Source organism: Phaseolus vulgaris, chromosome 9, assembly GCF_000499845.2.
Source record: "Phaseolus vulgaris cultivar G19833 chromosome 9, P. vulgaris v2.0, whole genome shotgun sequence".
Classification (NCBI taxonomy): domain Eukaryota; kingdom Viridiplantae; phylum Streptophyta; class Magnoliopsida; order Fabales; family Fabaceae; genus Phaseolus; species Phaseolus vulgaris.
This window is the reverse complement of record NC_023751.2, coordinates 10,258,829-10,403,007: the sequence shown is the minus strand read 5'-3', so window position 1 is coordinate 10,403,007 and position 144,179 is coordinate 10,258,829. Positions and strand designations below refer to the sequence as shown.

The 144,179-nt window shown below is 32.0% G+C and overlaps 9 protein-coding genes and 1 pseudogene across 18 annotated transcripts; 2 read left to right on the top strand and 8 right to left on the bottom strand.

Annotated features, from left to right (window-relative positions):
* Positions 1 to 7,241: 7,241 nt before the first annotated feature.
* On the bottom strand, positions 7,242 to 17,495 carry LOC137820830 (ATP-dependent zinc metalloprotease FTSH 11, chloroplastic/mitochondrial-like). The gene is made up of 17 exons (XM_068625099.1): positions 16,727 to 17,495; positions 16,235 to 16,388; positions 15,608 to 15,700; positions 15,401 to 15,486; positions 15,190 to 15,313; positions 14,317 to 14,436; positions 13,915 to 13,965; positions 13,062 to 13,123; positions 12,214 to 12,271; positions 11,969 to 12,094; positions 11,807 to 11,887; positions 10,027 to 10,156; positions 9,782 to 9,930; positions 8,825 to 9,106; positions 8,492 to 8,581; positions 8,287 to 8,340; positions 7,242 to 7,790 (listed from the first exon to the last, which is right to left on the bottom strand). Exons 1-17 carry the CDS (start codon positions 17,236 to 17,238, stop codon positions 7,635 to 7,637), a joined length of 2,328 nt encoding a protein of 775 aa, XP_068481200.1. The 5' UTR covers positions 17,239 to 17,495; the 3' UTR covers positions 7,242 to 7,634.
* A 1,347-nt stretch (positions 17,496 to 18,842) lies between these two features.
* LOC137820829 (polypyrimidine tract-binding protein homolog 2) lies at positions 18,843 to 25,164 on the bottom strand. 4 transcript variants are annotated; one of them, XM_068625095.1, is made up of 12 exons: positions 24,963 to 25,145; positions 24,258 to 24,499; positions 23,942 to 24,151; positions 23,748 to 23,808; positions 22,886 to 22,948; positions 22,720 to 22,793; positions 22,254 to 22,349; positions 22,043 to 22,100; positions 21,697 to 21,801; positions 21,511 to 21,592; positions 19,921 to 20,033; positions 18,843 to 19,412 (listed from the first exon to the last, which is right to left on the bottom strand). In XM_068625095.1, the coding sequence occupies exons 3-12, from the start codon at positions 23,974 to 23,976 to the stop codon at positions 19,107 to 19,109; spliced, it is 993 nt and encodes a 330-aa protein (XP_068481196.1). In that variant the 5' UTR covers positions 23,977 to 24,151; positions 24,258 to 24,499; positions 24,963 to 25,145; the 3' UTR covers positions 18,843 to 19,106. The 4 variants fall into 4 exon arrangements, with proteins under 4 accessions (XP_068481196.1, XP_068481195.1, XP_068481199.1 ...); XM_068625094.1 differs by lacking the exon at positions 23,748 to 23,808 and having other exon boundaries at positions 24,963 to 25,164; XM_068625098.1 differs by lacking the exons at positions 24,258 to 24,499; positions 24,963 to 25,145 and having other exon boundaries at positions 23,748 to 23,847; positions 23,942 to 24,128.
* Positions 25,165 to 31,170: 6,006 nt separating this feature from the next.
* LOC137820828 (polynucleotide 5'-hydroxyl-kinase NOL9-like) lies at positions 31,171 to 34,993 on the bottom strand (annotated as a pseudogene).
* Positions 34,994 to 35,283: 290 nt separating this feature from the next.
* LOC137820827 (putative RING-H2 finger protein ATL21B) lies at positions 35,284 to 36,941 on the bottom strand. Its single transcript, XM_068625093.1, has 2 exons — positions 36,139 to 36,941; positions 35,284 to 35,815 (listed from the first exon to the last, which is right to left on the bottom strand). Exons 1-2 carry the CDS (start codon positions 36,833 to 36,835, stop codon positions 35,370 to 35,372), a joined length of 1,143 nt encoding a protein of 380 aa, XP_068481194.1. The 5' UTR covers positions 36,836 to 36,941; the 3' UTR covers positions 35,284 to 35,369.
* Positions 36,942 to 38,948: 2,007 nt separating this feature from the next.
* On the bottom strand, positions 38,949 to 51,147 carry LOC137822651 (glutamate synthase [NADH], amyloplastic). Of its 3 annotated transcripts, XM_068627592.1 has the most exons (22): positions 50,566 to 51,147; positions 50,362 to 50,481; positions 48,812 to 48,916; positions 48,407 to 48,559; positions 48,145 to 48,245; positions 47,955 to 48,051; positions 47,423 to 47,532; positions 47,018 to 47,121; positions 46,761 to 46,940; positions 46,324 to 46,667; positions 46,169 to 46,239; positions 45,610 to 46,079; positions 44,655 to 45,524; positions 44,299 to 44,453; positions 43,936 to 44,097; positions 42,231 to 43,832; positions 41,765 to 41,971; positions 41,407 to 41,675; positions 40,869 to 41,174; positions 40,464 to 40,731; positions 40,029 to 40,286; positions 38,949 to 39,558 (listed from the first exon to the last, which is right to left on the bottom strand). In XM_068627592.1, the coding sequence occupies exons 1-22, from the start codon at positions 50,902 to 50,904 to the stop codon at positions 39,271 to 39,273; spliced, it is 6,579 nt and encodes a 2,192-aa protein (XP_068483693.1). In that variant the 5' UTR covers positions 50,905 to 51,147; the 3' UTR covers positions 38,949 to 39,270. The 3 variants fall into 3 exon arrangements, with proteins under 3 accessions (XP_068483693.1, XP_068483695.1, XP_068483694.1); XM_068627594.1 differs by lacking the exons at positions 48,145 to 48,245; positions 48,407 to 48,559; positions 48,812 to 48,916; positions 50,362 to 50,481; positions 50,566 to 51,147 and adding an exon at positions 47,830 to 47,891 and having other exon boundaries at positions 47,977 to 48,049; XM_068627593.1 differs by lacking the exons at positions 47,955 to 48,051; positions 48,145 to 48,245; positions 48,407 to 48,559; ... (1 more) ...; positions 50,362 to 50,481; positions 50,566 to 51,147 and adding an exon at positions 47,768 to 47,889.
* Positions 51,148 to 66,247: 15,100 nt separating this feature from the next.
* LOC137820678 (splicing factor SF3a60 homolog) lies at positions 66,248 to 74,698 on the top strand. Its single transcript, XM_068624861.1, has 12 exons — positions 66,248 to 66,677; positions 66,757 to 66,870; positions 67,187 to 67,291; positions 67,691 to 67,833; positions 67,953 to 68,049; positions 69,303 to 69,467; positions 69,608 to 69,679; positions 71,610 to 71,768; positions 71,897 to 71,974; positions 72,932 to 73,060; positions 73,291 to 73,437; positions 74,178 to 74,698. Exons 1-12 carry the CDS (start codon positions 66,504 to 66,506, stop codon positions 74,322 to 74,324), a joined length of 1,530 nt encoding a protein of 509 aa, XP_068480962.1. The 5' UTR covers positions 66,248 to 66,503; the 3' UTR covers positions 74,325 to 74,698.
* Positions 74,699 to 79,042: 4,344 nt separating this feature from the next.
* On the bottom strand, positions 79,043 to 86,864 carry LOC137820074 (uncharacterized). The gene is made up of 5 exons (XM_068623858.1): positions 85,770 to 86,864; positions 82,270 to 83,119; positions 80,413 to 81,775; positions 80,063 to 80,146; positions 79,043 to 79,821 (listed from the first exon to the last, which is right to left on the bottom strand). Exons 1-5 carry the CDS (start codon positions 86,293 to 86,295, stop codon positions 79,156 to 79,158), a joined length of 3,489 nt encoding a protein of 1,162 aa, XP_068479959.1. The 5' UTR covers positions 86,296 to 86,864; the 3' UTR covers positions 79,043 to 79,155.
* An 11,911-nt stretch (positions 86,865 to 98,775) lies between these two features.
* Positions 98,776 to 104,673, top strand: LOC137820530 (probable plastid-lipid-associated protein 14, chloroplastic). 3 transcript variants are annotated; one of them, XM_068624663.1, is made up of 15 exons: positions 98,832 to 98,969; positions 99,239 to 99,337; positions 99,557 to 99,892; positions 99,977 to 100,020; positions 100,101 to 100,179; positions 100,263 to 100,379; positions 100,525 to 100,707; positions 100,847 to 100,933; positions 101,494 to 101,597; positions 101,674 to 101,761; positions 102,410 to 102,490; positions 102,580 to 102,656; positions 102,973 to 103,108; positions 103,373 to 103,435; positions 103,749 to 104,673. In XM_068624663.1, exons 3-15 carry the CDS (start codon positions 99,572 to 99,574, stop codon positions 104,400 to 104,402), a joined length of 2,034 nt encoding a protein of 677 aa, XP_068480764.1. In that variant the 5' UTR covers positions 98,832 to 98,969; positions 99,239 to 99,337; positions 99,557 to 99,571; the 3' UTR covers positions 104,403 to 104,673. The 3 variants fall into 3 exon arrangements, with proteins under 3 accessions (XP_068480763.1, XP_068480764.1, XP_068480766.1); XM_068624662.1 differs by lacking the exon at positions 99,239 to 99,337 and having other exon boundaries at positions 98,776 to 98,969; XM_068624665.1 differs by lacking the exon at positions 98,832 to 98,969 and having other exon boundaries at positions 99,228 to 99,337.
* A 3,748-nt stretch (positions 104,674 to 108,421) lies between these two features.
* Positions 108,422 to 120,135, bottom strand: LOC137820670 (histone-lysine N-methyltransferase ATX5). The gene is made up of 23 exons (XM_068624853.1): positions 118,349 to 120,135; positions 118,198 to 118,253; positions 117,883 to 118,096; positions 116,501 to 116,626; positions 116,310 to 116,378; positions 116,129 to 116,197; positions 115,931 to 116,022; positions 115,505 to 115,597; positions 114,689 to 114,824; positions 114,184 to 114,286; positions 113,980 to 114,079; positions 113,435 to 113,559; positions 112,911 to 113,056; positions 112,372 to 112,476; positions 111,615 to 111,679; positions 111,212 to 111,422; positions 110,702 to 110,788; positions 110,496 to 110,552; positions 110,325 to 110,414; positions 109,338 to 109,424; positions 109,158 to 109,232; positions 108,954 to 109,054; positions 108,422 to 108,846 (listed from the first exon to the last, which is right to left on the bottom strand). The coding sequence occupies exons 1-23, from the start codon at positions 119,249 to 119,251 to the stop codon at positions 108,756 to 108,758; spliced, it is 3,201 nt and encodes a 1,066-aa protein (XP_068480954.1). The 5' UTR covers positions 119,252 to 120,135; the 3' UTR covers positions 108,422 to 108,755.
* Positions 120,136 to 127,208: 7,073 nt separating this feature from the next.
* Positions 127,209 to 132,199, bottom strand: LOC137821591 (putative zinc finger protein CONSTANS-LIKE 11). 3 transcript variants are annotated; one of them, XM_068626251.1, is made up of 4 exons: positions 131,904 to 132,199; positions 129,043 to 129,546; positions 127,989 to 128,135; positions 127,209 to 127,558 (listed from the first exon to the last, which is right to left on the bottom strand). In XM_068626251.1, exons 1-4 carry the CDS (start codon positions 132,006 to 132,008, stop codon positions 127,469 to 127,471), a joined length of 846 nt encoding a protein of 281 aa, XP_068482352.1. In that variant the 5' UTR covers positions 132,009 to 132,199; the 3' UTR covers positions 127,209 to 127,468. The 3 variants fall into 3 exon arrangements, with proteins under 3 accessions (XP_068482352.1, XP_068482353.1, XP_068482354.1); XM_068626252.1 differs by having other exon boundaries at positions 131,144 to 132,130; XM_068626253.1 differs by lacking the exon at positions 131,904 to 132,199 and adding an exon at positions 130,956 to 131,110.
* Between the last annotated feature and the right edge of the window lie 11,980 nt (positions 132,200 to 144,179).

Genomic DNA, 144,179 nt, shown 5'->3' with positions numbered 1-144,179 from the left:
TTCAAAAGTTTACAAGTATTCCTAATATATATTTAATATATATATTTAAAAATAAGAATTATTAATTACAAGTGAGGGATATTTAAACAAATTGTGGTTTCTAATACATGTTAATTAATAATAGAAATTATGATTATTTAAAGGAATTAATTGTAATTCAGTTCCACTATCACAAAGTTGGTGGATCAGATAAGTTCTCCCACTTAAACATATTTTATTTCTTAATTTTTTTATATATTTATTATATTATAATCAAATTAAATTAACTAAACGGAATTCACCTGTTTCATCAAGTATTAACCAAAAAAATATGTGAAAATTAGAGTGTCAATATATATAATTAAACAAATAAATAAATTAAGTACTGAATAATTCAAATACTATTGAGTGTTACGGGTCAATTCACTTCCAACCTAGCTCAAACTAGTTTAAACTACAAATGAAATAGGTTGAGTTCAATTTGATTCATATTTTCAAAAAAATTATACTTTTCCAACCTAATTAGACTCGAACTAGTATTGAATCAAGTTAATTCACAAGTTTAAACTCATTTCAACACCTCTAATAAAGAGTCGGTAAAGATATATTAAACATATATTTCTAACATTTAAAAAATTATGTTATTAACTTAATTTATAATATTTTCATTTTTTATTTTTTGTTACAATAATCATATTTTTAACATTGTTATTTTCTTTATTTATGACTCTCTTATAGTTATAGATCAAATAATTTGTATTCAATATTCTTATTAAAACAATTGATGTTTTGATTGGAAATTGAATATATATGTATGAGTTTTTGATAAAGTGAAATCTCTAAATTTTATAAGTCAATTATGGATAGTAATGAGAAAATAGTTTTAAAATTAATGAGTTAAGAATAAGAATTGAATAAATGTTCACATACGAATGTGACAAAGGCTTTGGTATAAAAAAAATCTTTTTATCTAGCAAATATACCAAGGTTTATAGTTTTCAAAAAAGTAAGTAAACTTCATATTTAATAGTTTTTGTATGTTTTTCCATATTCATAGAGAACATCTAAGTCAGATTGAAGATAACCCAAAATCTTAGCTATTTTATGAGTTCATTAAAGTTTCCTCTTACGTATATTTTTGCAATATATGATTAATATTTCTTTATAACAATTTTTTTTTCTATAAAATCTAAGAATACTTATAAAATATATTTCCTCATATATTTGATACATATTCCAACATTAACAACATATAATAAACAATTAATACATCAACTTAGTCCTAGAATCTTGCTATATTAACCAAATTTAATTAGATTTAATGATAGGAACCACTTTTCATATCTTCTTAGGATTTGAAATTATAAATTATGAAATCCTCTCATAATTTGAGTATTAAGAATAGAACAATTCTTATATTAAAATATATTCCCAAGAATTTAATATATTGAAATTATTTTAATTAAAAGGAATTCTGAATATCATTTTTCACGTTTCTCTTTAGAATTTCAGGTCACAAATTAAATATTCAACAAATAAATATAAACATTGAAAATAAATTGAATTATCTTTATCAAAATAGAAGATAAAAATAAATTATATTCATTCATAATTAAGAAAATAGAATAGATTCAGATCCAAAATTGTGATATATGGTAACTTTATATACAAATAAAAATCATTATAATAACTCATTCTTCTTCTACTACTTCAAGGATATCATTGAATTATAGGATTATCATTGTCCAATAACTTCACAACAGAAGAGAGAAAATTACATCTAATAAAATTATGTTTTTTCTTGTTAAGAAAGACATTGGAAGAAATAAGAACACTATAATAAAATCATTCAGAAAATTATTAAGTAAAAATTAATTTTAAAGATAAAAAATAATTATTTACTATATTAACTAAATTAGATGTGGTTTTAGAGATTAAAAAAATATTGGTATATAAAGTAATTTATATTATTATTATTAAATACTTTCTACATTAATATCTAATTAGCTATCAAAGTTTTATAGATATCAATTTAGATGTTGTTTAATAATAATAATAATAATAATAATAATAATAATAATAATAATAATAATAATAATAATAATAATAATAGAAACTACTTTAGATACCAACAGTTTTTTTTAGTTTATGAACCAGTATTTAATTCAGTTAATATAATAACTAACACTACAAGAAAATAATTAAATAGTAACTAAATTTAGAAAAAAAAATAATTAGTCACTATATTCACTAAATTATATATTATTTTAGAGACTAAAAAATTATTAATATATAAAATGCTTTTTATTATTAATAAAAATGTATAAAATGATTTCTAAAATAGTATCTAAATTAACTATCAATGTTTTAGCTACTAATATTTTAGATTCTAAATTAGTCTCTACAAAGCTAATACAAACTAATTTAGAATATAAAGTAGTAAGTAGCTAATGGTTAGACACCAATTTAAAAACTATTTTATAAATTTTTATTAATGATAAAAACTCCTTTATATACCAATGATGTTTTTAGTTTATAAAATGGTCTCTAATTTAGTTAAATAGTAACTAATTATTTTGGTCTCTAAAATTTGTTTTTATTTAATGATTTTCTTGTAGTGTAATTAATTTTTGGTCTCTAAAATTAGTTTCTATTTAATGATTTTCTTGTAGTGGAAACTTATGTGAAAAAACAAGGAAATCATAAGAGGGGGGACTTGAATTGTGATTTGATTAATTTCTAAAATCTTTTCACAAGCATAGTCTCTTAATGTTATCCTTGAAGCTTTTACAAACCCATAAATTTGGCATAGTCTTTGCTCTAATCTTAGGGATCCTCTTTTGAAGCTTTGAGGTTTACTCTAAACATCATTTTAGCACGGTACAACCTCTGCTCTCATGACAACTTTGAGCATTTCTTGAGTAGAAATTTGGCATAATGTATCTTCAATTATGTCTTCTTTCTTTTTGTAGAAGGCTTTACATAGGCGCTGGAAGAAGATAATTATTGAGAGACTTAGATATTGCATTAATAGCACTTCATGCTACTTTGAATACTCTTCTTTTGTACTCAATATTCTTGATCACTGACAGTGTTCATCTCCCTAAAGTAACATAATATTTTGCATTAATTCATGATAAAAAAGCACACAATATAGGACAAATAGCTGGGCCAAATTGAACATAGCTTGTGTTAGAAAGTTGACGAAGAAAACAACTTTAGCTCAAACTCCTAGAGATCATCTAATTAGTCTTATTCTTAAACGAATCTCTTTGGTCAGATAAAAGATATTGGATATTCTCTACAACACATAATAAGAATATAGATATTTATTTAAGTACATGGTTACCTTGGTATATGTGTATCATCTTATGTTTTATGCACGCTTCATTTGACCTTATATGTGTCATATTAGACACAAGAGAATATTGCATAGTATTTTATATGCTTATCAGTCAAATGTTTTATGTGTTGCATATCTTCTTATATGTGCCCTATCATACGTAAGAGAATATTGCATAGTATTTTAATGTTGTGTCATCTATTAGAGGAAACATGTAGTCGTACATGATTTAGTTTAAATAATCATCTTACAAACGATACATCATGTCCAAACTTAAGTTTTTTCAGCACTTAAGTTCACTAATAAGTTCTTAATGCTTGAATTGGCTCAAAGTGAAACTAGAAAACAAATAAGTTCACTAACCTCTCAAAGCATCCATGAGCAAGTCATTTTGTAAAGGCAAAAAAAATGAGTTACTTTTAGGAAGATTTATGGAGGCTCAAGATGAAGTGGTTACTTGAAACCATAAATGTCTAATGAAGAAAAAAAAATCAAAACACTAAGAAACATGTTATTAAGCTACATAACAATTTAAATGGAATATCCATTAGTTAAATTATGAAGAGAGTTTGAAAGAATTAATATAAAAGATTTTGACCTTGAAAAAGATATAGTATTTAGACAACTTGTGAATGATTAAATAATGTAGGCCTTTTGTGACTATTTCTTTTTATAGAATGATAAATTTTAAGTTTTACAAATATGCTTTTGTTTTTGTGTCTAATTTGGATGAATCTAAACATAATTTTGATTCGAATTTCTTAGATAAATAGAACCTAAGAATCTTTCAATTGACAAAGTAATAAAAAATCTTTATAACGAAGTTTGTCAATGTGCAGGAGAATTTGTTGAAAAACAAAAATAAAAAAAAAGTAATGGTTGAGAAATTAAGTTTAGATGTATTTGTTTTTACTATAAATAGTTTGAGTCATCAACCAAACTAATTTTTGAGATACTTTTATCTTCAAATATTTTTTTTAATACAACATGATGTTATAGCAAGATGTGTAGCATAATATATATATATATATATATATATATAATAGTTTGACTTTACAATGTAACTAAACATTGGAGTTGTAATTTGTGCATATATTTATCTTGTTTCTTTTGCATCCTTTTATTGTGAGCTTTGAGACGGTTTTTAATTGATGATAAGTGATTCAGGTTGATTGATGAATGAATTTAAAGATTTTGATTTCTCATTAAAATAGAAAGTTGTATAGCTTGAAAAATCTTTTACAAATATTCTCCATAATGAACACCGAATAGAGACCGAACATATTTGAATGCTTTGTTAATTAGATACAAAAATTTGAACCGCATTTGAAATGTATATGAATGTTTAAAATCACTACATTGATGATTAACACCCTTTTTCTGCTTTTGGTTGGATTCTCGGTTTGCATGAGAAGAATTTTCTTGGAGGTACAACTATAGTCACAATGGATGCTTGGGAAACTACAATAGATAGCAAGGAGACAAAATCTTTCTTTTGAGCTGACATGCTTATATTTTGGAATTGGACTAAGTTGCTGAATTTTTTGATAAATAATTTGATTTACGTATTAATATTCTCATGTTTTATAAAGAGATTTAAGCTTATCAATATGTCTATGTTTTGATCATTTTTACCTCGAAACCTCATTTCTCTAGCATAGGAGATTTGTTTACATGTACATGGGTTGGAGTACCAAGAGTACTCTTATTTATTAAATTTTTATTGTTGATTAAAAAAATTGAACCGTTATAAATAATAATAATAATAATAATAAAGAAAAAAAAATCAACATCAATAAAGTATTAACAAAATTTGAATAATTTTTTATTTAAAAAAAAAACACCAACCAAAATTTGTAGAGGAATAAATGATAATAAAATATAAAATAAAAAGTATAAAGTATAAGTTGAAGCGTAAATCAAAGTGTTATTATATGAAATTTGGTAACCTTATATCTTTAATTAATGATACAATCATATTAAACGTTGCTGATAAAAAAAAATCATATTAAACTTTATTGTAAAATTATATTATTAGAAATATAATAAAAAATAACTACATTATTAATTTTTCTTTAAGTGATAACCAACTTTTCTATATATTAATAATAAGTAGTTTATAACACTTATATTTCATGTAAATCAACAAAATCTTTAAAATTAGTTTAAGAAAAAAATTGGAAATTATTACTATCCCAATAATCCCAATAAGAGAGAAAAGAAATATTAGGTGAATTGATTTTTTCTTCCTTATACTTTTGGTTGACCGTGTTCGGTGACGCTTAAAAATTAAATATATACGGCATCTTTTTCATATAATAATTTTTCCGTATGATATATTTACTACTTTTCGTATTTAATTCGCCATCTTTAGTAAGAGTTTTTTTTATCTATGTTTATTTTATTTATAATGTTGAAATATAAAATCTTATTTGAAACATTTCAATTTAGTGTAACTCGCATACCAACAATATATTAAAAAATTATTATTTATATATCAAAATTATGAAAGGGAGTTTTGTTTACTTTAGCCTGTTTTTTCCTCAATTTTTTTGAAGTTATTCATTTATTTTTGTGGCAAAGGATTTTTTTTTTCCTATTTTAGTCTCTCACCATTTCTTCAAGTTCCATATTGGTTATTTTATGTTTAATTACATTAACATGGAATATTTTTATTTTATATTAAATTTAGTTTATTCATTTATAGGTTTTTACAGTATAAATATAGTTTCTTAATTAGTTCTCTAATTTTCTCCATAAACTTTTCCACATTCCCTTTTAAGTTGTTTATATTATTTATTTATTTTTCTTATTTAGATCTGTCTATTTCTATTTTTTAAAACTATTTTTTCTGTTTTAAAAAACGAAAAAACTTGTTGAATTAAGATTTTTTTCAAATACTATTTTTTAAACCAGAAAAACAAAACATTTATAAGTTATTTGGTTTTCTAGTGCTCGTGTTATTCCTTATAATTTTACACATTCTTTTCCAGCTTCTAATATCTATAAATGAAATTTTAAAAATAGTTATTATATAATTATTGTTAAGTAAGAAATTTCCTTCTGTAAAAAATAGCTCTTATTAAACAATTGTTTGCTTAATTAATGTAAATAAAATTCTTTATAATTTTTTAGAGATAAGTAGCTTAATAAATAATAATTAAAGTGACCTGTCTGATTTAATAAAAAGATTACATTTAATTTTTATAGAAAATATTATTATAGTTTATCATGTTATATTTTTTATTGTAAAATATCTTATATTTTATCTATAATACGTATCTTATGTATAATACATATATTATATATAAAAATACAATAAAAAAAATTAAATAAGTCGTTTTAGGTCCATAAATCTACTTAAGCCAATATTATTAGTCTTTTATTATAGGTTTAACGATAGAGTAGGTTTTTAAAGAAACTTATTAGAAAAATACGTAACAGATAAGGTTTATGCTTTACCTTTTTAATAGAAGTTAAGGAATTCGTTATCGTATGAACGATTATCCAAAGAGTAAAATAATGCGTATGTCCAAATCAGTAGTTCAATTACTAGTTAATTTTAAATGCCACATTAAATCACTCATTCTTCCTTATTGCATATCAAATATAACCATTGAAAATTTTACCATTTTCCTGAATTTGAATTTTTCATTTCGATAAAACAACTTTAATTTATTGAATTTTATTTTATTGATAAATTATTTCAATTACTACTAAAAACAAAATATTAAATTATTATAGATTTCAACTAAATAAAACTTGGTCGACACAAAAAAAAAATCAATAATCCATAATCCTTACTTAGATTGGTGAATAAATAATTTCAATAATATCAATTAAAAAAATACTAATGTTTAACATTCCCGAACGGAACTGAAACTGAAAAAAAAAAAGTCGAGGTCAAAGATCTACCATATGCTTTAGGAACACTGATGCTTATGCAGAATTGCCAAATTTACAGTATTAACCACGTGAACAGATAGTTGGATCTACATAAATAATAAAATTTGAAAGCAACAAATAATGTGTAGGCACAATTCTCATAATGTCTTTCTACAAATTATAAATAGTTCTCCAAAAAAATGTTGCTGGCACTCCAGCATGAGCGTCACTGTGAGCAGGAGTGGTTGGTTCAGTTCAGACATACTCAAAGGAGTATCACTTCCTATCCATGCATGCACAAAGGAGTGGATCTGCAACATATGGACCAAGATATATAGCTGTTTGTTGGAGTATTGGGTGACTAGGTATTCTGTACAGAGCGTCCCCTTAGTTAGTTTAGTTAACAGACAGCAAACGGAAACAGTGTTTAGACCAACACGAGTTCCTCCTCTGCTGCCTCTTGTTCCTGTTTCTTTGCCACTTTTCCGTCCTGATATGGTCGCAGTACCCGCCTGATTTCTTCTGCACTAAGTGTCTCATACTCTAATAATGCATTTGCCAGAGCATGCAATGCCTTCTCGTGCTGCAGGAACGTACGTCGGAAGTTACAGGGTTCAGAACTTATTCAGATGCTAGGTATACCATAATAAATTTCATGCATGGCATAATTTTGGCTGCTTACTTTGATTAATCAACACCGTAGAAAAAGTTACATACATACAAAAGAAAAATTTCCTACTTCCTAAATCTTCATCCGTATATATATAGTGCTTCAAATGCATAAAATGGTTTTTACCACTGCCACATACTTTAATTTAAACCCAACGAAAGTAGATTTTGGTTCAGACTTCAGAATTATTAAGCTTCCAAAAGAACACTGTCATTGATTGAAAACTTAGTTTGGACACTAAGTAACATGTCATTTATTTTATTAAATAACAATATCCGAGTATTAGGACCTGTAAATTTATATTAAATCTTGATATAAAGAAAATGAATACTTTTAACCAGCGAAATAGATTGTCTTGAAAGTGGTAGAAATGACAGATTAAACACACAAACCAAACGGGTTGACAAACCTTCCTTAGAAGGGCTTTCACTCGATCATATGCTTCCCTGAGAAGCTTCACAACCTGCAGCACAAGAAATTCAAATCATAAACCAGATTTTATTTTTTTATAAAATAATAATTCCTTACAGAAAAAGTAAAATAACCCAAATATGACAATCTATCCACTATCAAAAGATTTAAAATGACAAAGGATATAGGTTCAATCCACTCGCCTCTGCATCAATACGTGACTGCATTTCGGAACTTGGTCTCTCCTTTATATGAATTGGCCCTATTGCATCACTCATCCCACAACTTGATACCTTGTGCAGAAACAAAAATGACAACAGAAATAATCCTTCATTTTAAAATCAAAAGATAGGTTCTACTTGACAATTTCAGTCAGAGGAAAGTTCTGAGTCCTACTACTGTGAACGTTCCAAGTAATTACAGTAAAAGAAATATTGTAGCGCAGAAATTTTTATCGCTTCTGTGGCAGAAAATAAACCGTATTTCCATAGATGAAGAAACTGCACTTGACCATTAATCACGAAGCAAAAACTTACCATATATTGGGCAAGCTCAGTAGCTGTGTGAAGATCACTACTTGCCCCTGTTGTGATTTGATCCTGACCAAAGATAATTTCTTCTGCAACTCTTCCTCCCATACACACATCAAGGCGAGCAAGTAACTGCTTCTTGCTGATTGATGTCTCATCACCAGAGGGAAGCTGAGTAACCATTCCTAAAGCAGATCCACGAGGCATGATTGTTGCCTTGTGAATTGGTTGAGCACCCTCAGTGTTAATGGCAACAATTGCATGGCCACTCTCATGATAAGCAGTAAGCTGAAAGTTTCACAAGCGATATTAACATAGATAACTGTACATCTACAAATGGTTAATTTAATTAATTTTACACAAGAGATTATAAAATTTACAGATCATTACTTCATAAACTGATTTTGGAGTTTGGGCATTAAAAATATCAGGTTCAAATCAAGACAATGACAAATCTGACGATAAAATACAGTCTTGTATTTCCATCATGCCATATTCGTATACCTACAGGTATTGCATAAAACAAGCACAAGGTGATTTTAATATTTCTGAATAAACAGTAGACAATGGACTGAAAGATGCTCATAACCTATGCTATAAGAATAGGTTTTGAGTCATCAATATGCTACAAAATAAGATTCAAGATATAGTGACAATTTTAGAAAAAAAAAAGTTACCAATACATCCAACTCACTATACGACAAATGGAGTGCTGAAAGATGATTTCTTGGAATTTTTCAATTAAGAGATTTTCAGGCTGATGATTAGATTTTTGCAAACAATATTACAACATAATTGACTATACAGGGACAGCTATGAATTTTCAAATAATGCAACACAGTGCTAAACCAGACATTGTTTAGAAGACAGCAAGGTTAAAACAAATGTAGTGACTTACAACCATACATTAATCACATAGGCAAGAATCGAGAATTTCAAGTGCTAACAGTACTGTACACTTACCTTTTTGGACTCTTCGGATATGGACATTGTTTTCCGTTCTGTGCCCATAATTATTCTATCTTTGGCAAACTCCAACTGTGAAGCTGCTAATTTCTCTGCACCTTCAACAGCAGCTTTAATGGCAGCAATGTTTACCAGGTTTGCAAGATCTAGTTTGAAAGAATAGTTACAGATCACATCATGTAAATGAAATTTAAAGCAGAACAGAACGATGTGCATTTCACGTATGTTTAAAAATTATTCACCTGCCCCATTGAATCCCGGGGTTCCACGAGCAATTGATTTAGTATCTACATCGTCAGCCAATGGTTTATCTTGAAGGTAAAGCTCCAATATTTCTTGTCGACCACGTAAATCTGGATTTGGTACAATAATCTGGAATTGGGTTGGTTAGTTTTCTTATATTCTATAGCAAAATTACATAGCATTATTTAGAACATTAGTTAGATACAATTTTTAAGTTAGGTTCAAGTAGAGAGATCACTGTAATAATTTTGGAAAATTAAGGATAAATGATGTTTTTGGTCCCTATATTTTAAAACTAGTAATTTGACTTCTCCAGTTTCTGAAATACAATGAAAGCAGTCACTCTACATGCTGAAGCATCTAATCGATGACCACAAGGAAATTTGTACCTCATGGATGCCGTGTAGCAAGTGTTGCATGTGTTATTTTAAGAATATTCTTGAGTCCTTGTAAAATTGGTCTTGGTCCCTATATTTTAACACCGGCGGTTTGAGTCATCCAATTTCTGAAATACAGTGTAAACAGTCCCATTGGTAACTGCATTGGGATGGTCGTTCCAATGACACATTTCATGCTCTAAGGATAGACAAGTGATCCCAAATACAAACGGAAGTGTCAAAACCTCTGATGCATGCTTCTTGCTTCTTGATACATTTCAATAACTAATTAAGTTCCACTACTTAGAACTCCAACTAAACCTCAATAAAACTTGCTAATATTAGGGATAAGGCCTCATTTCTTTGGCATTAACATATTTCCTAGTTAGACCTTTTTGCATTGAACCTTCAAAACACCTCAAAGATATCTTGAGAAGACAACCTGTATCCAAGTCAAGCTTAAGATTCTTCACTATTTCACGATGTTGAAGGATAACACCTTTTAAACCTTTGAGATACTTTACCCCAAAACTGTGACCTAATAGGAAAACTCCACCTAGATTTACCTTGTTGTAATTAACAATGTGCAATAGTGAGCATTGCCCGAGAATTCTTGATATTAGTGAAGTTTCATGAGTTTGTTTAGTTAGAGGTCCAAATATTTCATCTCCATTGGTTACTAAAGGGTGTCAAGGAGCATGCGTTAAGTGTCAACATTTGAATTGGGTTCACTCATTTGTTGAGTAGGCCATGTGACTGCCACATATCCCCATGTCATGACATCGTCATGTGTCATTAGAGAAACATCCTAACAGAGTTAGTAATAGGGATTACTTTCATTGTATTTTAGAAATTGGAGAACTCAAACTATTGACTTTAAAAATAAGGAGCAAGACCAATTTTATCGACCAAAAACACGATTTATCCAATAATTAAATAATTTAATTTTTATACAACAAAAAACAAAGATCACTAAATCCAAAACAGAGACAACAACACATTATTATCCTTCAGAATTATAGAACCAAACAAATAGTAAACATACTGTATCACCAAAGAAAATTAGGTTCATGCGACACCTATACAGAAGATTAGCAATCTTTTGTTAAAGAAAGAAGTGTATGAACCTTTGGAAGTGTTCTTGTTTTGCAAGTTTGTTATGTGAGCCAAATGCCAAAGTTTTCAACAGGTAATTATTCTTTTCCGTGTTTTTCTGGCTACCTTATGCATTTCCACCATAGTTTTTCTGAGGGTTTTCTTCAATGGGTTAACAAAGGGACTGGAGAGCTTGTTGTTTTCCTTTCTGTCTCGCTTATTTTATTCTATTGTTCTAGAAGGATTTCTTATCCTCCAGTTTCTCTTTATAAATTCTTTTATCAAGGACAAAATTAATAGGACTTACATGTCGATCAAATCTACCAGGTCTTGTTAAAGCGGGATCAAGAATATCAGGCAGGTTTGTTGCAGCAATTACTATTATTCCCTACAAGATCATCAAGATGTTAAATAAATTAGGGAAAAACTGAGAGAAACTGATTAAACAATAAAAAATGACTAAATATACTTCATTCTGCTCAAAGCCATCAATTTCAACAAGTAGCTGATGCAATGTCTTCTTTGTATGACCCTCCCATTGTTTCCTAGTTGAACCAACAGCATCTATTTCATCAATGAAAATGATACAAGGAGCCTACATTAAGGATGGAGCGTAAAGAATGTTCCAAATTAGAAACAAATAAGGAAATCTTGTAAAGTAATTTAGCAAACCATAACAGACAGCTAAGAGTCCATTAACCAAAGGCAACAAACCTTCTTTTTTGCTGCTTGAAATAAGGATCTTACACGTCGAGCACCAACTCCAACATACCTGAAGTGGAAAAGTGATACCAAATTTGAGCATCCCTAACAACTACCACAACATAACTTACCTTAATGCAACTATTAGGAATCGGTTGGGCCAAATTCAACTTCAAAAGCTAGCTCAAAACCTCATTAGGTGCATTCCATCATGCCCAATATAAGACATCCGCAAGTGGTTCAATATCAAGACTAAATAAGTTTTGATAAAAACTAATGTACCCCAGCCAAAAGGCAAACTAGATGGATTTTGGTTTCATATTAAAAATGAATTGGGCTTAACCTAATCACAAAAGCTAGCTCAAGACTTGGGGGATGGGAGGGAGGGGGAATTTTCCAAGTCATTTAAGGAGTATTTTGTCCACATTTGTTGCCAATGTGAGGCTTCTTGACCAAAGAAAATCTATCAACTGCACAACTTACAACTTCTAGGACGAAACTAAATTTTGTTTTTTGCAAAGGAAAAGTTGTAAAGTTTAATTTACCATGATACAGCTGTAAACCAAATAGATGTTCTCAATCACACACACACACACATATATATATATATATTTACTCTCTCTTTTTACGATAAAGAAGAACTAGCAGGAATCAATATTAGAAAAGATAAAGAAACATAACACATGTATTACGGAGGACACTAATGATGCATCCTTGTTAACAAACTTTCTTAGAAAATTTATGAAGTATCCCTGTTAAATTCAAGGAAAATGGATCACAATATCATGTTTCAAAAAATTAAGACAACATATAATGCATTCCAAAGACAGAAATTTAAGCTATTGAAAAAGAAGACTTACATCTCTTCAAATTCTGATCCTGCACGATAGAAAAACGGAACACCAGCTTCTCCAGCAATAGCCTTCAAGGTCCCATATAAAGCAAACACTATCAGATCACAATACATTATCAAGATCAATAGATTAATTCAAGAGGTAAATGATAACAAAGTAGTATTGCTTTTTCAATTATATTTACGAACTCTGAAGAATGAAAGAGAAAATGAAGTTGTCAAGTGTCTGAGTTCTTTACCAGAAACAAAAAGGCCATGTTCTTTATCCTCAAAAAGAAAAACTGAGTGTCAAATTATGGAAGTGAAACGCATATATTAATGGGCATACACATACCATCATGTAAGAAAAAGACAATGAGCATGGAAACTTTGAATGTCAAGATTTTCCAATAAATTTGGTGCAATACAGTTATGAGAAGGAAAATGGGAGCAAAAGCTGCTTTAGGAAAAATAAAAAATTAGATGATATACTAGTGTTGGCAAATTAAATAAAAAACGAATCAGGTAGACACAACAGCTACATGGGCAAACAAGGAAACAAGACAAAAACAGTTATTAATAATGATTGCATTCCCAAACAATCCACATGGGCATAGAAACAACCTTTTCTACAGTTACAGCTTGGAAGAACAAATTATGCAAAGAGATAATGGAGCAACAATGTCAATGCTATCAAATTGAAAGACGAGAACCAAAGCCTAGATAGTAGATATGTACTTCCAGAAGCTTCATGCAATTATATAAAAGTGGGAATTCATAAAGCATGCAGGAGGCCAATAGGCTCAAGTTCTAAAGCAAGAACTTCATAAAATTTGAAAAAAAAAAGTGTCTTAAGGTATGCAGATGATAAACAAGCTGACCTTGGCTAGAAGTGTTTTTCCAGTTCCTGGTGGTCCTGTTAAGAGAATCCCCTGGGAAAAGAAGTGTTTTAGGCATACTTGATGAAAAAGAAACAAATAATTTCCAATGCATACTAAAAAAGTAAAAACACAGCATCATATTGTTGGACAAATAGCTTCATCTGCATATCATGCAATGAAAACAAAATAAATAAATAAATAACATTGTGATTACCAAAAGCTAGCATGTTTATCATTGTAAAGTGTAAACAAAAAATATTGCATTTGGAAATAGTATAAACATGTTATCATGCATAAATTGGGAAGGAAACCTGGTCCTACATGAAATGAAAAGCCAATTATATATAACCAAGTGCAGTCAAGCAAAACAAATTCAACAAATATACAATTACTTCTTCAGACCTTAGGCAATTTTCCTCCAAGGCGAGTAAATTTAGCCGGATTTTTCAGGTACTCCACAACTTCCTCAAGTTCTTGTTTAGCATCATCACAACCTTTCACATCTTTAAATGTTTTGAAATTCTGCATGAGGAAAGAGAGTTTATATAAGTTGTTGTTTGACACAATTTCTGGTTTGCTGTATATATATATATATATATATATATATATATATATATATATATAATCTGCATGAGAAACTGTTACCCCTATTCCCGATAGCTAATTCATCAACTGAGAAAAAGACACATACAGATATGGAGAGTAACTGAATTATTAATGATAACATCCTTAAAAAGAAAAATAGCTCTCAGGAGTCACAATGGCTTTGGGGAGTAAGGAAAATGCTAATATTAAATTGAGATGTTCTCCTTTATAAGCCACAATTATAACAAAAATAAAAGAAAAACCAGTGAGCGGGAGCATAAACTAAAGAAGTAAGAGGAATGCCAGACTGACTCCTCAAGAAGCTAATAACATGAAGTTCACCAACATTAAAGTGCCAAGATCAGTAGGGGGTGACTCCTGTAGTTTGCAGGGAACAAACTCGATGACAATTGCCTGATTCATAGAATCAGATCAGATGTACTTCAGAACAATAAAATATCATTTTCTGAATAATCCATAGACCAGGATTATTTTATTTGGATTGACAAAAGACTGTGCATAAATTTTATTATTCTTAATGAATTAACCAATTTCATTAATATTCTTCTCATCCAAAATTCAGCTATGATAGCCCATTCATCAAATTTTCAAGAAATACAAAAGTAACTACATTGGCATATTATATGATTAAGGTCATGTGTCATTTATAATGCGTCCTAAAATGTTAACCTTTTCTGGCATCACTTCCTTATTTAGTTCCTTTGGGGCATATGTAGTACTTGAGCCAACACTTGAAGTTCCAATCCCACCCAAGCTTACTATGAATTTTTGAAGTGCAACCATACCCATAACCCTGAAAGACACATTTTATATGACGATAAATGAAACTATCAGGTATGACATAGAGAAGAGAGTGAGAGTGAGAACTAAACGTTCATACCAGATCAGACCCATAACAACAATAAACAAAATAGTTGATAAAACATCTTGTACAAAGCGTGACTTTTGTGATACTTTGGGATCAACCTAAAGAAGGAAACAGATTCGTAAGATTCCCAAAACAAACAAACAAAAAAAAGAATTTGGAGTTCAAATGCTAATCACTAAAAACCATAAAAAAGAACTTTTTTTTTGCAATAATTGTTACCACAAGAACATGTAATGGCTGCCTCTCGGATGTTCCAGGGCTAAGAATAGGCTCGTCTGATTTACCAGATGCTCGCTGTTTCAACTCTTGCAACTGAAAGAAAAAATATTTCGTATCAGTTGATACATCCAACACATGGAAAATATGAAATAAAAGATGTCAAAAGAAACTGTATTAAGATGAAAACGCAGTTTATTACAAAAGGAATAGACGCAAAACATGGAACTTGTGATAAAAAAACAAGGGTATGCAGAAAATCAAAATAAATGAGTATAAAAAGATAGAGGAGAAGAACATGCTTTCAGGCTCATTAATTCTACATATCATATATTTGAAGAGAAAATGCAAATAAAATAATTTAGCCAGAAATACATAAGGGAGAAACATAGCTTTAAAATGCTCGCATATAGGTAAAAATTAAAAGTATCCCTCAAACCACTGGTGTCAGTTTCAGATCACGGGACTCTACGACCGTAATAGTCAGAGGACAAGAACAAATAATTAATCGACAACAAAAATTTCTAGCACATCAATGGCACAGAACGCCTAGTATAACCTTCTGCAAATGAAAACCTGATCAACACAGACCAAATAGCATTAAGAAAATGAATTACACAAAGTGACTACCAGGGTAGGAAGTCTGGACGGTTTCGCATATTCCTCATTTGGAAGATATTCAGCAATAGCATTAGTGGCCACTAAAGCTCGGAGATACTCCACAACTCCTCTACTGTCTACAGCACCCTCCCTTCCTTCAAAGTGCTTGATGACAGACTCGGGACTGGTAAAAAACATAAATAACAGAGAAACTTTGACGCAAACTGAAATCATCCATCCATACAAAACTGAAAACAAAAATATTCCACTTGCTAACTACATTCTTCATCCTCTTGATTCAGCCATGCTATCATAGCCATATTTTCAGTTTTTTTCTTCTGTATTTTCTGAAACGACAAAACTTATCCAGTTGCTTAGATGAATTGAGATTTATTCACTGTCAGAATTTTATATAATTTATTATAACTTCTAGTGCCAATTTATGTTACGCAAACTGAAACACAAATTTTGATCAGAACAGCATCTCAACTTCATCACTGTGCAATGCGATTCAATCCAAACCTGTGCTTATTAAGTTCAACAAGTAGTGCGGTTTGTTTGGCGACATCATTGGGATTCGCCTCCGCGTCAATAATTAACCTAGCCAGACGCCGTTCCTGTTGCCAAAGCGGCAACCAGTTCATGAAGTCGGCGAAAGCCTTTTTGGAGCTCTCTCTGGCTCCCTCGAAGAGCGCCGCAATCGACGACCTCTGATCCTCTTTCGCAATCGCGCTCTTTTCCGGTCCGATTGAAGGATCGAATCCCTCGGCGTCGATGACACTGGTCGAATTCTGAGTGGTTTGATTTGAAAGAAAATTAGAATCGGCGGCGGAGGGATTGGGTTGGGAAGCGACTTTGCGAGAGCGGGAAAAGGGAAGGCGCGGGAGAAATTGTGGCGGAGAGAGTTTGCATGGAGAGAGGGAGGTGAGAGAGTGAGGGAACTTGCAGAGAAGAGGATGGTGGTGTTGAGTGTTTGAGGCGAATGGGAGGGAAGTTCTGCAGAGAATGAGAAGTGACGCTTGAAGTGTGGCCATAATAAGAATAAATTATTTCTTCTTCTTCTTCTTCTTCTTCTTCCTCCTCCTGCAAATGTGAGAGAGGAGAGGAATGGATTGTGTGAAGTGAGTACCTTATCTGTTGCTGATTGGAATTGGTGCCGCCATCCGACAACGACTTCCGATTTTAAACCTTATCAACCTTTTATCTTCGGATAATGCCCAATCATCGCCTCTTACTATACTTTCTACGGTGTTTCGGTTTTTCTCTTCCATTTGCATTCACTAACAATAATAAAAATAATATTTCAGAACCTATATTTAAGTTTTTAAACTATTCAAAGAAATGATGTAAAATTCAGTTTAAATGTAATTCATTTTATATTGACTACTTAAAAAATCATATTTAATATTATTTTTACTAGTAGTAATAATTTTTTATTCTTCTATCACTCACGAATTGTATGAACTGTAGATAAAGAAATTCTTGACTAGACAGATCTCAGCGAAAGAGAAAAATATATATAAGGATAAATGCGTAAAAGTAAATATACTAATAAAAATAATTTAATTTCTATTAATGAGAACCACATAGATGCAAATAACTCATCTTTTATGATCTTCAGCTTCTTAGCATCTCCTTACGCCATTTTCAACTTATCCCTGCTCGCAACTTAAAAATAAGTACGACATTGAAATGGCTCCGACAGCGTCAAAAGCAGTGTATCATGTTCCTCAAAACCAACAGATGCCAGACTGCATATCCACATGGATCGATCAAAATAGTCTATAGAATAGATTATTAGATAGACTAAGGTAAATTGTAAAATAATGACCTGAAACAAGTTCATTTTAGTTCAATCTATTTAGTGAAACTCAAAAATAGTCCAATATATATAACTCAATTAGAATTCAAGTCGAACTAGGCTAACAAATTTTCCACTCAACCATCAAACACTCCAACGGTCGAAGTGCGTGTTGGACTTGGGATCTCGGATTCACAACTCATGCAAAAAATAAAAGTCAATTTCTTCCTCCACTTCTCCCTGCATCTCTGTAAATTATTTTTATTCCAAAATTACCGTTTTGACAAAAGATGCAAAAAAAATCATTTTTATAATCCATAAAACTTTAAAAAGGTACTTTTATCAAAATATTTTGTATTTTAAATTCTAGAATTAAAAAATATTATACATTTCAAACTCTAAAATTTAAAATATAATTTTATTTTCCTAAAATTCTCGGAAGGATATTTTCTGGACATTCCAGGTTCTAAAATTTAGAATACAAAGTTTCATTTCAAATTCTAAAATTCAAAATGTATTTTCTTGTATTCAAAAATTCTAGAATTCTCTAACTCTAGAATTCAGAATATAAAATTATATTCCAAATTCTAAAGTTCAGAATTTTAAAATGCAAAAGAAGATGGGTGTCAATACAAAAAAAAAAAAAGGGTAAAGATGTCATTTCACATTTTCTATTGAGGTGCAGGAAGTTATTGCCAAAATAAAAGCCACTCGAAGTAGTTTTAGTTCGGATATAACCGAAAGCTAAGATGCTGGTAAAACATACGGGATATAATCCATACAAAATCGATTATGCTGGATTACTTTTCCTAAAATCATTCTCAAACACAAGATCAATTAAAACAGAATATTGTTTCAAACTAAGACATTCAAAAGTTGTTGACCAATTGCTTACAGACTTTCCATACTCAATATTCAACATCTGGAAAACAATAAAAGGGAAAGAAGGGGGAAGGGGGAAGTGGCCCATTTGAGGTTCAGAATAACTTGGGAACCAATGTCACCAGATGGGAACCCTAATAAGACGGTCCTCGTATTCTTGCAGAAGCCAGCTGACTTTGTTAACGAATGTAGATCTATTTTAGATGCAAGAGATGCATGCTATTGACAGCGATCAGATCCATATGCGGGCAATGTTGTTGTAGATTGTGATGAGTTGTGACTTGGAAATTGCATTCCAGGGGCCATTTGTTGTGGCATGCTACCAGGTGACATATAAACATTATTGTGCATCTGCATTGGCATAGATTGAACCACTGCGGGGGGACCTGTCCCCCATCCAGTCTGAGACCCATTGTACGGTTGGCCAGGCGGGCCCACCATAGGAACAGATTGTTGCCCTAAAATTGAAGGTTGAGCGTTAGGCGCATTAGGAATGGTATAGTCTCTGCTCCTATCATTATTAACCTGTAAACACAAATAATATATGAAATTAAAAACAGAAATGTAAGCTTGGATTTCAGTAGCACTAAAGTACCACCCATCAAATTAACGAAATGAAAAAACCAACGCTGCACAGCAAAACAATCTAAAATTACGATATTGGATTCTTGTATAACATTTTTGTAATTAAGGCAAGTCCAAAGGTTACAAGAGAAAGGGGTAATGAAAAAAAATGATATCCAAGTAAAATTTGTCAAGCTTCAACAGAAGAATTTTCAGTGCATGATAAAAAAAACCAACATCATCCATTCTCAAAAAAAAAAAACTAAGGTCGGTCAACACAAGATTCTCAAGTTTTGTACAGTCAGCCTGTATTATATCCATGAATGAGAATAAGCTTTTGCTGGCTTGTATAACAACTAAACAGTGCCGTATCATACTGATACGAGGCATCTTCAACTCACAGTTTTCAATCATTTATTCAAATGAACAGCAATCAATGCTCAGTCAACAGATAGTGTTGGCTGTTTACCTTTATACTAAGATCAGTATGTCGTGAATATGAAATGTGAAGCTTGCAAAAACCTCCATCATAAATGCAATGTCCTTCCAAGGCTTCCTTGGCCACAACAGCGGTCTGGGTATCTGTAAATCATAGCATGTCAGTCTCCCAAGCTTATATTGCCAGCATAAAATTAAACAAGGTAAACCATCAATAAAAGTTAAAGTTATCCACGATGACACTAATTGCATATATAGCACATTTCAATTATCATTATTAAAACTGTCAAAGATAAGTATGAGTGCCCTCTAAGAACATTTCCACCAACCAAGCAACACCCATAACATTGGGAGAACAAGAAAGTGCAGCTAGAAGTATTCAATATATCTATCCAAAATGAATCAATGTCAATAATGGGATGGGATGCAAGATAACGCAAACAAGTTTTTGGAGGCTTTACCTCTCCTTAAAAGGAAAAGTTGGCTCAAACACAAAATTTTGAAGATCTCGACAAAAAAGTCTTTAAAAGAAGAAAATACCAAAAATAAAAGGAGCCTCAACATAAACTAAATGGAGAAATTCTAGTTTCAGAGAAGAAAATATGCTGCCCAGTGTATATAAGAGGGCAAAAGTTAACACTTGCCCCTCCCCTAACCAAATTCAGACCATAAGTAGTTGTTTTTCGTAGAAGCAGGCAACAACTTGCACAGACACTTGAAAACTACAACCAAATTTAAAGATTCAAAACATAACATAAAGACAAACAATTGAAATGCACAACCATTAATAATCAACAGTACAAACAATATCAAAATAAATCAAGGTTGTCAAAATCAATATATTACATTTAGATCAGGAGAGGGATGATGACATCATAAATTGTGATTGTAACACATCATAAGATTTTTGGAAAAGAAAAGGATATATTTTCATATAAAAAATATGATAATATAATTAACTAACATAATAATATCACTAAAATTCAAATAAGAATTTAGATAATATTTTTATCAGTATTTATTATGGTGGGAGGGGGGCCGCGGCGAGGTAACCATAAAAATCAGTACAGATATCTAGTATTTCAAATAAAGACCCAAAAAAGACAAAATCATGTGTTGCAGTAACAAACAAATAAAAAAGCTTCTTCAGCAGTTCCTTAGCCAGCCTTAGTAGAACTTTAATAGACCAGAAAGAGGAAAGGCACTCCAGAAAACCATCATAGACCAAAGAACAGAGACGCCCCAAAGTGACATAGATAGGAGAAAAGTGAATTCAATATGAGAACCAAGAGCAACTGAGAGTGCTGAATTTGAACAAGGTTGCAAAGTTTGAATAATTGATTTTGAATGGTATTGGTATCATGTAAGAGTGGGCTTTGAAGGCTGGCAGAGAACAGGGATCCAGGGGCAAAGAAAAATGAAACTTTTGGCCCTCAGGTCACATAACTCAACAAGTGACCCAATCACATATTCCACGATCCTGTAATATGGGTGGTGACTGTAAAATGAGTGGTGATTTCACTCCGATCCCACTCAAAAATGAACAAGATCGTGTGATTCTACAATCTTTAATAACATTTTTTGCAGCCTATAACACGGTAAAAAATTTCAAAGAATTAACCTGGATATTGAATCAGAGCCTGCAAACCACCATTCTTATCGAACATTGCAATTTTTTGGACAGGTCCAAAAGCAGAGAAAACCTGTAAGAAAAGTTAAAAAGTATATAAATGGTATGATATTATCAAGTAAACTGTATTGTCTATTAATAATTAAAAAAAATATGGCTGGTCATGATTTGAGGTACCATGTGTAAGACATCCAATGTTACAGCATATTGCATGTTCTCAATAGATGCAAGAAGAACATTACTCTCAGTCTCTAGTCTTTTCCCATCCAAACCAACCATAGCCTGTGCAAATTATATATGAATATTTAGAATAGAGAAAAAAATCCTTAAGCAAGTCAGCATGCATGGTCCCTTTGGCAGAAGGTGCAGATACCTAACTAATGCACAAAACATAAACACTCAATTTAAAACAAGCAACGTGTAAATCTTTTATTGAATATAAAAACTGGTCGCAAGATAAGATAAGAGATAACATATTTTTACTCCTGTAAAACGTGGAAATGTTGACTGACAAAAACAATACCTGTCCACTTCCCTCCACAGCTGATGGAGCAACAGGAAGGTAAGGATTAGTATAGTCTCTGGATAAAGAAAATTAATCAATTACAAATTGAAAATTTATTATTACAAAGAAAAAAAATAAGGAAACTAAGCTAAAAAAACAACAGGAAATAATATTGATAAATAAAAGAAAAAGAGGCTGCAAAACTTGGGGTCCTGTAAGCCAGCAATACCTGCTCCTGTGACTTTGAAACTTCACACTTAAATCTGAATGTCCAGAATATGTGATCCTAAGGGTACATGGTCCCATATGCTCAGGAAGCAGATACCTGATATCAAGCCACAGTTAAAGATCAATAAACAGAAATAAAGTTGGGAAAATACTAAGAATTACCTACTGTTCTAACAACTAATAATTTGCAAAACCCAAACTTGGCACTTTTTTTCAGGATCAATTCAGTTGGACAGTGGTTTATGTAGCCACGTTGTCAACCAATCCAATGATTCATAAAATTACAAAAAAAATGCAAAAACAGAGTCTTAAAACTCCAAAACAAGTTAAATACACAAAGAATTGCCAAAGTTTAAATATATAAAATAATCCAACAGTTGATTGCTGAGCAATCTGAGAGAACAAATGCACCATCCACTGCCAACAGTTAAACTAAATAGCCACTCAAACAAATAATACAGTTATACCTAGGTATGCTTCTTCCATCCAAAGCATCTTTCGCAGAGGTGGCAGTCTCGGCATCTGAGAATTGAACCAGTGCCTGAACAGTGACAGGTGTACAAACGAATTATCTTGTGCTCATAGAATATAAAAAAAAAAGTAACAATAGATGCGAGTGGTCTATCACCATACCTGAAATCCTGCTGTCTTCTCAAAGGTAGTAATCTTATGCACAAATCCAAAGGCTGAAAAAACCTGCACAAATGAATAATAAACTTTCAGGATTATATTGCTAAAGTAAATCTTAATAGAAGACAAACTAGAAGTTCAGCATCTAGGCGATTAACTGTGTCACTCAACTAAAAATACTAGCAAGATTAACAAATAATACCATTACAGGACTTAAATAACAACAAGCAAATTAAAAGCTCTAAGCAAATCAATATATCTCTTGAAAGGCTACAAAAGAACAATGCTTTTGCTGCATATGCTGGTGCCAGATGAGCTAAAACATTGTGAGTGAAAAGCAACACAAATGAAACATTAAGAAACTATCAAAACAACTGCCAGACATTTCTCATTAAAGATCTGGTATTTATCGTAAAAAATTAGGGAAAGAGTTTTCTTATATGAATCATCACCTAGAATATATAACTACAATAATACTTACAAGAACTTGAAGTTAACGGTATCATTCACTTTCACACTAGAATAAATGACTCAAAAATAAAGGATTTAAGAAGTAACTTGCCTCCTCAACTATAAATTACTGAAAACTCAGCATTCAGTTGCCAAGTTTAGAAGGAAAATTTTGGTGTACTTTCAGATATGACTTCAAAAGCACAACCAAACAATAGTTGGAACACAGAAAATAACTGAACAGCACAGAATCCGGTGGCTAAATCTAAATGGCTATGCAGATGACGAGTCAATAAAGCACAGATGCACAGTAGAAAAAAAATGGAAATGCCCTAAACTACAAGAATGGCAGGAGTTGAGGGGGAGTAAGGAAGAAGAGGTAGTGTTAAGGAAAGGAGAAAGGAGACAAACACACAAGCGCTATTTCTCCCAAAGCACTAAGCTGCCATTGAAGATATTGCCTTGTCATGGGCCTGCTGATTCATTCACATACATGTCAACAATTTTTCCATAGCCTGACAAAGAAAAACCTAATCATAAAACTAAATGACCAGCATCCTCTTGATTACAGTGTTAGCATATAACTAATACACACAAGCAATCGCTTACCAAATGCAAGACATCAATGCTGACAAGACGTGCATCTGCACCCTCAATCGTTACCAACAATACATTCCCAGGAACATCTGCAGCAGTTTTGTTATTCACTATTTCTTGCCTGTTAGAATATTGTAGGTATACAGTTTTTCCTCGTACTTGAGCAGGCTCTGATGATGAGGCATAGTATGATATCATTGCAATGGCCTGATTTAAATCAGCCTGCAGGTTGCGGTTGCAAAATATGATTTTTAACCAGCAATCAGTAACTTTATATGAAGATAAAACAAGATAGAGAGGGGGGGAAATGACAACAAAATACACCCACAAATTCAATAAAAGCTTGATTTCTATTTGCCCCAACATTGCATTTTGTGTTCACAACTTTTCCAAACGGCTTCCCAAGTTCAATCAGTTCCTCCTCTGTGCACTCCCATGGCAAGTTTCTCAAATGAAGCACCTTTGACGGTGGCTGAGTGTAACGGAACTGTGGCTGACTAGATACGGATGCCATTTCAGACAATAACCCTAAATCTGTCGAAAGAACCAGAAAATCCGCAGCCACTACGACTACAAAATACATTTTACAATTAGTTATACCATTATAAATCCACAAGCATACTACATAACTACGTTTCCCAAACTAACTTCCAATAGAGGACATCCATTGACTGATACTTTAGCCATGCTTCCTAAAGATCCAACAACTATGGACGTAAAATTGGCTCAATGCAACTCAACTTAATAAATTTCTAGATACCATTATGCAATTAAAATTTGGTGGGTAGGAAACCAATAATGTATAACAAAGTTTTGGGGGTAACAGCAAAGTGCATACGAATTTGCAATTCAAGACATTCAGAAATTGACAAATCCCAATTGAAAGAAATCGATAGCTAACGGATTTAATCTATTACGCCCAATTTTGGTGTTGGCTGTTATACGGAAACGGCGAGATGTTAGTTATCGGGATCCACAGCGATAAAGCAGAAAAAGGCATAGAAAAAGTTACATCGAAGCAAAGCAATATTACCTGAGAGAATTGAGAGAAGGAGAAAAGCTCTGGTTTCTACAAGTTGACGGGATTAGGGTTCTCCAACTTAGGGTAAAGGTAAAGAAGGAATTTCTCCGTTATCAACTATTCTTTCTGGCACCACGGGCAAAAACAAGGCCTTTAACGCTGAACCGTAACCATATATTTTATATTTATATAAATGAGATAAGATTTTTGTTACAAAAATCTTAAATTCACTTTTGGTATATGTACCTGTTTTGTAATTTCATTTTTTTTTATAAAAGAATAACTACATATTTAATCTTTTAGCTTTTAAAAATTATTCAATAGTAGAATAAATAACATCTAGGTTTAATACTAATTATTACTCAGAAACACATCAATATATTTTATGCTTATTATATATAATCATAATAAATAACAGTTATTTCATTTTTAAAAATTTCAAGTGCCCGATAAAAAAATATATTTTATATGGATTAAAATTGTATATTTGGCAAACCATTAGAATGACGTGTGATTTAAGTTTTAAACTACCATCAATTTGTTTTTTTCTTTTGAATCAATGTTTTTATGTTAAGTATCACTGTGTAACTTTATAATGACATTTCAAGTAACAACAATTATTTGTCATCGCATTCCCTTCACGAAAAAATATGAGTATCTAAACCTGGTTTTTTCCACTGTAGTTAAGACAAGTATTTCATCGATTACAAAACATTCAAGGAACATTGGTCATAACAACATAAACCAAAGCATAATCACATTCCAACCAGACATTAGTAAGTCTCATCTGTTGAGCTTTCTCCATAGCATATATAACCCCATAAAACTCAATAACCATAGCAATTCAATAAAATTCTCCATACTCCGACGAAAAATACCTCCAAAAGTAGCAAGATCAGGATATCCCCTAGCAGCCCATTAGTGTTATTTTAACTCAACCTAGTGAAGGAAACTCACATCTAACCGTAAGAGGACAAAGAATTTTACCATTACAAGTATTAATACCAAAAAAATTGATCACGTTGAAATCCAACATATCATTATTCATTGAAACTTTAGACGAAATACCTACTAGACAAGTTAAATCTTTAATAACTGAAATAGTCCTAAAAACTTCAATCTTATCCTTAAAAACGAGCATAATTCATCATATGTCATATCATCTCAATAAATAAAAAAATTATCAAATCAAACTTAACATCAATTTGTTTTTTGAATTAAACTATCAGTTTATTTTATAGATTGAATATTTAATCTTTGTATCTTAAAAATTTAATTCAATCTCTTATATTTAAAACAAACAAATAGTTCTTTGGTTTATTAAAATTAATCTTATTAGTAATTTAAACATATTGACGATTCAATATAATCACAAAATAATATTTTTTTTTCTTAAATGTTTTTGCTGTACACTAGACTAAAATGGTCATAAACCTTTTATTTATTTTATTTTATTTCAAATGTTTTAATACATAAACATTTTATCAGTACATACAATGTTGCATGTATAACATAGATTCATATATAAAAAATTGATACAAAGATATTCACAAACGATTTCTGTTATCACATATAACTTTATGAGATGAAAAAAATTGAAGCACAAATATGTTATTTTTATTAGTGTGCTATTCTTTAAAATAAAATAAAAAAAACTCATTGGGATATGCACTAGAAAATAAAAAAGACAAACTTTTAGTAACAAAAATACTTTTAGTAAAAAATACTCTTAAAATGTAAGTTGTACAATAACTATTGGAAAATATATGACCACAAGTCAAATTAGTCATATAAAACATTAATTTTTATTAGGTAAATTGTTTTATATTGAAGTTGGTAAAATATTAAATGAAATTTAATATATTATAATATTTTTTTTCTATATACATGAAGTTTTCAAAAAGAATTATAAAGAAGAAATAATAATTTTTTGGGATGGCAACTTGTGAGTTCAAGTACTTTTATTTTGAAGTGAAATTATGTTTATCCGTATCTTTGTTTTATTTTTGTTTTTCTAAATATAAAATGTGTCTCTTATCTTTATCTTTGTAAAGTAACAATTTCTGTACCGGATTCACACTTGTTTGCATTATTTATTAATTAAATGATTTTTTAATATAATATTATCAATGGTTTAATATTAATTTTTTTCTTCAACCTTAAAATTCAAACATTAAATATAACTACGTCAAGTTTAGAATAAAATGTTAAATAATAATATAAATACAAAATAATTATAAATAAATAAATAATTGCATTGTAGTTGAAATTTCACAATACCCACAATTCTTGTGATTTTTTTAAATATTAAAAAACGAAAAGTATCTCCACCAGTGAACTTGCTATTATTGAAAGAAGATATATAAAAAAATATGTAATAAAAAATATCAAATCTAACGAAAGTAAGAACCACGAAGAAAATAAGATAAGTTTTTTAGTTAAATAAACTAAGAGTTACATAATTTAACACACGAAAATAATACATAAACATTTTCACATAACAAAAAAATTCAAATAATTAAGTAAACATATTAAAAATAGAAGAAATGATAAAATGCGTGTCTTAAAATGATTTAATTTGATAAGTTGATGTTTGTGTTTTCTACAATACAACAGATCGTTGAAAAAAATTGTAAAAAAAATGTGTAATTACAAAAAAAAAAACTTAATTGATATTAAATAAATCAAATAATGAGAAAGATAAAACGGGATTTAGTATGGAGATGCAAAATGAATAACTCAACCCCATAAAACCAGTTCATAGGGTTGAGGTTTGCACCCACTTTTATATAATGAAAGGCTCTAATCTCTAGTTGATGTGAGATCTCCAATACACCCCTCGTGCCGAGACTACCAACTCGTGCATGGGACTATATATTATGGGTGGTCCGATAGCGGGTGGCTTGATAAGCCCAACAAATACTTGCTAGGATAGGCTCGAAATGGCTCTGATACCATATTACAGTAAATGAAGATGAATATTCCTTGTTTGATGTGATGCTTTAATGTAGCGTACATAATCGCACGTAATCGTAACGAAGAAATAGAGGTTTTGATGAACCCTAATTGTAGAGAAAAATAAACATAAAAGAAACTTTTATTCACTTGTATATTAGAGAGTAAAATACATGGGGTATATACAAGAAAAAGATTAAAACCTAGCTGAAACAGAAAAGGAAAGTTGGGTCAAACAAACAAAGCCCAATAATTTAAAATAGAAAATGAAATATATTATCATACTCATCTCCTCATACCAATTTTAAATTGAATATTACTTATAATACCCGCGTTAGAGTTAATACATAAATTCTCATAAAAATTCAGGATGTGTTCGGATAACACCCACTAAAATGAGTTTATTAATTATTCTAATAAGTCTCAATAATTTTACTTAAAAGAACGTGTTATGGTTTAAAGTAAAAATTATCTATAATCTAGGAAGTTCAAGTGTCCTTTCCAACATAAGGTGTCTAATTTTTATAGGGAAATTCTCTTTAGAGTCCTACTAGGCAGTTTTAAGTGTTGAAAAATAAATTTAAGAAGCAAAGAATTTAGGATACTAGAAAAACGATTTCCATCATCAAAGGATTTGGTTTTGTTTCACAAGTTCCTAAAATCTCAATAACAAAATGTCCTTCCCAGTAATCTTGTTAAATCTATTGAAGATGTCGTTCTAAGTCCAACAATTGCATCACCTAAATGATGACTTATACCTCTCTAATGCCTATACTTATATCTTTCAAATGCTTAGCTCATTTTACTAAAAGGTGAATTTTCTTCACTACAAACCTTTGTTGAAATGGGACTAAATCATTAAAGACTAGACACACTTCTCTGGACATTGATCAATTGATTTGTGAAGGTACACAACCTCTAACCTTAGAGTTTATGATTTAATATTTAGAGTTTAGTCATTAGGATTTAAGATTTATAATTTGAAGTTTAAGATTTAAGATGTTGGAAAAATTTATTTTTTCTTTATGCGGAGAGAAAGTTGCCTCATATTCACGAACACTGCAAAATATGTAACTTAAAGTTCCTCTTACTACAATTAAAACAACATAAACCTAATATAATTTAAAAGTCCAAAATATAAAACATTTTAAATAAATTTATCATCTACCACATTTTATTTATCAACCAAATCAAACAGTTATCCGAAAACCTAAATCTCGTAATCCCGGCGAATCTCGAATGTTTAACACAAGTTAACAAACCCTAGGCTACACCGAATATCATGTACAGCTAATAATTCTCACCACAAAGCAAAACAAATCCTAAAAGTAAAAACACCGAAGCTGTAAAAATAAAATGGAATAAAAAAAAAACTAACAAATCTAGCGAAAAGCAATTGCAGAGTTGCTGAACAAACACAACCCGAGACCAATAAGACACTGTTGTTGGAGATCCCACAACAGATTAAAGTCTTTGTATATAAGTGGGTGCAAACCTCAACCCTATGAGCCAGTTTTATGGGGTTGACTTAGGCTTAAAGTTCACTTCGCAATAAGTGTCATTGGTACCCACCATTGGGTCATTTTAACCATATAAATAAATACACATATTCTGGAGAAATAATGTTTGTAATAAATTTTAACATCTTATCTCTTATCATTTAATATTTTAGGTAAAATTTTGCATGAACTCACTCAATAATATGTTACAACGTGCAAGCTACTCAAGACTAAAATCGTATATCAAACACAACCTGACTAGGAAGAATAAATTATGTTTTTTCCAATCATATTTATATATATAACATGTAAAATAAATGATAATGTAATTTTTGAAAAAATAGAGTATGAATGTAAGTTGAGAAAATATATCCTAAAAAAAATCAATGAATAAAAATTAATTTTAGAGATAAAAAAATTAATTACTATATTAACAAATCATAAGTTAAACTAATGATTGTACTTTGTGTTATATCAAATATGTAAAATACTAGTGAAATTTTTTTCTGTAAATTGAAATGTTAAAATTACTTGATTTTGGTAAAATGAAAATTCAAACTATATTGTAAAAACAAATCAAAGTTGATGATTATAAAATTGCAAATATTTTTTTTTTTAATTTCACCAAAATAATTTTTATAAAAAAACATTATTTTTACGAGTACTGAATGTATTTTGAATGTATTTTTGGAGAATGGTATTTTTTTTATCTTTTAGTCTATGAACACTTTTTATAAGGAAATTATGAGCGATTCGAACATGGAATATTTGATTTTGTTTTGGACCAAACTCTTCATAGGTACTTTCTATCAAAAACAAATTTCAATTCAAAAGAAAGTTCAATTCAAAAGAAAACACGTTTTTTGCCTTTGTGAAATTAGGTTTCAAACAACTTAAAAGAAAGCAAACATAGATTCATGGAAAAGGTCTCAATACTAAATTCAAATGTCAATGTTTTCTTTTACATTTTATAATTTTTTAAAATTTAACTTTTATAGAAACAAGTATGTTATTGTCTTTAAATATAAATTATATTATATTTAAAATTTAACAATCGCTATCATTTTTTAATTATTGTTATTGTGAGTATATTATTACTTTAAGTTCTAACATTATACTAGTGGTGAAAAATTGTTTGATTTAATTAAAAAAAAAATTATTTGTATAAAAAATTATATGGACCACATCCAAGTTTTCACAAGGATGATTGTTTTAAACCATTTTTAGTGTACACATTTTATTAATGATTTTATCTCTAAATATAATTTATTTTATTTTATTCATTTTAATTATTGTAAGAAAACTATCTACAATAAATAATAATTATCCTTGAATGCTATGTAGTTATAACATTATAATATTTAATACAAGTATTTATTTTTATAATTTTAAAAATATTTTTTTTATAAATTTGATATAAATATTAGTAATTTATATTTATTTAATTCTTATATATAATTTTTAATTAAAGTCTTTTATTTTTATTATTAAAATGATAAATAAATAAAAATATTTTAATATTTTTGAAACACATTTAATTTCTTGTAAAGTATACATTTTGTTATTAAGATTTATAATAATTTTTATTTATTTTAATTTAAAACTTATTTTAATTTTAATTTATATTTCTAAAAATAATTTTTTGACATTAAATTATTTTACAAAATCACAAATAGTAAGATGTATCAAATCTTCCAAGAACATTTTTAGGGATTAATAGACCATGAAAAAGATACTAAAATCCCAAACTCGAAAGGAAATGATCATACTGCAAACAATCATGAGTATAATTTCCATGCTAAAATATCCATAAATGTACATCTACTGAATATAAATATAAATAACTGAAAACAAAATTGGATTTTAGTAAATATAATGACTATTACCCTACTAATATGCTCTCTACTGTAATGGTTCTCTTTGCCAACAGATCAATAACTAGTTATAGCCAAAGTATTTGCTGACATGTATGGTGAGATATATCCCTGAACCTGAAAAGAAGTCATTTTTTACATAGTATCATAATAATAATAATCATAATGTTAAAGAAAATGTGATAGATAATATAAAAAGATATTAAAATAATAGTATTGGGAGTTGTAATATGATTGTATAAAATATGTCGGTTCTCAATGTAATACATTATGTTAAATATCTAATATCTCGTCTATTAGTTATCATTAACAATAAAGAATAAACCTACTAAAATAAATAAATAAATGAAGAAATATGTTTTAAAAATAATCTAAATATTTCATAAATAAATGTTTAATACTACTCCTGCTCCCAAACCTGCAATATTCCTTTTGGTCGGCCCAAACCACAAGAAACATGGTTATCTTTTAGGACACTCATAGCAACAACCTTATTGGTTGATACTAAAAACACTAATATAAAATGGCTCCACCTTGTTGCATTCATCCTAGGAATGTTTAACTAAACACATTCTAGCAACTAGTAAAAAAGGCTTATACAACAAAAAGGAAGCAGACTGACTAAACTTCAACATATTATCTTTCATTTCTATAAGATTATGAGAAAGCAAAAAAATGTAAAACAACATCTTGCCTGTAACAAACAAGAGGGAATTTGGATATAACCCTGTAGCAAGAGGTTGACTTTTTCCAAGGAACTATGTGGCACCGGAGTAATGACATAGAGCACACCTTTTACTGTGTCAATGCCCCTCACAATCCCTGAAACATAAGAAATCAAGATGTGTTAAAATATGAATATGCTTAGAATTATCAAAATGCATAACAACTACTCGATTAGAACAATAGCTTTTTAATTTGTTACCATCATACTCTTGTTTTATTCTTTCTCTTCAACATCTGTGGAAGCATGATAGCCTAAATAGGTAGAGATCTCTTAAGATATACTACATTTGAGATGTCAATGCAAAGCTAAGAGACACTGGTAAACTTCTTACAACTAATAGACAGACGTACAAGATAAGCTAACTCACAAATGCACATTAGCTCACAGTATTTTTGTCGTGCAAAATTTGAAACTAGATAAGTTCAATAATATAATTTCTTTTAAAAAGCATTATAGCTTCCATTTTGTTTACAAGGCATTAGATGTTTTCAAGACTTGAAAACATAGAATGGGTATTTTCAGGTAGTTTGCAATACTATTGCAACCGTAATAGCTTTTTAATCTAAAATTTCAATTTTGCAGAAGTTTTCAGTAAAAATGATTCTCGGTTTCAGAACAGAACATGATGAAACATTTCAAATTCAGAAGTTAGTCAAATGACCTACCAAGACCAAAACACCAAGGTAAATTTTCTGGTTCTTCAGAATCAACAGCTAAGCCAACGATAGTAGCATTCAAACTGAAGAACATTTCAGAGCTTGGGACCTACAAAGATACCGGGAGATCATTACAAAAATGTTATACTTACCTTTATATAAATAAATAGATAGATGAAATGAAATATTATTGAAATTCCTAACAAGAAAACAACAATAAGATTTGAAAATCAAGTTGGATAAGAAATAAAAAAAATGGACCAAATGCATCAAAACCAAACTCATGAAGGGCAACTCAGTCACAAGACTCCACTGTTGTGGTGTCGGTGAAGAGTTAGATGCAAGCAACATTAACTTCTAAATCACCAGTAACAAGGTAGCAACCATACTGAGGATACTGAGGAGTGGAGTGACTCATTCAGAGAACAAGTAGCAAGCAAAATTTAAGCCAACCTCACAATGAAGAAGCCGAATCTTTACACTTGCAATGGGAACTTCATAAGGACAGTGAGAGGTCAAGGCATGTGCAAGTTCCTTAATCGTTGAAAGATTTGAATCACTAGAAAAGCACTGTCTGAAATAAGCCATTATTCGTAAATCACGTAGGGGACGTGCATCCTTCTGAAAAAGTACCCTGGGAAAACAAACAAGGATATTATATGTTACCTGAAACATAAAGATGGTAATAAAAGGGCCAAACAAGCAGCTGCAATTGATAACAAATTTTATCAAATTTGAACTTACTATCTATTTGATGAATCCTGACGAGCTGAATTTATCTCAATTAGGTTAATTGTTCCATCACATTCTTCATCTAACCAGAATTCTCCAGCAGGCAGATTCTTATTTTCACTGGATATGTTTATCTTAACTACATGTGTTGGAGAAATATATTTCAACATGTCCACTAATACATCATAACCAACACCTGAAATGTCAGAAAAAAGAAACCATGGAACAAGAACAGATGATATATCGCTACAATCCTATGAAAGAAATAGTTTCAAATACAGATGCAGGATAAAAAAGAATCAGAATTGCAGCTGAAAAAAGTGAGCTTACCTTTCACCCAGCCAGAAGTATTCACAATAAGAGGCAACTTGACATTACAAGGATTTCTCCTTTCTCAGAGATGCAATACTCCTTTTGGTAATAATCAGAAATGGCAAATACATAACTTAAGTATGTTGATGGATCTCTTTTAGAAGAAACGTCACCAAAGAAAAGACACCTGTTACAAAAAAAATGACAGATAACGAAGGAAGTCCATCACATGTTTAATCATGTAATACACGAATGGGCTAACAGATACAGATTGGAATACAAAGATTCAAGGCACAAAATGTTATACAAAAAATTTCATAGCAATCAGAAAAGAGACCCATATCCCAACCACTACATTCCCCAAAAAGAGAGGCACAGAACAATAACTTCTACAGCATGCATCTTAAGAAAAAGGAACAACCATGTACAGAACAAAATCATATGAAAAATGTCAATGTATAGTATTATTTCTATTTTTGTATAACAGTGATCTGATGTCAAGATGGTTTCTACTTAATCCAGAAGCATGAAATACACATAGGTAGCAATCATCTTGACCTAACTGACAATTGGAGAATACAACATGCCAAAAATTCACATGACTAATGAACAGATGTTAATGCTGTCACAAATCAGCAGCCTTGTCAAATGTTACAAAAGATTCAAAGCAAGATAAGAAAAATTAAACAAACACAGTTTCAGCTCCCAAATTATAGAGATGAGATAGCACCGTACCTCTCTGGTGTTTTCAGGCATGGAACTGTCAAATCTAAAATAATTTTAAAAAAATGAATAATTTTGAAATAAATTATAAAATACTTTTTTGCAAAAATTAAGACAGGGATTCACAAACCAACCTGGAGTTACTTTATGAACAACAGTTAGTGACAAAAAAGCAGGAGGAGTAAACTCTGGTTGGCCAACATCAGTATCAAAATAAGCTACTTCGGCGTATTTGTGCAAGAGGATATTTAAAAGATAGCGGGAAAAAAGTTGTCTTCCCACAATTTTTGGCACCACATATAAAAACAATAAGAGGTGTTGAACTGTAAGCAATTGGAATCTGCAGCCTCTGACCATTGCTCTGGAATACATATGCCCTGTGAAGGAGAAGAATCCATCACTTTCTCTCTGTAAAGTTGCAAGAAAGCTTTTGATTGATTAGGCAGTTTCTTCTTTGCCCGTGAGTTATGCAAATTGTAAATTATTGTATAAATGAAGATAGCAAATTGTATAATTATTTATGTCCCATTTACTACTTACTTATTAATGACTTTGATTCATAACCTTCATTCAAAAGAAAGGGAGACAAAAAAAGTAGTTATTTATGCTCTTCTTTGAAAGAAAAAGAGGAAAAGAAAAATTAGTTCCGGTATGTTATCCTATCCTATAACTTGTGTCAAACACTAATTCCATTCCATGCCAAAAAGGATTCTCCAAAGTTGTGCATTAAAAGAAAAAAGAAGCAATGCCATATTTTAAGAAAAAAAAAATTAACATTTGATTGATTCTGAACATCTTTAGGCTAGCGAAATACAGCGGCTATATTTGAAAAAAAAAAAAATTTCACACTATGAATAAAAGAAAGATGAATTATATTTGATGGAAACATGATGATTGGTAGATAGATATGGAGATATGTAAAAGGTGGAAGTATTAGTGTACTATGGTGATGATCGAGCACGCGGTTGTGGAAACTTTTGGGGAGAAGTTCTGCAAATTGGGCAGGAGGCGTTCAGTGGAAGCCATTCATCGATGCATTGTGCATGAAAGCAGTGTCCACATTCAGGTATGCTTTTCACTGTCTCCTTTGGCATGTACTCTGAGAGACATATTGAGCATCTTTTCTCACCCTTCTTAGGTAACCGTCTGTTCTCACCTATAACTATTTTTGGGTACGATTCGATTGTTGGTCTGTCCAGGCCCAACACTGTTGTGGGCCGTGAGCCCACAAGAGCCTCAAAATCTGCCACACTTTCGTGAGCCCAAGGTCCATCGTGGTTCCCCACTTTCAGCCACCTGCAGATGCAACTCAATACTCCAAAGGAGCATAACATAGCTGGTACCCCTATGCATATGGCTATGGCGTAACGGCCACCACGGGAAATCCCTGCAGTGTTAAATATAATTTTTAAGTATTCATTAGTAATAATACCAGATATAACAGACTTACATAAACGACGTTCTTAATACAATATCAATTATACAATTAATTCAAAATATTTTAATTATAAATTTCGGTATTAGAATTGTTGTCTTCTGAAAACTTTTTCATTTCTCATTACTACTGACAAAATCTAAATAATATAAAAAATTATAAACAAGTATTTAATATATATTTAAAATTTACACGTGCATAAAATACATATTTTTTTATTTTACTCGGAATAAATTTGCAAAAACTTTTGGGCTATGCATTGGTGTGGGAGCTACCTTTCGAAGGGATACCAGAGCAGTCAAGCTCAAAAGTGTCGTCACTCTTGAAGCCGCACCGGCCACCGCGGGACTCGCACCTCCCGCACGCCGGCGAGTCCCACGACAAGCGCAGATCCTCGCCGAGTTCCGAGGACTTGACTTGATCGTAAAACGGTGACTGCACAGGCACGTTCACCCTCGCCACTAGATGACACAGAGAAGATAAGTGGCGAACCACAGTAGTAGAAGGTGTTGCGAAAACGACGTAGTTGGGAGAATCGCTGAGACAACCTATGGGACGGTATCGATGAACGAGGTTGTCCAAATTGGCGGAGCAGTTGAAGAAGGTGAACTGCTGGTGGTAAACGGCGCGGAAGGGAGAGGTGGAGAGATTGAGAGAGAGGAGGTGTTTGGGGAGGCAGTTGTTGGGATCGTTGACCCAGAGTTGCTGCGCGGCGTAGTTTATAGTTTGGATTTTGAGTGGGCCCCAATTTGGTAGGTTGAGGAGTGTTTGGGCGTTCTGGTTCTGGGTGCAGGAGACTATGAAGCCTGGATATCCGCATGGTTCTGCGTGTTTTCCTTTTATGAGGAAGGGGAATCGGATTAGTGGTTCACCACCTTCACAGATGCTGTCTGAACATGTTTCTATGATTGCCACAACTACGAGAGGGTTGAAGAGGATGAAGAAAGTGAGTATAGGATTGGGGATTTTCATGTTGACTTGAGGTTTGGATGAAATGTTCTGTGTGGTGTTCCACGGTTAAATATTCACATAATCATATTTATATATATTATATATGCCAATAAAACTTCAATTACTTTGCTTCCATTGGTTACCCTAACAATTAGTATAGATAACGTATTGGTATTGGGGATAGCTTTTATTGTACGTCATATCATTGCTCAATTAAATTATTATTTGCTTGAAGAAGCAATTGAAAACACCCAAAAAGTAAACATAATAAAAGCTCCAAAAACCAATTTTTCCTATTTGGATGATAGGACGAATGAGAAATTATGCTTGTTTTTAGGATAAAATTGAGATTTTTAGGACTATTTTGGTTATTAAAAATTTAACTTGTCCAGTGGATAATTCGTCTAAAGCTTCAATGAAGAATGATATGTTTGATTTCAATGTGCTCAAGTTTTTTTTGTATTAACACTCGTACTAGTAAAGTTCTGTCCTCTTTCTGTTAGATGGAGTTTCTTTCATCAGGTTGGGTTAAAATTAACAATGATGGGGCTGCTAGATGTTATCCAGGTCTTGTCGCTTGTGGAAGTATTTTCCGTTGGAGTATGAGGAAGTTTATTTGAGCTTTCTCTGCGTTTCTTGATGTTCAGACTGCTTTGGTTGTTAAATTTTATGAAGTTGTATATGCTTTGGAGGAAACTCAAAAGTTGAGTCTTACTAATGTCTGATTGGAATGTGACTCTACCTTGGTTTGTGCTGTGTTTACTGCTAGGACAAATGTTCCTTGAATGCTTCGTAATCCATGAAATAGCTGTCTTAATTACTATGGAAAAATCAAGTTTAGGGTTACTTATATTTTTCGTGAAGGGAATGTGTGTGCCGATAAGTTGGATAATTTAGGATTTATTCATAGATAATTATTTCATTGGTATAATAGACTTCCATCTAGTATGTTATTAAAATTCTTTATTAATAGGTATAGTCTACATATGTATCGTTTTTGTTAACATATAAGTTTTGGTATAGTCCCCATATTTTTGTATTTTCTCTCTTTTTCTTTTTTTAATAATATTATTTTCATGTGATGGTAAATGATTGTTGTCACTTGAGGTATCTGCCTAACTGAGATGTCAAATAGCATAGTGATGCCTAACATGAAAGCTTTTTATATAAAAAAACGGTAAAACCAATAAATACATAATAATAATAATATAAAGAAAAGTAAATACATTTTAAAAAAATAAAAAACTGTATAAACTAAACAATAATCACATAAACAATAATTACATATGAAAGAATATAAATATATTTATTAAAAATAAAAATAGTAAACATAAAAAAAATAGTAACCACATTTAATAAAAAAAACTCTAAATAGAAAAAAAATATTAAAAACTTACGGGTGAAGGCACGTGAGAATAGGAAGAAGAAGAAATTGTGTGATGAACTGAACCAACCAGATTAAAGATGAGCCAAGATTCAATTTGAAAAAAAAAACGTAATAAACCCTAAACCCTAAATCATTTCCACTACTTTTTCCATATAAAGGAGAATCGATTTTCGTCCCATCTCTGAAAGCAACAAAATCAATTCTCGTCGTAACTTTAAAACCCATAGAATTGATTCTCGTCCTACTTTTAAAAGTCCCAAAATTGATTATTTTAAATCAACCTTTCCTGTAAAATCAATTCTACACCATGCACCACTTCTCTCCGTTCATTTCGTTCAGGGCACAAGAGCAAACTTCACAGCAAGATTCTTCTGCAGCTAGCATTGTAAAAAAGAAAAGAAAACTCTTTCATACATAACTGCACCACCGATCCAAACAAAAACTCTTCCAAAGGCAAACAAGGTATTAATGGTGTGTTTATCATTAATCAATTCCTTGAGGTTGTCTCTCCATTTAGTAATTCATTTATAAATCTTTTGAGATTTCCCTGTAGGCATCAATTTTCATAATTTAAACAACTCATTTTAATTTTGGTTATATTTTTCAGTTTATTCTACTTTCAGGGTTTTAACAATTTGACAATTCTCTTGTTATCTGTTTGAGAATTTTCAGCAGCGAATAACATTGCAATCAGCATTTGGCTGTGGAAAAATCAGTGAGATGAGATGAGAAGCAGACGCTCGCATATTCAAGAACTCTACTCATTCAAAGTAATTTAAATTGGAAACAATAATGTAAATCACTAATTACCAAACTGTACATTTCATTCCACATAATGCAACAGTTAACTAAGAAAGAACCAACCTTTCCAGCACGTAGCCTCTGCTATGAATTAAAAAAGACATTTCTAATTTTCTAGGTACTAATTTAAATCGCTTCTTTATTGTGTCCCCTTCTATTTTATATGGGACAACAACAAAATGAAAATTTGGGGCAGAACCTTGGAGCCATCTTCTATTATTCAATTAAAACAGTAAGAAACGAAAAATGACAGAAGTCTCCTAAGTTATCACTGTGTATTTGCCACTGCAACGGTGCCCCTCTTAGTTAGGTCCTGCTGGTGCTTGATAAGTTCGTCTGGATTCCCAGCAATGTGCTCTATATCTTCATTTGATAGGTAATTGTCAACTTGTGCCGCAGCTTGTCGCCCCTCTGAAATTGCCCATACCACAAGGGACTGACCACGTCGACAATCTCCTGCTGCAAACACCCCACTCACACTCGTTGAGAAGCGACCGTACTCGGCCTTGAAGTTTGACCTATTGTCTCTCTCCATACCCAACTTCTCTGCAATTGTCTGCCATACCCAGACCACAAAAATCAGTGATTAGCAACTTTATAATGCACATAACGTGTAAGAAGGCATGTAACTTTCCAAGTTAAAATCACAATCAATGAAATATGGCCTCTAACAATCTATGAAATATGTATAAAAACTCTAATAAAATGAAATGAGTTAAATAACGATTATTAAAATTAATGATATATTCACCTTTTAAAACCTTTTTTTTCTGTCTTTTTATGATATCAAGTATAGAAAAAAAAGGTTAGGAATAATTAAAAAAAATATATAGTTTGAACTGATTTTTTTCAAAGTTAAAAGATAAATATTTGTTTTTAATAATGTGTCTATGAAAGTGTTGGTTCGAAGTGTCCAAGGCAACATAAAGTAATTTTTTATTTGAAACCTAATAAGAAGTGTCTAACATGTATGAGACAACTTTCCGGGAACTATCATGACCAGATGAAGCTATTATGAATACTCACAGGTTCAGGGCCAAGGAATCCCATAGCCAGCAAAATTAGGTCAGCCTCAATAATCTCCTCACTGCCCTCAATTTCCTTAAATTGAAACCTCCCAGTTGCATCCTTCTCCCAGCGAACACGTACAATTTCAAGTCCCTTCACTACTCCATTTTCATCTCCCACAAACCGCTTAGTCAATACCTCATAAGATCTTGGATCTTTCCCAAATTTTGCTGCACTTTCTTGGTGCCCATAGTCTACTCGGTATATACGAGGCCACTGTATTCCAGAAACACTTCGTTAAAAAAAAGTCATGTGCACATTTAAACGAGTCCTTTAACTTTTAAAGGCTCATTTTAGTGAATGGTCCTAGTAATGTCAAGCGATATGTCCAATTTCAGTATTGACAAATGGGCTGAAAAAATAAACAGAACTTCAATTTCACATTGATCTAACCTGTGGCCAAGGGTTGCCTGGGGCCCTAGTTTGTGGTGGCTCAGGGAGAAGTTCCAGATTTACAATGCTACTACACCCATGCCGAATTGATGTCCCTATGCAATCTGTGCCCGTGTCACCCCCACCAATGACCACGACTTTCTTTCCCTTGGCAGAAATAAAGTTACCATCATGGAGATTGCTATCAAGCAAGCTTTTCGTGTTTGCATGCAGAAACTCCATGGCAAAATGAATTCCAGACAGCTCCCGTCCAGGGGCTGGAAGATCCCTGCATTGAAATTAAAACTTCCTTTGAAGGATCTCTTAACAGACAACAATTTTTTTCTAATATACATTCATTCCAACCAAAATTGAACTCAAACTACAGACAAATATAATATATAGGACTCCTGCATTATATCTCACCTTGGTTTTGTGGCTCCTACAGCTAAGACAACAGCATCATTTTCCTCTCGAAGCCTATCAAGAGAGTATAAAGGATCATGCCCGACACTAGCATTCACGACAAAGTTAATCCCCTCCTCTGCCATAAGGTTAACCCGCCGTTGAACTATATTCTCTTTGTCTGCTTTCATGTTGGGAACCCCGTACATCATAAGCCCTCCAACCCTATCAGCTCTTTCATACACTGTTACTGTATGGCCCATTTTATTCAGTTGATCAGCAGCTGCCAGGCCAGATGGTCCACTTCCAACAATGGCCACTCTTTTCCTGTATTAATTAAGATATTAACTAATGGAACTATTACCTTGATAATTGCAATAAACCCTAACTGACCAGTTTAATAACAATAACTACAACAAAGCCAAACAGTATAATAACTGAAAGTTACAAGACACCATGTTGTGGATTGTACATTTACACCTATTTAATTGAAAAACAACATCAGAAATAACGGAAATAAAACTCAAGAGATGTCAATTAGAAGGAAAAAAGTGCGTACCCAGTTCTATTCACTGGAGGTCGTGGCACCATCCAACCCTCCTCAAAAGCTTTGTCTATGATGGCAGATTCTATGCTTTTAATGGATACTGGATTCTCAATAATACCAAGGACACAAGAACCTTCACAAGGAGCTGGGCATACCCTACCAGTAAACTCTGGAAAGTTATTTGTCTCAAGAAGCCTCTCCAGTGCTTCACGCCACCTATTTTGGTATACTAACTCATTAAATTCTGGTATTTTATTTCCAAGAGGACAACCAGAGTTTTCCTGCAAGTTTAAGTATCTTTAGTCTAAATGATGAACGTGAAAATTGGAAGTCACAAAAGAAAGAATTTCATGGAAGTGGCAATCCACACCTGATGACAGAAAGGAGTACCACAGTCCATGCAACGGGCTGATTGGGTTTTCAAAAGTGGACCAGGTTGTGTTTCCTTCATCACTTCCTTCCAATCATTCAATCGAACATTGGGATCCCTGTACTGAACACCTTCCCTCTCATAAGCAACAAAACCTCTATGTTTAACAGGATCAATTACTTGGCTAGGCCTCTTGGAAGATTCAGCCTGTTCAATCGTCGGGACATATCAAAAGACATCAGCTAACTAAAAATATGAGTAATCCAGTATCAACCAGTTTTAAATTATACGAAATTTTGTAGAAATGATTTATTTCATATGATAAGTTTTACTTCGCAAGTTGGACTAATAAAATTTAACAATCATATAAGTTATTATAGAAGATTTAATTTAGTTCAAGATGTAAGTATGCCAAGAGTTACATCTGGTGTAAGTGGATCCCATCTTAGAAAAAAGTTACCATTACCTCATTAGGCTTCCCATTCGGTGATGCAGTAGCCAGTTCCTTGAGTTCTTTAAAAGCGTCTTTCTCCACCAATTCCATTTCAACTTGCTCCTCTCCATGTTTAGAAGCAGACTCTGCGGCATCTTTGGAGGCTTCCTTCAATTTCATACTTGCCAAAACTCGTTTATACTCCCTGGGGAAAACCTTGATAAATTTTGGAAGAATACTATCAAAGTCAGCAAGCACTTCACTGGCAAGCACACTATTTGTGTGGCGCTGATGCTGTTGGATCAACATTTTTAGAGTAGCAATATCATCTTCCTCCTCAATCTTATCCAGATCTACAAGCTCACGGTTGCACCGAGATGGGAACCCTCCATCTATATCAAGAACATAAGCAATCCCACCGCTCATACCTGCAGCAAAATTTCTGCCTGTGTTTCCAAGCACAACAACTATCCCACCAGTCATGTACTCACATCCATGATCACCAACACCTTCCACTACTGCCTTAACCCCAGAATTACGCACACAGAATCTTTCAGCTGCCATACCATTGAAATATGCCTCACCAGATGTGGCCCCATACAGAGCCACGTTACCAATTACAATATTCTGCTTAGGGTCAAAGGTACTCACCTTTGAAGGATAAACTACAATCTTGCCACCAGACAATCCTTTACCAACATAGTCATTGCCATCACCTTCAAGTTCCAAAGTGATGCCATGACAGAGGAATGCACCAAAGCTTTGGCCTGCACTGCCCTTAAATCTGATGTGAATAGTATCAGTTGGAAGACCATTTAAGTGGTACCTTTTAGTAACCTCATGGCTTAGCATAGTCCCCACCGCACGGTTTACATTGAGGATTGGACTTTCAATGTATACTTGTAGACCCTTTTCCAAAGCAGCTTTGGACAGAGCTATAAGTTTATTATCCAAGGCCATGTCCAAACCATGATCTTGTTTTTCAACACAGTATTGAGCAGCTTCTGGTCGCAGTTCAGCTGCAGGTCTAAGCAATAAAGAGAGGTCAATGTTCTCAAGTTTCTCATTGCTTTTAATGACTTCTTTATCAACTTCGAGCATGTCTGAACGACCAACCATCTCTTTGACAGTACGAAACCCAATCTGGGACATAATTTCTCTCATTTCTTCCGCTATCATGAAAAAAAAGTTAATGACGTGTTCAGGTTCTCCAGCAAACTTCTCTCTCAGTACTGGATCTTGCGTAGCAATGCCAACAGGGCAGGTATTCTTGTGACACTTGCGCATCATTATGCAGCCAAGAGTAATGAGTGGAGCTGTGCTGAAACCAAATTCTTCTGCACCAAGAAGTGTGGCTATGGCCACATCTCTTCCTGTTTTAAGTTGCCCGTCAGTTTGGAGAACTGTGCGACCCCGAAGGTCATTAGCCACCAAAGTTTGATGGGTCTCAGCCAAGCCAAGTTCCCAAGGGAGACCAGCATTCTTTATGCCAGTCCATCTGGATGCTCCTGTACCTCCATCATGGCCAGAGATCAAGATATGATCAGCATGGCCTTTAACAACTCCACTGGCAACTACACCAACTCCAGCTTCAGATACCAACTTCACACTAATTCGAGCAGCAGGGTTCGCATTCTACATGTAACAGAAAAGGGATTAAGGAGGATGAACACCCAAGACAACGAAATCCAACCAAAAGCATCCAATGTAGTAAAAAGGATTGAAGCCAGATATGAACCTTTAGATCATGAATTAATTGGGCAAGATCTTCAATGGAGTAAATATCATGGTGAGGAGGTGGGCTGATAAGTCCAACACCAGGAGTTGAATTCCTTGTGACAGCAATGTCTCCTACAACCTTGTGGCCAGGAAGTTCACCACCTTCACCAGGTTTTGCTCCCTGTGGAAAACATAGGTTAAACTAGTACAATTCTAGTATTCTACGTTCAATGACAAAATTCAACCTTCCCGAGGGTCAAGTGAATAAATCAAATATACGTAAAGGACCACTCAGACGTAAGAGACCGTCTGATGATTTTGTTTACTGTATCAGGAAATTAAAGAGAACATCAAATCCAAATGTGGTATTTTTGAAATTTACCTGGGCCATCTTTATCTGCAATTCATCGGCATTTGTAAGATAGTAACTTGTAACTCCAAATCTCCCACTTGCAACCTGCTTGATAGCACTCCTTTTAGGGTTCATTGAGCCATCAGAAAGAGGCTCCATACGAGATGGCTGCTCACCTCCCTCACCTTTGAAAAAAAGTTAACAAAAGTCATAAGAATAAGAAGAAAAATTAGGAGACTGATGTAGAAAAATTAAACTACGAGAAAAAGAGATTTTTTCAAGTACAAATCGTCCCAAAAAGCATTTCCATACACAACACACCCACCCGAAAAGAAACTTGACAGTTTTTCCTGTAACATAAAGCTATATTTTCTTTAAAAGCAAACCTGTGTTGGATTTCCCTCCCATCTTATTCATAGCAGTTGCCAATGCTGTGTGTGCCTCCAATGATATTGATCCATAACTCATAGCCCCGGTGCAAAACCGCTTAACTATCTCACTGGCAGGTTCTACTTCGTCTAGGGGAACTTTCACTGCTGCTTCTTTAAATTTCAGAAGTCCCCGCAAGTTGCAAGCTTTGTTTAACTCGTGAATGAGCTTAGAGTACTGTTTATAGGCATCTACGCTGTTAGTTCTCGCAGCTTCTTGAAGCTTTGAAATGGCAAGTGGATCATTCAGGTGAATTTCACCACCTTTTCTCCAATGATAATCCCCAGGGTTTGGCAATGCAATTGCTTCAGCACTTCCCGGAGAGAAAACCCGAGAAGGAAAGGCTAACTCGTGCAATTGAAGAGCATCACGAGCAAGCATCTCAAATGTTGCGCCCTCGACTCGACTTGGGGTTCCAGCAAAGCACCTTTCAATCACTTCTGATGAAAGACCAAGAGCTTCAAAAATCTGAGCACCTTTGTAAGAAGCCAAAGTAGATATTCCCATCTTCGCAAGCACTTTCATCATTCCATAGTTGCTTGCTTTGAAGTACTTCTTAATCAGCTCATCTTTTGAGTAGAATTCCCCACTTGCTTTTGGTGGGATCTTTCCATCAACCTGTAATCGCCAAATTGCCTCTACAGCCAAATATGGACATACAGCATCAGCACCGAAGCCAACAAGTGTGGAGAAATGGTGTACTTCTCGTGGCTCGGCAGATTCTATTACTAATGCAACTCTAGTACGCTCAAGTGTTTTCACTAGATGTTGATGAACAGCACCGACAGCAAGTAAGGAGCTCACCGCAACACGTTTCCTTGAGAAGGCTACAAGAGGCAATATGAGATACAAATCGATCAGATGGAAGCGCAGTGCATACAGTATATACACAATTCAAGGATAATATAATACCTCTATCAGACAGCACAAGGGTAGTGTAGCCATCACCAATTGCATCATGTGCTTCTGCACATATCCTGTCCAAGGCTTCCTCCAACCCTTTCTTACCACGACCCTTTGAGTATGTTATATCTATAACTTTGCTCTGCCATCCCCTATGATTCATTTTTTTTATGGCTTCCATTTCTTCAATGGATAAAAGGGGGCCTTTTAGGGAAAGACGGTGGCATTGTGCCTCGGTGATTTCTGTCAAGTCACCTTCTGGACCAACCATACATTCCATGGAAGTGACTACTTTCTCCCGAATAGGATCAATAGGTGGATTTGTCACTTGAGCAAACATTTGCTTGAAATATTCAAAAGTGAGTTTTTCTCGATTAGACATGACTGCTAACGGAGTGTCATTTCCCATTGACCCAAGGGCTTCTGTAGCATCTTTTGCCATGGGAAGTAATAACATTTCCAAGGATTCAACAGTATATCTGTTTGAATAAAGCAGACTATATAAACATATCCTTTTGAAAATACAACAGATAAAGTAAAGAAAATATTCATGTTGGATATTACATACCCAAAAGCTTTTAGTGGAGCCAATAAACCATGAATTCCCATATTTTCCATATCCACATCATCACCATATGCCTGTAACTCGTGGAAAATGTAACAGTGAGATTTGCCAACTACAAATTCATGCAAAGTTCACTCGGATTTTTATTTTATACTTACTGGCACTACTCCTGCTATGGTTGGTGGCATTCTTTCAGATTGCTGAACAGAATCAACTATGTCTTTGAGTTCTAACTTCTGCTCCTTGAGCCATTCCGCATACGGCCTTGCTAATGAATACTGTTCTTTCAAGGCATCATCATTTACAACAATATGCTTCTCAAAATCCACCAAAAGCATCATGCCCGGATTTAGTCTTCCTTTTCTACTCACGTCTTCAAGAGGAATGTCTACAACCCCAACTTCACTAGCCATTACAACTCGTCCGCTGTGGGTTACATAAAAGCGGCCTGGTCGCAGCCCATTCCTGTCCAAGGTTGCTCCAAGATAGTGACCATCAGTAACTGCAATAATATTGAGTCAATACCAAATTAAGAATCCAGAAGAAAAGGGCGTGTTACAGAAGAAGTAAGTAATAATCAGTCCAGGAACTTCACATGCTATAAGAGCTGGCCCATCCCATGGCTCCATTAGAGCCGAGAAGTATTCATAAAATGCTTTACGCTGAGGATCCATGTTCTTGTCATTCTGCCATGCTTCAGGAATCATCATCATTACAGCTTCGGGAAGACTTTTTCCAGACTGAATCAAAAACTCAAGGACACCATCAAAAGCTCCTGCGGAAGAAAAACAATATTAGTATATAAAGTTATGATGAACATACCTGTGGCAAACAAAAATAAATTCAGATAACCTGAATCAGATGAATTTGCATCCACAATAGGCAAAAGCTTCTTTAACTCATTCTCCGATAGACCAAGCTCCTTGCACTTAAGCAGGCCTTCACGTGCCTTCATCCTATAAAATATAAGTTATTAGGTCATATATATTCCTTCACTTTAAATGCAACGAGTGGTATCCAACACAAACTTGTTACACGTAGTTCAAAATCAACTAACATCAAACTTGAAAAATTTACGGGAACATGGTAACCATTACTTAACAAATAAAGAAAAATAATAATGAATTAACTCTCCAATTCATCCATGCCAACTGCACCGGGATATTAATTATACAACAACTTAAATTTGCAGTACAGTATTATATTCATTCTTCTAGTTCTTAACCTACAGTATAACAATACTTATACCAGACCTACCAGTTTACATTTCCTCTAAGTGTGTTGATTTCTCCGTTGTGCCCCAATACACGCATAGGTTGAGCACGATCCCAACTAGGAAAAGTATTCGTTGAAAATCGAGAATGCACCTGCACATCATGTATGCCAAGTTGTCAGTATTTATGGCTATTTCTTATTACATGAATAAAAATATACTGAATTTCCAGTAGAAATTCCAGAAATCCTATTCCATTTTCACCAAAATGATTTTTTCCCTCCACCGATATGACGAAATTGTCTTCCAGGCCAAGTAAACAGAGAACATCAGCAGAAATTTCTGTAAACATGATTATCCTCATAATGAACTGTCTTATACCAACTCACCCATTGCATCCAAATTCAAACTTTAATCAAGGAAGCGGAAGAACTTAAGAGATCATTCAAACCTCAATGCCTCAGAAGTCATTCCCCAACCTTGCATCTCTTCAGTTACTGGTTGTTCCCCATGCTGTTTGTTGGAGTATATAAAGTTAGTGGAGAAAGAAGAGAAGTTAATGGATAATAGATTTACCAGGGCCATGTAGCTCGTAAACCTTTCATTGCCAAGGTCTGCAAAATAGTAATCCTTCAACTGAGCTGGTGTTAGCTGACCTTTGTAAACAACAGTCCTGTACAAATTGGACAATGCAAAATGATTAGACGTTGAGGGTAACCATAATTTAGTTCTCAAAAAGAAAAAGTTTCCCCTCTTAACAAACTACCTTGATGAGAGAGAACAGATGTAGAAATCTGTAGTGCCATCATTATGGAGGTTCAATGTAGATGTTATAGCAACCATGCACAACTTCCTTAATATATACATCTGCGTGAAAGAAACGAATTATCCATTAACCATGGTAGAACAAAAAAATAAGATTCTCACTTTTCCCTCTTAACCCAAGAATTTTGCTAGCATGTTATTCCAAAGGTACTCAGGTTCAGTTAAATATTAAATTTTAAAGTAGAAGTCATATCAAGAAATACCTGTCTTTCTAAATCAACTTTTGACAGAGTACTTGGCGTAAGGAACACTTGTTCAATCACAGGTTCAGTTAGCAGGGCCGATTTGCCCAATTCGGAGTTATTAGTGGGAACAGAACGCCAACCAAGAACAGAATGCCCCAGAGATTCGGCAACCTGATAACAAAGGCACAGAACATTTAAAAATAAATGCCACGAATATTAAATAAATATACCAGTTATCACAATAATTTTAATACCAGAACACAAATAATAAACACTAGTGAAGCAGACTACATGTCTATATCAATTACAACTTCAGCGTGATAACATACCAAAAGCCATGGAGATACCTTTTTAAATACAGTTTTTCTCAAACAAGAATGCATGAAATTGTTAATAAAGAAGGAAATTCCAAAATTAAGTTACCTTTTGAAATACACTTTTGCTCTCCTCTCTGAGACTGTTGGATGTAGGCAAGAAAAACATGCCAATTGCATATTTTCCTGGTGGTGGAAGCTCAAAATCCACAACCTGCAAAACAGTAAACCTCTTAGAATGTTCAGCCTAAAGAGACAACAAGTTAAAAAACACTCCATCAAATTTTAGTAATGAAAAATTATGCATATTTCCATTCATCATCATGCTCCTTGAAGAAGTTACAGACTGAGGAACCAGTTAAAAACCTCTATGGATGTATTTAAGATCTAACTTCTGCTTAGTTATCCTTAACCCGTAACATCTTGTAGTGATTAATCTGATCCTCAAGTAAAAAGGCCCTAGAAAAGCACGATGAAGATCTAATAGAAGATGAAGGAACTTGTTTCCATGATTTCAGAAGTTAAAACAAAACAAAAAAATCTTATGGTATTTAATTCACTTATTTCGTGTGTAAGATTTGTACTAGACTATATTTGACTAATATGAATTTAGACAGTAACAATGTTATACTATCGGAAAATCGTATACCTACCAAAATCAAGACAAAAAGATTATTCACATGTATGTTAATATAATTTAATATTTAGATTCACCCATATTTTGAAAATAGTATTACGTAAAATATTAATAATTTTAAAAGGTTATTATAAATACTGGGAGAAAAGGGACAGAAGGTGCTTCTTTATATGCAGTTTTGTTTACGAAAGAAGTTAAATAAGAAATATGAGATAGCTATTTTGAAAATATATGTAGCAGAAGTAGTTTTTTCATCTGCAGCTAAAATATAATCCGGTGTAATTGACTTTCAGATAGAAAATTTCTTATCTGAATTCCACCATTTTTTCTAGTCCTTTTAAATCGTATCTTTGACTTTCTCTTTATTTGTTATTTTTATTTCTCTCTTCTTTCCACTGCAATCCACCCCAAAATGATGTTGAATTTAGTATTTTCAAATTTTAAAAGTCTACGAAATTCTATGGACTTTATCTCATGATAACATTGAATCCAACAATATTTATTCGATTTAGTGTATTCAGTCCTCCTTATGAAAGAAATATTAACATAATCGCAGAATAATAATAAAATCCAATCGCCCCAAACGAAAAGCATACTTTAACCTATAAAAAAAGTTTAAAAAAAAAAAGATGAAAAGCGACGGCGAATCTTTCAAACGCATGACCGAAAACACTTTCCCCGAATAAAAAGCAATAAAAAATAGTTGGTTACATTCCAAAACAAAAGGCAGTTAAAAACTAAAAATAATAATTGCAATGTAAATTAATTCTAAAATACGAACTTTGTGAAAAATATTCAAATTAACTTATAATTTCAATATTTTTTATTATTTTAAAAAACGGAAAGACTTTTCTAAATTATTATTATTTTAAAAAATTGTTACTGACCAAAATATAATATATTAACATTGGACAACGAAAACTCAAATTCGTTTTCATAATAATAAAATTTTATAAACATAATAAATAGAATAGGTTTAAACCAGTAAGAAAATCCATAAAAAATAGAATGAAAGAAAATACCTCTTTGTAAAATTGGTGAGGTAAACCAACCATGATCCCTGCTCCATCTCCAGTGTTGGGTTCGCAACCGCAAGCACCTCTGTGCGTCATGCGCACCAGCATCTCCAAAGCATCCGTCACCTAAAAAACCCACGCTTAATCACAACAAAAACGCAGCAGCAGGCCATATCTAAATTCACATGCCAAAGGCAAAGTCAAACTCACCGTGTTTCTGTTACCTTCACCGGACAGTTCGGCCACGAATCCTACTCCGCAGGAGTCCTTGTCCATGGCCGGATCGTACAGTCCGAGCGGTTTCTTGGGAACGGTGGACATCCCGGACCGAACCACGACCCTGAGCTTCGGCCTACGAAGTGGCCCCTCCGATTTCCAAACGTGAAGCCGCTCGGAACCGAGCCATTTTCCGCTCGAACGCAACCGTGTTCCCAAAAACTTTGTCACTCTGACCGGACATCGAGAGTTAAAGAGTGATTTCTCGGTTTTGCACGGAAGAGTTCGTGGCGAAGGAGTCCTAACCGTGGGAAACGAGATTGATGAAGACATATCTTCAAGAAATTGTCAATATGCAAAAAAAGAGATGTTGAAAAGGCGTGGCTGTTTGATTGTTATATTATTTTTTTTAGTGTGAAATGTAACAGATCTGAGTTGAGAGAAGGATGTTGCTTTGAGATGGAAATGAGAGAAGCGAGAGGAGTGCGCCGCCGCAAGCTAAACTGTTGGTGTGAGATCAGTGAATGGCAGAGATGTAAAGTGTTGAATTTATAGAGAGTCCGTGTTTGAAGGAGTGAGTGAGGTGATTGTTTTTTTTCATTCTTTATCTAAAAAAATTCAAGGAACTGACTCACTGCGAACACAGATATTTATTTATTACTCTCTCCTTCCATAATTTCTATTTTCACTTTTTTTCAACTATATTCTTTTACTTCCTAAATATTAATACTTCTTATCCTCATCTATCTATAATTTAATAAAATATATATATAACAAAATCCTCTATACTTATATTATATTATAAAGAAAATATCTCCTCTTTCTCTGTATTAAATGTTAAATTCTAAATATTTATATTATTATTTAATTTTAATTATTTATATTTATTTATTATAAGATAAAATTGAATATAATTATGTATGTATATTTATTACAATGTAAGAAATAAATAAAGACAATATGGAAAACTTATAAATATTTTTTCAAGATACAAGAATTTGTTGTTTGTATATATCTAAAATAATCTTTATCAGCACTTAGAAGGAAACAAAGTCAATCTTTTCCAAAAGAAGAGAACAAATATTAATGAAATAGAGAAAGGTAAACCTGCACACTCAAAATTTTACTTGTAAAAATGTTGTTCACATCATTTTTAATTATATTTAAAGTTTAATTTTAATAATACATGGTACATATAATGAAATTAATTTTTATACAAAACATTTATCTCATCTCTACAAAATTAATTTCAATTTACACACTCCTTTACTTTAAACTTCTTATTCACATCATTGATATAAAAGTCTATTTTTAATTAAAAATAATATTAATTAGGTGGGGTAAACTATATTGACCACATACTCTAGTTTTTTTTTCCATCATTGTAATAACTTTTCTTAAGGAAGTGTCTAATATAAGAGTCGTTTATGCATATAATGTATTTAAAGTTTGAGAGGATATACATGTAATTAATATTTTTTTAAAATTTAATTAAATACATCCGGGGAGAGATAAAAATTCTAAGGCTTTTTTTTTTTATAGTTATCTATCATCCATAAAATAACAGCTAATAAAGATTATACATTTTAGTACTTTTTATTTTGAAAAGTATTTTTAGAGCATTCTATTTTGACCTCTTGTTTTATTATAGAAAAGTGAGAAATGGTGTTTATTATGTAGAAACAACATAAAAATTGATATCCATTAATAATAATAAAAAAAACGAGTATTGTTATGGTAAAAGATTGAACACAGACAGACGTATAGAGAGATTTTGTATTTATTGTAATTATAATTTACAGAAATGTTGCTATACAAAAAATAATTTTATTAAATTAGTATATACATAATTTATATATTTAATATTTTATAAACACTATTGGAAACATGAGCTATGCGTGGTTAATTTATTTATAATAAAAATGATAATTAGTAAAATGAAAAAAATTGTTAATAAAAGTTAAAAGATGTGAGGATAAAGTAATAATTATTGTGGCTTGGTCTGGTTCAGTTGGAAGACTGGGTGCAATTATTGGAGGTCCCACAGTTTTGTTAATGACTGACGCAACTGTACACAGAGGAAACATTGAACTGCACCCGGTTTGGTTTTGCATGTGGTTTGGTCAAAGCGAAAAAGGAAAAGAAAATGAGAAAGTATACAATTTAAAACACCTGCTGTTGACGTCATTCATTAATTTATTAGTAGATTTTGATAGCAAGAGAAAGAGAAAAACAGTAGACGAGGCGATATATGCGGCAAATCGAGGTTATTGCGTGTGTTCCCTTTCCATTGCGAGTATCCAATTTGTTTTTGATGACTCGGAGATCCATGCGTACACAAGTTGCAGTAATCCAGATTTTTAATTTGTGTGGCTGTGGAGGGTGGCAATGCATCTCCACATGCAGTCAACACCGTCTATAGGCCAAAACCAATTTTATGTAACCCAAAAAGTTACCAATTCAGTTACACCACGATGCCTTGTAAATCTCAACATGACCCGTGACCGTAATTTTAATTGGTTCATACCTTAATATTTCAGTACTTTGTTTTAACTATTAAAAATCATGAATAAATAATATTTCAGTACTTTGTTTCAACTATTTTGGTGGGGTTTGGGCTCCATGGGGTGGTGTGTGTGACCGTTTGATAAGTTGAGAGGCTAAGTGGCTAAGTTGAACTGTTCGCTTATACACACAGAATCACGCTCTTTCATTCATTCCAAAAGACGCGTGCCAAACCCAACCCCACATTCTCGTCACACCAACACACTAGTATCTTTCAACCGTTTGTAGCATTTATTCTCCCGAGGATATACTGTATCATTTTTTTATGTCTTTTTCAAAAGCTTTCACTTCAAATTACTTTCTCCAATGTTTTATTCACTTCATTCAAGGTTCTCTCCACATATTTCTTTTTTCATCTCACCAATTATTTCAATTTCTTCCTCTAATATAATTAGGGTGATATCGATTCCTCTAAAAGTATAATCATTTAATCACGACGAATTATGAGTTGACTCGTCGTTGAAAAAGTCAACGAATTTAATTCATAATTAAAGATTATTTAACGCGATCCAATCTTTTAATTAGGTTCATTAAGATAATATAAATAGCACAGATTCTAATAATGAGTTATGTCTGTTTTGACAATCGAGAACCAAGTGGTGATTTGATCGTTATAGTGACTTTTGCAAGTATCATCTAAATATGTATTTTCAAACGACTGAGAAGAAAACAAGAAATTTGAGAAAAAGAAAATTTAAGATTAGAGTGACCGACTCACAGGTGTATTAAACAATCGTTCTATGGTCCCAATACCTAACGAGAACAATTATAATTATAATTTTAGCTCCATGCAGAATATTTTTTTTATTATGATATTTTTTTATTTTTAATAATAAACATGCCACATTTTAAAATAATATAACAAGCTTTTTATTTGTGGACAGGATAAAAAAAATTCAATACTTTATTGAAAGATAAGAATAATCTATTTAAATATTTTGTACAGAGAAAACAGATATCGGTGCGAGAAGAAGACATTGACTTGGAACATAAATGTTTAGTGGACAAGTTAATTAGAACTTTTGTAATTGAATTTAAAATTTAAAAAAAAGTTTTGTTTTAACGTTCGGCCATTAGTTTATTATGCAAATTATAACTGTAACTTAAGAAGAAGCACTTAAAATATGTCTTTAAGTTTTGGTTAATTTTTATGTTATTTTTTTTGTTTTTTATTAAAAACAACTAATGTCTTATTAATGGAATCAAGAAAAAAATATTTGATACATCTAAAATTAAGTCTATACTTATTAAAAAAAATAAGAATTTTTCATTTAAAAACCAAGAGATAATAGATAAAGATATTTTCAGAAAAATAACTAAAATGGTGTTTCTGATATTAAAAATAAATAAAAAATGTATACTTGTGTTTAAATAATTCAAAAGTATCATATTAAATAATATTTAATTAATTAACTAAATATTTCATTAATAAAAATAGTTGATTAATAATATATTATTGTACCACATAGCTGCTAATTCATTACTTATTTCTATAAGTATGATTTGTTTGTTTTAGTGTTTGTATGTATACTTATTATCTTTTAGTATATCTTTATTTTAACTCTTGTTGTTTTTGGGTAAGGGTCGGGACATACAGAACTATTGAGAAAAATCGTCTTTTTCTTTTTTGTTGGTTGGTTGTGTTGCTCTCCAACCTCATCTACTCGTTACTCATCTTCCTTTCGTAACCTCGGTCTTCTCGTAAGCACCGGATGAGGGTACCTGCAGAAGGCACTCGAACGCTCAAGTCAGCAAAAGGGTTAAGCACTCAATTGTTAGAGTACTGTAAATAATGACGTACTTGTTTCTTGGAATGTGTGCTATTTATATTACCTATAGGTTTTCCTTATTAGGTCAGGTTAAGGGGTTGGATCGTGTTTAAACTGAATTACCTAGCTCTTAATTACGGATTAACTTTACTAACCTTAATTGAGCGTAATTGGATTTGGGCTAACGGTCGATTGGACAGACATGTGACTTGACTACATTCAGCCGACCAAACAATGAGATCCAATACATTATATCGGTCGTGCGATCCTCATCGATACACTTATAATTATACAAGAGGTGGAGACTTAAAAATTGGTGACATGCCTGTTTTGAATTACTGTTCATAAAATAATTCTAAATTTAGTTTAAATTTGAGTGAATTATAATTTGAGATATTGAACTAAATTTTATTATTGGATAAATATATGTTTCATAACTAAGGCTAATTAAGGAGTATTTATTTTTATTTAAAAGCATAACAATCCAAGATAATTAATTATTTATTTGTTTATTTATTAAATTGTATTTTGAATAATACGACAATTCACTAAATTATTTTATCCTTTAGTACATGAGTTTACACGTAGTTAAATTGGTGAAATGAATATTTGTTTCAATTTTATATATACTATAAGTTATCATAATTTTGGGTGGATTTGGAATGGTGCATATATAAAATTAGGTATTTATCTTAGTCTTATGAAGGAGATTCTTTTAAGTTTGATATTATTTTATCCTTCCTCTTTAAAGAAAAGCAACAGCATAAAATGGTTAGAGATGAAATATATTATTACTATGTAGCATGACAAACAAAAGGAGATGACACTGCACACATATTTTCAATATGCGGAAAACATTGATTTGCAAGAAGATAATCAGATTCAGACGGCACTGTACTAATATTTCGTAACTTAATGAAAATGCTGACATTGATTACCTATGTGGGAATGTAACACCAAACTTTAATACATTAAAATATTTAACAAATCGACAAAAGCAGAGTAGACATTGTATCATAATGGTGTGCCATTTTTTATCACCACTCAATTCTATATTTACCATGCATCTTTTTTTTAACTATTTTAATTAATAAGAAAAAGACAACAATTAAAAAAAAAACAGAATATACTCTGGTCGGGATCATAAAAATTAATTGAAAAGAACGTACCAAAACCCCCCCTTAAATTCAATTAATATATATAAATTTGTACATATGATATTTATAAACGTAAAAAGTTTATGACAACAAAGGTACAATTTGATAATAATTGAAGAGTAACTATTTCACCAACCCAAATGCCTATAAGTCACCAACAATACATATAAAAGTTAAAATAACTAACCAACTTGTCGTACACCTTTGAATATTCCAACTAACGTCAATGTGTGTGTTTCACGCTAAAACAGATTTAATCGGAGAAAAAGCATAGAAAAATTGAAATTAATAAAATATAAGGTTAAATTATGAAGAAGTTGAAAGCATTGAATTGAATTTTGATTTTGTTAATAAAGGAGTATAAGTAGTAATTTGAATCTAGTTGAGAAGTGGTTGGAGAGATAGGATGTGGCAGAGAATCTTTAAAAGCACATTAGAAGCAAAAAAACAGTTTTATAGTTTTGGTTGACTGAAAAAGGAAAATAGAAAGGGGAAAGAAAAAGTTGAGTTTGATTGTTTGGTAGAAGATTGAGAAGCATTTGGGAAAGGCAAAGGTTAGGGTTGGAAGATGGGATGATAAGCAGTGAAGGTTTGTTTGGTATAAGTGATAGGAAGAAGATGGTGGATACGATAATTAAGATTCAGAAAAAGGAAAAGCACGATTGCGATATTTGTGTGGTTGTGCAGAGTGTGGTGAATGATCGCAACTGCTCACAAAAAGTGAGGTTGGTACGTAGTCACAAAAGGACTTGTCAGTTCAAACTTCTTCTTTTTATTTTTTTCAAATTCTGCATCTGCTTCTCACTCCTACTCATTCAAAAATAAAACATTTTAGCTCACAAAATTATATCATATTAGTTTATACAACATATTAATATGTTTAAAAAATAATTTATTAGTAAATTATTAGAAGTGACCTTTAGGTTGTGTTTAGATTGAGGAGAGGATTTGAGGGAATGGATTTGTAGTGATTTGAGAGGAAAGTGTAAAGAAAGTGAGGTTGTTTGGATTAAGGTATGTTATAATGAATTTGTGAGGAAAGTTTATTGAAGTTTGTAAGTGATATGATGGTTGTAAGAGATTTTTTTTTAAATATATAAAATGTAAATTTATAAATTTACCCTTTTCTTAAAAAATATTTAAATAACAAAGTATGAGATATTTTTGTGAAAATTTTAGTTAATTAAAATTTTATAAATACATATAAAAAATATTTTCATAAAATTAAATCAAAATTAAAATTATCTTTAATTATTGTTAATATTATTATTTAATAAATTTATTTTAATTATTATTAAATATGTATTTTTTTTAATTTTTATTATTATTATTATTATTTTAAAAATTTATTTTAGTTACTAGTATTATTTATAATTTTATTACTTTTTATATATTATTCCTATTTTAAATTTTAAATATATTACTATTATTTTATAGTTTTTACATTTATATTACTAATTTATTTTCTTTTATTATTACTATATAAATACGTTTATATTATTGTTATATGAATATATTTATTTTATTACTATTATATTATATTATTATAATTAATTATTTTATTTTTATTTATGTTATAAATATATAGTATTTTTTATTATAATATAATAATAATATATATATAGTTATTTTATATTATATGTAGATAAAAAAATAAGTAAGGGTAGTTTTGACTTTGTACAGTTACTATGTGAATTTTTGTAAACTTTCGTTCCTAATCTTTGCATGGCACAGATGATTCATTTTATCCCTTTCCCCAAATCAACGTTTTTTCATCCTCTTAAATCACTGAAAACAAACCCAAAATTTGATTGCCTTTCAATCCGAGTGAACAGTGTTCACTCGGATCCAAACGGAGCATTAAGGATAGTGGATTTTCATAACACCCCTTCAAAATATATGTGCGTAAAACTGTGCATGATAGTTCCATTCAACAATTTTTGTTAGGATAGATTTATACGTCTCCCTAGCATATTATAAATGAACCTTAAATCTAAATAATCTTATAAAATAAATTTTATATTCACTTATATATATTATATAAGATGTTTTTATATTTAATGTGGGATTTCCAATATAAATATTTTTTAAAATAATATATTGTAAAACAATTTTACTTAATAGTTACAAATGAGACTAGGAGTTGTTGTGAAGAGAATTTAGAAAAACGTAATTTTTTATATTTATATCCATTCAATTAGAAAGATACTAAAGCAATTACTTGTGGGAGAGAAAAAAAAGTTAAAATTATCCTTAATTTTTTTATACACATATAAAATTACACTTTATATATTATAATAGAAATATATTATATATATTTATATTATAAATAAAAATAAAATAATTAATTATAAACTTAAAACATAATCAATTACATTGTTTGTCATATAATATGTTATAAAAAATTTAAGATAATCGGACACCACAAAAGATATTAGAAGACATAATAGGATATCAATTGAATTTGATTTTTTACTAACCCCAGTAAAACTAGATTATATTATTACTACTATTATTATTATTCTTCTTATTATTATTGTATTATATTATATTATATTATATTATATTATATTATATATATATATATATATATATATATATATATAACTAATGAGACATGACCTTGTTCTTTTAGTCGGAGGAATGAAACTAGTTTGTTTGAATTTTATATGTAGATGATTGTTATTAATGAATGTTGAAAAATTGATAAAACAAATAATTTTTTAAAAAAAAAAAAATTTATTATGATGATTATTGCAATAAGTGACATAAAAAATCTTATTTACTATGACAGGTGTAAATTTGTCATATAAAATCACTTATTATGATGATTTTGATGAGAACTATCATAGTCAGTCGTATATTTTTATGACGGTTGTAGAACTATTAGTCATAGAAAGTTTTGTCTAAACAAATTATGACAAATTTTTTGTACATTTTATGACAATTTTTAAACAACAATCATAGTAAGTTAACTTACAATGTTAGTTTTTCAACCAACATAGAAACTGCAGAGTTTTTATAACTCCTGGTATTATATCACCACCAGAACCGTCATAAAAAGTCTTGTAGAACCGTCATAAAAGTCTTTTTTGTAATAGTGTACATTCATAAACTCATATCATAAAGTAAATTTTAGAGTTTCTCATAAATTTTTATAATTATTTAAAACTATCAAATTTAATTGAATGCGAGTAAAAAATTATTGTCACAAATTTTATACAATTAATAAAAAAAATAGATAAAACAATTATATATTGTAGTTACTCTGACTTTAAAATATAACTTAAATAATAAAAAGGTATAATTTTTATAATTCAGCTATGAGATAAAATTATAACAAATCTAAAGTGTTATGCAAAAACTATTTCAACATAATCTAAATTGTATAAGTAACAATGCATTCATCATCACATATTCATCATCACATATAGTAGCATTTCAATTGATACTATATTTTTACATTTTTAATTATTTTTTTTCTAGACTTCAACATTATATTGTCATTTAGAAATAAACATCTTGTGACTTGTTCATATATAAATTTTATAGGTTTCACCTTATCACCAACTTGATCGAGATGGTCAATTTTGGTAAGAATATTTAATACCAACATAATGTTATGGTAAAAAAATTTTAATGTTTTTGATAAAAAGCTAAACCTTATCAACTTTATTAACCAACAAGATGGATGGATCGTTGATTTCTAATAGTCTCAAAGCTCACATATAAGAGTTGTAGAAGAAAAATGACGATTACATGCTACTGATGATGTATAATCAATGTGTGAAGATACCTCTTAAATTAGAACTCAACACACAACTCACAATGTTGAACACACACTACAATAAATAACGATGGTAGAGTTTCAAAGAGAGCGACACAAAAAGCATAAGAGAGACACTACATGAGGCTAGTGTGGGCTTAACATCCCAATAGAAATGAAAGTTAATTTTTTGGTGACTATGCATTAAAGACGACCTCTAATGAGATACAAATTTACAAGATAGTGTAGGCTAAGCCTATATAAAGAAAAATATATTATTTAACTATAACGTATGTTTGGAGGACACTAAAATTAATATAAAATTAAATAATTATAAAAAATTGGACTTTAAGTCTAACTCAACCTTATAAAATCGACTTATAAGGTGAGGTTTGCACCCACTTATATACTATGAAGTGTCATAATCTTTAGTCGATGTGAGATTCTCCAACACCTGTTAGTTATTTACGTGTCAATAAGGCCCCTGAAATATAGGGCTGAACGGGTCTTTATTTGTTGCATTATTTACTCCTAGTTTAGTGCAACTTAGTATGCAGTTGCAGTTAATTTGTATTTTTCAAAGTCTGTAAGGCTTATATAAGTCATTCTTTGCATTGAATAATACATTATTCTCTTGTGAGATTTACACATACCTAAAGAAACAACAATTGGTATCAGAGCTCCGTAAGGGGCCTGATCTAGAAAGTGAGTTACGTGTGCAGAGAGAAATTATCTAGATCTTGTGTGAAGAGCAATTTGGTACAGAGTGTGGGCAATATCAGTGAGAAGTGTGAGAGTAAGAATGTCTACACCAGAGAAGTTTGTTCAACCGGCCATTCCAAAGTTCGATGGCCACTATGATTTCTGGTCCATGACCATGGAAAACTTTCTGCGCAGTAAGGAACTGTGACAATTAGTAGAAGAAGGCATACCGAAAATTGGAGCCACGCCCACTGAGGCACAGCGGAGGAATGCTACTGAGGCGAATCTGAAGGATATGAAAGTAAATAACTACTTGTTTCAAGTTATTGATAGAGAAGTCCTTGAAACAATACTAGACAAAAGCACGTCACAAGCGATATGGAGGTCCATGCAGCAGAAATACAAAGGATCAAAACGAGTTAAACGGGTCAACTTCAAGCACTACGACGGGATTTCGAATTGCTGAACATGAAAGACGGTGAGAAAATTGATAGCTACCTGGGACGTACTCTCACCGTAGTCAATAAAATGAAGGTAAATGGTGAAACATTGGACCCGAGCACAGTGGTCAGCAAAAACTTCGATCCTTAACCCCAAATTTTAACTACGTGGTGTGCTCCATTTAGGAGGCCAACGACTTGAGCACCCTAAGTCTTGATGAACTTCATGGGAGTTTGCTTGTTCATGAGCAAAGAATGGAGAGTTTTCAACCTGACGAACAACTGCTGAAAGTCATTCATGATGATCGTTCAGGAGCAAGTCGCGGTCGCGGTAGAGGAAATCGTGGACGGGGAAGAGGACATGGGAGACAACCCTTCAACAAGGCGCTTGTTGAATGCTTCCAATGTCACAAACTAGGACATTTTCAGTACGAATGCCCTGGAGTAGAGAAGCAGGCTCATTATGCAGCATGTGAGGGTGCAATAAAGGCAGAAGATGAGATTCTATTGGTGGCATATGAAGAGATGACACAATCTGTTCAGAGAGAAGATTGGTTTCTAGATTCTGGATGTAGTAATCATATGACTGGTAATAAGCAGTGGTTCACAAAAATTCATGAAGAAGGGCTCAATAAAAATGTGAAACTTGGAAATGACACACCACTGAATGTTATTGCCAGAGGAAATATTCGGGTTCAAATCAATGGTGTTACACATGTTATATCCAATGTTTACTACGTTCCAGAACTTAAAACCAACCTCTTAAGTTTGGGACAACTTCAAGAGAAAGGCCTGGCTATCTTAATCCAAAATGATACATGCAAGATATTCCATCCAGATAGAGGATTGATTATTCATACAAACATGAGAGGAAATAGGATGTTTTATGTGACAGTCTCAGTGACCTCCCAGCATTCTCAGTGCCTCCAAGTTGAAGATGATTCTGATAAGGCAGCTTTGTTGTGGCATAAACGATTTGGACATCTCAACTTTAAAGGACTCAACACACTTGCAAATAAGCAAATGGTAATTGGTCTACCTTTTCTGAAAACTCCCAAGGATATATGCACTACCTGTCTCATGGGAAAACAACATAGAGATGTCATACCAAAGCAAAGTTCATGGAGAGCAGCAATGAAACTCCAATTAATCCATGTTGATGTATGTGGTCCCATTTCGCCAGCTTCACACAACAATAAGAGGTACATTTTAAGCTTTGTTGATGATTATTCTCGTAAGACTTGGATTTATTTCTTGCATGCAAAATCCGAAACGTTCAATACATTCAAAAACTTCAAAGCATATGTTGAAAAAGAAGTTGGCACTCACATTGTGTGTTTAAGAACTGATCGAGGTGGTGAATTCAATTCCAAGGAATTTTCAACCTTTTGTAATCACCATGGTATCTCTAGACAATTGACAGCGGTCTACACTCCTCAACAAAATGGAGTTGCAGAGCGTAAGAATCGTACCATCATGAATGCAGTCAGAACAATACTTCATGACAAGCAAGTTCCAAAATCCTTCTGGCCTGAGGCAGTACGCTGGTGTGTTCATGTCCAAAACCGAAGTCCAACCTCTGCGGTAGATCAAGGGACTTCGGAAGAAGTGTGGAGTGGAGTGAAGCCATGTGTTGATTATTTCCGCACATTTGGATGTGTTGCACATGTTCACATTCCTGATCAAAAGCGAAGCAAACTAGACGCAAAGAGCCAACAATGTATTCTCTTGGGTGTAAGTGATGAGTCAAAAGCTTACAAACTCTATGACCCTATTACAAAGAATGTTATTGTAAGCAGAGACGTGGTGTTTGAAGAAAATAAGAGTTGGAATTGGAATGCACAGGTAGATGGAGGCACACCTCTTGCTCTTGATTTGGGAGACAAAGAAGAAATTGAAACTGCAGAATCTGCATCTCAACAAATAACAGTCAGCCATGATCAACCAGAAACACTCGAGCTAACTTCAGATTCAGCATTCACTAATCCTGCAGTTGAAGGGAGGGCAATCAAGACCCGGAGACAACCATCATGGATGATTGACTATGAGACCAACCTATCTGTAGAAGAGGAGAGCTTACTGGCGATGATGATAACCGATTATGTAGATCCTCAATCCTTTGAAGAAGCTTACAAGAGTCAAAACTGGAGGGAAGCAATGGACACTGAAATGAAAGCAATTGAAAAGAACAACACGTGAGAGCTTGTAGAACTTCCAGATGGTGTTAAACCCATTGGCGTGAAATGGGTCTTCAAAACCAAATTCAATGAATATGGCCAGATAGAGAAATATAAGGCCATGTTAGTGGCCAAAGGCTATGCCCAACAGTATGGAATCAATTACACAGAAGTATTTGCTCCTGTAGCTAGACTTGACACAGTACGGGTTCTATTAGCCGTGGCAGCTCAATACTCATGGGAAGTATTCCAACTCGATGTCAAAAGCGCGTTCCTACATGGTGAACTTCAAGAAGAGGTATACATTCAACAACCTACTGGATTTATCACAAAGGGCAAAGAAAATCACGTATACAAACTCAGGAAAGCTCTCTATGGACTTAGACAGGCTCCACAAACCTGGTACAGTAAGATAGAAGCCTATTTTACCAGAGAAAAATTTGTACGTTGCTCTAGTGAACACACCTTGTTTACAAAAAGGGTCCATGGCAAGTTCTTAATTGTTAGTCTCTATGTTGATGATCTAATTTTTGCTGGAAATTGCAAGGATATATGTGAAGAGTTCAAAAGCTCTATGCAGTTAGAATTTGACATGACCGATTTGGGTAAAATGAGACATTTTTTGGGAATAGAAGTTATACAAAATGAGGTAGGAATTTTTATCTGTCAAAGACAGTATGCACGTGAGATATTACTTCGGTTTAACATGCTAGAAAGTAATTCTGTTTGCAATCCTATGGTACCTGGAACTATACTGTCTAAGGATGATGTAGGAGCACCAGTAGATGTCACAAATTTTAAACAAGTTGTTGGTAGTCTCATGTATTTGACAGCCACACGACCAGATTTGATGTATGGAGTAAGTCTAATCAGCAGGTACATGGCCAATCCAAAGGAGTCACATTGGGCTGCAGCAAAACGGATTTTTAGGTACTTAAAAGGCACCATAGACCACGGTCTTTTCTATCAAAAAGGAAAAAAAAATAGGTTTCACAGCCTACAGTGATAACAATTATGCAGAAGACTTAGATGATAGAAGAAGCACTTCCGGATCAGTATTTATGATGGGAACTACAGCTGTATCATGGGCTTCAAAAAAACAGCCTGTAGTTAACTTATCTACTACAGAAGCTGAATACATTGCTGCAGCATCTTGTGCATGTCAATGCATTTGGCTTAGAAGAATTCTCAAGCACCTTGGGTTAGGAGAAAAAGAAGCCACTAAAATTCTATGTGACAACAATTCTACAATTCAATTATCCAAAAATCCTATTCTCCATGGAAGAAGTAAACACATTGCAGTAAGATTTCACTTTCTGCGAGATTTGGTGAATGAACAAGTAATTCAACTGAAATACTGCAATACAAATGAACAAGTGGCTGACGTGATGACTAAGGCTGTGAAGCTTGATCAGTTTGAGAAGTTCAGACACATGCTTAGTGTAGTTGAAGTTACTGAAATAAGCTAAAGCTTAAGGGAGGGTATGTTAATTATTTACGTGTCAATAAGGCCCCTGAAATATAGGGCTGAACGAGTCTTTATTTGTTGCATTATTTACTCCTAGTTTAGTGCCACTTGGTGTGCAGTTGCAGTTAGTTTGTTTTTTTCAGAGTCTGTAAGGCTTATATAAGTCATTCTCTGCATTGAATAATACATTATTCTCTTGTGAGATTTACACATACCTAAAGAAACAACACACCCCTTTATGTCAAGACTACCAACTCGTGTGTGAGACTATATATTATGGGTGATCTAATAACAATCCGATAGCGGGTGACCTGATAAGGCCAACAAACAATTACTAAGAGAAACTTAAAAAAAAGAGACTACACATTTATTTTTTTTAACAATAAAAATTGGTTTGTTGGGTGAGAAAACGCGAAAATTATATTATCCGTTATGATTGTGCAAAAATCATAATTTATTTTTTCGTTAAAGGAATGAAATTTGTTTACTGAGTGATGCTTATTCATTTCCTAATTACTTAATTCATGGTGTGTCGTGCATTAATAAAAGAGATAAAAAGGGACTTCTTTTTAAGTACTTACCTTTAAAATTTTTAAAAAACTTAAGGGTGTTTCTTTTTGGCAATCGATAAAAATATATTCTGATCTTTTTTTAATATTTTTTTTATTGCGAAATTGTTTATCTAGAATATTATTTTGCTTTTAAATTATATTTTGAATTTTTTATTTTTGAAACACAAGAATTTTTTATGAATTTATTTTTTTAAAATGTATTATATTTAATTTTAAATTTTCATTTTCGGAATTGAAGGTATTTTTAGAAATTTAAAAATGTGTAAGGTGCAGGTTAAAAAATGTTGGGTATAGAAAAAACTTTTCTTCCTGCATCCTATCAAAATTCTTCTTGCACTCCATTAATTTAAAAAAGATATTTTATCCTCTACTTTTTAATGACTTCTGAATTATCCTTTTTAGAAGTTTTTTAAAAATAGAATTCTCACAATAAAATTTTGAAATGTATTTTCCAGAATAACTTTTTCTAGAATACGAAGAACATTCCAAAATTAAAACGAGTTAGATAAAGCATTTGTTCATTTTACCTATTTTGACAGGTCCTAGGTATCTACACGAGAAGTGTAATCCAAAGGCTTACAAATTCTTCTTCCTGCACCTACAATTTCAAAAATTCTGAAAGTGACCTTGATATTTTATTTGGAAAAAGAGATCGTGTTTAGGGTTTAGGGTGGGTGTGTTACGGATTCATCAATTCGAAAGTGAATTATGTTGTTTTCCAGATGAGTAGGTGTTCCAAAAACAATTTGTTAATAAATTGTTAATTTTTGGATTGCTGAATTTGGAAGTTTAATTTATGTTATGGATTGATGGATCTAGAAGATTTACGGATTTCCCAATCCAGAAGATTATAGATTTCCAATTTTGGAATGTGAAAAAACCAATACGGATTTCTAATTCCATAAAATTACAAAAACATTGTCTGAAATACTTGATATAAACTGCGGAAACGATAATCCAAAACACTATCGACTACTACCAAAAGAAATACCTTCTTGTGCTAAGAGATGGAGCAACGCTATCACTATTTAGAGAGAAATGGAATTCGTAGGTATAGTATGTGGGCAAAGGAAGAAGAAATAGTAGTATGGGTCTTATGTGCATTTTGGGATTTTTAAAAAATAATAGGGTTATTTTTGTCTTTTCATAATATTATGGGGGTGCAGGAAGAAAAATGTAGATCCGAAAGTTCATTTAGTTGGCCCGTTGAGACTATCGGGTCGGAAATGATAGGGCCAACATTAGCCCAAGAGTGATTGGGTTAATTATTTGCAGCAATTTTTGTGAGGAGTGAGAAGTGTAGAGAGAGAAAGAGAATGTCGTCGACCGTGCTGGAAGTGACGCGGGCGGCACACGAGGAGGTTGAGCGGTTGGAGCGGCTGATAGTGAAGGAGCTCCAGAATGAGCCTGGCACCAACAAGGAGCGTTTGTATCAGAGTCACCGTGTGCGAAACATGATCGATACCATTACCTCCACCACTGAAAAGCTTGTACGTTTGCTTATTATTAGGTTTTCCCTTATTTTTTCCATTTTCACATCGTGACCTAGCTTGCTTTTCTACGTTTCAGACTGGAATATATGAGGATAACGACAATGCGAGGAAGGACGAGATTGCTGCACTCGGAGGCCAAACTGCCTCTGGAATTAACGTTTTCAGTGCCTTTTATGATAGACTAAAGGAGGTCGTTTATTTCTTTTCCTTTTTTGTTTAAATTTGTTTCGTATTTATCAATTTTTAGATGAAATGGAGTTATCTTTTCATCAAAGAAATTTAAGTGGTGAAGCATCGAAATTGTTTAGTGTTTAAATTTGTATCTGTGCAGGTTTATTATTGTAATTTTATGTGGAACTGAAGGGAGAATTGGGGATTTAATCTAGTTAGATTTTGTTGAAAAATAATTAACTGGATATGGTGAGCTAGGTTCTCACAATTATTTTACTTCTGTTACTGGTTTATCACTTTATGAATAACGGATTTGTTGTTCTGTGGTGTTGCAGATACGAGAGTATCATAGGAAGCACCCGGTTGCACGTGTTGTTGACGCCAATGATGATTATGAAACGGTTCTCAAAGAAGAACCTCAAATTGAGTTTAGTGGAGAGGTCTCTCTCTCGCCCCCTCCCTCCTCCTTTGTGTTTAATCTGAAAATAATAAATAAAGAATGCTGGATCCATTTAGTGAAATTTAACCTGGCTTAGCATGTGGGACAAACAAGCTTGGGGATTCTTGATAATTTAAAGAATAGATCTGGCAACTGATGTGGATACTCTGGTTTATGTAATCTATTGTGTAGGATTGATCATTTAAATAGTTTGTCGATAAATTAGGAAAACTGTGAAGATGTACTGTCTGAGATTAAGTTTTTTTATTTTGAGACATTGAATAAGCAAGATGAAGTTTAACATATTCTACCGAGAGGAGAGGCATGTCACTTTCATGTACTGATAATTCTTCTCCTATAGCTTTTTCTGGCCAATGATCCTGTAAAAATTTTCTTTCAGGAAGCTCTTGGTCGATACTTAGACCTGCATGAATTATATTATCAGTATGTCAATTCTAAGTTTGGAGAGCCACTTGAGTATTCTGCATATGTTGATGTTTTCTCAGACACAAATAAGATTCCCCGCAAAATGAAAATGACCAGGTGAATGTATACTCTATTGAGTTAATTTTGACAATTATTTGGCATTTATGTGGATCCTAGTTTTGTATGAAATTTGCATTTGTACAGGCTTCTAATTTTTTGCTGTTTAATATCTCCAGACAGTACCGAGAATATATGGTGAATCTTTTGGAGTATCTGATATACTTTTTCCAGCGTACCGAGCCCCTGCAAGATCTTGATCGAATTTTCTCAAAGGTTATTAATTTTCTATGACCTCTGTTTTAAACTTGTAGTATTTTCATGTCAATATTGAGCATCACTATATGTACATGTTTTTTCTTTGTAAGTTTTTTCATCACATTATTATCAAAATGTGGGAATAGAAACTTCAGAAGTCTTAGTTGTGAATGATTTGCATTCGATTTAATATCTGAAAATTTTGTTTCAGTTCAATCCAGTGATATTGTTGGTCTATCACCGTGTCCTGTAATATGTTTTGTGTCAATTCTTCCAAGTTCTCCGTCCTTCTATTACAATATCTTTTCCTCTATGAAAAAGTAGTAATTATTTGCTTAGTTGGGGTGTTTTTATTATAAGGACTAAGTTGTTGTGGCACTTGTTGTAAATGGTGAAAACTTGCTTTAGGTGGTTAGGGCATGTGTGGACAAGACATGTAGAAACCCGTTTTAGGATATTAGTAGATTAGATGCAGGGTAATGTGATCTCAAGAGATAGATGAAGTCATTAAAAACTATAGGGAAAACTTCTAAGAAGGATATAGATAGAGGTCAGTAATTTGTCTATAGACATGATTTACATCAAAACATCGTGGTGTCTTTTTGCCTTTATCAAGTGAAGAAAAGTTTGGTTGTTGTATTTGTTAAGTAATTTACGTTTTCTTTCATGTGGTCCCATTTTCAATGCCTTTTTCACTTATGTTATATATTTTTGAACTAAAGCAAGTTAACTTTTGAAAGGCTTTTATGATTTCAATATTATATAGTTTCTATATACAAATGCATGACTATTGGCTAAGTATGGAATTTTAAGTCTCAAAAGTCATCTTCAGCAATTCCTGCTTCATGTTTCAAATCTGTTCCTTTATTTCTTGGATAGAGTAATATTGAATGACATATTGCACAATGGAAAGGTGTGCATGTAATTTTTGGAAGTTAATCTTAGTGTGTTAAGGAATTTATAAAAAGAAAAAGCTTTTTTTTTTTGTGTGGTTACTGTTATTGAAGTACTTTTTATTTTAAAAGTTTGTTATCATTTTCCCCCAGAAGTACTCAAAAGGTCTTCTGTAAATAATCACAAATCTGTTTATTTTTCTCTGATTCTATTTTTTTTTCTAAAGCTTCAAACAAACAATTTTTCGAAGTAATTTTTATGAAGAGAATTTAAAGCAAACTTGCCCATAATGTTCCTCTTATTGAAATGGGGATTCCCTGTGCATTATTTTCATCTTCTCTTTATATGGGAGGGTGAATCTAACACAATTGTTGCAGGTAACAACTGAATTTGAAGAAAATTGGGCTGCTGGAAAGGTACGGGGATGGGAAAATGACAATCAGGAGAATGGACATGTACCTGCTGAGCATTCTACCATTGATCTTGATTATTACAGTACTGTTGAAGAGCTGATGGAAGTGGGTCCTGAAAGGTTAAAGGAGGTAAAATTGAAGACTCTGTATAATTGTGTGTGGGCATGCATTCCATTAACAATGTAGCTTGTCAATGGGAAAATTCACCATCAATTATGATAAAATTGAAGAATTGATTACATCTTTTTCTTCTCATTTTGATGTGATAGGCTCTGGCTGCATTGGGGCTTAAGACTGGTGGTACTATCCAGCAACGGGCTGAGAGGCTCTTCCTCACAAAGGTAATTTCTAACCCTACATGGTATAATTCACTCCTGCACTCCTCCCAATATTTTATATATTTTGTTATTTTCGTGGAAGGAAGTAGGAAAGTAGGAATTATCTTTGGGATGATATCTCTAAATGTCTAAATTAGTGTCATAAGGGATGTTTAGTGACTTTTCTATCATAGTCAAAATTCTATTGGCTACCGTTCCTTATGTTTTAACTTACTTGGACCCATCATTCTGGTCTCTTACCCTTATCAGCGATTACAGTTATTGGAGCACTAGCTAATGTGTATATAATTGGCTCTTGGCATGATATATAACATCATCCCTGCTTGATTCTATTTTATTTAAGTACTGGAAATTCATTATTTGTTCAGCTTGTCCATTGTCAAATACATTTGAATAATACCGTGGAAGTGTGAATTCATTATCTATATCATAAGTGGCATTTCCATTGTCCATGGTAGATCAAAATTAAATTAAAATTCTTTGACCTACGAAATTCTATTTGTTCTAGGAGACCTTGATTGATTGAATTTTGTTTAAAGTAGATTTGAAGCCCTGCCCATAAGCAATATATCTGTATCATGGTTGTCAAACTCGCGAGTCAACTCATTGCCTTGTCCGAGTTCACGTTTCCACTTACCCTTACCGAGTTAACTTGGTAGTAAACTCGGTTTTTGACTAAACTCGGCAGAATCAGAGTGAACTCTTTCAAACTCACGAGTCTGCTCCGAGTTGGCGAGTTCAACTGGGTTTTCGTTTTAACCCAAAACGGTGTCGCGTTTAGGGTTTTGCGAAATTTAAATGAAATAAACTGACCTTTAGGGTTTCGCGTTTCGTTTTCGTTTTGGTTTCACTTTGCGTCTTTTGTGGAGTGCGCGGAGGTGGTCTGTCTTCTCTGAACAACTGCAGCGATGGTGGCGATCGAGCGGAGCAGTTGTGCGGTGGTGGCGGTTAGGTTGCGGGGTGGTGGGGGTTCGTGCAGCGATTGTGGTGGTCGTAGGTTGACCGTGGTGTCGGAGGTGCCGTTCATCATATAAGGTTAGGGATGTGGTGTGTGGAATCAGGGTTCCATTGTTACGTGGTGTGATTTAGGGAATTAGGATTCTGTTTTTTTTATTGGGCTGTAGAATACAAGATGGACTCCAAATTGGATTTTTTTTATTTAATTGAGGTGCAGATTTTATTTTTTTTTGTTTGGAATGCTCTTTGTTTTTTTTAATTGAGAAAACTTGCTGCAAATTTTATTTTATTTTGGCAGAAATTGAATTTGGAGCTAATCTCTGGGAGTGGATCAAATTAAAGTGGGGTCAATCCAAGTGCATCTTCTATTTTTAGTAGAAGTAAAAATGCTTCAGGAAATAGATCGGATATTGGATGGAAGTATGGGATAGATATTAGTGGAAATGGTAATAAGGTGAAATGTAATTATTGTCCAAAGAGTGTGAGTGGAGGAATATTTAGATTCAAGCATCATCTTGCTGGAACTAGGGAGGACTTTGAACCTTGTGCTGGTCAAAATGTTCACTATAGCAATAAGAGTTCCAACTCTAGATGCATTTGATCTTGAAAATATAACTTTTGATGCCAATGTGGATTGTGATGAAGATGAAGATGATGGAGGAGAGGATATCATTACAGGATTGGACATAGAAACTTGACATTTGTCCATTTCTAATTATTTAATTTCTATGACTTCAACAATTTAACTTCTGTAGTATTTGTATGAACTTCTTTATTTGAGGTACTTTGAAGTTATATAATTCTCATTCATGACTAAATGTAGTTATTTATTATTAAAAAAAATCATGTGAAGTAAACTCTTACGAGTTTATGAGTCGAGCCTACGGAACTCCCACGAGTCTACGTAGACTCTCGAGTTTGACAACCTTGATCTGTATAGTAAATCTGGGTATTTGACAAATTTTTTTTCATGCAGCACACACCTCTTGAAAAGTTGGAGAGAAAGCATTTTGCTAAGGGGACACGTGGTGTAGAAAAGAACAGGGTTGCTGCAGTTCCACAAGAAGATGGAAATTCTAAAGAAATTGCATTGATGGAAGCTAAAATGGAAAAACTGTGTGATTTGTTAGAGGAGGTTAGCTCATTTTGGTTATTTTCCTTTGGTTTACTTTCATTGAAGTCTTCTTTTCAGCATTTTGGATATGTATAATGATTGCATTTATCAAAGTTTCTATCTGGATAATTTGTCTGACCCTTCCACAGACAATTGCTCGAACAAAAGACAATGTTGTAAAGAAACAGGCCCTAACATATGAAGAAATGGAAGCAGAACGTGAGGAGGTTAGTCATTTAGTCAAAGCAATGTAATGATCCTCAAAAACATAGTGATTCATGCTACATTAATTTTGAAAATAATTTCTCAAATTAGTTTTATTGATTCACCATTGCAATAACCTAATTGTTGGGAAGGCACCTTAATTGCAGCCTTGAGGGTTGTATTTAGTCCCACATGAACTAGGGATGACATAAATCGAACTTATAAAGCCTGGTCAATTCTCACCTAATCCAGTTTTGTAGGATTAATTTAGGACCTATTTTAAAACATCTGTTTTTTAGATGATATCTTTTTGTATCTTGGATGCCATAAATATACCACATGCATTTCTTGTTTGCCTTATAAGCATCTGGTGGTGTTTTATTTATTTATTTGAGAAACTAAAATCTAAAGAGGCAAAGATTGAGTAAATTGACAGTCATTCAAGTAATAGCTGGGTTCAACATGGTCCCCAAGATGGCTTTTCTCCATTCTACTCATCAATAATAGTACTTTTTGAATTATTCATCCCAAAATATAATTTGATTTGTATCCCACCATTAAGAAACTGTGTGTAAACTTGTGTGCAGTACCGGCTCCAGTATAACTTTAAATCTTGTACTTATCTGTTTTAGAATGGAGTATGCTGTTAGATTGCATCATCTACAGGCATTTTTTATGAAAGGGTTGAAGAGAAAAAGAATGACCTAGCAAAAATTAACTTGAAAAAAATATTTACTGGGATTGAGATGAGAAATATCAAAAGAATTGACTGTTAGGTGCACACAACATGCTTTGTCTCTTTTTGGGTCATTGAAAATCCTGGACAAATAAAAACTTTTGTTTATTAAGTTTCACAGCCCCTATTTACTAGAGAAAGAAGTTTCAGACTTTTTCCATACCTCAGTTAGATGTTGGCCGTTTACTTCCGTCTATGTTCTAAAAGTGAGCTCATTTAATTGTTTGTTATATTATCTTGACAGGAAGAGACACAAGAGGACACTGAAAGCGAAGATGACGAGCAGCAGATATATAATCCCCTAAAATTACCAATGGGGTGGGATGGAAAACCTATACCTTATTGGCTATATAAGCTACATGGTCTGGGTCAGGTATTATTTATTTAGCATTAGAATTTTGGAAACTTAAATCAATATTTTGAAAGAAATTATTGTTACATCTGCTACTAGTTGGTAGAATCATGTCACATTAGATAAATCTGTTTACTGATTGAAAGGGTAGGGACTTGTTATAGTACTTCTTTTGTGTCTCACAGTATTTTTTTATACATTTCATTAGCTCAGTATTTTGATTATTAAATGAAGGGAAATATGTATTTCAGGAATTTAAGTGTGAGATATGTGGGAACTATAGTTATTGGGGCCGTCGGGCTTTTGAACGACATTTTAAAGAATGGCGCCATCAACATGGGATGCGGTGTCTTGGTATTCCGAATACCAAGAATTTCAATGAAATCACATCAATTGAGGTACGCATATATTTATTTGTTTCATTTCATTCCCTTGCAGGCAGTCAGTCTGTGTCATTTCTTAAGCAAAATATAAATTACTTTCATCTTTTGTGTATACGACACCATTATTTTATTTTTGTTTGAGTCTGAGTCCTTCATGATTTCAAATGGAAATAGTCCACGTCAACATTATATATTTTTCCCATGGTCTATAACTAATTGAAAAATAACTTCATTATCCAGTGTTAAAATTTTCTTCGATGTTACTGTTTTGTAAGTCAATAAATCAAAAGTTTCTTTTATGAGAAAGTGGAATATCCAATGTTGCTAATGCACTCCTGCTGTGATTTCCAATGAACTTCTTATTTATTCCTTAACGAATTCCTTTTGGGTACTAGTTAGTAGAACCCATTTATTAATAAGTTTGAAATGTATAACTTTTAAAAAAATTGTGTCCAATATTATGAGTGCATGATTTGATTATTAATTAGTTTAGGACATTTAATCTCTCATAACACCTGAACATTTCAATAAGATTCCGCTTGTGTGGAATGCTCATTGCAATTTCAAAAAGGAATTTGCTTTTTAGAACTTTGTCCAGCAGCAGACATAATTGGCAAAATCTTATTTTCAGGGACTTGTGCAGTTTGTACTCCTTTTATGCTTATTGTATTTCGTATCTTCAGCTCCATGTTGGATTGCAAGGATGGAAAATTAAAAAGTGAGGATTTATAGTATCTTATCCTACTCTGTTGCAGGAAGCAAAGGACCTTTGGAAGAAGATACAGCAAAGACAAGGAGTAAACAAGTGGCGCCCAGATCTAGAGGAAGAGTATGAAGACAAAGAAGGCAACATCTATAATAAAAAGACATACACTGACTTACAGCGCCAGGGACTGATCTGAGAAAACAATTTTGAAGATTACTGTTTTTCTAGTAGTTTCTCACTTGGTATGCGTGTGAAATGGAAGCAATTTGCTTTCCAGAGTTGATGGGGGAAATAGTTGCACAATATTGTGCACTACTAGGAAGATGAGTGGGGATAGTAGGACAATGAGCCATATTTTGTAGCTTTTATTGTACTTTATTGTGAATTTATGACCATTACTCTAACCAAGACAGGAGCCACTGATAGTGTTTCAAGATTTTGGTTATTAATAGCTGGAATGTTTGGAATCTACATTTCATGAAACAGTGTCCGTACATTGGTAGAGTGTGTAATATCGTGGCATGTATCTGTTAAAATTTTATATAATGGCTTACTCACGTCGTTTCACAATTTTTCAAACGTGTTTATTTGTATTCTGAAAAGGCGTATGTATAAGGAAAAAAATTATCATCACTTCCAGGACATCGATGATAACAGTACCTGGGGTGTTGGAACTGTTTGTAAGTTTTTGAATTACAGGAAGGCTAGAAACTGACATCAATTGGAACTTTGGTTGAAGATAAGCTAGATTTTTGAATCTGAAAGTGTTAGGAAAAGATTGTGCCGAGTTTAATTGCAATTAATCCAAAATATCCATTGCTTGGAATTCAAATTTGATCTCCTTCCATTCAAATTTGATCTCCTTCCATACTTAGCAAGCAGCAGCTAATTCAGGACTCCATTTACTAGCCTGCACACATCTCCAGATTACATAATTCTAAAATTAATATAAGTTCTGGAAATATGTAATTTAAAATATATTTTTTTTAAAAATAGTATTTCAGATTATATAATTATTTTTTTATTTGAGATAAACTTATAAATTATGTAATTTAAATATATTTTAAATTAATAATTCGGAAGCTAATTACATATCCAAAAATTATATAATCAAGTTACATAACTCAAAAACTAATTTCTAATTTATAAAAGACATTTGAATTATATAATTCAAACTATAAACTACATTTTATTTTTTTTAAATACTAATTTCTAATTTTTAAAAGACTTTCGAATTATATAACTAAAACTATAAACTACATTTTATATTTTTTAAATGGCAGATTTAGGAAAAAGTAGCCTTTTTACTTTAATGAAATATATTACTTTTTATTTTTACACATATATATATGTGCATAAATTAATTAGGAATTAAACAATATTTAAAGTATAAATCATTAAAGTAATTAATATTACTTTGAATTTTAAAAATTGAAATAGTAATAAAGTGTTTTTTAAATTTGGACACTTAAAATGGAAAGGAAAAATATTTATTGAGAAAAGGTTTAGTCAAAAACCTCGACTATATGATATTTGTGCATCTTTGTTAGTAAGAAGGTATTTCTTACTATTTTCTAAATATGAAAACTTCTACTTTGCTTTCTTATTTGAAGTTAAAGTGTTTTTCTGATTTAAGTTAAAGTATTTTTTAGATTACACAATTAAAAACTTTCGAATTACACAGTGCTAAAGAAGAAGTTCTTTAGAGAAATAAGAAAGCGACCCTCTTGTCTCCTTCATGCTGCTGAGAGATGGAAAGAAGGGAGACATGCGTTCCAGATTTACCTATAAAGTTATTTTTAGCTTTCGAATTCTAAAATTTATAAACACTTTTTAATTAAAAATAACTTTAAAATAATGTAATTTAAAACACACTTTTAGTTTTCAGATTTTACCATTTAAAAAGCTTTTAAATTATAAAAATATAAAATAATTAAATCAAAAGAGTAAAATGAAAATTGTCACTTTTATAGATTATTTAAGACAATCGAAAAAATACATAAATGACAACTCTCTTTCTCATCATCATCGATCGCTGAGATATAGAAAATTAAAATATAAAAAAGAATTAAAAATGCAAGCTAAAACCATTGTGGAGAAAATAAACTATTTTTTTTATCAGCAAAAATAAACTAATATTAATATTTATTTTTCAAACATCTAAAAATTGTCTTATCTTTGAATAACAAATATTCTTCGTATTCTTCAATTAAGTGATCCAATATTTAATAATATTGACATTGTTTCAGACATTTTGAGTTGTAAACATCTTTTGAGAAGTCAAAATTAGTCGATATTTAAATTTTTTTTTAAAATTAAAGTTTTTTATTCTTCTTGGATTTATTTAATGAGTAAGGTTGGCCTGAACTCTTTTTCTCCTTGTCCTTCTTAGGTATGTTCACGGCCTGGACCTCATTCTAAAATTCATAGAACTCTTCAACTTCCATGAAATTTGTTGCTATCCTTCTCAGCTCATACAAATTCACAATTGACTTTGGGATTGAGATTTTAGATATTTAGTTACTTTTCAAAATCTCTCCATAAATAGTCTCGAGGACTCATCCTTCTCTTGACCATTATTAAAGAGGGTGGCTTGATATAAATTATGTTCCAAATTTTGTCACCAAAATCTCAAAATTGTAAATAAAGAAGAGTGTAACACTATTCTTTTTTATAAATATAAAAAAAAAAAAACACAACATAGCACCACGTTGTCTAAGATTGTCCCCTTATTTCAATCAATACGTAGTGTCTTCCAAGAAAGTTCAACATTCATTATGCTGTCAACAGAAGTGTGTTGTTGACTACTCCTAATATACTCCTAATATCATGGAGTATTCAATAAACACCAAACTCGTCAATTGAAACTTACATAATTAAATAAATAAATAAAATATTTAATTATTTTATTTTGTTTAATTTGATGAAAATAAAACTGTCACGGTGCGACACGTAATTTGCCACATAATCTCAAATTAATGACATTCATACCAATTTAACGAAAAAACCAAATTTTATATTTTTAAATAAATATTAAAACCAAATTGTTTTTTTGAAACTATAGTAAATTAACCATTAACGTAGGAAAAAAAATAATTATACCAAATATTTTCTTACATTTCTATTCTTTCGATCAGTTTGCACTTCTTTTCTTGTCCTATTCTTATTCAATAAAACATAATTTTAATTAGTTTCTTAATTATTATATGTTACAATTTTATCAGCTTAATTTTTCTCCAAAATGGTTACTCAATAACCACCTAACTCAGGCTAATAAAACTAGTTTCTAGTTTAAGGAGAATAACATCATTTGAAAATATGGGGTCGAAAGACTTAAAAGCCTATAAATAAGTACATAGTTTAACATTTATCGAGTATTTCAACTCATAATGTACGTGTAATTTTTTATTTTATTTTCTATTAGTATCATGTAGTTAACATTTGAACAATACCATTGAAACGATAAAAAGCTTTATTAACTATTGTTTGTTTATTAACTTTGTAATATTAAAGAAATATTTTTTAATAAATAACAATAAATTTACTTTTTGAGTTGCTAAAATTAACATTCGAGTTAATTAATACTTATGATAATACTATATTTAAACATCAACAAATATCACAGCAAAATAAGGAAGGTGATAAAACTGTAAACGAAAATAAGATGCATCAAAATTTCATTCTTCAACGTGTGCATGTAAACACCTGCCTACCTGTGTAGTATAAGCAACAATAACAGTAATAATAATCCCTAGTTAAATATGACAGTGATAATAGAACGAACTCAAATTATAACACCATATGAAGAGTACTTAATCATATAATTTTTTGGGTAAAATCTAAATCTAATATTTGTCATATTTTAAAAAAATACATAATTTTACTTTTATTAAATTGCACGCAAATTAAGATCCAACATCCAAAAAATAAGTTAGGTCAAAGAATTAGACAATAATAACATTTATCATTTCTTCAATCTCCTTGAATTTTGCATCCATTTTTTATTAAAATTCATTATTAGGTTTCTTAAGTATGACTTTAACATTATTACAAAATCAACTAATTTAAAATATATAACAATCTTAAAATATCTGACAATATAAATCCCTTTTCTATTAACATCGTGTTTAAACTCTTATTGAACCTACTGTAATACCATTTTCACTTTCAACTTAATAAATTAAACTTAAAAAAAATACCAAACAACTATACCAAATAAACGAGGGGTGTTAATAGGGTACACTTTTCTGAACACTTTATTCGAAGTTGAAAATTATTAAAACCTACAAAAAGATGTGCAAGTCATTAAATAAAAATTAAGACCTACCAAAGTTGGCAGTTTTCAATAAGTTTAAACCTATAATGTCTAAAAGTGTTCAAAACCTGTTTCGATATGATTTTAGAGAATGCAAGCAACACATTCTTCTCAACATAATTTGTGATTGGGGAAAAATTCATGTGGACCCTCCATAATTAAAGAATGAAACGGAACGCAACGAAATGAGATTAAAAAGCATATTATTTAGTATAAACCAAGACTACAGAAATTACAAATATGCATGGGAAAAAGTTTCAAAAAATATATTACTAGCATTTCTAAAACAATTAGTGAAAAAGACATCGAAGAAAGCGAGGTTTGATGATATAAGTCGATGTTGAGAGAAAGAAAACGGGTTGAAAAGGCAAAAACATGAAACAACCAAGGAAATCATGGAAGGAACTGTAGTACCACTTCAAATTCTTTTTGGAAAAAACTTCATAAAAATGAAGTGAAATTTAGAGCTGCATTGCAGTCTTCGTGTAGAAGAGCACGCAACTCAAGAGGACAGATTACTGCAACGGCATGGAGAAGAAGAAATGCTAAAGAGTAACGAACTGCGAGAAAACTCATGCATGGGGATTTGAAAGGCTCAATTCTAGGGAATATGAATGCCATTTCTTTTATTCTCGCTCAAAATGAAAGCAACAAAAAGAGGAAGGAAATTAAACCTGATGGATAAAAAGCAATGAAAGATATAGAAATTGTCTCAATGTGTACTTTCAGGAGAATGATGTATCCGGCTTAAAATTAGTGACTCAGACTCATTTGAACCAGGCATCAAAGCATCACAAGCTTTGGGAGACCCATCCTCAACAATTAAGGGATTAGGATTAACCTTTGTGTCACCAAAACCAAGCTTTTCATCTGCACAACGGGCAAAACCAGTAGTTTTAGCTTTGCAATCTATGTTATCACCCTCTCCGAGCAAAGTGGAGGCCAACTGAGCTTCATTTTTAGCGGCCAAGGAATAATCCTCCTCTGCATCCCCTGAATCCACCATATCAGCAGTGATTTCGGGCTCTTTCTCTTGCAAACCTGCTACAGCTGCTGCTTGGTCCACACGACCAGAAGATGGACTGGACATGCCAGACTTATTATCATCATGATCTAGCTCCATTTGGCTGTAGGATTGATTGATCTCTTCCAATTGCTCTTTTGCAGGAGATACAGTTTCCACTTTGCCTGATTCTAATGTCGGCATTGGCACATCTTTTATCCCATTGGTAGCTGAGACAGAAGCATGCCCATTCTCCAAACTAGGAATAGGAATCGACTCATCATCCACTTGCATTATGTTGGATACCACAATATTGTCTACCTCCCCCTTGTTAGGCAGCTTCACCATGTGCTTCTTGTAGAGGTTCATGGCTATCTGAAAATTGGAGAAAATATCCACTCATTAAGAATACTGAATTCAGTATTTAAGCATTCATAGAACATAACAAATGGAGAGTTTGGGAAGATAAAATTATAAACGCAAATGTTCATTATCATTACCAATAAATTTTTACAACAATTAAGGGTTAAAGAATATCAATAAAATTACAAATATCAGCATTATTCACTAAAGATCATTTCTGTAACCATTAATGCAACTGACAGAGTAGCTTTACCTGGAAGATAGAATTATCAATTTCTGGAAAAGGTGGACGCCTTGATAAGGTGGCAGCATATTTCTGGCGTGTTCTCGAACAATTCTGTCAATTCACAGGACAGAAAAAACTGAGTCAGGAACCATTTTGTTGCATTATTAATAGTGTAATAAATACAGTTTAAATTTAACAAAATAAACCACTTCACTTAAAATAAAATCACTTCACTAAAAGGATAATAACAAGTTGTTCTAAATCACTTTAAGCTATATAGTAGGCATAAATAAAAAAAACCTAGAAAAAATTCAGTTAGAATGGAAGTTCTAAATTTTTGGGAAAAAAATGAGAAGCAAAAATGTTTTCTAAGATACCTTCAATAATAATTCTGTACTGGCAATTGCATCAACTGAAGCACTTTTGTCAACATTCAGAACACACATACACTGCTCATATAACTCTGGTGATACTAAGTCCACCGAAATGTCAAGTTTGGAAAGGTAGAAACGGCTGAAAAGGGAAGTATCATCACTTGGTGTCAATGTATCAGGCGCCTTTTCAAGAAGGGTTGAGGACAAAGAGTGCAGTTGTACTTCAGTTGGAGAACTGAGACTGGACAACTTCCTTTCAGGAGATTTCTCAACATCTTCATGTCGGTTATGTTCATCCTGAGACATCTGACTTGTCAGATCAGTTAAACCATTATCAACCACGACAGGAACTGATTCATCTTTGCAGACCGGGGAAGGCAATTCCTTCTTTGAATCACAATTCTGCTCTTTCCAAGTCTCTGGACCAGATTCCCATCCATGACTATTTGCTGAATGCCTATTCCTATCCCAATCAGAATTACCATACATGTGAGGATCATCTCTGAAGACACCATTACTACTATCCCATCCATGCAAATGAGCCGTTCCTGTACCATCCATCAAATTTGGCCACCCAAGTGGGCGCAAGTGACCTGGAAATCTGTCAGCATCGGCAATATGGTAAGGAATGCCAGCATGGTTAACTTCCATTGGAGGCCTAACACCAAAAATAGGCTGAGATGCAAACTGTGGCACCATTGTTTGAAAACCTCCATGCGCAGGCCCAGGTGGGAAGGGGACAAATCCATTTGGTACTGGTGAATTCCAGTTTGGAACTGCCCTCCACGAATTGCCACCATGCCCTCTAACAAAGCCAGGTTCACTACTTCTTCTGAATCGTGAATTAGAGTTATCTCTCACATCATCCTCTAAAGAACCCATATAAGGCCTATCTAAGGTAGCTCTGAAACCAGGTGGAGGAGGAATCAATGGTGCATTGCTCTGACTAGTCCTACCATATAAAGATGAATCTGCCTGAGAGGGTTCATCCAATAGTGGTTTATCTAGAGCCAACTCCCTGCCAAGTCTATCATCAGAAGTAGGGAAATCTCTTCCATCAGTACTGTTCCTCCTTCCACTTTCATCAATTTCAAGATTCCGCCTAACACTGCTCCTGTTCACATACCTGCGATCAATGCTTGTTGATGAAGGAGATCTATCCATCAGACCACCAGGTGAAGCCTTGGTACTGGATGACCTTTCAGTTGACAAATCTCCTGCATGACTTTCATCTATTTTAATTGGTTTTTCCATTAATTTGTATTTAGGACCTCTATCTGATGTCCCGGAGTAACCCTCTCTCGAGCCTTTGGTTCTCTGCTCTACTGTTGGGTCTCTGTACTTTGAATCTTCACCTTTTGCACTTCTGAAACATGGGGGTAATAGAAACCAGTTACTATAGATCGTATGCTATAATTCCCATGCAAAGGTAATAGTTACAGCTAACCATAAAATTTAATGAGTGCAAGCTAAACTTTTAATTCCAATCAAACTAATTTTAATTACTTCTGCTGATGATAAAGGGGAAGTTTCTTCATTTGAGTTTAAAAATGCCCCCCATATTTATACCAAAGTGTAAAACCAAGTTATTAATGCCATGAGTTGCCTAGAAGGTTAATCTTTACACTCAGCTGAGCCATCATAAATGAGAAGCTTACGCTAATTATTAGACTTCCTCAGAGAAAATAACACATGAATTGTTTGATCAGAAATCATACTATAGCGCTACTACATCAAAGTACCAAAGCCCTGAAAAACTACAGACCAAAAGTGCAAAAAACTACTTCCTGAATCTCCACCTGAAAATTACAAAATAAACTCAATAATTCAACCAAATTTCAAATAAAAATTAAATAGTACCTATAGTCATCCTTGCCACTATGTGTATTTGAGGCTGGAGAAGATCTGTGCTTATTGCTAGTCCCAGTTGAATCTGCATGAGCTTGTCGATGTTGAGATCTTCCTCTGTCAACATCAGAATCAGCTCTGCTGGTGCTTAAACTCCTTTTCTCTGCATCAGGATAGTAACTCTTAACTGCTCTAGATTTAGAGTCAGTATAATCTTCACGGTCATCCAAAGCTCTTTTCTTTGTTCCACTGTCTTTTCCTCTAGTACTTCTGTCATCCAAGTTTGATCCGTCACGGTCACGGCGACGGTCACGATCTCTGTCTCGTTCACGTTCATGATCTCGTTCACGATCCCAGTCCCAATCTCGATCCCTATCATAATCATGATCCCTGTCAATATCATAATCCCGATCACGTTCTCGTTCACTATGGTGTTCAGGATCACGGACAGAATCCAAATCACGATCTCCATCACGATCACGGTCCCTGTCACTCTCTGGAAGCTTGTTTCTCTTTTGCCTTGATTCTATACTATTCTTTTCTTCCCTAGAGTGTTTATCATCAGACCTAATGGTAGTATGATCTTTAGCAGGGCGTTCATCACGTTGCTTGTCATGTCGATGTTTGTTCTCCCTGTCTATTTCTTCCTTATATTTGTCCCTATATTTCTCTTCCTTTCGCCTATCATCCTTCTTTTTAACATCCTTGGCCTCATCCCTAGAAGATAAATGTCTATCATAACCATCCCCAACATTATCTTGATGCTTATCACCATCACTGTAGTCATCCCTCTTCTTCCTCATTCGCCTCTCAAGCTGGTTATCAGGTTCAGGGCTTCTTAACTCCTCCATTTTCTTTGAATCTGCATAACCACAGATCAAAATCAATAATTGTCTTCTGAACAAATCCGAGTAGATCGTATGAAAGAATACAACAAAAGTTCAGAAGGAATGGTGTGCTCCAAAGGGAAGAGTTACAAGAAAGAATATGAAAAAAGTTGAACTTAGGACATTTCGAGTTATGTTATAGACCAAATACACAAACAAATATTTAACTTTTCAAATAATCCACAACCACTACCCTAGAGACATAGGTAGAAACTTGTTTAGCATTACTTTAACATCGGGCAGTGAAACATAAACAATCCTAAAATGTTCAATTACACCTTTAATCATAACCACTGGTAGGATGAACCAGTTGAATCCCAATTAAAATTACATGATATGATGCATTATATGTTTCATTCTAAAAGGATCAAACGAAATTGAAAACTTGAACATATGTACACAATAAAAAATCACATAAATGACCAGAGCAAAAAAGTGTACCCCACCCAAGTACAAGATAAGCAGGCATGATTTACTCGTACAAAATCCTTTATACTAGAGTAAGTTAGCAAGAGGATGTATGTGTGTGTGTATATATATATATATATATAGAGAGAGAGAGAGATTCAAGCATGCACATGAACAATGCATATTAAAACACACAAAGTAATTATATTCAATCAAATTCACTAAATTTTCATCATATAGTAAAAAACAGCCTCTCATTTGCAAGGTTGTCAGGCAAAATTATCTTCTGTAATATACTAAAAAATCCACTCAACACAACAGAGATTTAAATTCAACAAATTATGACATAAAACCAAATCTGAAACAGAATAATGCAGAACAGGGGGATCACTCTAGCAATGGATAGTTATAAGAAAATTTGAGTTCTCACAAGAAATGAAGGTTAAAGAACCTGGTGTTGTGTAGCATACTCTTCATCATTGCTGCCACTAATACTCATAAAATAATTTCATTACAAGTTTTAAATGAAATCATATTGATGTATTTTATGACCAGTTTTCAGGTCCAAGCCACGTAAACCTAAGCAATGAAATATTGATATTTTGGAGATAGCATTTTACCTGTAAAAATATTCATTTCAATTACCTTAAAATTTCCCCAAAACCAACGAGTCTATCCCCCATTGAAGGACACCACCCTTAAATTTTGCATTCAATCATTCTAAACAGCTTCAATTTATCAGTCCATTACCATATAAAGCAGAAAATAATCCATGAACTTAAAGCAAGCTTTGCATAAATGAATGTGGACTCCAAGAAAAAAATTGACCATGAATATGGTAAAAGATAAATATTATTTCCTTATATCACTAACATAAGGCGTATTATGAGAGAAATAAGCACATAGAGCATTTATAAATGTAAATAATGTGGAGAACAACACATATAAGAGTAGGTCCCTACAGTAAAATTGTCTCTCTTTCATAAACAGACTCCACCATTATTGATAAAAATAAAAAGAGAGAGAATTCAAACTCAATAAATCCCTGTATGCAACATACATTGTTTTAGATAATATGAACTTCACATTCAGATTCCAGGATGAGGTCAAACTTAATAGTGTAACTTAGATTACACTGACGTTTCTAATCTAATTATAATTGCTTACAGAAAAGGCAGACAGCAACCATTGCTTCTACGTCCAACCAATGACTAGAAACTTAACATTAATGACTTATCATTTCATTTTAGATATATAATGCAGAAATCTGCCAACAGGATTCAACTGTCAGCCTATATTATTCGACAGAGAAAAGGAAAAATCTAACAGCTTTTATAATATGACCAACCTAGAATGAAACTTTTCTTCATGTAAAGATTTGAAAATGTCAACTATGTGAATTACTTTTAATCACACATATGTAACACGCATTTGAATCAGTTTGGGCCAACACATAAGGTAGCGCTTAACACCAACAAACAATATATACATGCACTAATCAGAGAAACTCAACTAAAATACTCTAACCTAAATCAATCCATCAATTTTCTTTACCCATCTGTTCATCATCCAACAACCTCACGATCAAAGGAAGAGAAGTTTAACTCATTAGAAAGGGAAGAAAAGCAATGACAGAAAAACAAGTCTGATAACATTAGACCTACATTTCAAAAAGAATGTCACGGGACAAGAAATTGTTGGAATGACTTGTTCATGAGTACCGACATTGAATAAACAGTTACAACAGACAGAATGTGTGGAACAAGGAGAGATTACAACTGTTAAAGAGTACGTCTGTTCAAACAAACGAGAGCAGATAAATTGAGAATTTGACATTCAAATGAGTTGAAATTGTAATTGACATTCAAATTTACAGTCATCAGCTACAAGTCAAATCGGTCACAAAGAATTCCAAAACTGCTCACAAATTATAGAGAGGCAGCAGACACAACCAGTCAAATCAAAGTATTGTCCCCATTGTTCCTAAACTAAGAGCAATCGGAGGTCGCTTATACTCAAAACTAAGCTATTATTTAAAAAGCCTTACCCCTGCTGCTCTCCTCCAAACAAAACACACACAGCCGAAAGTCAAATATCAATCCCATTACCATGCTAATCTTTCTTAAGACGCGCATACATGCGCAAAAACTGCTTCAGTTTAAATGTCACGGCACTACAAATGCAACAACGCCAAACAATCAAGTCAAGTTACCTTACCATTAATTTCAAAGACCTGCTTGGAAACGCGCTGTTCTTGCTCATCAACCGATTCCTCACTCCTACCACCTTCTTTAAATTTCCTCTCCTTCTCCGTCGCACCCTCTCTGCTTCGCCCAGAAGCCGAATCCCTATGCTTCCCATCCCCTTTACCGCTACTCCTCTTCACCTCCTCGCCCTCACCGTAGACTCCCACGCTTCCGTCCCGCCTCCTGCTCTTCGAATCCCCCGTTGTCTTCGACTTCTTCGTTCCCTCCTCGCCACCATTCCACCTGTCTCCCCCGCCGCCTTCCTTGCGCCGCTTCGACGACGACGCGTACTCGTCAGAGTACTCCCCGTTCCCGTGCGCCTCCTTCGAATCCAGCCTCCGCTTCTCCCCGGAACCCGAATCCTTCGACGCCTTCGCGTTACCGGTCTCCTCCTTGCTCCTCCGATCCTTGGCGCCGGAATCTCGCTCGGAGTCGGAGTGTTCCCTCGCGTCCCGAGAACTGTGCTTGCTCGATTTGTGCTTCGAACTACGCGGCATCGCGGAGGCGAACCACGAAACAACAAAACCCTAACCGTGGAGTTGAATCGGGAGAAGTGGAGCGCGTCGCGAACAGAAACCCTACTTAGAAGGAATTGAGTGAGAGAGAGAATGAAGCGGTTGAACCCTAATAGAGAGAGTCCTCGCACCGGATCGCGGAGATCGAATGTGAGAAAAATTTAGGGGAAGGTCCAATAGGTCGGTTAGGGTTAAATGCGGAAGAGCGCGTAAATGTTGAGTTGAGCAGTAGAAGAAAATCACAACCAGATCGAAGGACTCTCTCTCTTTCTTTCTCTTTCTCTCAGGGGTATGTTTAATCTATGTGTGTGTGTAGGGCTGTATTTTTGGTTTTTGCTTTATCGGCGTTGATGAATTATGAGAATTGGAGGAGAGGGAGAACTGGGGATAATGGCAAATAATATGCGTTGACGGAATTACCCTTACTTATTTATAATTATGTCGGTGCTATCCCTGTGCGGCGCGGGTTTCGTGTTTGGTTCACAGTGCTGTAAATTAGGTTACGCTCTGTCTGCGCTCTCCAATAGGAAATGGACACGGCGTTTCGTGGTGGTGCCTCCTCACCCTGTCTCCTCGCGTGGGGTCTAGATAAAAAAAAAATTAAAAAAATCTCCTTCCTATATTGGTTATTAAAAACAGAAAGATACACTCAAAAATCTTCAGATTTTATGATTTATCCTAAAACAAAATTTTAGATACCCACTACATCTTCTCCTCAGTAATCTTTTTTTAAAATGTTAAATAGGAAATTAGAGATATAATTATGCTAAGCTTACATTTTGCATGTATTTAGTCAGACATTTTTTATGTGCAATTAAAGTATAACAATGCTAGTTAAAGGAAAAAATAATTTTAAAATATGAAAACAAATTTGGGTTTCTAAACGATAAATAAACACAAACCTGTTCGAATTTAAAGATCACCTAAAGAAAATTTTAGATGCTTGGGCACGGCACTGTGTATTTTTATTTGTGTGTGTGTAATTTTTTTTAAAGATGTTAAATAGGAAATTAAAGATATTTTATTTTGAGATTAGATTTTATACGTATTTAGTGAGGGAGTTTTTTAATGTACAACACTGGATTGGGTGTTGAAAAACAAGATAATGCACACTGTAGGAAAAAAAACGAAGTGGTTTAAATTAAGCAAAAACAAAGTAAAAATAAATAAAATAAATAACTACAAAAATTGTAAGTGCATATAATTGGTTTGGAATAAACATTATATTATTTCGGTTTAATTAAGTTTTAATTTTAATATAAATTTGTCCATTTTGTATTAAGTTTCTGAATCTTTGTTTGATTTTGTTATCAATTGGATTGATGTTAGCCTACATTGTTATTGTTTATGTGTCTTTATATAAAAATTAAAAAATTACATAATTAAATTTTAATTTTTTTTTCATATAAATTTAAATATTTTTAATTGAGTTCATGTTAAATCATTTATGTTAATTGAGTGTTTAAAATTTTAATATTTACATGAAAAAAATATCAAGACTTTTAATACTCAATAAAATACTTTTTTAATAAAAAAATAAATTAAAATAACAAAATTTATGAAAGACTTAAAATTTAATCATGTAGTTTTTAAGATGTCACCAAACAAGGTACCATATATGTCATATTAGTTGATAGTAAAAATAAATCACAAAAACTTAATTAAAAAATATAAACAAAAAAATTGAATATTCAATATAACTAATTTTTTCAGAAAATTTTAATTAAAAATACTAAATTTAGAAGAGATTTAAAACTTAACTAAATATGTTATGGGATATGTTATTAATTTAAACATGCAAACTAAAATATTTTGGATCATACCTTAGTTAGTTTGTCTCTAAAATAGATGTATAATTAATTGTAATTAGTCATGTTTGGTGCTTGCAACATCATTTGTTTATTAGTTAGTTCAATTTATTTATTTTTTCTAACAGATTTTGTAACTTTTTATATATTATCTTTTCCGCTTTATAAGGATAAGGTGTTTATGTCCAAGGGGACCTATCTTGACAATTGTAATCTTTTATGTATATTATTTTTTAGCTTAATGTTGAGTTTGTGTTTTTGTCTTTATGTGTTTTGTTTCTCTAAATAGTTATTTTATTTTTTGTATACTTATTTACTAGTCGTGCACAACAAACTAGTGTGATGATAAGTTTTTTCTTAATGACATGTGAATATATTTGATCTAGACAACATGAATAATTTGTTTTTAAATATATTATGGTTAATTCATTATAAAATATACTTTATTGTAGGTGTTGTTGAAGATCTTTAAAATTATAATATTTCATGATAAATAAATTGTATAAATATTATTTTATAAGTCGATGGTATAAGAATTAAACTTAAAAGTATATTTTTTTAATAAGTATTAAGATATTTTGTATAAATGAATTAATTTGTTTCTAATATATAAACAAATAAAAATTATAAATTTATTAGGATTTTAAATTAAAAATAGTGTGATATTCTCTTATATAATTAATTCACGATAAAATTTCATATACTTCCCACTATTTATAAGAATATTTGAAAATCAAATAGAAATCATGTGGACATAAATTTGAAAGAAAAAAATAATAAATATTTTATACAAATCACTTATATGTGAGTGTATTTTTTTTTTCATTTGGTGCTCAATAACGAAGAAGATTGTAGTTGTGGACTTTCCATTATTATTCTCATCTATTCCCAAATTAATTAAACGAAACCAAGACAAATTAATATATGCGCAAATAATATATATTCAACTATTAAATTTTGAGAAAATAATTGTAGTATATACAATATTTTAATCATGTATCTGTTTTATACTTTTAAGAAAATATATCACAACTTTATACTTATCATAAATATATATAGTTTGTCTATTTAAAAATATTTACTAATTAAACATTTAGTAACGATGTACTTTTTAAAAAAATAGTATGAACTATAATTATATAGAATTGTATTCGCACTAAGTGGAAATGAGATAAAGTGTCTTTTGAATTCGCCTTCACCTTTTTTTTGCTCCTCCAAATTAGTCTTTTCTCTCGGTCTCTCGTGTTTCGTGTTTGTTAGATTCTTCTCGTTCTCTCAGCAAGTTAAGTGGTACCTGCATGAACACTCTGAAGATTAAGTTATTGTTTTGTTTCTCTTAATTTATTCAAACTCTAAAATACTAAACTAAACATCTTATCTATTTATACTATTTGCTCATGGGCCTGGGCCTCTCACATCACTTTAATCTTTATGTATATCTCACACTAATTAATTTTTAGACTTAATTTTATTCACAATTTTTTTTGTGTCTCCCCATTTAACCTTGACACTTATGCTCCTTACCACGTCATATTTCCACTAACATTTCACTTGTTCTCAATTTCTTTCGACCTACTCACCAGTTCACTTGCTCCCCGGAATCAAGGAAAGCTGAATTGACGAAGATCCTGTAGTAATAGATAGTTGTTACAAAGACGTCTTTATTGATTTTGGCAATATTGTTGTACTTTCATTCTTGAAGCTCGTGCACATTAAATACGCTTTTTCAGACTAATTTGAAGGGTTTTTTTTATTTAAATCGTTGGATGAATAAGAATTTTAACAATCAGATGTTGATGTCGTTTGACCTTCCAAAGGGTTTGAAAACTTTTATAAACAGGCTTCATTTTCCAATGTGGTCCACATATATTCTTCTCTGCTTTGAGAGCTTTCGAGCTTTGACTTGTGTTATTAGGTACGTCTTCCCTTAGTTTTGTTTTGTCGTCGAAAGGGTTGTCGAGTGGTAGCGGCCAACAAGTCAATAAAGAACCGATAACTGTTCCTGATAGATCTTCTCAACTGGAATCAAATAATTCATCCCCTTCAAACCGAAAGAGTGTTGGTAATAAAGATAACTCTGAAGGTTTGTCCGCTGACGAAAGATCCGAGAGGGCAGAAGAGAATTGGAGCTTAAGGCGGGGATATGAATGGGTTGATTTTCATGTGCGTGAATATTTTTCTCAATACCAGTGGTCGACTTCACTTTGGTATTTTTTATCAAAAGCATATTTGTTTTATGTTAACCTTAACGAAGATATCATCGCCTTTCGGAGATGTCGGGCTATTGATAATGTTTGCCATGGTCGAGAAAATTCGGCTGAAGATTTTTTCTATTTCTATTCATGTTTAATTACATATATGCACATATGATTTTCATTAGATTATTTCCAAATAAGAGTACTTCATATTTTAAATGTCGCCTTTACTCAACTTCATCGAAATAGTTTGGCTGTTATTCAGGTCTTTCAGCTGATATGCAAATTTCTACATCTAAAAGCGAGCCCTCAAGTGTTTCTTCATTTTTATAGTAATCAGCCTGATAAGAGAGCAGGTTGGTTGTCTTTAATAAGTCGAGCACGAAGTACTCTCTTGGTTCCTTTCGACCTACTAACTAGATCACTTGCCCCCCAAGATCAAGGAAAACTGAATTGACGAAGATCTTGTAGTAATAGATAGTTGTTACAAATACGCCTTTATTGATTTTGGCAATATTGTTGTACTTTCATTCTTGAAGCTCGCGCACATTAAATATGCTTTTCAAACTGATTTAAAGGGATTTTTCATCTAAATCGTTGGATGAATATGAAATTTAACAGTCAGATGTTGATGTCGTTTGACCTTCCAAAAGGTTTGAAAACTTTTATAAACAGACTTCATTTTCCAATGTGGTCCACATATATTATTCTCTGCTTTGAGAGCTTTCGAGTTTTGACTTCAGTTTTGACTTGGGTTATTAGATATGTCTTCCCTTAGTTCTGTTTCGTCATCGGAAGGGTTGTCGAGTGGTAGCGACCGAGAGGTCAATAAAGAATCGATAACGGTTCCTGCCAGTTCTTCTCAACTGGAAACAAATAACTCATCCCCTTCAAGTCGAGAGAGTGTTGGTAATAAAGGTAACTCTGAAGGTTTGTCTGTCGAAGAAAGAGCCGATAGGGTGAAAGAGAATTGGAGCTTAAGGCGGGGATATAAATGGGTTGATTTTCATGTGCGTGAATATTTTTCTCAATACCAGTGGTCGACTTCGCTTCGGTATTTTTTATCAAAAGCATATTTGTTTTATACTGACCTTAACGAAGATATTGTTGATCATGTGTGATCATGTCCTTTGAAGAATCCAAATCCAAGGTGTTTGATGAAAGGTTGGTGTTGCTGTTGTGTTTGGGTGGGATCTGGTAGAATAAAGTGTGATCCACTCCTTTGATGAATCTAAAACTGGTGTGATTTAAAACCTTTTTGAAATTAAGTGTTTTTCCAACTAAGTGAAAAACAACATGTTGTTTTGTCGAATCAACCGGTTGTTTTGCTCTTAAGAGTTTTGAAAAAGGTTGAAAATTGTTTTGGTTTGGTTGACTTAACTGTCAAACCAAACAATCGGTTATTTCATGGTTTCAACCGATTATTTCTTTGAAAATCCTAGCAAATTTCAGTTTTGAATGGTGAATCTGCTTTAAACGTTTTCTAACTGAATACGCTCCTTCATTAATTGCTTTGACCAATCTTTGGAAAATATAAATGGTTTGTTTATGTTTTCAAATAAGTAAGAAATAGTTTTGAGAAATTCAGTTTGACACATTTGATTCTAAGATGTCAAGATTCACATCAAGCTTTGGATTTTCAAGAGAAAGTGGAATAGGATTGCAATTGTATTCAATTCAGATTGTGCTGTGATAAGGTGTAATCCTCTCTAAACCTATTGCATTTCTGGTGTTGTGTTGCTAAGGAGTATTGTGTGTTCTTGAGGTGTTCAAGATCAATACTCTTGGTGTGGTTTGCCAAAGGTTGTGTGTTTCTTGAAGGGTTCAAGGTCACTACTTTGGTGGTTTGTGTTTTGTAATTTGGTTTGATTGCTTAGTGGATTAGCCAGTGGTATTATGGGGACTGGATGTAGCTCTTGGTTTAAGAGTGAACCAGTATAAGTTGTTTGTGTGATTCTCTCTTACCCTGAACTCATTTAAATTATGTTTTAAGCTTTGCTGATATAAACAACCAATTTTTTTTTGTTGCTTTGTTGTATAACTGCTTAAATTATTGGCTAACTGGATTCCTATTCTGGCTTTACACAAAGAATTTTGTTAAACCTGAAAAAGTTTTAAAAAACCTTTCGTAAACAATTCACCCTCCCTCTCGTTTAAGGCCATATATTCTAACAGATATCATTGCCTTTCGGAGATGTCGGGCTATTGTTAATGTCTGCCATGGACGAGAAGATTCGGCTGAAGATTTTTCTATCTCTATTCATGTTTAATTACAAATATGCACATATGATTTCCATTAGATGATTTCCAAATAGGAGTACTTCGTATTTTAAATGTCGTCCCTACTCAACTTCATCCAAATAGTTGGGCTGTTATTCAAGTCTTTCAGCCGATATGTAAATTTCTACATCTAAAAGTGAGTCCTCAAGTGTTTCTTCATTTTTATAGTAATCAGCCTGATAAGAGAGCAACTTGGTTGTCTTTAATAAGCCGAGCACGAAGTACTCTCTTGGCTCCTTTCGCATCTTCGTATAAGAACTTCAAATGTGGATTTTTCAAAGTATTAGTTGAAAAGGATAACCGTAAGTATTTTTATGATGGAGATAAACCTAAGTTTCCCTTTTATTTTATCAACACTCCTTTGAAGTACAACTCTTTGTCTCCTTACTCAATGACTGTCGATGACTTGGAAACGTTATCGTTTTTTAATGATTTACCCTGAAAGCTTCCTACTCAAAGCCTTTTCCGTGTCTATTTGTCTCCTCAGATTGAAGAGGACTTCTTCGGTATGTTTTCTTTTTGGTTATACATTTTTTTATTGATGCGTTCTTTAACTTTGCTGAATTTTTTCATATTTGTTAGGTATTATGGTTGTTGTTAGTAAGAAAAGCAAAAATTACTTTCACGATATTGCTCTAAGAAATGATCCCTCTAGCAGTTCTCATGATGTTCGAGCCCGAGAAGAACCTACAATTGTTGCTGCAGTGACTACTCTTAACCAAGTCCTGTCGAAACTTATAGTTGAAACTATCACTTCTCGGAAGCATAAGAAACGAGGTTGTTCAAACCGTTAGTCTCATTCTTCTAATAAATCACCTAGAAGAAATTGTCATAGTGGTCCTTCCACGCCTTTGCCTAATTGTCTTTTTGGGTCTTCACTAAGGATCTCATAATCTTTATCTCATAGCTTGAGTAACTTTGAGAAAGAGTTTTTTTGTAACTCCTCCACGAAAGATCTTTACAATATTGTTGTTGAGCTTGGCGTTAGGATTTTACTGGTATGTAAGAGGCTTGGTGATGATGCTACTAAAGGTGTGCCTCCTGCTGAAGTTGAACGTCTAAAGAAAGAACTAGCGGATTCTGACCAGACTTTGGAAACAACTATAAATGCTAACATTGCTCTATCCAAACACCAAATGGTCACATCTAAACTATTCTAAAAGAATTCCCCTCGAGTATGGGGTTTTGGGTTCGGGTACGGCAGCTAGTTGACATCTTATCTCTTCATTTTGCTATCGGAGGATTCGTATTTCCTCCTCATTCTTTTGGTATATCTATGGCATCTCCCATTGTAGGGTTTGGAACATGACCATCTCCTTCGTCATCCTCTCATTTCTAGTACTCTCTCGGTCTTGTGGTGGACGCCAATTGTACTTTGTACCTGCCTGCCTCTATGAACATACTTGTACATGGCCTAGACAATATATGCTAGCAACTTGACAATTGAATTTTCTCCCTTGGTCGTACCTTATTATTGCATAACATGCTTATTTATAAAGTTTGTAATAGTTTCTATCATTGATGAAACCTATTTAATGTATAACATAATTTAAATGGAATTACCTAATTTATCGCGTGTCTTTTTATTTTACCTTAATGTATTTACTCTGGCTGGTCAGACGACCTCAAATACTAAGTGTTGTTGATTCGTGTGACCCTAACTAATACATTTTTATATAAATAACTAATAATTTTTTGACAAATATTTTCTTTTTAAGATAGGAATAATATTAACAATACAGTAAATCAGATATGCCAACTTTAAAATTGTAATAGATAATTATTTGTTAAATTGCTGTTTTATTTTTCTAACGCATACTTTGAAAATAAAAAATAAAAAAATATTTAAATTTTAAAATATACGTTTTATCAAAATCATACTAACTATAAAAAAAATTAAAATATACATTTATGAGACATGTTTGTCTATTTTAAAAGTTTAAAAAGAGTTGGTAAAATATTTATTTTTCCACTTAGAAGGAGTAACACTTGTTCTTCAAAGTAATACATTTTGTTTTCAAATAAATACTTATTGATATTTTAAAAAATGTATTCTAATAAAAATGATAAAAACATATTAAGAATATGATAAATGTGATATATTAACTCTGTTGACAATAATTAATATATTCGATTTTTATCAAGAAATATTTTTTTTTTATATATTATGTAGTTCAGTTATAATATAAAAATATTGTTTAATATATTAATTAGTATTATAACCGATTAGAGAGATAACAATTTATAATTTTAATATACATTAAACTTTGTTTATTCATTAATTTTGTTATGTCATGAGTAGACTAAACAGAAACATACAATTTTAATATATATTAAACTTTATTTATTTAATCTTAACACCAATAATTTAGATTAAAGAATGATGTGATCATATGAGGTCACGTGCTGTCAAAATGTCAATTCCACGTATATTTCAACATATCAGAAATATTATAATATAAATACTAAAAACAAGTTAAAAAATAAACTAAGGACGTCTAATTTAGAATTTTCAAATGAAAACTTGTACACAATACAAATAAAAAATATGATATTGTCAAACGAATAATTAAAGTTGAAAAAATACTCAACTTCTTAACCCAAATGTGCACTATGAAGATTCAAGAACTAACATTAAACTTTTGTCTAAACAAATAATTTATGCAGTAAAACACCTAAATAATTTATGCAGTAAAACACCTAAAGAACTAGTTCAAGACTTAAAGTATAATACTTACATCATCTGGACAAAACAAGATTCACGTTTTTAAATTTTTTTTAGTAATTTTATTAGAATCATAATTATCTTATATAAATTTCACAGAGTGGATTTCATCCACCTTTACCTAATATATAAATTACATTTCAATTAGTCATCCCATATTGCATTTTAATTTTTTTTTATATAAATTTTTAAACAATTATTATTACATAGTATTTCTTATTATAGTTTACTAAATATATAAAACTATTTTTTGTATTCACAACATCTTTTAATTATCAATTATTCATGAATTTCACATTTTAAAATTATAATTTATACACTTATTTTTATTAATCTCAATTACTGAACATTTTTAATCGTTGTTTCTTCCCTTTATCATTACATACATATCAACAACGAATAATTAACTTATTTTTTCAAAATTTTCAAATCAATGAATTAATATTTATTCTACACCAATATTTTTATTTAAATTTTCTATTATTTACTTTGATACTTTTTAACAAACAAAAAATACAAAATTTAGTTTTATATAATTTATTCTCCTCAATTCAAATTTATTACAAAAGTACAAAACCAAATTTATTTTATAATTTTATTTTTCCAATTTAAATTTATTATAATTTTTTAGAATATTACATTATAATTTACTAGCTAGCGGAAACATATCCACAATTCTTTTTACAAATAATGATATATTCATTCAGTTTTAAATATTAAAGATAATATATGTAAATTATAAAATTTATAATTTATTTTGATAAATATAAATCTACATATATTAATGAAAAAAATAAAAAATAAAAAATAAAAATACCTTTTTATGTATATATATTTAATTGGAATCTCTAAAGATATTAGACCCCACAACATAAACGGGTTTTTGAAATTCGAGATTATATAAATCCATATAAACATGAATATATACATGTACAAAAATATGTTGCAGTTTCTCTTTCCAGTGAATATGCAAAAGTATAAACATATAATACTTCAATTCAAATTATAAGACAAACTCCATGACAAACTACCAATAACTTTTTATGAATTTTAACAATCCAATAATGATCAACATAATCATTAGTAAAATTATGGACATCAATATTCAAAAACAGAAACTGTCACAGTCATACAGTGAAAACATATATTTGGCTTCTAGAAAACAAATTCTGACAGCTCCAATTTTTCCACTCTTTTCCACCACAGAAAATAAAAATAAAAATGGTCTCATTGCATATAGGTTTTCATCTTATTGCAAATTGCAGTTAGAAATTGGGATTCCTACAATAAATGGTTATTTTCTTGAAAATAAAATGCAGAGGTGAAGTGGGGGAAATATTTTCTCATTAGGTAACATTAGAATTTGGGAGTTCCTTGCAACAAAACAAACAAAGCTTGTATCACTTCATAAATCTCTATCAATTTTGCTTGTAGACTCAGGTTAGCTTTTCCAACAAGTTAGAAAAACTATATCACTGGAACAAAATGTCAAGAATTAACGTGTTCTTATTATTTTTATTTATTCATAAATATTCAAATTATGATTTTATTAAGATAGTTATTAATGTCATCTTTGTTTTCAGTGACTGATTCACATGAGGCAGAGAAAAATATAAAATTTTTAATTTTTAAAAAATAAAAAACCATGCGAATATTTATTAAGAATTACTGTTCAAAATAAATATGTATATATAAATGGTTAAATATATATATATATATATAACAAACGGTTATAAAAATATTAAATATATATTTTATAATTATTATATAAAATAAATATTATATTTTTATATTATAATAAAATAAACACAATTCATTAATATAAATAATTATTATTTTCTCACAACCATCACATCACTCACAAACTTCAAGAAAATCTCTTCAAAATTTTACTTTAATATATCCTAATTCAAATAATCTCATTTTCTTCACACACTTTCTTTTCTTTCAAATTGTTCAAAATTCACTCTTTGAATGCTTCCAAACATCTAAACACATCCTTAATGCTCAATTTGGAATACTATTCACTGAGGTAGAAAGACATTGATTTTGGAAAAAGAAATGTGTGTATCAATCAAATTGTGAGGAAATAAAATCTCAGAAAAAAGTAGATGTCTTCAAAAGTGTTCCTCCCATATATGCCAAGAAATGCTAATTATTTTCTCACAACCATCACATAACTCACAAACTTCAATAAAATCTCCTCGAAATTTCACTCTAATATATCATAATTCAAATAATCTCATTTTTTTCACACACTTTTCTTTCAAATTGTTCAAAATTCACTCTTTCAACGCTTCCAAACATCTAAACACATCGCTAATGCTCAGTTTGGATCCGAATAAATACTATTCACTCAGGTAGAAAGACATTGATTTTGGAAGAAAAAATGCGTGTATCAATCAAATTGTGAGGAAATAAAAGTCCAGAAAAGAGTAGATGTCTTCAAAAGTGTTCTTCCCATATATGCTAAGATTTAAGAGGAAAATCACGTCGTCACTGACATTTCTCACTTTTACTTTCCAAATAAAGCATAGTGATATATCAATGCCATTTTTTCATTTTAATAGTAAATGTATTTTATTTTTGTTATTTTATGTATTTAAATATCTTTACAAAAAGATCAATTTATAATTTAAATTTAAAATTATTTTAAAATATATTAATTCATTATTATATATATAAATATTATAATTGATTATATATAATTGATTATGTAATATAATATAATATAATAAAGTAATATTAAATAATAACAATATTTAATAAGGTTATTAATAAAAATAAATATTAACAATTAAAAAATAATGAATACATAATATTTATAATAAAAATGTAAATTTATGTTGATTATAAAAATAAAAATATAAAATATTATTATTATTTAAATTTGAAATAAAAATTAATTTTAATTAAATTTTTGTAATAATGAATATTTAAATATTATAATTTTTATATAATAATAATATTAGTAATTTATATTTTTTAAAAATAAATATTTTTAATAGATATTTTACTTAATTTTAAATTATTTTTCCAATTCTTTTTACAACTTTAATATTACAATTAAATAAAAAATTATTTTTATGATTTTTTATAATAATAAGTAACTCCATTTCTTGTAAAAAAAATTATTCAATATTAAAAAAAAATTACAAAATTTTAATTAATTCAAATCTAAAAAAAAAACTCATATTTCATTATTCAAATATTTTTAAAAATAAAAGTTAATTTGTAAACTTATATTTTAAATTTTTTTAAAAAAATAAAAATTCGATCACATCTATTAAATTCACTCTATTAAAGTTTTTCTTCCATCCAAACACATCCTATTTTTTTTTTCACACTTTTTTTTTCAAATCATAATAGATTGAGTCTCTCAAATTTTTTAATTTCTACTCCTTAATTCAAACACAATCTCATATCATGAAAAGTAGTGCAAGACGTGGAGGTTGATGGATAAAAATAAAAGCAGATATTTGGTTTGGCAGAGGTTGACGTGCGAGAAGCACGTGGGAAAACGTTTCGAGCATTCCCTCGCACGCAACTCTCACACGCTTCTTTTCTATATGTATATGTAGGAGTACGAATGTGACCCTCTGCACTTCTTCTGCATCTCTGCGCTCTTCTTTTCCCTTTCCCCTTCTGGTAATTAACTTTCAATTTCTCCGATTCCTTTTTCTCCCTCTTTCCACCTCCTCAAATTGCTTTCTTTTATCTTATTTGCTAAATGCTTTGAATTCCTCAAGTTGTGCAAGTTGGATTATAATATTTTACTTTCACCATCTGTATGCGTTGATTTCTCACCCTGTTTGTTATGGTTCAGCTAGCACAGTAAAATGTTTTGCGATTTCTTTTATTCTTTTAGGGGAGAACTAGAAAAAAAAAAAAAAACTAAGATTACTAATTTGCTTCAGAAATGTGGGAAATGATAAATAGAAGCTTCGCACGTTAGTCAAAGTTGGGACTTGAGTTTGTTGTTGCAAAATGGAGCATTGTTTTGTCAATTTAGGCAGGTAAGGGACACTAAGGGTGGATGGTTAAAAGACAATCACATATTTTGTTATTTTCTGTATCTACTACCATTGAGCCAAATAATGTTAACTTTTTTCGTATGTTTATCTGTTAAATTGGATGTGTAATGAGTTTGTTTATGTGTGTTATGTTTTGTTGCACCATTGATGGACCCTCTGAAGGTTTTCTGATACATTATGTAATGCTTTTATTTTTGGCAGTCAGAGGTATGATCAATGGCGCTTTGTGGAACTGCACCAAACCCAGTTCCTGGGAGTAACAGCTTAGCGTATTCACCTCAAAATTTGTCTACAAAACTTATTTTACCAGTTCCCCTGCGTTTTACTGGACAGTTCTCTAATTTAGTCAGGAAAAAGCGCAAGGGAGTATGCTGCTCTTCATTAAGGAGTGCTGCATCTGCATCTTCTATGGAGTCACAGGAAGATGCTCCAAGTACATTTTCAGTTTGCTTGGAGGAGGAACTAGATCATGTTATACGGTTCAAAATGTCAGACTTTAGGATTTTAGATTCAGTTAGCATTGGTCTTGGTGGGCGGGTATGAAATTTCAAATAAGTTTATGATTGTCATGACTGGATTGAATTTTTAATGCTGGTCTGATTGAATTAAGTTTTCCTGTAGTCGGATGAGATAGTTTTTGAAGGCATGGTGAAGGATAGTTGTAGGTAAGTTAATTCTTTGTTTGCTTCAGGTTGTGTGGTTTGTTTCAATCATAACATCTGTATGTATTCATTTCCCTCCGCAGTTCTTTGTATGACACAAAAGTTGTACTTCGACAGCTTTCTAGTGCCCAAGCTCAGCGTCGGGGGAAACGAGCAATAGAGGTATGTATGTTAATCTTTTAGTATTACAAATTAAACTGTTTGTAATTATATCCCATCGCAATTTTTTTGCTATTGCCTTTTAGGTTTTGAAGAAGCTGGTTCGGCGTAAACTTCTGTATCATTCTTACTCAATGCAAGTTCATGGTTATATCTCTTTGCCTGCAAGTGATGATAGTGATTCATTTATCCTGGTACATGGGGTAAGTATTAATCTTTGTAAGATTTATTTTTTTGATTCTTTAATATGGACGATTCTTTCTTATTGTGAATGTTTTCTCAATTTGTCTTTCTTCCGCGGTGTAAAAAAATAAAGCTGAATTTCCTTTTAATAATTTTTCCTTGCAGTATCATGGCAGTTTTTCTTTGAGACACTGGCTTGAACGGTCGGATTGGCTTCCAACTTTAGAGGCCACTCTTGCACTGGATGAAGAGTCTGTTAGAAAGGTCGGAGAAGATACAACTGGAGGTCCTGCGGTTTCTAGGCAGTTGCGACTTATTCGAATATTGATGAGGGATCTTCTTATTGGGGTATTTTCCCCCTACCCCCTTTTTTTAAAAAGTTCCTTTAAAATTTTGTTTGATTGAAAATTTTACTTTTAAGGTCTTGATATATTCTGCATAGAAATAGGAGAAATGATATTCTCTTCTATTATTTTTTTTAAATTAGGTAAATTACCTGCACAGCCATGGTCTTGCGCATACAGAGCTGAGAGTGGAAAATGTTCATATAAGTCCAGTGGACAGACATATCAAAGTGAGCATTGTCATTCTATTATAAAATTAGAACTATGACATTCTTTCTTCATTCATTTTTTGTCTTAGCTGTGGATTATATTTGCTGTTTGACTGATCCTAGAGGTGGTTTTATGCATTTATTTTGCTGTAAACTCACAGAATGTGACAAAGACAAACCTATAATTTTTATTTTGTTCCTGGTTTGAAAATTATTGTGATTATGCACTGTAGAAAATGGTATATCTATACTAAGATATAAAGCTATACTGATATATAAAGGAAATAAAATTTTTCTTAACTGGTTTTGGTGTACACATTTTTTTGTACAACTTTACCCTTACTCACAACATTTTGGTGTCTGTGTTTTTTTTATAAAAACTGCTGAATCAACTATTATTTTTATTTTGGTAACTGTAAAAAAAAAATGTGTACAAAATGGACTTACTAGTGATTTCCAGAGGGCTAATAGTTCTTATGCATGCAATCCAAATTACTGCAAATTGATAATTGTGTTTCTTGATGTAGAATCTATTCAATCTTTCCTCATGGTTGGCTTAACCTTGTGTTTTTACTTAACAGGTAGGCATATTGGGTAATGCTGCTGACTTTTACAAGGATGGTTCGAAAGATAGCTCTTTGGATAACTTGGACAGGCGACAGATGATGATTGCATTTGACATGAGGTTTGCCCTTTGATTTTTCACTAAAGTATGTTTTGGAACTATATAATATTGATACCTGGTTATCTCTGTTGTAAAGATGTGTGGGTTTCATAATGGCTAAAATGGTAATGCGGGAACTTATGGATCCTTTGGTTTTTGCAAAGTTCAAATCGTTCCTCACAAAGGTATGATAAGCTATTTTTTTATTCAATTTTGGTCTCTTGAGTGTTTAAAAATAACTTGATCTTTTTTTTGAAGGGGAAAAAAACTAGTTGATCTAAATGATTTAAACTGCTATGCAAGTGCCAACAATGCTTCATGTCTGTAATATGTCGCCCTCTTGTGAACTAAGACCTAAATATTTTGTTCTCTTTTCCCCTTTTCTGGAAGTTTTTTACACACATTTATTGACAGCAGGACAGGACATATACCATTATCATGAAAGTTTGAAGATTGAGCAGTTGCTGAAATTAGTAGGCATTTTAATAAAAGAAAGTAATGGTTAAATTACCATGATCCTTTGCGGATCACTCTGGAAAGATTAGTTATAGGACTATTATAGGGGGATACTCGTCTTCAATTAAGCAGTGTGTTATATAAGTATTGTTGGACTTACTGTCATCTGTTTACTCTAAATTAATATAGAAATATTTTACCAGATTCTTAGTTCCTTTTAGCCAATATTTCATTTCTGTTCATCTTTTTGTCACTTTGTTTATGATACCTGATTGATTCATCAAATGTTTTTTTTTTTTTTTGCTTATTCTTATCTGGTTAAAAGGGTCATCCAATGATGTGAAACTTTCAAATGATAATTCATGTCCCACCTTCAGGGGTATGATCCTTCATGTCTACGAGAGCTTATGTTGGAAATCCTTGGCAGAGGTTCCCCATATGGAAATGCTGGATTACAAGTAAGTTTATTCTTATTAAAAGTTTCTTGATATTTTGTGTTACATTCTTCTTTTCAAATCTTTTGACACACCTTTCGATTTCCTTGCAGATACTTGATAGGAACTGGGGAGCTGGCTGGCACCTTTTATCTTTATTGCTTGCAACTAAACCTTCTCAAAGGATAAGGTATGCTATGAAGCAAAACGGTAGTTGACTATAATTTCTTCACTAGTGCTCCTATATTGGGCTGATATTATTTCTTGCACATATCTCAATTTTTTAGAAAGAAAAAACTGTAGTGCCATGAAGGACTTTCAGAAATAAAAATAGTCGCAGAGAAAAGTTTCAAGTTTCATTAGTATGCTAGGAGGCTTAATATTTTGGCAACAAGTAGCTAGACTACTGTGCAAACTTAAATATAATAACATTTGATTTCAGATACCTGTTTGATTTACCCGAGTTAGAAGTTATATTAGTGTTAACCATGTAAACATTTATGCAGTTGTTTAGATGCTCTTAGACACCCATTTCTATGTGGGCCAAGATGGCGAGTAGTCTCATCAATGGATATTATCAGATGGGGTCTAGGTTCTACTGCAATGCGTATTACTGAGGAGTACATTTATCGCAAGCCTCAGGTATTCATCTAACGATGGCCCTTATATGCAATATATCCCTTTGTTGCCTTTTGAGTTTCTTGATACTTGTACATGGGTTTTTTTATTTGTTGGTGTCTGATGTCCTCAAGTTTTTTCTTACTAATGTTTCTTTTCAGCATTTATATACTGTACTTTATGTCTTGATGGTAAAACTTAACATAAAGCAAATTACATTACTTATATGAGTAAGATATGTACCAGTACTACTAAGTTTGACTGATGGGGGCGTTTTCTATGTTTTAGCGCAGCAAGCTTGCGCATTTCATTGACTTAATGGAGATGTTGAATCCCCATCCAAAACCAAAGGTAATTAGTGATTTAAGTTTGTATATTTTCCTGATATTGTTGTTTCTACCATATTTTGCTTTAAAGTAGTTCCATTTCTTTTGTCACTAATAGTGAAATAATTAGTGTCCAAAAATCTTAGCCATTTCGCCTGCACTTTTGCATACCATTTATTGAAGCTACTAGGAAATCTCACCTTGGATAGGAATGGAAGTTAAGAAACATATAAGTGGGAAGTACTCATGTAAACATGATCTTAAAACTGGGTGTGATTTATTTTCCAAAAAAGAAAGATTTTGCTTATGCTAACTTGTGTCACTATTGATGTATGCAGAACTGGCTGGACATGCTTCCAGGCAAATGGCGTCTATTATACTGCACAGGGAAGCATGTAGGCCTGACCCTTCGCCAACCACCTCTCCGAGTACTTGTCCGCGATGTGCATTTAACAGTGACAAGAGAATCAAAATTGAAAGCTAATCTTTCATTTGACTCTGACATTGGATTCTCTGTGATGATTGGTCAAGACTGGCCTCTTGACAAAGCTGGTAAGAGTGGAAGGTTGCAGGTGAATTCTTCGTTTACACTAAGAGCAGGGAGACGCTTATATCTGAATCAAGACAAGACCACTGAGAAGTTCTTCTTTGGCCCTTCCAGCAATGTGGATGCTTTAGCCCAGAAATTTAAGGGCAAAAAATGGAGAAAAGTCATCCCTTTCAAGGAGTTTCCATCAAGTCTTCCGGCAGCCAAGCTTGCATCAGATGATATTGATGTGACAATGAATCTTGACGATCCATTAAATCAAAACATTGATACTGCTAAAAGTGTTCTTCAAGAACTAAGATCACAAATTCCGCCAGAAGTGTTTGATTTGTCTAAGTTTGTGTGTGGAACTTATGTGGATTCAAGGCTGCTTGTCCTACGAGGGGTTAATGGATCCGCGCTCCTATTTACAAGGTCTTTTGTGGACAGACAAAGTTCTAGTTAGTTGTTGCTATTGTTTGACTGTATATTTTTCCTTGTCGATTGTATAGTTTGGTCCATTATGATCTCAAATGAACATTTTCCTCCCACCCCAAGAAGTAGTCATCCCTCCTTGTGTTTGATCGTTAAATGTAAAAATTGTATTTTTTAAAGTTGCAGTGTTCTTGTGTAAATACTGTTAGTTAAAAGCACCTTGGAGGGTGGGAGGAGAATTTAAAGCATTTAAGATGGTAAATTAATGCTTTGGAATATACCAGACTAGAACATTTTTATGATCCTTTTCAACCTGATAAATAATAGTGATAATTGAGGATAAGAATTACATTTACTCTGTTTGTTTAAGGGTGCTTACTATTCACGCGGATGAATTTAGAATAACCATTCTTGTTTGGATCTAATGATTTGTGATGAAATGGAAACGTGTAAAGGTGAAGAAACTAAAAAAAAAACTTTCTTCACTCCATAAACATCGAATTGCAGAAAAATTCAACGAAGACCCAATTTTATATAGCTAAATTACATAATTACTCTGTTAAAAAAAATAATTATATTATATTATAAAATACAAATATTAAATATTTATAATAAAAATAAAATGTTATATATTATAAAATTATTAATAATATTATTAATTAAAATAATGATAATAAATATAAATTAAAAAATTATAATAATAATTTTATTTGAATCAAATATTTAATAATATAATGAATAATAATAAAAATAAGAATAATTATTTACATAAAAATTAAACTTATAATAGTAATAATAATAATATTATTATAAAAAAATATAAAAATAAATTAATTTTGTTTTATTATTTATTATTCAATTGTTTTTAAAAATCAGAATAAATTTGTAAATTTACCTTTTATACATTTTAAAAAATTAAAAAATTTCTTACAACCATCACATCACTCACAAACTTCTATAAACTTTCTTCACAAATCCACTTTAACCTATCTTAATCCAAACAATCTCACTTTCTTCACACTTTCCTCTTGAATCACTATAAATCCACTTCCCAATTCAATCACACCATTAAAGAGAGTGAAACCAGTAGTAATATTTTAAAATTATATTATGGTTCGTGGAGAAGTTTAAACACCATACTAGTGATAAAACACAAATCATGGTAGTGAGAAACCTAAGAATGATTAATGGGGAAGGAGAAAGGGGAACCTGGTTCTACAAGAATATTTCATATAAAATTGGCAATAGATAAATGACTAAGTTTTAGGAAGATAAGTGGATAGGTGAGGAAACTCTAATGTATATAGACTTTATAATAATTCCATTCTAAAGGAGGCAAACATTAAAGTCTCTGGAAGCTGGAATGAAAATAGGTTGGAATGGAAACTTGAATGGAGAAGGAGGTGGTTTGCATAGGAAGAAAACCAAGTACCAAAATTACTGGAAAGCTTAACAGATGTTAATCTCAACAGGAATAGGGAGGAGGATACATGAATTCGGACAAGAGGTAGAACATGATTACAGGGTCAAATAGGGTTACTGTACCTGAATGGATATTGAAGGACCAAATAATGTTAATCCACTTCGATACACGATCCTTCTTCACACTTGGTTATTATGCTCTTCACGTCTCTCTTTCTCTTTGCGTGTTTTGGTCGGCGGGTACCTGCAATTACACTCCGACGCTCAAGTCAGCCCTGGTGCTTAGTGAAAAATCCCTGATATCTAACAAAACGTACCTTTTCCCCCTTTCAGAAGTCCTTTAGTAGGTTGACTTGGGCTTGGCCTGTAGGCCAAGCAACTGACGGTGCATTAAAGGAAAGACTGTTTCTTCCTGTACCTCCATATCTTCTTCTGGCACCTCCATACCCAACATGAAAATACAATTTTATCCTTCTTGTGCCACCCCCATAGAATAGCTTCCGGATTATGTAATCCGGAAACGCATTTGAAAAAAGACTTCCGGATTACATAATCCGGAAGTTAAAAAAGACTTCCAGATTATGTAATCCGGAAAGTAATCATGCATATGAAAAAAGACTTCCGGATTATATAATCCGGAAGCTAATTACAAATTTAAAAAATGACTTCCGGATTATGTAATCCGGAATATTACAGAGGGGCATTTTTGGAATTACGAAAATATATGGAGGTGAGAGAAGAAGGTATGGAGGTGCATGAAGAAGCAGCCTAAAGGAAATGGTCATCTCTCAATCTTTTGAAGAGCTATGAAAAATTAAAGCCAAGTCATCTGTTGTATCAGTAAAGTGGAGAGCCTTTCATAACAGTATGAAAACTATGGATAATTTAATACACATAGGAATTAATGTAGTTGATTCCAGGTGTGTCATTTGCAATGAAGTAGAATAAACTGTCTCCCATTTATTCTTGACACCATCTTCAACAGTTTCTGGCCTCTGTTTAAATAAAAAGGACAATCAGATATGGAAAACAATGTGAATTCCAATAATTTGACATATTTGGGAGCATAGTAATCACATCATCTTTAATTTTTTTTTTGATCAGCATCACATCATCTTTAATAATGATAAGGTAAACGAGGAGGAGATATTTGCAAATCTTTAATAATGATAAGGTAAACGAGGAGGAGATATTTGCAAAGGTTCAAGATCAATGTATGGGTATGATAACCAATACATAAATGCTAGTTTTTCAGATTTTGATTAGTGTTTCTTTCCTATCACATGAATTAAATACCTGTCATAAAAGAGATAAGGGAAAGATGTATAAGATGCCTTGTACAAAGATGTATAAAACAAAAAGTATGAATCATCTATGATAAGTAATAGAAAAGTCAGAAGAAAACAAAGTAGAAAAATTGGTTAGGAAGTAAACATGGGACACAGAGCACAGTAAAGTGAATTGTGGTAGTTGAATGAGACAGATCTATCAGTGTGGTCCTCCTAAGACAGATCTATCAGTGCAGAAACATTATTAACCAGGTAGTTTCTTCGAACTGACCAAATCTATGTTCATGTTGTTCTTTGTTTCTTTTGAATTAACAAGTTCCTATCTTTAACAATTGATTGCTACAAGGCTTTACCTCATGATCGTGTCGAATAAGCCTTACCAAACAAACTTGTTAATTGATGCTCATTCACGGCCTTTACAATATCTAGGGTTCTACAAGACCATAATAATAATGAAAAACAAAAACTCCTTAAAGTTAGATTATAATTTGTAATCATCCTATCTTTTATGTATTTATTCACTTTAATCTGAATAGATAATTATTTGCTTTATCCTAAATGATTGCAATTTTTTGTTTAAAATTTCAATTTAATCGTGTTCTCAGTTTTCACATATTACTCATTGCTTCAATAAAAACAATGTATTCATTAAAATATTACATATTTTACTAAAATAGTATAGTATATTTATTGTTGTTTTTAGGTATGTATAAAGAGAGTATTATTACGTTAATGAAAATGGTATATTATCGTGAGCACTTACATCGGACAACTTTTTCTATAAGTTATTTTATCCGAAAGTAATGTTTAGAGGAGCCATTTAAATAAAAATCAATATAAGTAAAAATGGAAAAAATGTTTAGAATAAACTGTTAATTTCACCCTCTTAACTATTCTCTTCTCTCTTAAATAATGCTTAAATTAATAAATTTATATAAATAACTCCTTAATGAATATTACGATTTATTACAATTAATAAACTTATTTTAATTTCAATTTTTTTAGTTCAGAAATCACTTAGGAAAAAGGCTTTCAAAGGCATGGACAAAATTTATTCAAAGATTTGCACTAACCTATCCAAGAATTTAAAGTTTTTAAATTGAATTTAAGTCCTTTACTTACATTTCTAAATTACTAAATAAAGAGTATGAGATACATTTTATACATTTAAATTATACACTTTTATTTCATATAAAATACTAATTTTTATAAGGAGAACATCATAGAAGGAAAACACATTTTTCTTTTAAATCAATTGTACATCATCTTGAGGCACCCCACGTTTTTATTAGCATTTTTCGATACAATTATATTGGTAAAACATAAAAAAAAATGTACATGAAGGAAAAAAAAATGGTTAACATTGAATTGAGAAAAAAAATAAGAGTAATAAAGGGTTATACATTTACAGAGATACCAAGAGCCAAAAGCTATTAAATCTAGCTTTTATTAGAATTCCATGAATGTCCAAAGAAAAGCAAAAGAGTAAAAGGAAAACACTGAACTATGCCTTTTTTTCTCCCTGTGTTTTTTTTTCTCTTTTTGGTTTGATAAAAATTACAGCTTTGGTGTAACTGTGAGATTCCCTGCACAATAGGGGATGTGGTTAGTGCTCCTTGCGGAGAAGAAACAATACTTGTCATCTGATGTTCATTTCATATGTATAATCCTTCCTAATTCATGAATTTCCGGCAGTTTGGAGCTTTACAAAGGCAGGGGACTTTGAATTCATCTGGCTCATCGGGATCAAACAAGTAGTCATACCTGTTCAAACCAAAACAATCAGCATCAACTATAAAGAACATGCACATGCACCCTATAACATTCACGCATACACACATGCACACACGCATAAAGGGGACGAGACATACGTTAACTCGTCGCCGGAAGACACTATAGTCTTAGCAATGAGAACAATCCGGCTCTCATCATCACCGACACTCATGATTCTTGCATAGCAATTTGGCATGCACTGTAAGAACATGAACAAGAGAACAGATCAGATGACTATCCAGTATTGAGAATCAGAGAAAAATGATGTACATAAAATGTCAATTCAAGATAAGTTGACTCACAGAATGATTAATCAGCCGTGCTATATTCCCTTTATCAGTGGCATCTACTACCACTTCTTCACTTATCTTAAACAGCTGCCAATACAAGAGTAGGGCATTTTAGTTTAATAACACAACATACAAATAATATGATGATCAATGTGATTGTATTAATAGGAGGACATAGGAGAATTAACTCACATAACAATCTTTGCCTTCTAATCTATAGCGTGCCTCCCTCAAATCTGCAATGCTACGTCTTACTTGTTCACCACGATATTCAAGAACCTGCTTAAGATTAAAATCATGCTCACTATTGCAAGAGATAAAGGTTGCACATGGAAAGCTCAGAAAACATAAAGGATCCAAGGGGAATCATTTTATGTATCTGCTAATGTTAGAATCATAATGAAAGCAATGAATGATATATTTTGCAAACATCTGAAGCAGGAACCAGCTCAGAAGAATCTCAGAACCAAAACCACAAGGGGAAAAAAAAGGCAAAAGAGATGGTAATTAAATGCTTTTTAAATACTCAAGAAAACCAAAGCTTGTAAAGGGTTCGTTAGTATTAGCCAACACTTTCTGTTTGCATTTCTCGTTTTTTAAAAATAATTGCGAAAATGTCAGCATTACCACCATATTTTGTACAAATTTATGAAAATAGAAAAAACAAAGGGGAACTTTTCTATTTACTTATGAAATAGAATGTTTCCTACAATCAAACAGGCGCCTAAGATACTATATTCTTCACTACATGTCAATACTGGTTGACAAATCCAAAGAAAGCGGCTTTGGAAATGGGTATTCTTTGCAGGACAGGACTTGGTTGCAATAGAGTAAAACCTCAGTTTTGGTAAAACTGAGTGACATTTGCCACATTAACAAAGTGGCTAATTCTGTTACATATTGTTGAGTTTAGTCCCACAATCAGAGGTTTAATTCTATAACTCTATTAGGTAGTAATGATGGTTTTCGAAAGGGTACCCGTTTATGTGCTTCAAAGTTTCATGCAAAAAATAGAATAGAATATATCACTTCTGCTACTTCCAAGTGCTAAAGTAGTCCAAGACCTTATGGATCTTCTTCATAATACTAAAAAAAAAAATATAATTGTTGATTGATAAACACAAGCAAACAGGTTATGGTTCTATGTAATGTTATCATACTCGAGCATGACATTCATACCATTTCTCCTTCTTGAATATTTCTACGTGCAAAGAGGCCCCATCCATGTATACCCGATCTACCAAAGCAAACCCGTTCATTTTCGGTTCTCTGCAATCATACAAGAGTACCCATAAAACAGTCAGAAAATTGACTACTGAAGCAAATAATCCACCTTAGAAAGAGAAAAACCTGCAAGTAGTAAAGGCGTTCTCTGAATGAAGAAAATGCCTGGGGTTCAAGCACCACCTGTTTGATGGAAGAGGTGAGGAAAAATACGTGAGGGAAACAAAGGAGGGAGAGACAGTTCAAATCTTAAATTAGAGTTAAAAGAACGAGTTAGAAAGTCTCTTATCATAAAGAATTCCAATATAATTTCAAAAGGTAAAAAGGATTACTCTGGGTGTATTTAAACTCTGTATTGCATCTAAAGGATGGTGATAGTGACCCCTCACTTGATGAGAAACAGCCTCATCCGCAGCTCTCTAATAACAAGAAGAAATAAAAATTAGAAGCGGAGTATTTTATTTTATAAAGTTGCAAAGAAAATTTTAGAGGCAACAGCAGATAACTGAGTCCAAAAGATGAACATGGAAAGAATGAAATCAACGCAAGAAAAGCAGTAGCCATGATATTTCATAATACGCTCCACTCCACATACAACTTTGCATCCATGCTAGCACCAGCTCCCCGTACATTTTGGTGAAGCAGTATTAATTGTCAGAAAAATACATTCGATATTGGTATATTAAAAGCAAACATATCTTTAATGTTTAAACACAAAAACACCTTCACTAGAAACAGAAACATGACAATTAACATATAATAAATATTAGAGACCCTGTTTGATGTTTAAGTACTATCTTACAAACATTCAACAACATGAACTACAATTTTCTCCAATCTACCTTTTTTGTATGGTTTGTTCTTTGAAAGATACGGCACCTAGCAGCAGAAAATGGCTCATGCTCGGCGTTATCAATGGGAGTGACATCTTGCTTTCTTCTGTTAGACGAGATTAACCTTGAACCAGTTTTTTTCTTAGTTTGGAGAAGGCTTTTGGTTGAAATGACCCCGAGAGGGGTTTGCATAATCAAAACAGTATCTGGATTGGGAGCCCTGCAAAAAAAATAGACATGATTAAGATGAAAGGCTGAAACTAAGATAAGAAGATTTCAGATAACCCTATACTTTGTAATTAAAAAAGACAATTGTTGTGGAATAGCAAAGCCTACAAAGAACATGGTAGCAAGGGGCAAGGGGCAAAGGAGGATGATTAATCTTTCTTAGTCATAATTGAGGATCACATACCTATGGTAAGCACAATAAGAGACCATTTTTGTTGTCTGCCTGCCATTTTTCTCTAAACAATGCAACTGCATTTAATGGAGAGAAGTTTAATAAAAGTGTCCCAGATTAAACACTCAGAATGTGTTAGGGCTCTATAACCCAACAATCTAAATAGAATGCAGAATAGAAAATTAAAAAAAAAAAAAACAGAAGAGAAGATAGTAAATGATTCTGTTATCAGAACAATAAATGAACAAGGGTAATTCTCCTTTACAAGGATTGACCCTTCCCAACTGAGTTCTCTGATAAAATTATTTCACAATTACTGAGCATGCAACTGTTGTAACAACCCCAACTGTTTTCATTTATCCTTAATGTACACTTTCCATGTCCTCTCCTCCTTCTGAGGTCTAACAGTATAACAACAATCAAGTCTTATCTCACTAGATATGGTTCAGCTACATGGATTAATTGATGCCAATGGACCAAATCAATAATATATCCTTGTAATTCTTCTTGTAATATGAAATTGGTGTCTTTTATTCTTAGTATAGTCCAATCTGAAAATGCATGTTCTAAGAAGGAGACTGTTTTTTTTTCAGAAGGAGACTGGTCAGTAATGGTAATGAGTTATCAACTCATACGCTCAAAGCTTAAGTCATATAGGTTTAATTAAAACAGGGAAGTAAATTGAAATTTGGTATTGAACTTGCTTAAAATTAAAAGAAAGATTCAAATTACAAGATAAGCAAGCCTATTCAATTGAGCGAACTCTCACCTCCATTCGATAACCGGCCCTTGATGCACACATGGCATGGAAATAAGTAGAACACTTGCAACATTGTGTACACGAGCCATGAATTTGCTTGCAAATAACACAAATCTGAAAATGCAAGTAACGCAGACTTTAGAGTACATTTGTAAGAGAGGACAAAGAGACATCAAAAGGAAACCCAATGCAAGAGGCTCCCACCAAATGGAGTTTGGAGGCTAGTTACACATAGGCTTACTTTTGCAAGCGAATATAGACTTTCTAGGATTCCAAGGTCACACTGAAGCAACCTTAAAGTTGTGCCAAGGTTCATTCTCAACAAGAGATATCTAAATTATAAAATATAAAGTAACTCAAAGACTAGACCATTTTCTTTATACCACACGCAATGATAAAATAGTCAAATCAAATAGACACTCTTCCAGTTTTTCAAAGTGGTGAGAAGAAATTTTCACTTTGTGGGATATGCAAAAGAATAAATCCACTTCAACTGATGACTAACATTATCAGGGGAAAGTTTTTGTATCATATTATCATATACCCACCTTCACAAAAGAATTTGATGGAATACTTAGAATACCCAAAGCAGGCTCCATCTTCTCATCACTAGCAAAAGAGACTTCAGGTCGAAACCAAGCACAAGTTACATGAACCCATAATGTATCAACATCAGTTGGCTTCAGAGCACCACCTGGAAGTCCAAAAATAGTTTAAGAGCATAAAATTCTTGTCATCAAAACAAAGATAAAAACATATCGGCAGAGCTTCTGGTTGCATAAATATTTATGTTGTGCCAAAACAATTAAATAGTCAAATGAGGGGCAATTCTCAGCCATGATAAGTAAAATTGATGACAGGTGTATATAGGTTAAAAGAATCAAGTTGCATAATTCCAAAAATAGAGCTTACATCAATGGGTGATAATGTAAACTCATGGTAAAGGGTAAAAGGTAAAAGGTATTCTTAGATAAGACCAAGTTGATTTATATGAACACACGAGGTTAAAAAAAATTAGGCAGGACACTTCCAAATATCACGAAGGACATTTGAAACATTGTCAAAGACATACCTTTTACAGGACAAAGACAACACTCCCGCTTGATGTGAGGCGTTTCGCAAGCCTTACAAACCCAAGATGTAAAATCTTGCACATTTCTTGCTCCATAGCATTCTTGATGAACAGCTATTTGACATCTGCAAAATATATAATTTATTTGTGTTTAATCGCAATGGAATTCATCATGCATACATATAGTGGACATAGTGTAACGAAAAATTCTTGCTTCACAATTTAAGCAACCATAAGAAAAAGATGTTTGGTTTTATGGAAAAAATAGTTTCACTGGCAGGCCAGACCTATATACATCAATGACAAGGCTGTAACAATGATTACTCAGAATGTTAAGCTGCTGTACATATAATTGAAATCATGAAGTGAGGAGAATATTGATATTTTTGCTTTATGATATTTTATAATACAGAGAAAATTAAATCTGAGTTAAATCATTATTGGCTATAATATCTGTAGATAGATGCAGCATCTTGAATCCCTATCACTTCATGGGTTGAATATTGACCAAATGAAAAAAAGAAGAACTGAAACTGTTACATTACCTGTTGCAAATGATAATTTTGTTATAGTCCCAGTCTTCAACCCATCTACAAACAGCACAGCGTTCTGTAGTCCACTTAGCATAAACAGGTTCATACTTCTCTGTTAAAGAAATAGTTTGCAGTACAATTATCACTATGAGAATTTCATATGGCAAACTCATCAAAATGAAAAGTTGTATGCAAACAGAATGAGTAAAAGGTCACCTTGCAAGAAGGTAAGCAACTTCTGCTTTCTTTCTTTTAGAGAAGGTTTCTTAGGTTTGGCAGGAACTTGAGCAATAGCATGAAATTCTGCCAACTGCAGCATCTGAGAAGTCAAACAGCATTGTATTAGTTCCGCACATTATGTCTTTAAGAACAAAGACCTTCACCTCCCCTCCTCCCCAAGAAAAACACAAACCAATATTATGTGTTCTCAGATTCTCAATTTCTATAGAGCATTATTACTTCATTAGCATTTTAACACTAAAGAATACAAAATCAAATAAGAACTAATTCATAAGATGGAAAAAACTTCATTGGTAATAATTGGAACAAGAATACCGTGGTCTACTTACATATAATAAGCCCCTAAGTATATTAAATATATAAAAGAGGGTGGTTGAAACTTGAACAATCTTAATGGACTAAAATGACCACTAATTAGTATATTTTCAGCACAAAGAGACAAGGGAATATTATTAAAATTAAATAATAGTCGTATACAAACCCATTGTTCCAGAGGTAGCATGGAGTCTTTTACCCTAATGCTTGTTCTCCAATTTCTTGATTTAGAACCTGTGTGTCGTTCCCATTCACTAAGTGCTTGCTTTTCTGCCCCACAAAACCCACACTTGCACACAACTCTGAAAGAGACAAACACACATCATAACCAAAAAAATGAAGAGAAGAAATTAATCATTTTCCAATCTAGAATTAATAACAACAGACATTCAAAATTGGCAGTGGTGAATTTGGAACATTGTAATGTCAATATAAGATGTTTGAACGAAAAGCTACTTTATATTTTACAAAAGCTGTGCTAGCGCCTTAAGCATGACTAAAACTAACTACATCTAGTATTGTTATCTAGCACAAATGTTGGTGGAAATTTGATCAGTGTACAAATGGATGAAAAGTTGGAATTCTTCCAAGGGTTATGAGTGAAAATAAGAATATTCTTTGACATAATTTTTTATAAGAGTATCAACTCTTAAAGAACTACAATAGAAGAACATAAGCAAGAATATTCGTATAAGTTCCAACCACTGTCATTCCTTTTTAGCAGAAAACAATTTCACTCGCAAACTAAAGCTGCATTTTCCCTCTAAAGCAAAATCACAAAATGAGTTTATATCAGATAGGTATTAATTGCTTGAAAGAGGCAATAATATATTACTACTTACAACATCCTTTAATTATAACTAATTACTAGTGAAAAATGATTAAAGAAGTTTTAAAAATCAATAAATTAGTAAAACTATGATTGTCACAACAGAGGACAGATAAAAAAATGCCAAATTCTTCTGAAGGACTTCGTGCTTACGAATGAAGGCTTGGAAAATATACACCTTCCACACCATTGCAGAGAACAGTGACCCTATTTGGAAGCACTAGCTGCCCGTTGTTTTTGTTCCACCTGCATCAGAGCATCCACTACAGTTAGAAACGATACAATACAAATAATCTAAAACATTTTTTTCTGAAGTGCTACAACAATTTCCTGGAGACACTCCTTATAGGGAAATTTCATTCCAGTCCCACTAAATAGGCAATGATTTAATGGGCCTCACATAAATTTTACCCAATAGAAAAAAGTGTCACTCCTCTTACCAAATACAAATATTCTAAATTGGTATATGAACTTGAATAACAACGGATAGGCTTCATGAGAGCTTTAAATGAAGTAGTTAAGATTATGTCACAAAGCCAGGGTTGGAGGACATAAATAAGAGGACAAGTATAGTCTTACTTGACTTTTGGATGTGGTTTTTCTGAATCAGATAACTCAAAATCAAACTTGGCTTTGCAAGTAGGGCAGTAATAATCGGTGCCTTCAAGATTCTACGGAAAAAAAAAGAGAATAAACCAATCAGCAAAAACCAAAATGTCTCTATGAGCTTCAAATGCTGACAAGTGGCAATATCAAGATATCAAGTAATGGGTAAACCTTGAAAAGGTTGCTAGAAATTTTGTCACATTCTGCATGCACCCACACTTTGCATCCATCACAGCGCACCTAATTTGGAGGGGATATTCGCAAAGGTAAAGGACAAGGTTAATACTAAGCAATATAGTCTTTTGAGCAGAAAAGAGTAACCTTAATTAGTTAACAGGATTTAGCTATTTACCCAACTTCCACTATCTGAATGATTCCAGACCTTCTTGCATATGCCACAATAATGCTTTGATTTTGTTAACTGCAGAAGAAGGTGATTAAAAAGACTGAAAAAAATGCTAAACAAGTCCAGAACTTCAATTATGATGTTTTTGTTCCAGACCTAAATACAATCTGTTGGAAGAAAATAGAAAATATACAAACCCTAGCACATGTTCTACATAGGAATTGGCCACCGGGCCTTGAATCCCTTGTTTTCTTTAACATCTTGTAAGGAAGGCTCAACCCACAGGCTTCACAGGGCCGTGTCTCTTTCTTATCAAATAAATCCTGCAATGGAATTCAAATCAATGTACCATTGAACTTGGCAGAATTCGTCACTTATACAGAGTACTAATTACACAATCAAAGCTTACAGAAAAAGCATGCCAAGTCAGTTTTGGGCGTACAAATGACAAAAAACTAACAGTGCCAGAGTCAATTTCCAGAGCCAAACTAAGTACTCGGTATCCCCCATAATGAGTGCAAATGAGTCATCCTAAGTTTTTTTACACAGACCAAAACTGCAAATAAATATTACTGTAGATGAAAGAGTGTAGAAATTTCACAAAATTAACCTCATTATTAATCCGTTTTACGGAAATCAATGTGGCAGCACAACAATATTCTAAAAAACATTATTAGTGGTATAATTGAAAAAAGTACTGTAATTGATACTCCGTATTACATTGCAAAACCAAAATGATAATGTAATTAGTTTAAGACTTATCTTTTCTTCTTAGTAGACACTTACTATGGGACATGGGGAGATATATTATCATTTATTACCTCTATTCCTGTATATACAGACTCTTGAAATTTTTCTTGTACTTTATTTTTACGTTCTTCTTAAAATTGTTTCATGCATTAATTATATTTTTATTCATCAAAACACCCCTAATTACTTTACAATGTCTGTACTCAGCTGTAAACAATATTCCTTCTCACCTAACTACCAGATTATACAAAAACTTTTGTTTCTATTTTCTATTATTTTCAAAATTTATTTAAGATAATATTAATTACTCATTGTCAATTATGCCCTTACTTAACATTTATGTTTTTTAATTAATTTGATTTATCCACCTAATGTGTTGTAAAAATGAAAAAAAAAGGGTAAAATAAAAAACTTCATACTATTTTATTAAGATTATGAATCTTTCTACATAAAAACCTTAAAATAGAGATAAGAAAAGTGGAGGGAGATGATGTTGCAAGTAATAATTAAAATAAACTCTTCCTCTCTATTGTGAAGATAGACAAAATGACTAGTGTGCATTAATTAATTAAGTTCAAGACAATTAAGTAGAAAGGGTGAAATGATAAGACGAATAATCTTGGTGAAAATTTGAAAAAAGAATACAAATTGTTAAGCAATTTAAAGCTTTTAACTACATTAACCAACTTTCTTAATTCTTATAGGGATGGAGATGGCATTAGCTTTCCTCAAGTGTCCTAAATAGAATGCAGCATGTGTTTAACAGCCAATCAGCCATGCAGTTCCTAAATTGGTGGAAAAAGAAGAAGAAGCCCTGTAGTTGACTTACCTGGTTCAAAAAACGATATCCTGCATAATGGTTTGAACGAGTGACCTCCTGAAAGGCTTTCAGAATAGAATCATCATAACCATTGGTAGTAGCTGCTGTATTTATATCTGCTATCAACTTCTCTGTGAAACCCCTCTCCGCCAAAAATGCCTCCTCTATTGCCATTTGGAAGTCAGAAGGGTTATAGAAACTCAACTCAGACTGCCCCTGAAACCTAAACCAAGAAACATCACGCCTAGTAACCAAAAGCCCTTCCACAAAGAAAAGTGGCTAACTTAAACAAGCAAACAAAAATAACCAACAGTAACTCCACACCTGTCCACATAATCCACAAATGGAAAAATCATCCCATCCTTCACCCATGCATAGTCCTGCCCAAATCACCAAAAACACAATAAATACTCAACAAGTTTCTCCATACAGGAAATAGTTATTCATACGCAGTTACACATTGCATAATACATACCCTTTGATTCTCATTCCCCGCGTACCCAAGAAACATGACACAAGCTGCATCAGCTATACAAGACCTAAGAACCAACTCAGGTGCCTGAGTCGTAGGATCAATAACAATGGCAGGCCAAAAAGGTTCCTTTCTCCCAGCTTTGGCCCACACTATATCACCTGCATAAAAATCTTCTGGCCCAAACAACCCATTTCTCCGCTCCCCATTATTCTCCTTCAAACCCATCAAACCAATTCCTTCCACCTCCAAAAACCTTCCCCTCTCGTCTTCTTCAACCACCATCCCACCATGCCCCAAGGCCAATGCCCCACCACCAGGCAAACTCGAACACTTGCTCCTCTCATAACTCTTGCACAATGCGGAGTACTTACGAGTCTTGGAACCCGTTTTCTCCTCGTTTTTCCCCTTCTTCTGATTACTGCAAACCTTGGGTGCCCTGAAGCCAAGCTTGTCCTTCTTGCATTCAAACTCATCATCGTAATCACCATCACGCAAGCCGCTACTACTCTTGCTCTCTTTCCTCCAATTATCAATAACAGAGTCGTTGAACCGCGAAGGCAGAACCTGAACTCGCCCCCTCGAAGTCCTAACCAGAGGTGGCCGCTGAACCTCGCTCTTCTTCTTCGCTTCCACAACGACGTTGTTTTTCGCGTTCGATTCCACTCCGTTGCACGAAACCTGCGTGCACCACGTCGCAGAGAACCCCTTCTCCGACACGCTGGCGCCTAACAGTCCGTGAAGACTCACCGGAATCACGTCGCCAAGAAGGTTCAGAGGGTAGTAACCGTTGGTCTTTCTCTTCTTTCGAGCGTAGGAACAATCGTCGTCCTCGCCCACCGAGTCACCGAGTTTGACCCGTTTCAGATTCGGCATTTGGGATTTCAAGTTCCGCTTGATAATCATGGCTCTCGCTGCGGGAAGAAATCACGACGCCCGCATTAAATTGAAGCCACGAACGATGTCAAAATCCCAACTTCTAGAACCTCAGAAAGGAAAATTTCAGTGGCAAGGCCAAACGCGAGAGGCACCCCATAAACCCTAATCCCGAATTGAATTCCAAGAAACAGAGCAACCAGTGAAGCGCGAAGGAAAGCCGAATTCCGCGGATAGAGACGCGAGGAGGGTAATAGAAAGTGAAAAAATTGAGTGCGAGAATGTCGGAGAAGCTGATCGAGAAGATCGAATGAGCAAAGAAGAAGAAAAGAGGGATCTCTGAGTGGGGGAGAGAGAGAGAGAGAGGTTCAGAAGAGAAGAGGAAGGCAAACACTTTTTTTGTTAGACAATTTGCAATGTAATTTGTATTATGTGGGACTGGACAAATAAAAATTGTTACATAGGACGGTGTTGTGTTTAATTTAGGAAATTTTTAGAGAGAGGAACAAGGAAGGGGGTGGCAGAGTAGCACTAGAGAGAAGAGAGAGGAGAAGTCGCGGCGTTATCTTGAGTGTGTTCATATGTTGTTATGTAGTTTACTTGATGGGCCAGATGCTAACTTGCGCTTTGCGTGTTAGGAGCGCTTAATTTCTTCTTCCTAGCCATGAGCTTCGTCATCACACTCTGCTTGCCTTTCATGTGTACCATTTTTGGTCAATACCACTCATTCTTGTTAGCAGAGGGAACTGGATCACCAAATTTCCCATCCTTTCTTCCAACAATTTTGGAGCCACAACATGTCACTATGTCTATGTCTATGTCTATGGAAACACGTTTTTTATGTTGTTGGTTTTGTTTTTATGATTTGCTACGGCTTTTTTAGTTGTTGTCCATTTTCGGCTAAGGCTTTGGGGTTTCGCAATTGCACTGCCACAATAGAGTGCTAAATAAATTGTTTCATGGGTCGTCTTATTTATAGCAAGTTTTGTGGTATTCTCCGGTGGGGAGGTCGCAATGTTTTTTGGATGGGTGCAATTTGCATTTCGTCAAATTTATTTTTGTTGTGCTCGTAGACGATAGGTCTTGGAGCAGAACATCACCTTTGAAAATCATTCGTTACTAGGGTTTGGTTCCGAAGATCGGGTGGAATAACTTTTTTTTTTTTTTTTTCTGTTGTTAGAGGACGACGTGCAACAGTGCAAATAGGCACCAGTCTCAACAACGTTCAATGAGTCGAACACATTTATTGATGTTAATTTTAAGATTTTGGGTTTTATTTGGTTAAGAGCGTTAAGTGGTTGTGTTTGGTTTGGTTTGGTGGGTGGGTATATGAGGAAACCAAGTTCTGGTGATTGGATCTACGCATCCACTTTCTCTATTTTATGGGTTGTTTTCATTCTCTACAAATATTATAAAGTAGAAAGTTTTTTATTCCTCAGTCTTCAACTCATGGTGGATGAATCATTGGCTATCATCCATGGATACGGATGAAGAAGGTTCTAGAGAATTGAGAGACCTCATTTCATGATCCATCATTATTAAAAAAAAAACATGGATTTTATATATTTTTATTACCTTTTCCTTCGCAAACGAAACCTGCAGCCTGAAGCCATGGAAGTTAGTTTGTGGTCTCTAGCAATAGAAGAAAAGTTATGTTAATTATACAAACCCCTTTTGGAGTATCTAATTTATGGATAATGGATAACATGATTTATTTATTATCCAAAAAGACTAAAGGCCAAGCTGGTAGTTACACATACCTTGGAAAACACTGTTCAGCAAAATTCTATAACTCAAAATATAAAGTCTGAACTATTATTATTTTTTATTTATCTATGCAGTTAAATTAAAGAAAAAAAAGGAGAGAGAGAAGAGAGTAATGGGTGCGAGGGAAGAGCAAGAAGATGATGAACTGTAGAGCACGTGAGTGAAAGTTAACTTTTCTTTTCACTGTTGTTATTGTTTTGTGAATATTTTTGTATTCATGGTTTTTCTCTTTGTTGGTGTTGACCTGCGTATGTTTCTCCCTGCTGGCTTTGCTTTGAACACAAAGATGAAAAAAAAAATAGAAATAGAGACAACTTTTTATTCTTTGAGGAAGCAAGATCACATGTGACATGTTTTTGCAGAGGAGCATGCATGTCCGAAACAAAAGTTTTCTGGTGAGACACTGGGTAAGAAAAGTAGTTAAAATTCATAACTTAACTTCCAAAGCTTTTCCATTGCTCTGTTTTCTGTGTTGAGAGATGTTTTTCTTGTTATCCACTTCCAGAGGGGTATCATGGTGGTGACTCTCTTTCAGATTTTTCTTGTCTTTGGATCATTCCAAAAATGAATAATGAAGAATCATTTAAACTTTTCTCTCATTATTTCATTAATAAAACATAGGACACTTTTTTTATTATCATAGCATTAGTTTCATGTTTCCATTCACTTTTCCTTTGCCTTTCACGTTGTTCAGAAAAAAACATTACAGGGATGGTGATGTTGTTCTTTGAGATTATTATTTTTTTCAGTGGAATGGTTTTCACATTTAAAATTTCACTTCACATGAATATAAATCATTATGATATATAAAAATGGCTCAAATATGTTTGCTTTATCGTAAATATTTCTTAAAAATGAAAGAGTTATACGATATCTTTTTAAAAAGGTTAAGAATAATTATTTATCATATAAAAGGATTTAATGAGAGTAATATGGTAAAATTTATTTAAAATCTCGTTTTTAATTCAAGAAACTTGGATTCTCATGCTCTAACGATTTTTTTATAGTAAAATATTGTTTAATTCAAGAAACAAATTTATTTTATTCATAGTAAAATATTTTTTAAATCAAGAAACTTGTATTATCATAGTTCAATAAAAACAATTTTATGATAAATGTAACTAGAAACTTCCTGAAAAATATGTTTTTCTAAAACGTTATTTTCTGACACACAAATTAAATGTAAAAAATAAACCTTCTCAACTTCTTAATGCAAAATACGAATACTTATAGACTAAATTAACTAATAGTACAAAGTAATTTAAATTTAATTTTGATTTTATTTTTTGCACTGCGAATTTCGATAAGCGGAAATTAATGTGCTTTTGTCACCCAAAACCATTTTTTTTTCAAAATTTTGGCGTTTTGAAATCATATATGATTATTACTTCCAATTTTCCACGTGTTAATTGTGCTTTTGTTTATTGCGTAATGCTATTTTTATCTTCTTTTAACTATAGTACATGTATTTGCCTCACATAATGAGTACGTGATATCTCATAATCACGTTAAAGAATATTACGTAAATATTGAATTTCAATGATGAATTTTTAATCACAATATATAATCTTAAAGTTGAAAATGTAAACATAATATTTTATAATAGTAGACATGGGAGTATTTTAAAACTAAAATAATACACGAAAAATCCATATAAACTCTTAATAATTAATAATCTCGTTGTATTTGTCTTGTTTAGTTTTAAAACTTTATTGCATATAATTTTGTATTAGTGCTTTAATTTATTGACGGGATTGTGTTATGGAATAATTCGATTTAATTAAGTTAAAAATAGTGATGTTTTTATTGTTTAATCTGTGGCATATATGTTTGTTGTTATATATCCAACAAAGCTTACGATTTCAACGCTTGACTTGAGTTTATGATGAAAATATCACATATTGGAACCCTTCAGATTAAGATTAAAGTTATGTCATAAGAATAACTTAAGTGGTTAAAAGTGATTGAATTTGTTTGTTGTAAGTAATTAGGGTAGTTAGGTCTAAGGATTAAAAATTAGTTTACTTAATATATTACTTTTCATAAAGGATTTTTTTTATAAAAAAAATCTATTTGGGTACGGATTAATCCTATTAATGAATTTAGAAAAATCTCTATTAAGAAAAAAAAAGTAGTATAATATGTTTAATCACGTGAATAATAAAAAAAATGAATTCTAACCTAGATTTCCAATAAAACATTTAATCTTTTAATAGTCTCTCTTAATGAGTTACTTAATAGATCAATTTTACCTTAAAATCCCATCCAAATATTTTCAAGTTAATTAAAGATAATGGTTGAATATTTAACTACTATATATTGAAATAAAAAATAACATCATAATTATTAATTGATATTTCTGTGCAACAAATATCTTCATATACTGAATTTTATATGAGATATATTACAAAAATCATTAAATATAAATAATTTTAAAAACAAAAATAATTAATTACTATATTAACTAAATTAGATAATATTTTTTAGACTAAAAAATTTATTGATATCTAAATTAATTTTTATTATTAATAAAATTTACTACTTTTTAAATCAATATATAACTAACTACTAATACTTTAGTTATCAACTCTATAATTTAAAATAGTTGATAGCTATTAAATATAAATCTAGAAACTAATTTATAAATTTTATTAATAATAAAAATTATTTTAAATACTATTTAATTTAATTAATATAAGAAATAATTATTTTTTATCTTTAAAATTAATTTTATGTAATAATTTGTTGTGTTTGTGAAATTTATATTTTGTTTGAATTTGATAATATAGATTTCTGGACACGAGAAACGAAAGAAAATTTGAAGTAAGATGATTTGGAATTTGGGTAATATGATAAATAACTAAAATGTTTTTAGTTAAATTTAGATATGATTTTATATGAATTAAAATTGAGATATTTTTAATACGAACTAATTGTTTAATAAAATTACAAATAGGAATAAGTTTTTTTTTTAAATAAAATTGATATTATTTATATAATTAATTTATAATGAAAATATATTATTTTATTTTTTATTCAAAAAGTATGTAACTATATTAATGAAAAACATAAGTTTGAATCATATATTTAACCTTAGTTAGTATATTTTTAATTTTTTTAAGAATATTAAGAAATTTATAAATCTTTAATGTAGGGTTCTTCATGGGTATAGTTGGATATTTGGGGTAAAAGTTTGTAAATGACTTGAGTATCTGACAATCCATATAGGTTTAGATTTGATTTTGTTTTTATAAATTTTTAATACAGTTTTTTCATGCTCATTCTACATACCATATGAGACTTAAATAAGTTTTACTCATAAATTTCACAACCTACTCGCAATTTGTTTCACCAAATCTAATTTAACCCAAATTTAATTTAATATTTTTTTTACCTTATTTAAACGACTGAATAAATTGTTATTATATAAATTAGTGAAAACAAATATATTGTCGTATACGTGTATTCATAATTTTATTAGATTAAAATATATATAATTTTATTATTTTAATGAATAATTAATTAAAAATAATATAATTTAAATATATATATATATATATATTGTAAAAATAGTACTAAAAGAATTATATAAGCGTTATTTTAAATAAAGAGTTATTTAGTTATTTTGAAATAAAGAAAATTTATTTAATTGTTTTTTATTAAATAAATAAATTTATTTTTTGGTTTATTAAATGGTAAAATTATTTAATCAAAAGATGACATTAAATATTTTTTTTATATATGGTATAAATCTTATAAATCTCATTATATTTTTGTGGATGCAAATTTAAATAAGATAGATCCATCTACATATCTAGGAAGGGTGTAAAATATATTATATCTTGATTTTTCAAGTCATTCCTTCTTTATATTGAAAGTGATACATAATTGGTGGGGTTCACCAAACTTTTCAAACACTTTGGCAAACTTTACCTTCAAATCACAGAACTTTACTTCCAAATAACTTTCTTTCTCTTAATACAAACACTCACTTTCTACTCAAATAATTGGCTTCAATTCTCCATAGAAGGGCTCATACACTCTTTCTTGGCTGAAATTTCGTGTCTACTAATTGTAACAACAAAACAACACTACAAATAAATAAAAAATAAATAAAGAGTTTTATATGTTTACAATCGTAATTATGTATCATATTACAACTAAAAAATAACAAATTTTTACTAAAATAAGTGTAAATCTCATCTTATAAGTCGATTTTATAAGATTGAATCTTATATATGGTATCAAACTCATTTAGAGTTTATCCTATCGAGAGTTTGTTGAGTTTATCAAATCACCACTATCAGACTGTTCTTGGATTATATAGTCTCATGCACGAATTGACAGTCTTGACGTGAATAAGGTGTGTTGAAAATCACACATCGACTAAAAATAAAGATATGTTTGCTATCGAACTGCTATCAAATCACTCATTATATAATCTCACGTATAAGTTATAGCTTCAACATGAAATAATATTCTTAATGATTAAAATATTATATAATATATAAATGAGTGATAATTTTATAAAGTTGGTAAGAGGAAAACCTTGTTCTAAAAACTAGGCTGCAGCATGGGCATCACATTCGCACCAGATGTTTTTATGACAGTGTTTGTACTGAAACTATAGACTATTTTGGAAGTTGATTTGAATGGCCTCTATTCTTGTCCTAGTACTGAGTAATAGAATTGAAGTGTATTATTTTCATAAAAAGAAATTAAAAAACAAGTACAGTGACATTGCATAAACATGTATATGCAATGATCCACCTGTCCACATCAACATACTCTATCTTCCTTTTAGCCCACAATATGCAAAGGTGATTCACTTTTCACGTGTCACACAATTATTACATTTATGTTTTAAATTTTCAAAAACAACATTGTTTTGTCCTACAATGTTCCTGCAATCAAGTTTTGTTCCTCTACTGGCCATCTCACATATTTCAAAAATGAATTTGCAATTTCATACCTACAAGAAATGTTGATAGGATCATGTTCATAGCACCTTCATTCTAATATGTCACTACTATTTAATAATTAATACAATAAAGTAAGATGTGACAAATATGATTTAAGTTAAATTACTTAAATATCTTATTATTATTTAAATAATAATGTTATTTATATCCTCAATTGGAGGAGGAAATCAATTATATTTGATGGGTTAAATATCAAGCTTCTCTCTATTCTATTTTATTTTAATTAATTCACACAAAGGAGTTTTTCACTTTATTTAGAGCACAACTATAAATGTTCTAAATTGTTGTATATAATGAATTGAAGGCACTGAGAAAAGGATGTTATTCTTAAAAATCGACAATTATCAAGATAATACAATATTAGCCTATTTTGATTTAAGAAAATCGTTCAAATATTTGAATGACATTCAATTCAACCAAGATTTCTGTGATGAAGTTTAGTAGTATATGAATAAAGTAAAGAATATAATCGAATATGAATCAGTTTTAAAAACAAACACAATATTATTTATTAATCTAACAAACAAAATAAATAATCATAATAATTGCAATGTTTTTTTCTATTATTTTAAGTTGATTGCCCATACTTTAAAAAGATTATTATTATTTTTACTCTTGGTAATATCTTATTTTCACTCTAATTTATTTTTCTTTTTTCATTCTCTTACTTTTATCATCTTATAATTAAGCTATATTCTATTTCACTATCCAATTAGACTTATATAGTTTTCCCACTTTATTATGAATTTGTTTTTTTAACTTAAAAATATTTACTTGAATAATATTTGTGGATGGTAAAAAAAAACATGATTTCAACAATCTAAAAAGGTAACAAGCAACTGAATGGTTATTCCTGTAATAGAAAATTCTTGTTTGTTTCCCCTTTCAAGGATGAGAATGTAAGGATTGGATGAAAAAGAATGGATTTATTCCCAGCAGAGCAGAAAAATGGCCTGATTCCCACCACTGCGCACTTCATCTCAACAACAAAATGAAAAGTTCTGCAACTTGCAATCCCCCAACTTCTTTTTAACCATACATTCTCATCTTCTAGTCTAGTTATAATTATTTTTTATTTCTCTTTTATAGAATTGTTTGTAAATAATTTCTCCCTATACGCTGTAAATCATGCATGAGTTCAGTTGACACCACTAATTGATGAACAATCGTCAAAAAATGAAAATTTTAGAGAAGGAAATTATTAATGTTACCTTGTAATTTCATGATATATATGAACATAGTACAACATTTTTTTTTATTTCCATTATTCAACAAACCTATTTACATATGTGGAAGGTTATTGGCGTCTGTAGAGACGATGATACAATAGATAAGAGATGAACTACCCTAAGAAGTTTGGGGTCTGGTTTATTCAGCAAATATCTGCTCAAACATACAGAGACTCCGCATAAGTTCTAATCACATAATTACTGCTGAGTTTGATCAGATATAGCTACTTGATTCTACCTTCTTCCTACTATATCAGTTACTAAGTCATTCATTCCCTCTTGCTCTCACATTCTTCAGTTCTTGCAAATCTTCCACGGATTCTTGGTTGACTGTCAGCAAGAGCCTTCCTGCATGCATACTGGAAAAACAAATATATCATGGGCTCAGTTCAAAATCTGTTTTGGTTGAAAATAACATCAAAGAAACTTGGTTGCCAAAGAAAACCACTGTTGATGTCATACTTAACAACTTAATAGCATTCCAAGGATTATCAGCATGTTTGAGATGTGATTTTTCATGCTAATTGAGAAGCAGCTAGTTATAGCTTCTACCAAGGATTTCCAAACACATAAAGTACAAAGATTGCAAAAAAACAATAACACGGTTCAAAGCTTCAACAGTTGAGGTAATGAACTAATGATGATGAACATTTATAAAAAAAACCACTCATCCATGAGATATATATACATTGAATTGAATAAAACAAATTCTAGAAAACCTGATAACAGAATGGTGAACTATTCATGTGAAACTATCACATGGTAGAGGAATGGTAAGCCTATAATTACCTTGATTTTCCTCCCAAAGTTCCTCTTTGTCCTCTTATTCCTGTACCTGGAGAGCTTTTGGAAGCGTTCCTCACTGGTGCAGTTGCTGATGAGAAAGGGCTTCTCAAGGGGTGACTGGACAATGTTCATGCTTCCGCTACCAAGAGTCTGTCACAATAGTTGAGTAAATCACTAGATTTTGGTGAGTTTATTCACGCAAACAAGAGGAATAAATAAATTTAAAACAGAAATTGTTTGTGGTTCAGCACAAGGAAGCATAATTTGCTGGATACAGTAACCCATTTTGGGTGTTTGGAAAGACATGAGTTTAGATAAGGACAAATTAAGTGCAGATATTTAATTACACTGCAGGTTCATCAAGGGAGCAGCACTTACAGAATATCAAGAAGTAAGTTAATCATATGGATAACATGATGCATGGCAAAAGGAACCACAAGAACTTTGGTGTATTTTTGTAACAGATTTTTAATTTCTGATCACAGAAGCAGATTATGAATTTTTTTTAGACATCTGATAGATTCCAGCAAAACCAATATTTAAAATATATTAGGTATGTACGAAAATATTGTCAAATTTATTTCTAATTAAAGCAATCAGATTGAGATCATGTCATCATCAGTCCCTTCTTTTTTTATTTCCATACTACAATCTTTAGACTTAACAGAGGATCAGTTGATACTTGGTAGAGGTGAACTCTTCTTCTTGATTGAGTTCAAAAGGTAGTTTAAGCCTCTCACTATTGAGCTGGACAAGATTCTGACAGGAGTCCAAGAATTATTGTAAGTTTCATTCCTTGATAAGATAGTTATCATGGCTATCAAATTTTAAGCTATTACTCTAAACATGTCAAGAAAAGATGCAGAATTCTGAAAACATCAACACTTCTAATTGAAGACAGAGTTGCTCCCACAGCTGGAGTGTAGTAAAAACGAAGGCATGGCCATAATCATACCTCCTTAAGCTGCTACCTTTAGGCACTGCTAAATTTAATGGTGATTTAATTAAATTTATAAAAAAAATGACAGAATGTATATACAGAGAGGTTAAGTTAAACCTGTATATCTCCTTCACTAAATGATCTCCGCATTCCATAAACTGCATTGAAATCCATTGCAGGGATATCAATGAAAGAAGGCTTCATTGCAGCTCCACGAATCCAGTCCATTGAGCTTAAACTTCCTGAGCTGACACTCTTTCCTGACTGCATGTCAGGAAGTGGCTTGTTTTCTTGAATTGAGTTTTCATCAATGTTCAGAAGAGGAACCTTGATTTCCAGAATCTCAGAGAGTGGTGACTCTATTGCTGCCTTTTCTAAGAGATCCTTCTTGCATTCATAGAATACCTCACTCAGAAATTGATCATTTTGAAGAATATCAATATCAGTGGATTTTAGTCCCTGAGAGGAGACATCTTCCCCACAAGATATCATTGAGATGGCAGCTGTCATGGGATCCAGGTCCATGATTGGCTCTTCAATAATAGGCTCAGGAGCTTTGAACAGATCTCCCTCTGCTGCCAAATCATACTCTGACATGGCAGAAGATTGAACAAGGTCATCCTGCATCAAAGACGTAATACAATAAAGATATAGAAAGTAATTAGCAGACGTAATACAGCTATAGAAATGAAATTAACTTTACTTGTAAAAATCAATAAAGATAAAAATAAAGAATGTGCAAACCAGAATGCAATAACACTAGTAAGCGAATGGAGAATATAGCTTTAGAACTAAAAAACATACCACATACTATTTAACTATTACAGACAAATATGAAAGTATTGTACCAAAAGCAATAACTGTAATGCAACAAAAAAAAGAGGAAAGGACACATCACAATATGTCAATTCCAGACACGGTATGGGTTAAACGATTCACACCTCCCTCTCCCATACCCTGCACCCTCAAAAAGATGTGTTGTGTCATCAACACATTCAATGTTTAGTCATAATCTATATCCAGTAGTCAATTGTTGTGAGCATGTGATGCTTGTTTTCCAACTGGTTATCATGTTTAACTTGCTAATGCCGAGAAGTTGCCCAAAGATGATTTCCTGACCTATCAATGATGCCAAAAGTTTCATGATGATATTTGCATGATTCCATCAAGTAAAGTGATTCTTAAAGCAACTGACCACATTATAAATTTCTTAGAATGGCAAAAGATTCCAATTGCATATCATGGTCATCCAACCAAAGCATGATTTATGGATGGGATTATCCTCAACTTTTTTAGAAAGAGAGAAACAGTAAAAAAGAGAGAGAATCAATCTGAGACAGTGAGGTGACAGAAAAAGCTATATGTCAGCAAGAGAGTCGGGCAAGGGTTTCAAAGAGTTTCAAGCACAGTCTAAGAAATATGTAAGATCCTCCAGTTTAGGAAATTGATTCAAGTACTTCTTATATCAGAATAGTACATATTGTAGGTTAAACGATGAAGGAATAAAAAAGACAAGGATTTTCTTAGGCTTCTTCTTTTAATTTCAACACAAATCAAATTCCACACACAGTGGCAAACACCATATTCCTACTGCAAAGCAGAAGCCTTGCTGTAAACAATAGCCGCCAATACATATTCAGCCGAACCTTCACAAACAAAGAATGGCTGCTTAGAATCAGGTTATCAAATCGGAATTCAATGGATGGTTTCGGATTCCAAGCCATGCACCAACACAAAACCTGGCTTTGAAAGAAAATCCAGGTTTTAACAGCTGAAACAGTGAAACTAGAACCACCCAGTGTCCAGAATACACTTGATTATAACTCAGCTAGAGACTATGATGGATCACTATTTTCATCCTCGTGAATTATTGAAATCAGTATATATAAAGGAAGCCAGTTAAAAGCAAATAATTGAAGAACAGATAAAAATTCACACATAAAAAAATCCAGAGCAGCAATGGTTCCAATCCTATCTATGTCAATTACTTAAGGTTATGCTGAAAGCAATATCACTATAAATCCTTATACCGTAGTGGACGGCCTTCGTTTGACAAAACCAGAAGGTGGATTAGTCAAGGTGCACCTTCCCTGATTACAAGGCACTATCACCCGAACTTTGTTCGAAATTTTAGTGCCAAAACAGCAAACCACACCACACGAAAACAACCTAATTTTACCATTTATTTAAATGTAACAGGAGCAGAAACAGAAATAACCTTTCTAGAACTACATGTAGTGCTCGACAAATACCATGAGGAAATGATTAAGTTGAGCATTAACAAACTCCGTTCCTTTACCCTTTTTCCTTACTATAAAGAAGTAAAGCGAATAAAAGTCCTTTTTCTCTCTTTAATCTCCCTCCTCAGTGCGGCGCAAAAGGACAAACTCCACTGAGAGTTAACACTACAAACTTGTAACAGTAGGAAGAAAGATTATACAAGACGGAACTATAACAAAGAAAATACTTCCCTTTTATACCCATATTTCTCTCTCCTTTTCTCATGCTTTTTCAGATCCAGCGTATGAATCCAACTACAGTTGTTTCCACTTGTGGTAGTAATAAGAGAAAACGTTCATAAAGAAGAGAACGAGCAAAACTCAAATGAATAAGCATATATTAAGTTAAAAAATATTTGGTTATCAGCTTTCCTTCTTCAGCTTGATATTACCCATCAAGGAAGAAACCGCAAATCATATACTAAAAGAGGAAGAAGCTTCGCAAAAAATCTCAAATGTTAAACATTTACGTGAAAATTTAGACACTAACATAAATTGAGTTTAATTCTCTAATAAAAAGTTGCCCATTTTCTGATACCCCATTTACTCCAAAGAAACAAATAGGAAGAAGTATCAGGGAAAAGAAAGTTTAAATTTATTGCATAAGTGGAAAAAAGAAGAAAAAAAATCGAACAAATGCAGACAAACAGAGCAAAGACAGGGGAATGAGCAGAGCCCAAGATGGGAATAGAAAGATACCATTAGAGCATTGTACTTCTGGGTTTTGCAGTACTCCTCAAGCTGGTAAAGCTCTTGAGAGAGGTTGTGCAAATATGGGAAGAGAAGACCGGTTTCAGCATACATTTTTCCAGAACTGAACCTAGTTCAGATGAGAGGTAGATAGAAATATGTTCTAGTGGAAACAGGGTAAAAGCAGAGGAAGAGAAACTGAAACAGAGTGGGTTGAGGTTTTGAGATTTATTTATTTGGGACAAAGAAGGAAAGAGAATGAGTATTTATATGAAGAAAAAATGGGAAGTAAATAGGGCAATAATGATAGTACAGTTGCAGGACTTTGGAAATATATGATGTGAGAAGAAAGTATTAAAATAAGGACAAAGTAAGAAAAGGACAGAACCATTTTATATTACAGTGTCTCCAATCATGTTTCTTGTCATGCCCTTTTTAACGAAAAAATGAAAAAAGGTTATTGTTTTTAATGAGTATATTAAATAATGTGTGGCATCATATTTGCGAATCCCAGAGGCAGATGAATTGCACCAAGCCAATGGCAGTGGAGTGTGGAGATAATAATGGTGATGGTGGAGGAGAAGAGGGCACCAACTTCACCCCCTCTGTAACACTTCCCAATATCCTAATAATGCTGTCAAATAATCTTCACCATGTCAGAGACACAAAACAAAACTATTTTACTCACATAAATCATCAATTCTTTTTAAATACTATAATCAACAAAATAATTCAATTTTAGTATTTCTGATATGCTTCAAAAAATTTAATATTTTTCTAATCCACCCATATTCAGCATATGAAACAGTAAAGAATAAGTGAGTAGTATATAAGTTAAAGATTTATTGGTGAAAGACAAAACAAAGAAAAGAAAGTAGACAAATAATACAACAACTCTCTTAGAACAAATAACAAAAAATAGTATCTTTATCTTCAAAAGCAAATGAAACTTTTGACAACACATAACATCAATAAGTGACTCATTTTTTGGTTGTAAATTAAAAAATTCCACTTCTTATACACTTATAACTATATATAATGAGAATTTTTTTATGTACTTTCTAATATACCTTTCAATATACATACAAAAAGTATATTTTCTTTTCTTTTAAATAATAGAATTTCTTTCCCATTCCTCACTTTTCATTTGCTTTGTTTGTGTAACCTTTAAATCTTTTAGTATCCCAAACTTCATTTGATTTGTTTTTCTCTAACAGATGATTAAACTTTTTATCTCAAAACTAAGATGCTAAGAAAATGGTTTGAGTCTGAGTTATTATTGGTCTGTATACACTTTCACAATTAAAGGGTCACTCGCTAATCACAACTCTGAAGAATGGAAAACCATTAAGTGCATCGTTCATGTCACATCCACTGTTGTAGAGGCAAATTTTGTAACAAAGATTACTTGTTTTCTAGAATTTTTCTGTCATCAAACACTCTTTTTGGCATCATTTAAGAGTTATTGAATGGAATAGTGTGATGGGACTCCTCATCCACCCGTATTAAGGCGTATATTCCAATTTGAGTACTTTTTTTATAGTACTGTTTTTTTTTTTAAGAAAAACTTTTCTTGTTAGTGTACTATAAAACTAACACTGATCAGAAAAATTATCTACGCCTCATATTTTCAATGTTACAAAGTGATGTTTAAACTTATAAAAAATTGTAATTGGCCTTTTCCATCATATATGTAAGATTATATAAAATAAATAAAAAAGTCAACTTTCTTATAAATTATCTACCTCCCTTCTAGTTAAAATGTTGACATTACAATGAACTTGGTTATTTTATGATACACTTAATTTTGCGTCAAACATACCACTCTTTGACTATGATCGTAAACTACTATATTAGTTTGTTTCAAACTCAATGTCAACCAAACTTCACACTTTCTTCTACAACCATATATTCAACTTTTTTCAGTACATAATTGTTCCTACTAGGGAGATTGGATTCACCTCTTTCCTTCGGTCGGGCAGATTGCTGGGTGATAAACTGTGGTTCCTCTCGTCCCCTTGCTTCTTCTTTGGCACTCGGTCTCGAGTGAACACCGGGTGGTGGGGGTACCTGCGAAGGCACTCCGACGCTCAAGTCAGTAAAGCGGGTGGTCAGCTCTTAGGTAGATGAACAGTAATAAATGAAATACCTTATTCATTGGGATGCGCGCTATTTATATTATTCTAATGGGCCTATCTTGTTGGACCCGTTTATCGAGGTGGATATCGTTTAGGGTTGCATTACCTAATTCTTAATGATGGATTAATTTCGCTGACCTTGGTTTGAGCGTTAACGGTAATAAGGGTTGGTCGTCGGCCAGATCCTCAGGTATGAGTCGGCCATCGGCCAGATTTCCCTGGTCTCGGTCGTCTCGGTCAAGCCTTCTAAGGTCTCGGCCAGGTGGGTCGTCGGCCTCGTCGTTCGGCCAAGTCTCTTTGATTTCGGCCGGCTCTCTTAGTCTCGGTCAGGTTGACTAGGTCTCGGCCTCGCTCATTCTGATAGAATAATAATATAGTATATTGTAAAATTGCTTTTCAACTCATTATATTAACCGAAGCATGATGTTAGAATTTTTTTATCAATATCTTTTGTTATTACAAAGAATAAATAAGAGTTAACTCTAAGAAGTTACTTTTTATCTTCTACTCTACAGTTTCTCTTATCTTTTATTTGTTTTCTTTTGTCGATTTTTTATTTATTTTGGAGAATGTGACCGTAACAAAGGTAATATGATGTTTAAATAAGTAAAAATCTTAAATAAATTATTAAAGATGTTAAATCAATCTTTTGCCTGTTTCATGCATGTTTATTTATACTTATTTATTATGGATTCTAATTGACGTGGATTTTATTTAAGTTCAATTCTCCTGTTAACTAGCGATTTTATCTTGTTTAAGAATATAAGTTTTAATTAAAAGTGATAATTAGATTATTAAGGTGAAATATAAGATTATAATTTACTATCTTTTTAGATTGAGAGACTGAGATCACTTGTTTGTAGGTTAATTTAGTTCAAAGTTCGCGTAGTGACCAAGAGATCGAGATACTGACTCATACATTTTTAACATAACCAAACATAATATAATTAATAAAATTATCATTATTAGTATCGACAAAAAGGCATGTTGGTCGCATTTCTAGATATTTTTAGATATAATTTTGAATTATTAATTAAAATTTTATGAAAAATAATATTTGTAAATATATTTTAATTTATATTTTTGATGTAATTTTTATTTTATAAAAACTTTCATGATATTTATAAAAAAAAACTGTTGGAAAAATATAAATTGATGATGAATGAAATACTGGAAAAAAATTAAGTGAGACGATTGTTAAAAAGTTAATAACTATATGCATGATACATAAACAATAGTTCTATTTAAAGATAATTTTAGAAAAAAAAAATTGTATATACTGAATACAAAAATAATATTATAAATAAATAACTTGTATTAGTATTTGTCTCAATGAACACGTTTTGCGTATTTATCCATAACAATGTATTTTGTCAAATGTCTCATAGAATTGGATGTTTCCTTACACATGGCATTCTAGTTTTCAGTTTGCGTTGATTGGTCTTCGAGTCTTCGATTTTTGGGTTTTTGATTTTGGTAGGAGTACTTGTGATTATACTTTAATGTTCAAGTTAGTTCTTAGTCTGAGTAAAGAATATATATTGAAAAAAAAATTATTATCTTTCATCTTTGTTGTTCACCTATCACCCTCCTCACGCTGAGACTGCCAACTCGTGTGTGGGACTATATATTATGGGTGGTCCGATAGCGGCCCGATAGCGAGTGGCACGATAGGCCCAACAAATACTCACTAGGATAGGCTCGAAATGGCTCTGATACCATATTACGAAGTGGACTTTAAGCCTAACTCAACCCCATAAAACCGGCTCATAGGGTTGAGGTTTGCACCCACTTATATACAATGAAAGGCTCTAATCTCTAGTCGATGTGGGATCTCCAACACCTATCTTGTACGGATAATTAGACTAGGCTTAGGTTGACCCAGGTATTGTTAATCATAATTTGCAAGTAGTTTTATCGTGCGAATCTTGTTAATTATGTTGTTAAGGTGTTGATCATGGCTAGGAGATCTTTGTCATGTATGTGGTCGAGCTGTTGGGATGTCGAGTGAAATCTTGACATCTCGAAAACTCGAGTAGTGCACTGACCTCCCAAGCTCAAGCTAAAAGCGAAGAGTCTGAAGAAAAATTCATCTATATATTGTCATGTCGACATGTTTTCGACCCTATCAGGTATATTGGTCTCCCAGGCTCGAGTAGGTGTAGCCTGCGAAGGCTCAAATCCATTATATGTGAGATGTGTTAGAGGATGTGAATGGTCGCATGATCTTAACCGTTGATGAAAAAGTGATTCGACCGTTGGTGATGATTATGATGGTTAATCTTTGTCCATTTTTTACACCTATAAATAACATGGGTTGTGGGTTTAAAATCTCACCCTATTTGCTTGTCATTTGTCAGAGTGTTCAAGAGTGTACTAGTCAAATAGTCTTTTTAAAGGTAACCATGTCTTCCTTCTCCTCTGATTATAGTTCATTTTCAAGTGAGTTGGGGGGTGTCAACAAGGAAGTTTCAGACTATTTAGTGACTTCGGGAACACCAATGATTCTTCTTGAGTGAGTTGTGGGTTAGGTGTTAGGCGAATGTCAATGGTGAGATTGAGTTTCCGTGTGTGCGCTTTGTGACTGAGGTCGTGGAGTCAGGCGAGAGCCACACCCGCAGTGTTAGCTATAGATAGGTGGTTGACCATGTCTGTGAGTACTTCTCGAAGTACTGATGGTCATCCTTGCTCCAATTGTTTGTCACTAACATGAATATATTAAAGGATAACGTGTTAGACAATATCATATCCTTACACAAATGTAAGTCTCCTGATACTGTTTGTTATGGAGGAAAAGGTTAGTTCGAGGATTTTTTTTTCAATTTTTATTCTTGCTTAATAATTAATGTGCATGTTCGATTCTCAATGGATGAGTTCCCAATGGAAGTGTTGCGTGTTTTAAATGTCACATCGACCTAGTTACATTTAAATAGTTGGGCCTTAGTGGGGTCATCGTGGTTGGGGTCGATGCTTTGAAGTTGTTGTCAATGAAGGTTAATGACAAGAGGCTTTTTTGGGTTCTCCCGTTTATAACAATCATATATTGGACTTCAATAAAATAAGAATACAAAGATAAAATACAAAGAAGATAAAAATGCAGGAAAATAAATAGAGAAAGCGACTATGCTAAGAGAGATTGATGTTTTCTATTTGTTTCCCGGACTCTCCTTAAATAGGACACAAACCAGTAACAATATTCACATTCCATGGCGGAGACACCACTTTTGGTGGAAAAGATCTAACTCTTACTTAGGTGGAGAAAATTCCTCCTACTTTGGCGGAGAAAATCTCTCATACTTTACATAAAATTCTCTCAAATATTTGTTTATGTTTTGTTCAAATAAACAACTTAAACTTTTTTTTTGCATATTTGACCCATTCACAAAGATAGACACTTCCTTCCAATAGTTTACTATAAACATACAAAAATAATAATAAAAAACAATAAAATTTTTTATTATTATAATTTAATAATTTATAATTAAAGTGGTTAAATATGAATAAAATTATGTCCGTGAAAATGTCAAAATACTGAATAAAATATCTACATCTAAAAATTCGGAAAACTCGATAGTAAAAGAAATATTTAAGAAAGTGCAAGTCACAAACATACATCATGAACATGGAAAGGTCCATGAACTTTAAAATGTTCTTTTGAAACAATTAGTTTGGCAACACGAAGATCTCGGTAACCTTCCATGCCTAAAGATTACTATGATATTTATATTGATAAAAGTTAATTTATATAAAATAATGAATAAAATGTCATTTTATTCTCTCTCTTTCTCAAAAAAATTAGGCCTAAATTATATCAGACAGACCTTATCTCATCATTATCTCCTTATCTCCAAACCCCAGTATCCAATTTCCTTTTATGTTTTAATTACTATTACTTTCACTGGGAAACCATCCACATCAATAAACAACATTATGGGAAAAATGTTGTGATTAGGATAAGATTCTTTAATTAAAAAAAAAACTTTTGATGATGGTTGGCCAGGATTCCAAACTCAACTGTGTCTTCCCCAATCCAAATTATTATTCATGTGAGGTGTAAGTGACAAAATACACACACAAAAAATGTTCCTACAATTTAGTTAAATATTTCATTTTACACACAGTGTTCATATATCAAATAGTCAATGTTTTAGGGAGCTTTGTAACTAATATTGTACTTTATGTAAGCGATTTAAACAAAAACAAAAATTTATTATTAAATAGTTTTTAAATTGGTATCTAATTAGCAACCAAAATTATTTTGTCTCTAAAATCTTGGTTGCTAATGAAATATCAATTTAAAAACTATTTAACAATAATAGAAACTAATTTAGAAACAAATTTTTGTTTTAGTTTCTAAAAGTTCTCTAATCTAGTTACCTATTATAACTAATTATTTTGATCTCTAAAAATTGGTTTCTATTTCATGATTTTTTTGTAGTGAATTTTATTCTAAAAAAAATTAGAATAGATTTGTTTTTCTAATTTAAAATTAAAATAATTTTACTCCCATGGCTAAAAAATGGTATAATTTAGTTTTCACAATGAATACTCTAAAAGAAAACTGAACACAAGTATGTGATGATAAGAATGTAAATCAATATAACTTTTCAAATGAATAACATATACACTACAAGAAAATCATGAAATAGAAACTCATTTCTAGAAACCAAAATAATTAGTTACAATAGGAACTAAAATAGAGATCATTTTAGAAACTAAAAAAAAATTGATTTCTAAATTAGTTTATATTATTTTTTATTATTGTTAAATAGTTCCTAAATTGGTATATAATTAGCAACTAAGGTTTTAACTACCAATTATTTAGTTTCTAAATTTGGTAGCAAAAACCTTGTTGCTAATTAGATACCAATTTAGAAACTATTTAACAATAATATAAACTAATTTAGAAACCAAAAATCTTTTTAGTTTCTAAAATGGTCTATGATTTAGTTAGTATTGTAACTAATTATTTTGATTTCTAAAAATTGGTTTCTATTTCATGATTTTCTTGTAGTGGTGATAAGTGATTTAATTATATTTTAAGGAAGGGGACTAAAACAAGTTTTTTCAAATTACAGGAATTATAAAAAATAATCTTAAATTTAGTAAAGCAATAAAGTTTTACCCAATACAAATTTATTTAAGATTTATTTTATATAATTAAACTTGTGTATAATAAATAAGTAATTTAAATATACAGTTATATTAAGTTTTAAAAATTATAATATAAAATTAGTTTTACCCATTCACAGACTTTTTAAAGAAACAGTTGAAGTTCAATTTAGAGACAGAGATAAAACAGAATAGGTTGAAAGGAATGAATTGTTAAAAGAGCAAATATACAACAGAAAAAAAAATGCAGTTTTGAGATGAATGAGATAATTTTTCTAAGTCATTTGCAAAAATAGTGTTCAAATATACTTCCAAATTAAAATGAGAAAATATTAGAATGTATAACTAAGAGAATGAAATTTTAACTTCTAAATTTTTTTTTTCTTTTAATTTATAATACAATGCTAAATATGTAACTAACCGACCTTGTATAAATTATAAAATTTAAAAAATTAGGTGAAGACACTCCATTTTTAATCGAATTAGATGGATTTTTTTTTTATATTTCTAAAACAAACCAAATAAAAATGAATTAATTTTTATATGCAATTATATATAGTTTATTTATTAATATATGAATGAAATATATTATTATTCATGTGTTAAAATGAGGATTGTAAATTAAATTGATACAATAATATCTTTTTTTAATGAATGAGGTATGTGTGATTACCATTAAAGGGTTTATAATTGTCTATGTTTTATATTTGTTTAAATGAGGGATGACTGCGAGTTTAATTGCTACTATAATACATCACTCTGATATTCATTGATCACTTGGAGAACATGATTTATGAGGTTGGACAAAAATGTTTCTAATAGGCACACGTGTGTATAATATCTTAAAAGATAATTTAGAGAAACCTTTGTATTTGAATTGTAAAAGGTTCACATGTTTATCAATAAAATAAAAATTGGTTAATATTAAGGTAAAAAAATAGGTGGACCAATAAAAGTTTCAAAAAATTCTAGAGTTGTTAAATGAAATGCATCAAGAAGATAATACATTGCCGATTTATTTTTATGAGGTGATAAAGATATTGTGTTTGATTAGTATGAAGTACAAGAAAATACATATTTGTCCTAATGATTGTATATTGTACGAAAAAGAGTTTGAAGCATTTCATAAGCGTGCAAGATACATGGTATCACAATACAAAGTGAAGGATGATCATGAAGGTAAAAATAACACCAAAGGATATTTATATGAAAGTATTATGATATCATCCAATCATTCCACAATTTTAGTGAAGAAAGGAAAAAGTTGCATATGATATTACTTTGGAGCAATACTCTAATCTAATGGTGGAGTAAATTAAAATTTCACATAGATTGTGATGCAACAATTTTTATATATGGACAAAAAAAAAATGCACATTTATACATAAACAAGTAGTATGTTTTGAAATAATCCAAGATAATCGACCCTTGAACATTACAGTCATACAATTATGGATGATGTAAATACAATATAACTCTATATCTCTATATCCATGCTTTTATTTATGATGGACGAGTATGTTGCAAATGTAAATGATATTCATTCATGTTAAGATGTAAGATGTTAATCAATTAATTGTACAAATGAGAAATGTTAATTTGTATGATTTTCTTAGGCCTCAATTCATACCAAGGTACAAGAAATAAATGTCAAACATATAATAAATGTCAAACATATATTCATTAGTGAAAAGAAACCTTATATTTATACACAATTACAATTCATTATATATGTCAATATATCTTATTTAAGTTCTTAGCGATTGATGGTTATAATTACAACATACAATATTGTTGTATGATTTAATTATTAATTACTTTTCTCTTTAATATTGATATAATGTATATAATGTTTTATATGATAAATCTATTTTATCGACATTAAAACTATTAGATTCATGCCTATATGTCTTTAAAGAAATAATTTAGATAAAAATTCATATATTAATGCAATAAATAACAAATTAAAATTTATGATTCTTGAAATTAGATAATAATATACTTTACATTTTTTCCAAGAGGAGCCGTTTGTGTTGCAACTTTGCATTTTTTTATCTTTTTAAAGATATTTTAAAAACCTGTTTAAGATACCCTAATACATTAAATAAGAATAGTTTCAGTAGTGATTTGAATTCCGTTGGACTTGATTGATTCTGTTAGTAATAACTCTTATGCTTTTTAAGGGTAATGAATTTAATACTTCGTGTAGCCTCCAGAACAATAAATTAAGCATGCAATCATGGATAACCCAATCTGTAACCTAGATTTATCTGGTCAAATAGTTGTCTTTTTTTTATCTTGACAAAAAGAAAATAGTTGTGTTCTGAATATAGCAATTAATTAAGAGGAAAAAACAAAATGTCATATATATTTTTATAGTATTATCTAAAGGATGAAATAAAAAAGGAAGATTCTGCTGGTGCAATTTGATGAGATTATTGAAATTCTCTTTCAGTATGGCGTGTTATATTCCTCCACATTTGCGTATATATTGAGTTTAAGAAACATTATAGTTTAGAAAGTGAACCTAATTTTTGTGAATTTCTCAAACACTGTAAGCATAAAGTAAAAGTCCCACTTACGGCAACTGCAAGTGAAAATAAGAGAAAGTAAAACTCCATATTTTATTATGAGTTGAAGCTTTTTAAGTACACAATTTCCCACTAACTGGTGTGAAAAGAGAAGAAGAATGTCAACCCACATAACTTTAGAAGAGGACTCAATTTTTGTACTATTAAAAGTTTTCATATTTAGTCAGATTTATTATTAGAGTTGATTAGGGGTTGAATTTTGAGAAGCGTGAGAGAGTGGTATGCGTGAAAGTGAGGTTCACGAACATAGGCTTAAACCATGAAAGCATTTTGATGTCTGCGGGGAATATGAAAGGAAGCTGTAAAGTAAAGTGAAAACAGAGGAGAAAGTGTGGTAGGAATTTGAGCCACTCTTTTAAAAGTGAATCAATTCAGACAAGTGCATTACTATTACTGTTACTGTTGTTACTCCTAAATGCTCCACTTTTCATTCTTTTTTTAGCAAAGAGGAGGGGAAATAGGAGGGTGGGAGAACCTTAAAGTCCCACAATTTTAGAAAATAGGAAATATAAGGAAAGGAAGGCATGTGAAAGAAAAAAAAAGGGTGAGCTTGGTATGAAACATCACAGTCTAGAAGAAAACAAAAAAGGGCTCTTGGATGTCCATTTCAGGAGAAACACTTTGTTTGTTCTGATGGTTTCATTTCGCGTAGGGCATTTGGGCTGGCAAGTTCATGGAGTGTCATGTGTCCTTCAGCATCTTCGGACAAACAACTAATCACCAAAATTCTGTTGCTTCTGCATAGTGCAAAAATACTTTTGGGGGAAATTGCTTCACTTTGTGCTCACCACCTGTATACCGTAGGTGGAAAGCGTGCCTAGTTCTTTTTTGCTTCTGCCCACTGATGTGGAAATTGGAATCTCTCACCCTTTATTCCTGTAATTAGAATCAAGGCAGGGATCGTTTATCAACTGCTGCTCACACCAAAATTAATCCATAGGAACTACTTCACTAACCAAAACATGATTTAGATTAGATGAATTTGGTCAATCTTTACTTTATTTATACATGCTAATTAACCATCTTCTACACCATTTCATCATTCCATTCCTTTACCCAATAAAAAAAGTACAGAAGCTATTGATTGAACCACCCAATTTTGCTTCTCAGCTCATCTAATTCTGCTTCCAATGCACATTCAGTTTTGAACATTTTTTATCTTGCCAAGGTTAGAAAGTTTTTGTTTCCTTGGTTGACAAATGAAAATGGAGTGGCTTGTCTAGGGCCCATACTGATTGAAGTGTAGAAATTGAGTTTGTTGATGGGGCATAAAGAGGGCCTGTGAGGTGAGGGGAAGGAGTTAAAAAGAAGCATGAAAAGAGAAAGAGGACAAGATCTATAAGAGAGAGAGAGAGAGAGGAGGTGGAGGGGACCATATGAGAGGACATGATTGTTTGTGCTTGTAGAGAGACAAATTGTTTTAGAAAATGGGCTCCTTCTCAAGTGGCCCAAACCAGAAGTCACTCTTTAGATTCTTTTGGAGCTGACTATTGATATGACATGGTTGAATAGAAAGGTCTTATGTATGCCATAGAGCTCTTAATTTAAATTCTTAGGTTTCAACCTCATTCCTACTATTTTTTAACTTCCATACATTTATCAATGTCTTAACCAAACTTGTTAACACATACTTAGATCAAATACTCCTTAATGTTGGAGATCCCACATAAATTAGGACAATTCATATAAGTGTGTGCAATCCTCACTTCAGAGCAGGTTAGGTTAGGTTTTATGAAGTTGAGTTATGTAATCCTCACTTCAGAGCAGGTTAGGTTTTATGAAGTTGAGTTATGTTTAAAATCCACTTTGTAATGAGTTATGCTTAAAATTCACTTTGTAATATGGTATCAGAGCCATTTAAAATCCACTTTGTAATGAGTTATGCTTAAAATCCACTTTGTAATATGGTATCAGAGCCATTTTCGAGTCTATCCTAACGAGTATTTGTTGGGTTTATCAGACCACGGTTTTATGGAATTGACTTAGGCTTAAAGTCCATTTGTAACACTTAATTCATGATTAAAGATGTTTTATTTTATAACGAGGTTAAATATATTAAAAGATGTTTTATTTTATAACGAGATTAAATATATTTTATATTCTAGTACCTTAATATATGAAATTCATTTTTGTTCCTAATATAAAATTTAGAACATCCACTTATTTAGTATGAAAATTAATTCAAATTTTGAGGATTTACTTCATCAACTTATTCAAAGTATTTCACATACAGAATGACTCATTTCAATCATTTTCATATTATCTAAAGTTTAAAACCAAATTTGTATCATAGAATATTAAAAAAAAATATTTATCCCTTTAAAATAAATCGATTTACAAATTATGTAATAAATTTACCACCAAATATATATCAACTAAAATATCATCACTTTCATTTATCTATAGCTCCGAACACATCCACAACAATTAATGCATTCTAAAAG

What these genes read in the sequence shown, in the direction of transcription:
- LOC137820074 (XM_068623858.1), bottom strand. Translation starts at nt 86,295, where the DNA reads ATGCCGCGTAGTTCGAAGCACAAATCGAGCAAGCACAGTTCTCGGGAC. An exon ending in GTACAGAATTATTATTGAAG is followed by an intron (nt 80,147 to 80,412) that starts GTATCTTAGAAA and finishes GTGAATTGACAG; the next exon opens with AATTGTTCGAGAACACGCCA. An exon ending in TTGATAATTCTATCTTCCAG is followed by an intron (nt 79,822 to 80,062) that starts GTAAAGCTACTC and finishes TCCAATTTTCAG; the next exon opens with ATAGCCATGAACCTCTACAA.
- LOC137820830 (XM_068625099.1), bottom strand. Translation starts at nt 17,238, where the DNA reads ATGGCCACACTTCAAGCGTCACTTCTCATTCTCTGCAGAACTTCCCTC. An exon ending in AGCCATTACATGTTCTTGTG is followed by an intron (nt 15,487 to 15,607) that starts GTAACAATTATT and finishes TTCCTTCTTTAG; the next exon opens with GTTGATCCCAAAGTATCACA. An exon ending in GTTGTTATGGGTCTGATCTG is followed by an intron (nt 15,314 to 15,400) that starts GTATGAACGTTT and finishes TGTGTCTTTCAG; the next exon opens with GGTTATGGGTATGGTTGCAC.
- LOC137820829 (XM_068625094.1), bottom strand. Translation starts at nt 24,443, where the DNA reads ATGGCATCCGTATCTAGTCAGCCACAGTTCCGTTACACTCAGCCACCG. An exon ending in GCATTGATGTCTTGCATTTG is followed by an intron (nt 22,949 to 23,941) that starts GTAAGCGATTGC and finishes TCATTTGTGCAG; the next exon opens with GTTTTTTCAGCCTTTGGATT. An exon ending in ATACTGATCTTAGTATAAAG is followed by an intron (nt 19,413 to 19,920) that starts GTAAACAGCCAA and finishes TTGTGTTTACAG; the next exon opens with GTTAATAATGATAGGAGCAG.
- LOC137822651 (XM_068627592.1), bottom strand. Translation starts at nt 50,904, where the DNA reads ATGTCTTCATCAATCTCGTTTCCCACGGTTAGGACTCCTTCGCCACGA. An exon ending in CAGGCAACCCTTGGCCACAG is followed by an intron (nt 40,287 to 40,463) that starts GTTAGATCAATG and finishes TCTGGAATACAG; the next exon opens with TGGCCTCGTATATACCGAGT. An exon ending in GATTCCTTGGCCCTGAACCT is followed by an intron (nt 39,559 to 40,028) that starts GTGAGTATTCAT and finishes TGGGTATGGCAG; the next exon opens with ACAATTGCAGAGAAGTTGGG.
- LOC137820670 (XM_068624853.1), bottom strand. Translation starts at nt 119,251, where the DNA reads ATGATTATCAAGCGGAACTTGAAATCCCAAATGCCGAATCTGAAACGG. An exon ending in TATTTTCCAAGCCTTCATTC is followed by an intron (nt 114,825 to 115,504) that starts GTAAGCACGAAG and finishes TGTCTCTTTCAG; the next exon opens with AGTTGTGTGCAAGTGTGGGT. An exon ending in AAAATTATCATTTGCAACAG is followed by an intron (nt 113,560 to 113,979) that starts GTAATGTAACAG and finishes TATATTTTGCAG; the next exon opens with ATGTCAAATAGCTGTTCATC.
- LOC137820827 (XM_068625093.1), bottom strand. Translation starts at nt 36,835, where the DNA reads ATGAAAATCCCCAATCCTATACTCACTTTCTTCATCCTCTTCAACCCT. An exon ending in CTCTGGTATCCCTTCGAAAG is followed by an intron (nt 35,816 to 36,138) that starts GTAGCTCCCACA and finishes TTAACACTGCAG; the next exon opens with GGATTTCCCGTGGTGGCCGT.
- LOC137821591 (XM_068626251.1), bottom strand. Translation starts at nt 132,008, where the DNA reads ATGTATGCTGAAACCGGTCTTCTCTTCCCATATTTGCACAACCTCTCT. An exon ending in AGAAGTACAATGCTCTAATG is followed by an intron (nt 129,547 to 131,903) that starts GTATCTTTCTAT and finishes TCTTTGATGCAG; the next exon opens with GATGACCTTGTTCAATCTTC. An exon ending in TTAGTGAAGGAGATATACAG is followed by an intron (nt 128,136 to 129,042) that starts GTTTAACTTAAC and finishes CTATTGTGACAG; the next exon opens with ACTCTTGGTAGCGGAAGCAT.
- LOC137820530 (XM_068624662.1), top strand. Translation starts at nt 99,572, where the DNA reads ATGGCGCTTTGTGGAACTGCACCAAACCCAGTTCCTGGGAGTAACAGC. An exon ending in CATTTATCCTGGTACATGGG is followed by an intron (nt 100,380 to 100,524) that starts GTAAGTATTAAT and finishes TTTTCCTTGCAG; the next exon opens with TATCATGGCAGTTTTTCTTT. An exon ending in ATGATTGCATTTGACATGAG is followed by an intron (nt 101,598 to 101,673) that starts GTTTGCCCTTTG and finishes TCTGTTGTAAAG; the next exon opens with ATGTGTGGGTTTCATAATGG.
- LOC137820678 (XM_068624861.1), top strand. Translation starts at nt 66,504, where the DNA reads ATGTCGTCGACCGTGCTGGAAGTGACGCGGGCGGCACACGAGGAGGTT. An exon ending in TTTATGATAGACTAAAGGAG is followed by an intron (nt 66,871 to 67,186) that starts GTCGTTTATTTC and finishes GTGGTGTTGCAG; the next exon opens with ATACGAGAGTATCATAGGAA. An exon ending in CGCAAAATGAAAATGACCAG is followed by an intron (nt 67,834 to 67,952) that starts GTGAATGTATAC and finishes TAATATCTCCAG; the next exon opens with ACAGTACCGAGAATATATGG.